General features: G+C 45.0%; 32 protein-coding genes and 3 long non-coding RNA genes across 53 annotated transcripts; 14 read left to right on the forward strand and 21 right to left on the reverse strand.

Annotated features, from left to right (window-relative positions):
* Nucleotides 1-3218: 3218 nt before the first annotated feature.
* On the reverse strand, nt 3219-4360 carry Art9 (Arginine methyltransferase 9). 2 transcript variants are annotated; one of them, XM_070287331.1, is made up of 3 exons: nt 4219-4360; nt 3967-4163; nt 3219-3861 (listed from the first exon to the last, which is right to left on the reverse strand). In XM_070287331.1, the coding sequence occupies exons 1-3, from the start codon at nt 4333-4335 to the stop codon at nt 3255-3257; spliced, it is 921 nt and encodes a 306-aa protein (XP_070143432.1). In that variant the 5' UTR covers nt 4336-4360; the 3' UTR covers nt 3219-3254. The 2 variants fall into 2 exon arrangements, with proteins under 2 accessions (XP_070143432.1, XP_017036780.1); XM_017181291.3 differs by having other exon boundaries at nt 3934-4163.
* A 1364-nt stretch (nt 4361-5724) lies between these two features.
* On the reverse strand, nt 5725-6987 carry Art6 (Arginine methyltransferase 6). Its single transcript, XM_017181321.3, has 2 exons — nt 6481-6987; nt 5725-6417 (listed from the first exon to the last, which is right to left on the reverse strand). Exons 1-2 carry the CDS (start codon nt 6891-6893, stop codon nt 5784-5786), a joined length of 1047 nt encoding a protein of 348 aa, XP_017036810.1. The 5' UTR covers nt 6894-6987; the 3' UTR covers nt 5725-5783.
* A 3987-nt stretch (nt 6988-10974) lies between these two features.
* Nucleotides 10975-11987, reverse strand: LOC108084932 (hepatoma-derived growth factor-related protein 3-like). Its single transcript, XM_017181329.2, has one exon. It carries the CDS (start codon nt 11877-11879, stop codon nt 11157-11159), a length of 723 nt encoding a protein of 240 aa, XP_017036818.1. The 5' UTR covers nt 11880-11987; the 3' UTR covers nt 10975-11156.
* An 860-nt stretch (nt 11988-12847) lies between these two features.
* Nucleotides 12848-13327, reverse strand: LOC108084896 (hepatoma-derived growth factor-like). Its single transcript, XM_017181292.1, has one exon. It carries the CDS (start codon nt 13325-13327, stop codon nt 12848-12850), a length of 480 nt encoding a protein of 159 aa, XP_017036781.1.
* A 7756-nt stretch (nt 13328-21083) lies between these two features.
* Ipp (inositol polyphosphate 1-phosphatase) lies at nt 21084-22645 on the forward strand. The gene is made up of 2 exons (XM_017181436.3): nt 21084-21672; nt 21734-22645. Exons 1-2 carry the CDS (start codon nt 21177-21179, stop codon nt 22360-22362), a joined length of 1125 nt encoding a protein of 374 aa, XP_017036925.1. The 5' UTR covers nt 21084-21176; the 3' UTR covers nt 22363-22645.
* Nucleotides 22369-25989, reverse strand: Kots (Kotsubu). Its single transcript, XM_017181435.3, has 5 exons — nt 25565-25989; nt 23986-25429; nt 23248-23933; nt 22990-23186; nt 22369-22933 (listed from the first exon to the last, which is right to left on the reverse strand). Exons 1-5 carry the CDS (start codon nt 25693-25695, stop codon nt 22791-22793), a joined length of 2601 nt encoding a protein of 866 aa, XP_017036924.1. The 5' UTR covers nt 25696-25989; the 3' UTR covers nt 22369-22790.
* Nucleotides 25990-26309: 320 nt separating this feature from the next.
* On the forward strand, nt 26310-26747 carry ND-MLRQ (NADH dehydrogenase (ubiquinone) MLRQ subunit). The gene has a single exon (XM_017181465.3). It carries the CDS (start codon nt 26387-26389, stop codon nt 26636-26638), a length of 252 nt encoding a protein of 83 aa, XP_017036954.1. The 5' UTR covers nt 26310-26386; the 3' UTR covers nt 26639-26747.
* Nucleotides 26748-26844: 97 nt separating this feature from the next.
* COX7AL (Cytochrome c oxidase subunit 7A-like) lies at nt 26845-27439 on the reverse strand. The gene is made up of 2 exons (XM_017181463.3): nt 27281-27439; nt 26845-27225 (listed from the first exon to the last, which is right to left on the reverse strand). The coding sequence occupies exons 1-2, from the start codon at nt 27305-27307 to the stop codon at nt 26944-26946; spliced, it is 309 nt and encodes a 102-aa protein (XP_017036952.1). The 5' UTR covers nt 27308-27439; the 3' UTR covers nt 26845-26943.
* Nucleotides 27440-27482: 43 nt separating this feature from the next.
* On the forward strand, nt 27483-29356 carry PNKP (Polynucleotide kinase 3'-phosphatase). The gene has a single exon (XM_017181461.2). It carries the CDS (start codon nt 27605-27607, stop codon nt 29171-29173), a length of 1569 nt encoding a protein of 522 aa, XP_017036950.1. The 5' UTR covers nt 27483-27604; the 3' UTR covers nt 29174-29356.
* Arl2 (ADP ribosylation factor-like 2) lies at nt 29158-29998 on the reverse strand. Its single transcript, XM_017181462.3, has 3 exons — nt 29800-29998; nt 29372-29726; nt 29158-29318 (listed from the first exon to the last, which is right to left on the reverse strand). Exons 1-3 carry the CDS (start codon nt 29862-29864, stop codon nt 29184-29186), a joined length of 555 nt encoding a protein of 184 aa, XP_017036951.1. The 5' UTR covers nt 29865-29998; the 3' UTR covers nt 29158-29183.
* Nucleotides 29999-31034: 1036 nt separating this feature from the next.
* COX7A (Cytochrome c oxidase subunit 7A) lies at nt 31035-32058 on the forward strand. The gene is made up of 3 exons (XM_017181304.2): nt 31035-31188; nt 31338-31716; nt 31890-32058. The coding sequence occupies exons 1-2, from the start codon at nt 31171-31173 to the stop codon at nt 31587-31589; spliced, it is 270 nt and encodes an 89-aa protein (XP_017036793.1). The 5' UTR covers nt 31035-31170; the 3' UTR covers nt 31590-31716; nt 31890-32058.
* Nucleotides 32059-39118: 7060 nt separating this feature from the next.
* Nucleotides 39119-54936, forward strand: Poxm (Pox meso). Its single transcript, XM_017181471.3, has 2 exons — nt 39119-39713; nt 53321-54936. Exons 1-2 carry the CDS (start codon nt 39704-39706, stop codon nt 54442-54444), a joined length of 1134 nt encoding a protein of 377 aa, XP_017036960.1. The 5' UTR covers nt 39119-39703; the 3' UTR covers nt 54445-54936.
* Nucleotides 46072-47787, reverse strand: LOC138928836 (uncharacterized). The gene is made up of 3 exons (XR_011445240.1): nt 47291-47787; nt 47057-47189; nt 46072-46997 (listed from the first exon to the last, which is right to left on the reverse strand). It is a non-coding gene; the product is annotated as an uncharacterized lncRNA (long non-coding RNA).
* Nucleotides 48886-49726, reverse strand: LOC108085028 (uncharacterized). The gene is made up of 3 exons (XM_017181473.3): nt 49590-49726; nt 49447-49528; nt 48886-49390 (listed from the first exon to the last, which is right to left on the reverse strand). The coding sequence occupies exons 1-3, from the start codon at nt 49689-49691 to the stop codon at nt 49086-49088; spliced, it is 489 nt and encodes a 162-aa protein (XP_017036962.1). The 5' UTR covers nt 49692-49726; the 3' UTR covers nt 48886-49085.
* Nucleotides 50966-52889, reverse strand: Or85a (Odorant receptor 85a). Of its 2 annotated transcripts, none has more exons than XM_017181470.2 (4): nt 52707-52889; nt 51596-52445; nt 51133-51490; nt 50966-51080 (listed from the first exon to the last, which is right to left on the reverse strand). In XM_017181470.2, the coding sequence occupies exons 2-4, from the start codon at nt 52354-52356 to the stop codon at nt 51006-51008; spliced, it is 1194 nt and encodes a 397-aa protein (XP_017036959.1). In that variant the 5' UTR covers nt 52357-52445; nt 52707-52889; the 3' UTR covers nt 50966-51005. The 2 variants fall into 2 exon arrangements, with proteins under 2 accessions (XP_017036959.1, XP_070143013.1); XM_070286912.1 differs by having other exon boundaries at nt 51596-52449.
* Nucleotides 54937-54964: 28 nt separating the features above from the next.
* Ctr1B (Copper transporter 1B) lies at nt 54965-56517 on the reverse strand. The gene is made up of 2 exons (XM_017181472.3): nt 56339-56517; nt 54965-55750 (listed from the first exon to the last, which is right to left on the reverse strand). The coding sequence occupies exons 1-2, from the start codon at nt 56408-56410 to the stop codon at nt 55286-55288; spliced, it is 537 nt and encodes a 178-aa protein (XP_017036961.1). The 5' UTR covers nt 56411-56517; the 3' UTR covers nt 54965-55285.
* Nucleotides 56518-57543: 1026 nt separating this feature from the next.
* Nucleotides 57544-59128, forward strand: Coq2 (ubiquinone biosynthesis protein COQ2, mitochondrial). Its single transcript, XM_017181479.3, has 3 exons — nt 57544-57645; nt 57701-58719; nt 58777-59128. Exons 2-3 carry the CDS (start codon nt 57727-57729, stop codon nt 58975-58977), a joined length of 1194 nt encoding a protein of 397 aa, XP_017036968.1. The 5' UTR covers nt 57544-57645; nt 57701-57726; the 3' UTR covers nt 58978-59128.
* Nucleotides 59129-59183: 55 nt separating this feature from the next.
* LOC108085031 (eukaryotic initiation factor 4A-III) lies at nt 59184-60780 on the reverse strand. Its single transcript, XM_017181478.3, has 3 exons — nt 60526-60780; nt 59907-60465; nt 59184-59842 (listed from the first exon to the last, which is right to left on the reverse strand). Exons 1-3 carry the CDS (start codon nt 60656-60658, stop codon nt 59335-59337), a joined length of 1200 nt encoding a protein of 399 aa, XP_017036967.1. The 5' UTR covers nt 60659-60780; the 3' UTR covers nt 59184-59334.
* Nucleotides 60781-60960: 180 nt separating this feature from the next.
* LOC108084897 (uncharacterized) lies at nt 60961-61671 on the reverse strand. The gene has a single exon (XM_017181293.1). It carries the CDS (start codon nt 61669-61671, stop codon nt 60961-60963), a length of 711 nt encoding a protein of 236 aa, XP_017036782.1.
* Nucleotides 61672-61737: 66 nt separating this feature from the next.
* On the forward strand, nt 61738-62685 carry LOC108084921 (tropomyosin). Its single transcript, XM_017181317.3, has 2 exons — nt 61738-61893; nt 61951-62685. Exons 1-2 carry the CDS (start codon nt 61828-61830, stop codon nt 62545-62547), a joined length of 663 nt encoding a protein of 220 aa, XP_017036806.1. The 5' UTR covers nt 61738-61827; the 3' UTR covers nt 62548-62685.
* Nucleotides 62686-62723: 38 nt separating this feature from the next.
* Nucleotides 62724-65200, forward strand: LOC108084936 (uncharacterized protein CG45076). 2 transcript variants are annotated; one of them, XM_017181334.3, is made up of 3 exons: nt 62724-63229; nt 63910-64085; nt 64156-65200. In XM_017181334.3, exons 2-3 carry the CDS (start codon nt 64043-64045, stop codon nt 65079-65081), a joined length of 969 nt encoding a protein of 322 aa, XP_017036823.1. In that variant the 5' UTR covers nt 62724-63229; nt 63910-64042; the 3' UTR covers nt 65082-65200. The 2 variants fall into 2 exon arrangements, with proteins under 2 accessions (XP_017036823.1, XP_070142503.1); XM_070286402.1 differs by lacking the exon at nt 62724-63229 and adding an exon at nt 63274-63442.
* Nucleotides 65201-65265: 65 nt separating this feature from the next.
* Nucleotides 65266-66455, forward strand: tex (THO complex 3 homolog tex). Its single transcript, XM_017181311.3, has 3 exons — nt 65266-65439; nt 65496-66030; nt 66089-66455. Exons 1-3 carry the CDS (start codon nt 65350-65352, stop codon nt 66424-66426), a joined length of 963 nt encoding a protein of 320 aa, XP_017036800.1. The 5' UTR covers nt 65266-65349; the 3' UTR covers nt 66427-66455.
* A 4788-nt stretch (nt 66456-71243) lies between these two features.
* Sgt1 (suppressor of G2 allele of skp1) lies at nt 71244-72011 on the forward strand. Its single transcript, XM_017181482.3, has one exon. The coding sequence runs from the start codon at nt 71325-71327 to the stop codon at nt 71871-71873; it is 549 nt and encodes a 182-aa protein (XP_017036971.1). The 5' UTR covers nt 71244-71324; the 3' UTR covers nt 71874-72011.
* Nucleotides 72012-72133: 122 nt separating this feature from the next.
* On the forward strand, nt 72134-73535 carry nac (GDP-fucose transporter nac). Its single transcript, XM_017181481.3, has 3 exons — nt 72134-72302; nt 72362-73085; nt 73140-73535. The coding sequence occupies exons 1-3, from the start codon at nt 72226-72228 to the stop codon at nt 73350-73352; spliced, it is 1014 nt and encodes a 337-aa protein (XP_017036970.1). The 5' UTR covers nt 72134-72225; the 3' UTR covers nt 73353-73535.
* On the reverse strand, nt 73395-74731 carry mRpL1 (mitochondrial ribosomal protein L1). The gene is made up of 3 exons (XM_017181480.3): nt 74443-74731; nt 74081-74390; nt 73395-74026 (listed from the first exon to the last, which is right to left on the reverse strand). The coding sequence occupies exons 1-3, from the start codon at nt 74631-74633 to the stop codon at nt 73460-73462; spliced, it is 1068 nt and encodes a 355-aa protein (XP_017036969.1). The 5' UTR covers nt 74634-74731; the 3' UTR covers nt 73395-73459.
* Nucleotides 74732-75452: 721 nt separating this feature from the next.
* LOC108085008 (uncharacterized) lies at nt 75453-82732 on the forward strand. 6 transcript variants are annotated; one of them, XM_070286678.1, is made up of 14 exons: nt 75453-75579; nt 76448-77155; nt 77286-77549; nt 77608-77771; nt 77831-78247; nt 78309-78359; nt 78429-78485; nt 78560-78952; nt 79024-79171; nt 79237-79469; nt 79521-79839; nt 79905-80166; nt 80229-80349; nt 80406-82732. In XM_070286678.1, the coding sequence occupies exons 2-14, from the start codon at nt 76527-76529 to the stop codon at nt 82346-82348; spliced, it is 5001 nt and encodes a 1666-aa protein (XP_070142779.1). In that variant the 5' UTR covers nt 75453-75579; nt 76448-76526; the 3' UTR covers nt 82349-82732. The 6 variants fall into 6 exon arrangements, with proteins under 6 accessions (XP_070142779.1, XP_017036936.2, XP_017036932.1 ...); XM_017181447.3 differs by having other exon boundaries at nt 78429-78452; XM_017181443.3 differs by having other exon boundaries at nt 78309-78485.
* A 9533-nt stretch (nt 82733-92265) lies between these two features.
* Nucleotides 92266-93599, reverse strand: LOC108084915 (uncharacterized). Its single transcript, XM_017181312.2, has one exon. The coding sequence runs from the start codon at nt 93563-93565 to the stop codon at nt 92402-92404; it is 1164 nt and encodes a 387-aa protein (XP_017036801.1). The 5' UTR covers nt 93566-93599; the 3' UTR covers nt 92266-92401.
* A 273-nt stretch (nt 93600-93872) lies between these two features.
* LOC108084935 (uncharacterized) lies at nt 93873-94698 on the reverse strand. The gene is made up of 2 exons (XM_017181333.3): nt 94583-94698; nt 93873-94523 (listed from the first exon to the last, which is right to left on the reverse strand). Exons 1-2 carry the CDS (start codon nt 94628-94630, stop codon nt 93873-93875), a joined length of 699 nt encoding a protein of 232 aa, XP_017036822.1. The 5' UTR covers nt 94631-94698.
* Nucleotides 94699-95450: 752 nt separating this feature from the next.
* Nucleotides 95451-96406, forward strand: LOC108084918 (uncharacterized). The gene is made up of 2 exons (XM_017181315.2): nt 95451-95609; nt 95668-96406. Exons 1-2 carry the CDS (start codon nt 95562-95564, stop codon nt 96337-96339), a joined length of 720 nt encoding a protein of 239 aa, XP_017036804.1. The 5' UTR covers nt 95451-95561; the 3' UTR covers nt 96340-96406.
* A 1863-nt stretch (nt 96407-98269) lies between these two features.
* LOC108084929 (uncharacterized) lies at nt 98270-99042 on the reverse strand. 11 transcript variants are annotated; one of them, XR_011445163.1, is made up of 4 exons: nt 99005-99042; nt 98824-98938; nt 98585-98763; nt 98270-98518 (listed from the first exon to the last, which is right to left on the reverse strand). It is a non-coding gene; the product is annotated as an uncharacterized lncRNA (long non-coding RNA). The 11 variants fall into 11 exon arrangements; XR_011445161.1 differs by having other exon boundaries at nt 98585-98777; XR_011445164.1 differs by having other exon boundaries at nt 98820-98938.
* A 36-nt stretch (nt 99043-99078) lies between these two features.
* Nucleotides 99079-99557, reverse strand: LOC138928793 (uncharacterized). Its single transcript, XR_011445165.1, has 2 exons — nt 99398-99557; nt 99079-99328 (listed from the first exon to the last, which is right to left on the reverse strand). It is a non-coding gene; the product is annotated as an uncharacterized lncRNA (long non-coding RNA).
* Nucleotides 99558-100172: 615 nt separating this feature from the next.
* On the reverse strand, nt 100173-100976 carry Nazo (nazo). The gene is made up of 2 exons (XM_017181305.3): nt 100564-100976; nt 100173-100498 (listed from the first exon to the last, which is right to left on the reverse strand). The coding sequence occupies exons 1-2, from the start codon at nt 100763-100765 to the stop codon at nt 100278-100280; spliced, it is 423 nt and encodes a 140-aa protein (XP_017036794.1). The 5' UTR covers nt 100766-100976; the 3' UTR covers nt 100173-100277.
* A 143-nt stretch (nt 100977-101119) lies between these two features.
* LOC108084911 (protein Nazo-like) lies at nt 101120-101917 on the reverse strand. Its single transcript, XM_017181306.3, has 2 exons — nt 101500-101917; nt 101120-101410 (listed from the first exon to the last, which is right to left on the reverse strand). Exons 1-2 carry the CDS (start codon nt 101699-101701, stop codon nt 101190-101192), a joined length of 423 nt encoding a protein of 140 aa, XP_017036795.1. The 5' UTR covers nt 101702-101917; the 3' UTR covers nt 101120-101189.
* Nucleotides 101918-112366: 10449 nt separating this feature from the next.
* ato (atonal) lies at nt 112367-113709 on the reverse strand. The gene has a single exon (XM_017181318.3). The coding sequence runs from the start codon at nt 113436-113438 to the stop codon at nt 112467-112469; it is 972 nt and encodes a 323-aa protein (XP_017036807.1). The 5' UTR covers nt 113439-113709; the 3' UTR covers nt 112367-112466.
* Nucleotides 113710-122043: 8334 nt separating this feature from the next.
* LOC108085052 (probable ATP-dependent RNA helicase DDX55 homolog) lies at nt 122044-124000 on the forward strand. Its single transcript, XM_017181512.3, has one exon. The coding sequence runs from the start codon at nt 122102-122104 to the stop codon at nt 123938-123940; it is 1839 nt and encodes a 612-aa protein (XP_017037001.1). The 5' UTR covers nt 122044-122101; the 3' UTR covers nt 123941-124000.
* The last annotated feature ends 1298 nt before the right edge of the window (nt 124001-125298 follow it).

Consider the following 125298-nt stretch of genomic DNA (forward strand, 5'->3'; position numbering starts at 1 on the left):
AACGTCAAATTGCAACACCTCGAGGGCACATAGCCGCAGATCCACACAGATGCCCAGGCACAGATACGGATACAGGCAGTTAAACCCAACCAGAATCAGGGATCGCGGAACAGTCCATAACACACAATGCAGAGTCCCAGGTCCAGAATCCAGAGTGCAGGAGCAGAGAACCCCGTTGCTGGTCGCAGAGGCAGCCCCAAAGTCCATAAGTCAGCGGGCTCCCTCGACGCTCCTCCTTGGCCCTCATAATAATTGCGTATCTGGCAGATGCAATTTATCCGTGAATTTGTTTTTAATTTTCAACACATTCGCTAATTTGATTTTTAACTTCGTTTCGAGCACTGCCTCGGTCTCAATCACAGACAGCCCCGGCCAAATTGCTGCACCTAATCGTGAGGAGTGTGGGGATGGCCGGCCAGGTACGAGGACGAGGACGAGGACGAGGGTCCCCGGATAGGATGGGTCCAACACCCGCTTTCATTTATAATTTTGTGCAACTCACTTTGGCCCAGAGCCTCGAACCGGGAGCACTCAGAGAAAATTGTGCTTAATTATTCATAATAAAATGGGTAATAAACAATTTCACGAAAAGTATGCTACAAAGAAAGTGCCACAAGTACTTTATTGCTTAGGTTAACACACCACTTTCAACTTTAAAAATGAATATTTTTTACAATTACTAACAATCCGATTTGAAAAAATTCTTTAAATTTATTTTAATAATTTTCCCACAAGGTTTAATCAATTTTTCCGGTGCAAGTCTGTTCCCAAGTATGAAGTGTTTTTCATCCACCTCTCCCCGGGCTTTTTGTATCTTTTTTAGCTGGACGGGGCGCTGCTTGTTAGTCGCGTAATTTATGTTCCCCCAGATACTCGTTGGCGTGGCTTGGTCCTCCTGAGCCCTGCGAGGTTCGTGGTGTCTCCGCTTGTCTCTGCTTATTTTCTTATCCGCTGTTATCCGCGTTCTGCGCTCTGACTTGTTTGCGCAGGCGCAACCCAAGGGCCACGGGCGAAAAAGGCGAGCGAAATAAGACTACAAATCGATTTTCAACGCAGGGCGAGCAGCGTTCGATGGCCTTATCCCCAATCCAGGTCCCCGTTCTCATCCTCCAGAGGAGCGGAGGCAAATGCACGGTGAGCGTGAAGGGATTAGGCGCTATTAGTGGGCCGGGAGAACATTGCCAAAGTAGTTGCATAACTGAAAGGCATTAGCAATGACAGCCGTAATTATTTTTTTACACACTTTTTTAAAATACATGTCCAAGTTGTCTCCAAAAATATTCCTGTTCCATTTAACGTCTCCCCGGTGCAAAGATAGAAGCTGGGAACCTTATAATCACTCTTCACCCCATGGGGTCACCAGTCAGTCCTCCTTTTTTCCACCACGTGTCTCCCTTCCCTGCCCAGTCACTCCCCCTTTGGCCAGGCCAATTCCAGTTGACTTGTTCGAGAGCCAGCGAGGGCTACCACTGCCAGCAACTATAATCCACACCTTGGCTTTATGGCCAATAATTTTGCAGGCAACAAGAACATGAACCGGAAACATAACAAATCATAAATTAAACCCTCGTTAAGCGAACTTATTGCCATTGCTGGTCGACAACGAGGTCTCGCCCATGCGCCATAACTGGCCAGCGGAGACTGCCCCCCGATTTCGATCCCGATCCCTATCCCGTTTCCCCACCTGGCATCCCTCTCCTCGAATCGAATCGGGGTCCAGGGCAGGGTCTTTGCAGTCCGGAGTAATTTGCTTCATCTTTAGGCCTTTCAGTGCATGGCTGTGAGTTTTATTTTATGTTACTACTTGTTTAAATTATATTGCGCTATTAAGCGAATTTAATGAAAACGCTGCGAGGCCCCGAGGAGCGCAAAAAGGGAGAAAGAGAGACGGGCTCGTGAGAAAGAGCCAGTTATATGGTATTTTTTCTGGGCCTCGTTAGGTGTAAAATAAGGCCCGGCAAATTGTACGTGTTGCTGGCTGCTACTTCTGCTGCTTTTGATGGCGATGATGATGGTGATGGTGGTCAGGAGGATCAGGATATAGGAGGGCTGATCAATTGTTTGGGGGGAAAAAACGCGATAAAGATAAAGATAAAGACACCGGCGACAATCACTGCGACATGCCGCACAAATTGCGCTTAATCCATTGGCATTTCATTATTAAGCAATTTCGCACAGCCACAAAAAAACCAGGCAAGAAACCGAAAATCCAATTTAAATTTTTATGCAATTTGTACAAAAATGCTGTTACTCTTGCGCAAAAGTAGCATAATTATTTCCGAGAAACATCGACGAAGGTAACCGAAAAAAAACCGAACAGAACGATACAAAAAAATCGCGCATGTCAACCAAAATCATTGCAGACGACACATTATCCTCGCAGCAAAACGATGCTAATCCATCACGGGACCCTCAAGCTCCAGCTCCAGCTTCAGCCTGATCCCAAGCTTACACTTGGAGAAAAACAAAATAGGCAGAGAAAACAATAATAAGTAAATCAAATAAAACTGCAGATATTTTGTATTTTCCAGAGTTTCAGGAGATGGAAATCATGATGCCTTTATATCGTAAAAAATATCACAGACAAAATCATATTTATATATCGATACCCAGTCTATCTTCTTCCAAATTTACCCACTTTCTTGGCCAGTGCAAGTGAAGCAGACGAAATGTCACTTAAGCATTTAAGTTTCTGGGGAGAAACGAGATTGGGACTCACGGATTCCGATTCCTGCGCTGTGCAAACCAAGTGAGAGCCGATATCGCGATCAGCGATCGGTTATGAGCTCAGAACAAAAGAGCTCTTACTGTAAACGAGGGCACGAAGGAGGCCAGGGCCCAGAATGCAGAGCCAAATCACGACGCACAGTCTGGCAAGACGATTGTTCTGCGGTCTGCGGTCTGCGGTCTGCCGTCTGGGAGCTGGGATCCTCGAACCCCAATCGATCCGCGATCGGTGAATTATGCGCGACATCATTTTAAATCGTTGTAGCAACGTCAAAGCTAAACACCGATCAGGTCAGCGGCCGCGGCAGGAAGAAGGGCCAAAAAAGAAGTCAGTCAGTATCCCGATCCCGATCCTGATCATCCAGATCCCTGGATCCCCGGCCATTGTCTGTTTGGGTAGCAGCAGCCGCCCTAATTGATGCAGCACGGTCATAAATTCAGATCCCCTGCGCCTGCGTCCCTGCCAAAACATTGCCATGAATACATCAGCCTGAACTTGAAGGTCCCTTTATTTGGACCAAGTCTACTTAGACGTTGGGGCCCTCCCCTGGATCCTCAGTCGGATCGAAAGGCTCCTCTTCTCTAAAAGAAAGCGAATACTGCACGCCGCGATGCTCTTTGGGATTGGGACATATGCCCAGAACACCACGGAGCAGCTGATGCTCGGCAACCTCGACGGAATCGTCCACAAACAGTATGGTTTGTCTCAGATAAGTACGAGGCTGACCAGGGCTCGTAGAGAACAGACGCCGCACTCTGCCCTTGACTCCGGAAAAGGCCACCTCCGCATGGAGGACCACTGCTCCGAGGGAGCCATCCTTCAAGGCCTTAAGTTTGATCGGAAGCCGGAAGGCATCATCATCCAAGCTGGCCGTGCAGAGATCGACGGTTTTGATTAGGAACTTATCGGTGATGAGCTGTTCCTTTGTCACGTGGTCCTCCAAGAGGCATACTTTCTCCCAAACCTTAGAGTGCTTACCGGCGAGATTCACTTGAACGATCGGGCGACGATGTTCCGAGATTCCACTGACATAGAGGTTTGCCATATTGGGTATGATGATGCCACCTTTGACCAGCCATTTCTCCCTGGCAAAGATCACCTCCCGGAAGAGGGAGTCCACGAAGACAGAGTGGCTGTAAGGGGACGAAATTTGTTTTAATGAAAGTCACATGTGCTTCTCGAATTAATAATACAAATAGGCGCACCCCAGCCACTCAGACACTATGATGTCCACGTACTTGAGACCGCACGGCAGACGTATCTCCTGAATAGCACCTTTGACGGCCTCAAAGATGTCCTCCTTGTCGCCCTGGGCAAGGGTTTTCCTGACCAGTCCGGCACTCTGCATGTTTCCAACGGCGATAACCTTAACGGCCCCCACCTCCACACTCATCAGGCTGAGCAGTCCACTGCGACAGCCCACATCCAGGACAATCTGTAACGAAGGGTTATTAAAAGCTATTCTTTTGGGGAACAGATCTGGGTCTCACCTTATCCTTGAATAGCTTCTTGTAGTCCTTGATAAGGCGGTCGTAGGCATTGGAGGATATGACATCATTCAGCATGCTCTCCGCCATCTCCTGTTGGAGATCCTTCTCTAAATTCATTTTACTTCAAAATGGAGCTACAAATGTCAGACTTCTATTGAAAATAAACGTCACTAGTAGCTCTTTTATTGTAAATTTAACTAAAAATTAAATGACATTAAAAAACATACTGTTTACTGAGAAAGATCTTGTTCAGAAACAAGTCTTGGGCATCACATTTCTCGAGCCCATCCTAATCAGCCAGCATAAATTGTAAATAGAGATTATCACACAACATTTCTCACAGCTCCCCGTTCCCAGTTGCATCCTTATCGCCGACGGGTGACAACAATTAGTTATGAGCCAATTGTCGCAGCGGACCCGACCGACCGACCTCCTTATCAGCGGGAGCGGGGACCAGGACTCGCCTCTCCCGGGATGGGACCGGGTTAAGCTGTCTAACGAGTCTCTAATTTATAGGAGACTCCGTGCTCGGTGTCCCTCAGCTCCGCTGACAAATGCCAGCAATTTGATACCCGAACAACATGAGCAGGGCAGGGAATAGTGAGCTGGGGCTGGGGAAGGAGTCTGGGATTGGGGTACACAGAAAGAATAATGTGTTAAAGATCTGTTGGCGGCTTATGAAGTCTGTAAAATAAATTTAGAATAACCTGCCAGGATAACAAATAAATCCAAATACCTTTCGAATTAAAAATATATTGGCTGCTCTTGATTATCCGACTTTACATAGGTTCAGCTCAGTTTTTTCGTGTGCATGAAGACACAAATTGAAATGTTTGTTTGGCCTACGCCGCTGCAGCGTCCGAGGATCGCGTCCAGTTTGTTTGAGAGTTTGTTAATGCGCCCAGCGGGAAGCACTAGCCCCTGACCGATCCCACCTGATCCCTCCGACTGGGAATGAGGGATGCGAACAAGTGTTGACCGAAAATCAAAGACCGCTGGCTCATTTGAGGCGCTTTTGTGCGCGCTAGATAAGCAATATTTTATAATCACGTCCAATAATGGTGTGCATATTAATTTCACGAGCGGCATAAAGCAACTTTATGGCCTTTTAAGAACTGCCATTAACAAAGCCGGACTGTGCACAAACACAAAACGAGCTGACAAGAGATTTCGGGGACCTCTCGAGATCGGACCCAGAGCCGGAGACCTCGAAACGAGACAATGCAAATGGATGGAAATAGTAAATAGAGTTATAAACGCATAAAAGGCGTTCATTGTGGGCTCACGGCGTTGGCTTTCACAAATTTATACGACGGCCATCAATTAATTAGAGGCGGAGGGGCACACATTTTTTTCGGCATTCCCCCGTCTTCGAAATTAATTTGTTAGGAAAGTCGTTAATATTTCGACTGGCGACTGTTTGTCCACTTTCTAAGCCCACTACTGACCAATATCCCAGCCCTGGAGCACTTTGATTCCCTCGATTAACGACCCGTTTTATGGCGTTTTGGTGATCTTTTTATTACACTTTATGGAGGAATCTTTTAAATATAATGGCCTACAATTCACCTCGATCCCGAGGAGCTGAAGCTCTTGAAGCTCTCCACGCGAGTCCGGGCACTGCGGAAGCTGATGTTCAGGTCAAAGATCATACAGCGCCCGTCCCGCCCATCGGGCATCATGGCCAGCACTCCGCGCACCCGGTCATTGGCCTTGACGAAGAGCGGCTCGTCCAGATAAAGCAGCGTCTGCTCCCAGTGGGTCCAGGGCGAGAGCGGCGACGTGGACAGCTTGAGGGGGACCGGGGAGTCGCCCTGGGGAAAGCCCACATCGAAGTACAGGACCAGAAGATTGATGACCCCGGAACGCTGTACGGTCAGCAAAAAGTTGGAGCGGAAAGCCACGGGCTCATTCCGGGCGGAGTCCAGGTGGGTGGAGTGCAGGTAGCATTCGTCCGTCAGCACCTGCTGGATGGTCACGCAGTCCACAACGGGCTCCTGTGAGACCGGCTTCCGCACGCAGCTCATGTCGATGCCCTCGACACTATGCCAAAAGTTCAGATTGGCCTTTCTGTGCGAATCATGGGCCCCCACCAGCCACAGGGTCCCCACGCTGGGCAGGATTAGGCCCCCGCGGCAGAGCCACTTGTCCCTGGCGTAGAGCACCGAATTCAGCATGGCCTCCATGTAGAGACCGTGGCTTTGGGGATACACAATATGGTCTTGAAAATCTATAGAAATCTATAATACACATCGATCTCACCCCATCCATTCGGAAACAATGACGTCCACCTGCTGAATCCCGTCGGGCAGCTCCACCTGCTCCACCAAGCCCTGGACCACCGTCACCACATCCGCCTTCTCGTTATCCCTTACAATTTCCCTGGCCACCTCCGCCATATCCGTGTACTCCACACCTATGACCCTGCGGGCTCCCGCTTCCGCGGCAAACAGCGAAAGGATCCCAGTGCCGCAGCCCACATCCAGGACGATCTTGCCTTGAAAGTGCTGGCGATTACGAAGAATGGCGTTCCGGAAAGCCTGGGTTCGCACCGAATCCTGCAGTAGGGACATGTGAGTCTCCAAGCGGCCATAGGACTGAAAGTAGAGGCTTTCCTGGAGTTCCGTAGAGGCCTGCGCCGGCGGATTGAAAGGACCCAACTTATCCCAGGACATGTCAGCTATTTTCCTGAAAAGCTAAAAGCTACAATCCTTTCGGCAGTGCCAGGTAAAAGTTGTGATGGATAGAGCCTGGCCATCTATCACACAAATGAAATTCAAAATAAATCTTTAACCTCTGGAAATAACCGCCGCGATCTGCGTCATTCTATCGTCGCAATTATCATCTGAATGGCCGAAGCCAGATAAATCAAATTTTGCATTTAATGGGCCCATTAAAAATGCCAAAAAGATCGCCCCACTCGAAAATATAAAGAAATATATGAGTCCATGAAAGAAATGGGCCGCCAACACCTTAACACCAAAGCCATAACTTGCTTAATCCGCCCAGCCCCAAAATTATTTTTATGGCCAAGTTTATGGGTCCCTCTCTTAACCGTCCCCTCCCCGAGGCTCGAGCACTTTCACTGCGCCGAATTGTGCAACATGTGCCGGTAAAACGGTAAAAACAAAAGGCCAAGCCAAGCTGACCAACAAATTGTTAAAGTTATAAACGGGTAAAATGCCCGTCATAATTTTTGAAGTGTCATAAAAATATCTCCGAAAGCAGATGCCACTATTAAATTTGCTCATTAATCAATTTAGTCACAGAGCAACAATAAAAAGGAGCACACACACACACGACACATTCGAGCATAATAAAGTATAATTTTTAATGTTGCTAAATTTTATGCTAATTTTCGTTCCATAATTAGGCTCGCGCTCCCCAGGCGGGGGTCTTCGAATGAGTTGGTTACCCCTCACAGAGGGTATTGTGATTTCTTCAGGGAGTTTGCTTAAAATATATATGCAGATAAAATTAAAGTATTCGTTTTCTTTTGCCAGCAGTTGACCCAAAATATAGACCATGGCTGTCACCTTAAAATTCGAATGCCATCTCTTGATATAATATTTATTTTGCATTATCGATCTACATATATATTCATTACCCTGCAAGGGTATTTCCATTTTCGGTCTCCAAAGCAGCCATTTCTTTCTGGTATCATTTGAGTCTGGCCAACAATCGCAGCCATTTGTTTCGGCCCGGCTTTAAAAACCTATAAAACTTTTGGCACAAATCAATTAAAAAGCGACGTAACCTTCCATTAGTGAGGTGGTCGGATCGGATCGGATCGAATGGGTTGGGTATTCCCAATCAGAATGCCACCCACTGTGGCGAAAATAAAAACGCGTCGACGCTTTGCATATCCAATGACATACTTGGAGCCCATTATTCCGTGTATTACCAAATGTTCGACATCAGCTAATTATGCGCAGTGTGGGAGGCACCTCGATTTTTCGGTTTCACCTGCTGACCCACAACAAGCCCGAGCCGAGCCCGGCCGCGAGGGTGGAAAAACTCAAAAATTTATGACGACTGCCTCACCTCTGTCGAAATGTTTGATTGTCACTTGGGACTTGGTATGTCGAAGAGGCCCGGGTTGATTTCCCATCCTGACAGCAAGTCAAATGGCAAGGACGTTCACGGGGTGGCAGGCCCAAATAGACTCAAGGGGAGGGTCGATTGTAATCAACCACTTCATCAAAAACAAATAATAACATGTGCTCAGTGACTGCCCAAGCAAGGGCTTCAAAATGGTCCGGGACAGGGGTTGATTGGCCTATCATAATCGCTTTAATAGAGAGTGAACACTAGACAAACAATAGGTAAGGGTTTCTCATCGATAATATCAGAAAAAATGGAGGGAGAAGTTTATGCACTTGGAGAAATTTTTGGTATGAGGATAAAAATATTTCATAATTCATTCATTTACTAAAGAAGCACATGAATATTAACCCATTGATGGGCTTAAATAAATTTTTGAAAAATCTTACAAGATTAGTTTAATTATATATATTATAAAATAATATCCTAAGTGAAATTATGTGAAATTGAAAAGTATTTTACTGATCTGTAAACTCAGTAAAATCAACATCTTTAATTTGAATTGAATTTTTATTAAAATTAAATCTTATATAAATTCCACCCCTATTTTGCTGCTCAGTGTTGCTCTTTACTGAAACAATCAGTCATCGATTAGGCAACGATACCAATCCCGTCCCAATTTCAGAATCCAATCGACTTTCGGGGTGTTAACGATGCGACCCAAGAACGTCGAGCAAAAAATTAATTGGCGGTTGTGCAAAAGTTTGATTGATGCACTTAGCTTTGGCAGGGAAATACATAAATAAAATTTCTGACACTTGGGAATTTTAATTAGAATGCCTTTGTTTCGGACCTCGGACTGGCGGTTGGTATCTGATGAAGTCGTTTCGACAAAATGCAAAAATTTTCCAGAACAGCAAACAACCCCGCGCCACTTCCTTCGTTTTGCCACTGTTTTTATAGGTTTCTTGTGGGCCGTCTCAGCGAGCTGTTTGCCACCGGGACTCACGATTTCGTAGAGGCTGATAAATTAGCGAAATTTTAATTTGATTTCCTCCACAAATTTCCGCCGAACTGGGCATGAATGCCCGGCCAGGTAACTGGGTGTCTGATTGTCTGCCGGAGTCGGGTGGAGTGTGGAGTGGACACAGAAGCACAGCGGAGTGGCAGCAAATAAACTAAGTGAATTTATGGCCCCGAGGCAGGGCACACGTGTGCGACATGCCCACACATTGACACCTTGCCAACGATCCAACTAGCAGCCGTCCCGTCCTGTAACCAGTGCCTCCCCGATAAGCAGCCAAGCCATCCAATAACCCAACTAACCGCAGTCCAATAGGGCTGCAGGTCCCCCGGCGCATTTTGGATCAGATCGGTTCGGCTGGGTTTTGTTTATGCTGGGCAGGCACAATCCCGTCATGACCACGACGATGGCGTCCAGCGTACGTGCGGCCAAACAAATTACAGGGAAATTGCGTCACCTGCAGGAATTTCCACTCAGCATTGTCAAATGTCATCAAAAGTTGTTGGACATGTTGTAACATTAATTTGACATTTTACGGCCCATGACAGGGATCGGGAGCGGGAGGAGTGGCCGCCGATCCATATGCATATCGGGAGGAGGAGCAGGAGAAGGAGGACTCCTTGACAATCTGGCGCAGACCGCAGAAGAACGCAGGGCAAAGGATTAAGCCCAGCAGACAGCTGTCGAGCGGGCAAAAGGATGCTGCAAGGATCCTCCCAGATGCATGCAGCAGCATCTCGGATGCACTCAGATAATTTAAATGTTGTACTTTTACTTTAAAGGAAAATGTATAATTTGTTTTGGTCTTTCGTATTTTATGTATTTTATCGCCAGGAGAGAACAGTTCCTGGACAAATTTCGAAATTTTTCTCCATGCATCTCTTGCTTTGGCGACTGCAGCTCCTGGCGTTCGCTCTGGCAGCTGCTGCAATCTGTTGGAGGAGTGCAATATATATATTTTTGGCACTAAAACCAAGTTGATGCTGCGGTTGGGAATCCCATTGCCGGCTTAGCGAATCTGATTTGCGGTCATTCGACGTCCTCTCGTTAACCCAGATACCGAATGAGTCCCGTACAGATGCCAAGCTGCAGCGATTAATTTGCTGCGGTGGCGATAATTTGTTAATCGAGGCATCCTCATCTCGGCTTGGAAGCTGGTCCAGGGCCTTCTCCTCCTCCAGCAGCTGCAGCATCTCATCCAATTAAATCTGGACGAAAGTAGGGTGGGAATGTTTTGGTTTGTGGACTCTGCACCCCTCGGGTTGTTGGTTTAACGGCCGGCGCTCTTTTACGACGGCATTTAGCTAAACTATCGAGCGACCGCCCCTGGGGAGCCTCATCTCTGCCCTGGAGGGTTGCCCGATGCTGATGGTGCAGCATTTAAAACAGAAACGTGCAAGCTAGGACAAACTCTCCACCCGGATGATGTGTGGAGGTCAGCAGGATCACGCCTTAGCCATTATAGCCAATGGCACGCCCGCCCGCGCCTCCTTAATGGCCACCAATAATCCGCTGACCATTTCGGAAAAGTCCAATCATCCGAAGCTTCCTAAATGTTAAGGGAGTTGAGTTTGCATTCCTTTTTACTGACTTGGTTAAGACCATAAGATCAAACAAAAAGTACTTTTAATCAATGTAACTCAAAAAAAAAATTAATCTTAGCTAAATGTAACTCAAAAACAAAGATAAATCTTTGCTAATCATTCATTATCTTAGAAACATAACGTAAATACATCTTCATTAATATCATAGTTTCACAGAAATGTTCTTTTCAGAAAATGGCATTTTACTTATACTAACTACTTGGTCAACAAGTTGAAATTATAGATATTGTCAATAAACATTAGAAGTAATAGTAAGCCGACTCCGTTCACTGCTCGTCTCCAGTGATGCGACGGCAGCACAGGTTAATGGGCTGGTCGTTATCAGAATCTATATCTTCGTTACTTTCAACTATGAAAGCTAAATCCGGATCATCATATTCCTTTTTCATTATGTTATCCAACTGCTCTTCTACGTTGTCCTGCTCTTCCAAATCCTTCAAATGTTCATTGCCCACTACAGGATTGTCCTGCTCTAGCTCTATTTCTAGAACGTTGGTCACTTGAGGTTGATCTGGAGCATCATCCTGGTCATCCAGCAGCGACATTGATTTCTTTGGCTTGTTGGCAGGCGGGAGCACCTGCTCCTCCTCCAAATCAGTCTCCGACTCCGTGGCCGACGTTTCGTAGGCTACGGAACACTCGCCATCACCCTCCGTCCGCGCCAGCACCTGATAATAGACAAAGTCTTTTTCGGGCCCTTCAAACGCCTGTTGCGCGTACGTCATTGCCTTGCCAAAGTCGGTGGTCCGCGCGGTTCTCCTAGAGCGCCGGGCGCCCAGACGCCGTTTGTTTGTCTGGAAATCGAACATATGCGAAGGGGACACCTTGGCGGTGTCCCAAGTTCCGTAGAAGAGCACATTATACTTGGTTTCGGAGACGGTGTCACAGCGGCCGAGGACGCGGGCCGGCCAGGGGCGATAGCCCTGCATCTTGGCGAAAACGAAGTCTCCCAGTTGGAATGTTGGACGCGGCGCCCGATTACGACCCATCTTTTAAGCTTTAGTAGGGTATATTTTCCGTGAAACAGGAAAGTCAACAATTCTAAGAATGAACCTTGCAAGAAGAATGCTATTGCTGTAAGTGGTGGCGTTGCCGGACCGTCGTCTGCGAAGCTACTGTGTAGGGTTGGGAAATATCAAAAAACTATCGGGGGTAAAAACAACGGTCGATCGGGTTAAATACTGCGATTACTAATTATGTTACTACTAATGTACTAAGTGGGTTCCATAGGGACTTGACTGATTAAATATCCTTCAGAAAGATCGTACAAAAACACTTAGTGTTTGTAAACACACTTAATAGGGGTTCAAGTACCGGGAAGTAAATTTCCAAGTTACACTGAACAAAAACGGAATATACCACCGATAAAAGTAAGTATATTCTTGCAGTTTGAAGTTGGAATTTAAAATTCAAATTAAAAATAAGCCAAAAAGGCATTTATTTCCATTGGGAAAGCTTATCAAATGCTTTATTATATAACAGAAGCAAAAAATACATCAAAGAGGTGAAGAATCTGAAGTATCTGAATTTTGACTTATAATTTATAGACTAATGCAAGAACTTTTTTAATTTTGCAAACTCTACAGTTGACATATTTATCAAGTAATAATATAAAAAGCTTGTGTATTGTATTCATTGAAATCATTACAAAATTGCATTTTACGTATATATGCCTGGTTAACAAGATTAAATCATGGAGATCCTTTTTCTTTGAGGACTTCGACAATGCTAAGTTTATATACATAAGTAGTTTTAAAGCCTTCCTCGTTTAGGAAAAGCTAAAGTAATAGTTTTGATAGCTTTCTCCTTACATCGAAAGTGATCGAATCCTTACAAGCCAATTCGGTTTATTGAGTTCCAGTCCAGTGAGTTCTGACGGTCCTTTCCAGAGTGTTCATCTCCATCTTTGTTTCCCTCCAATTTTGAACCTCTACCCTCCTCCAGGTTCTTCCACTGCTCATTTAGGGTGCGTGATATCGGCTCTGCGTTGTCCTGCTCTTCCAAATCCTTCGCAATCCTCTTCTTCGGAGGCCGTCTCCGACTCAGACTCCGTGGCCGGCGGTAGCATTTCGTAGGGGACACAGGTCTTGCCCTCATCCTTCGCCTGCGCCAGCACCTGGTAATATGCAAAGTCGTTCTCGGGCCTTGCGATTGCCCTCAATATTTCCGCCATTGCACTGCGAAAGTCGGCGTTGCGCACCGTATGCTTTTCATGCCGGCCGCCCAGGTGCCGTTTATTTTTCATGAAATCGAAGACATGCGACGAGGGCACCATGGCGGTGTCGCAAGTTCCGTAGAAGAAAACTCTATACTTGAGCTTGGAGACGGTGCCATAGCGGCCCAGGACGCGGGCGGGCCAGTGGCGGTAGCCGTGTATCTTGGCGAAAACAAAGTCTCCCAGGATGAACATTTGACGCTGAACCCGAATACGACTCATTTTGCAAGCTTTAATAACTTTTTTAAGCTCTAGTTCGCAAAGAGTGTTATTTTTTGGAGTATGAGATATAGTGTTGGTAAACAATCAAGTTGCAGGGCTTTCCAGTACTTAAAAATTTTCTTTGGGGTTTAAAACCACAGCTAAACATCTTACTAAACACCTGTATTAGGAAGGCACTAAAATGACTGGTCTTATTATCGGCTTCTAAAATTGTTAAATTAAGTTAAAAAAAAGGAACCTAACTTTTAGAAGCCAAAAAAGCCGATATGGCAATCGTTTTAAAAGTTAACTCGACTCGATTTTAATGCTGACCAGAATATACATATATATCGGATATATATAATTCATTAATTAATTATTTAAAATAAAAAAAACCCTGCCAGGTATAAATACTTATACAGAAGTGCCTTAAAAATCTTTTTAAATTACTTAATCAACAAAATGAAATTAATTTTTGAGAAATTATTACGATCTAGGGAATGGTCAGAGATACAAGACACGAGCAAATGCCTGAACAACTGGAGATTTGGGTCATATGGGTGGGCGGGCAGTGCTTCTTTAATGAGCAAACAACATTTGCATTAATGGTCATTCAGAACTTCGCACAGCACGCTACCTGCACCTGTATAATGGATAGATGTGTGTGTGTTGCTGTGCGTGTGTGCAATTCCGCTTTAAGTTTTCGCTCACGTTCAGCGTATTATGCGCAAATTGGCTTTTTAAATTGTCGACTTGTTTAAGCTAAACGCAGCTACACTTTATGGCCATGTTTCGTGCTGCATTTTAAGCCATGCGAAATGCCAGCCCTACGACTCGCCGCAGCTCGCGGCTCGCCCCTTCGCTTAACTCAATTATAATAATTTTAATTTAAGCCCTGGCATGGCCTATAAAAATGGCAAAATTGCATTATTTACCAGGCGTAATTACAACAATATTTATATGCTAATGACGGCCCGACACTTGGAAGCATTAATGCAGTAACGTTGGGAAATTAACAAGAGCAGCTCCAATGTAGTTCTGGGAAATGGGCGTTACTGCCCTGTTGGGCCGCAGAGGGTATTCTGAGGCTGGTGTTGGGTGACGACCTCTCCGGACGACGACTGTCACCTGCCGCCGCAGTGCTTAGAATTCAATTAGAAAACGCAATTTACGATCTGGCCACGAGACACACACGGCACTAATACCCGGCAGCCAGCATTTTCCTGCACTTTTCCAACCGCGCGGAAGGCGGCACGGGGGCATAAGCTACGCATGTAATTTGTAAGTAATTTTTTCAACTATCCCCCGGCCCCGACCACGCACTGATACACTGACAAAAAATAACCCACAGCCTCAAAATAAATTGAAAATAAAAAAAGGTATCATAAAACTATCAGGGAATCATAAATTCTCTCGGTGCAACCCCGAAATGCATTACAATTACCACGGGAACAGGCGGAGGCAGGGGGGAGAAAGCCTGGTTAAGAGACACAAGCCAGCGCGTTAAGTTGGAAAAATGAAGTAACGAAAGCATAGAATGGGATTGGGAATAGGAATAAGAATGGGCCCGAGAATAGGAATAGGAAAAGGAATGGAAACGACAGGCCGAGAGCCAAGCCAAGGCATAAATTATGAATCATTTCGACGCTTCCTTATGACACCAAAACGCAGGAGGAGGAGACGAGCCACCGCCGTGTTTTCACTTTGAATTCTTCACCAGCTTTGGCCGTGTCGCGGCAGCAAAGTGTGATTAGCCAACTGCGACTAACAAGTATTTATGTTAGCATCTCCAGCGGCGATCGCGACTCACTCGGTTTGTGGCATTTTATTGGCTTCATTGACTGGCAATGGACATCATCGTCACGGCCAGAATGTTTGCGTTGTGTTTAGCCAAATGCTAATTGAAATATCTGCATTTCCCACATCCCACTGCCCTGGAATCGGCGGACGGACTCGCTGGTGGGTGTGTCGCCTCTTAAATGGCAGCCATGGGGACATGTAATCAAATCGAGCAATGCCATCGGATTCTGGTCTCATCATCAACTGGTTTTGTTTTTGTGGCGGAGGAAAGGCAAATGGGGCTAATGAATGGCTTCACTGGCCAACAGCTAATTGTGCTCTGCCCGGGAACGGGTTAAACGGGAACTTGGCAGCACGGGGAGACTATTCGAAATCAGTTTAAACGATAACCACATGAAACTTGGCCGTGGAAATAAAATCACACCTTTGTCAGCGAAGTGAACTGTAATTACACAAATCAGATCAATTAATTGGATTTACTAGATTATTAGTAGCAAGGTTCCTTAATAGGTTTAACTATATTTTAAATATTTATTGGGAAATACAATAATTTATATTTTTGGCTTGCTTTTTTTATTTTCTGTGGAATTTCTAATGTTTTTAATCATTTTACTTTACGTTTTATAGCAATCCCCCCTAAAATGGACTTGCTAGGCACCGCTAAACAAAAGACTTAGGACACGAACTCGGCCACCCGAAGCCCATTTCCTGCAACACTCGCAGCTAGCCCGCACATCGATTGTTTGCATAATTCGCCACAAGTCCGAGTCAATTAAGTGGCTCTCTAATTAAGTGATTAAAAAGCACGCACACACACGTAGCAATAGATCCAAGACCCACGAGGTGTAGGAGCAGCAGTTGGAAAACTGTGGAAATATGCGAAGTTCATAAAACAAAGCCGCACGCCTCAGCAGCAGCAGCAGCAGCTGGCCATTGAGTCCACACACACCCGCAATTCCGATAAAGGGGTTAGGAGGAGGAGGAGGGAAGGCGGGGGCGGTAGCAAGGCTTTGCAGTTTTTCCAGGAACAAACACGCTTTTGCATTTTAATGCCCCGCAAATGAGGCGGCCAAAAGCGGGCCAGGCCAGGCCAGCCATATGGATAAATGTGAATGCTGATGTTGATGTTGGCGATGTTGATGTTGATGTGAATGCGAGCTGGCACGCACACTCACACTCGCACACACCACCTTGTTTCTAGCTAATAAATGTTTTTTTAATGAATAAATCACTCAGTGATAAGCATCTCTTTAATAACGTTCATTTAAAGAAGCGAAAACAAAACACACAGACAAAGCAGCAGCGAAGAAAGCCAAACTCAGCGGAAAACAAAACCCAAACAAAAAATACCCAGAGCCGGGCATCGCCAATGAGTTGGCGTTGATTTCACACATTTAACTTTTTGAGCCCAATGGGAGAAACTTTGAATGATTGCGTCTAGCAACGCAATCCGTTTGCTCAGAGAAACGGAGAAATAGAAATAAGATTCCTCTTACAGTTCAGTTTTAATTCTGTTAATAAATAGCCAGGGAATCGAAATGCTCATATTTTAAAATTAAATTTTAATTCAACTGGAAAATTCAAATAGAAATCACCTTGCCAGCAGACTGATATTTCTACCTTTCCCTTTCAGGATCTATGGGTTTGATTTATCTGCAAGGCTAAGGAGCTCCCCATATTTCTTGCATTCCACGCGCATACTTGTTGAGGACCCTATTAGCACCACTAATATTCTGGCCGCTGTTGTGCACACCCATGGCCTTGTCTGCGGCCTGTCTGCAACTGCCACAGAATTTATTTCGTACGTCTTCTTCGCTTCCATGTCCCTGTCTCCGTTGATTGGCGAGCACAGCTGACACATGCGAATAGCTCCGCTCCACTCCGATATGAAAATTAATAATTCCCCGGCTTTGGGGATTTGATATGCCAGGCACAGCGCACTGGCTACCTGGGAACATGTGTTCTCATAGTTGTCCAGTGGGGCAATCATCAATGTCAATTAAAACCACCACCACAGGCCACTTGTGGGAGTGGGAGGAGTAGTGGGAGTGAGAGAAGGAATGGGACTAGAAGCAGGATGCGACCCAGCGCAGATGAAGCCGTCTCCGCCCAGTCGGTTATTCCAGCAACTCCCACTGCCTGCCCGCGGGACATAAATCTACGCCTCCAAATCTACATATTAACGCCACGGCCAGGACCACTCAATGCCAACGGACAGCGCCACAATTGGCCGGGGCAACCAGCGATCACTTACTTTATGATCACTTGAAAACCAATCAAGCACAATAAATAATCGCTCTGCGAGCAGGGACAAGAGCGATATTGAAAATCCAGAGGAAGACAGGGAAGACTGCGACTCGTACACATTAAATTATATTCACACTTTGGCCCCCAGAAAATGAAATGGTTTTAAATACGGAGGAAAGCCAAACAAGCTGCGAGATCGCGTTGGAGATCAGCAAACAGCTTAGCTCAGCACGAAGCAAAGCACTTGAAAAAATACTTTTATATTTTAAGAAAATTACTAAAACAAAGTTAAAGTTAGAAATTGAAACTGTTGAAAATGATTTTGTGTTTTGCAGCACGATTTAATTTAATTTAAAACCACCTAGACACCACGAATCCGTCAAGCTTGATCCTTTTTTTCCAACTCCTTAAAATTTCTATATATTTGTAATCACTAAAGTTGAAGTAAATATTTTGTTAAAGTGCAAAGAGGCAGGATGCGTTATGGCCAGGCAGTTGGACACTTGGACCTGGAATGAGAGCTGGGACTGAGGAGTCTTGGGCCTGGAGCGATCTCTCCCTGGGCCCAGGTCCATTTATGTTTCTGTTTCTCTCATTCTGTTCCTGTTCCTCCTTCTGCTCCACCGCGGAGGACCGTGGCTCTCGTATCATCATAACAATAATGTTAAAGTGGCAAAATGGCAAACTATGCGCAAAATGCATAAAATTTATAGCCCACTGATCGAACGAACGGCCGGGCAGCAATGGCAAAACGGATTTGTACCAGTATTTGTTATTTGTATTTCTTATTGTCATGGTATCTGTATCTGCATTATTGGCCCATGTTATCTTGTGATTTCACGCTTCCGCTCTTCCTCAGATCGGCGGTCAAAAGTTGGCTCACAGCAGCTGTGCCTGTTTGGGAGTTTGTTGTTAAGAAGGATCGATTGGCTTCTGTGGGTTGGATGGGTTGTTCCTTGGGTTTTTATCTGTAAGGATAGCCAGGATACACCAGAGTCTAAGGAGAGTTCTTCAAATTATTTTGGCCTGGCTTTCACCCATTATTTCCGTACTGGCCATTCGGCTGATTAATGCCAGTTCACCAGCTCTCGCATAGATCTACTTTTGGCCGCGGGTAATGGTATAATTGGTCATCTCAGAGCCACTCCCTTCGCATGCTTGGCGCAATGTAAACAATTAACTGGCCAATGCAAATATGAGTGAAATTTCCCCCATAAGCCAGCCAGTTACTCAAGAAAAACGAGGAAGTGGGAGAAAGAGCTGCCTGCCAATAAGCGTGAAAAGGCAAACACTTTGAAGTGCATAAATTAAGCCACAGCGACAGCGGGGAAAATCGGGGATTGTGCGGCTTACGGCGGACTGGGGAGTAGAGTCTTTCGGGGACCCAATCCAGTTTTGGCTGCAGGCGGCTGCAGGCAAATCGAAGATGGCTGAGACTGCGCAGAGTCTGCGGCGGATGAGTGGGCTCTGGCAATTGAGCCAATTGAAAGCCCACAACTAATATACGCCCCGTTGCACTTGACCACTGATGCAGTTTATCGGTTAACTGAATATCATTTGCTCATTTGTGTAGCTGGGAATTCAAAGGTTTATTCTTAAATATGTTCATAAAAACGCATAATTTTACCAGAATTGTGGACTTTTTGTGGCATCTCATCGTTCGCTACTGCCATACAGCTGGGGTAATCAAGCCAACGCACAACACAAATAGCTAACTAATTTTTGGGCAGCGTCCAAAACCCGTTTTTAACACCTCCAGGGGTGGAGCCAGAGGGAGGCGGAGCACGGAGCGCGCAGCCATCACCGAAATCAAGTCACCATAAAATGTAAATAGGTTGCCGTGTGCTTTAAGAGCGTCGAACGTTTCGCTTTGGCGATTAATTAAAGACTCATTAAGAATTTGTTCAACCGGACCGATTAATTAAAAGGCTGTTAAATGTTAAAAAAGGCAACAGCACACAGTCGAGGAGTTAAACAATTCAACTAAAGTCCATAAAAAGAGTCCAAAGAAAAGGAAATTAGTTTTGCTTTGTTTTTAGTCAAATTTAACAATATAATTCTTGAAAGCTCTACGGATTTATCCTGTGAAGAATCTATATATATAAGCTATTCTATAGATTATTAATAAATAAACTAAAAAATGTCTATTTTGTCCGAAAAAGAGAAACATGATATGCACCTTGGACTCTGAAAGGGAATGTCTTTAGCGGCGCTGTTGATAAATGCGCAGCAGTTCTGGGGGCACTTTTTTTATATTTTGTTGTAAAAAATCGTTCGGTCGAAGATCACGAAACAACGAAATTGAAACGTCACCAGTAACTGGCAGGCGGCGGCGGCTAAGATTGTTAGTTGTCGGCCGGTCGCTTGTTTCTCCACGAATATTAACACATTAAAATGGTAAACGTGGTTGAGTGAAAAATTAACCCAAAGCAGCCGAAATGTGGCTGCAGCGTAAATTATGCAAACTCATCAAGCCAACGTTATCCAAACATCAATGGGCCAGGGCCTGCGAGGCTTGGGAAAAATTAGCATAAGCCAAAAGACGATCCGTCCAACAAGGGGCAGAGGAGCTCCTCCAAGCCCAGGGGGGAAAATGGAGGACGAGGAGGGGATATGAGCACTTGGGGAAAAAGTGGACTGCATTATCTAAATTGTAACTTTATATAAATAAAGGTACAAATGTTGTCAATATTCTTTATATTTTGAAAATATGTAGGTCCTTTATAAATAAGAATTTAATTATCAATTTAAAATTATCGATCTTAGCTCCAAATTTTAATAATAATATTAATTAATAATAATAATACAAAATAATACAGAATCTTTTTTAAAAGTGCATGAAGTCAAAGGGAGTCGGGCAGCCAGGGAACAGGGAACAGGGAATGGCCCAGGCATGGCAGGAATGCCACATTGATGCAGTCACTTTGATAGCGCGACATTAGCAGCAATTTATATGCAAATGCAGCAGCCCAGGCCAAGAACAGGGAGAGGAGGCGCTGCGCAGCCGCAAAGAGAGCAGAGAAGCGACTGCCAAACTGATTGATGTTCTCATTTCAAAAGATGCCACAGCACAGGAGGATTCACAGGGAGCCCAGGGTGAGGGACCATGTAGGCAGCATCATTAATGCGAATCATTAGCAGTGCCCGTTGATAAGATCGGGTGCAAATTATGCAGCCGGAGTTGGAGCAAAGCCCTTCGACGACGGAGGAACCCCTCCTTTCTGGTCTTGAATTATGCCCAGCGGTCCCCGAGAAGGGGCGGTGAGTGCGTAATTTTTAATTGCCAATTAAAATTGCTCCAATGAAGATGTGAAAGCTAAAGGTCCGAACTCCCGAAAGCTAGAGCCGGACAGCCTTGAGCCGTAATTAGGGGAGGCTCTAAATTGGCCTTATTTAAGTTGGGACTATTTAATATTCAATAGGAATACCAAAGGGATTATTTATAATTAATGACCCTCGGGCAAAACACATGAGAGGTGGAGGAAAAGAAAAGCAAATTTCCTGATTCTCTGTTTTAATTTAACTCTTCTTAAATCCCGCGCATAGATTCAAATAAAACAGAAAAGTGTTGGAAAATATTCCGCAGAAATAATCGAAGCAGCTGTATTCCGTTAAAAACATCGAGCTCTGGCAACGCTAGTCCACAACCAGGTCTGGCAGAGCCAATATTATGCGCCGGTTAGTGTGGCCAGCCTCGGGGAATTTTAACCGTTATGGTCGTAAAACCCGGTGGCCACACCGCAAGAACAACAACAAAAAAGAAGGGGGAAACCATAAAAGTATGGAACGAAAATAGGCCAAAGAAGCAGCTACCAGGACCAGGATGAGCGCTGATGAGGGATCTGAGCCGAACCTGCTGCGTGTGCTGATAAACTGCGCGGAGAAGGCGGCCAACATTTCCAGGACATGTCGCTCCAATGAGGAGCTGCTGGCCCTCTTGGTCCAGGAGAAGAGCGGGGTGGAGGCCAATGCCCGCTTCGATCACGACTTTAAGACCCTTGCGGACGTCCTCATCCAGGAGACCATTAAGCACGAGGTAGGCGGCCTTTTTCCCGCCATGCAAGAGTCTATCCTGGGCGAGGAGTCTCCGAATTTCACCAACAAGCTGGGAGAGAGCGTGACGATTGCAGTGGGAGCCGACGAGCAGGAAACTGCCGCCTGCCTGGAGGCCGTGCTCAGTGGATATGAAGGAGCGGCCCGAGCACTAGCTAGCGATGTCCATCGAGTGGTTACCTTTGCGAGCGAGAAGCTTGGCGAAATTCCCGACCTGCCAGAGGAGCTAGACTACGCAAATCTTGGCATTTGGATCGATCCGATTGGTGGGTTCGTTTGGTAGTTAACAGAGGGCATCAGCTTATTAATTCTTGAACTCCCCCTTAGATGCCACCGCAGAGTACATCTCAGGCGACACCATGTTCACGGACTTCCCTGGCATCACATCCACCGGGCTAGATTGCGTTACAGTCTTAATCGGTGTCTACGAGCGCGACACCGGCGTGCCTGTAATAGGAGTGGTGGCCCAGCCGTTTGGCGAAAAGTTGGAGGAGAACGTCTACAGCTCGTCCATGTTCTGGGGCGTCTGCTTACCTGCGCTTCAAGCCCATAACTGCAACTTCGAGGCACGCGACGAGAACCGTCGGCTGGGCATATTCTCCAGTTCCGAGCAGTCCGACATCCTGCAGCGTTTTCTCGACCTCGGCTACGAGTTCGCCTTTTCGGCGGGTGCCGGTCACAAGGCCTTAAAGGTGATCACCCACGAGGTGGACGTCTACCTGCTCAGCAAAGGGTCCACCTTCAAATGGGACACGTGCGCTCCGCAGGCCATTCTGCGAGCTCTCGGTGGCCAAGTTCTCGATTACGCAGCCAGTGTGGCGGAGCAGAAGGCGTTGCCATTGACCTATCTAGTGGAGGATTCCGACTCGGATTGGAAGCGAAATGCTGGCGGCATTATTGCCGTGCGCAACGTAGATGTTGTGGAGGAGCTGCTTGCCAAATTGGCGGATCAATGAATGCAGTTGTTGATGTTGTCGCAATCTCTTTATTAGCTGTTGTAATTGTTATATGTGTATGACAGAGTGAGTCGAGTTTCTCCGGTGAAAACGAAAGTTCGATTTGCAATCCCTATTACCTCAAACCGAATGCTTTAACAAAAATGAATTATTTACTGAAACAAAATGGAAAAATAATCGCATTCATGGCGATGATCGACTCACTCTAATATAAGAACTAATCATAATTGTTGTCGATTGTTGGAAACATGAAAAATAAAAAATAACAAAGATCTCCATGGAATCGGCATGAATCGTCTTAGTGGACGCTTAAAAGAACAAAGGAAATGATTTTCACAAAATCGTTGGAGGTACTCACTAGCTGTGGAGTACGCTATAATCTATAAACTATGAAATTAAGCTAAGAGGCATTCGGAACTAGCTTGGGCTTATCGTTTCAGAATTTGCTTGAGCTTCGAAATCCTTATGAGACGCGTATCGGCCTCCGGACCTTCCATAACGGTGCAGGAAAGGGTGCGATTGAGGGTGAGGTACTCCTCCAAAACCTTAAAGTTCTGGGTTTTGTCAAAGCCTAAAATCAAGATGTCAGCTTAAACTGAAGCTGTGCTCAGGCTTAGGGGGGCTTACCTTCTATATAGCACTTGGTGGCGTAGATGGCGTGCAGCAGCTTGCTGGTCATGGGTTTCAGTTTCTTAATGTCCACGTACTCCGAATTTCCAAAGTCGTAGTAGAATATTAAGGCCTTGTCGTCCTTGATCTCTTGGCATACCCCGCGATACCACACCTGGTCCTCGGAAAAGAGAGCTAAGCATGCTTCGCCAACGCTAAAAATAATAAATAATAGCTCATTAATAGGTTATTTTTCAGTTTTTTAAGCACTTTTACCAAGGCACATAGTTGGCGACCACATTGTGGACGCATTCACCGTGACTGGCCACCAAGCCGAACGTTTTCTGCAAGCTTACGGCCTCCGACTCGAGCTCGAAGTGGAGGGCCGTTATGTAGCCAGCGTTTTGCAGTTCGTGTGCACTCAGCATCACGAGGCCGATATCGTCGCCCAAAGGGACTATCTTCCTGGCCATATCTTCAAAATAGAATCGTTTAAGGGATTGGGTCTCCACCGGGTCAGGTGATTTTGGTGGAGATGGAGGCAATGCTGGGCCTGCTGTATCATCCGGCTTGAACGGATGCGTGATCTCCGGTGTTGCCGGAGCTGCCTTAAGGTTTCCTGGCATGGGCTCAAACATTAGCGGCAGCATGCGACTCACTAGCGAGCGCTGTTCACCCGAGCTGGACAATAGGTCCACAGTGGCGGTGTCCTCATCGGCCATTTCCAGACTTAGCTCTTCCTCCTGAGCGGAGAGAACCTGAAGCATGTGGCTGGCCGAGTTGTTTGCCGGCACAGCTGCCTCAGGAATGTTCCAGATATTCCTTAACTTGACGCGCATAAGGCTCACCGGCAGATTCTCAAGGAACCGGCAAGACTTGCGGAGCTCTGATGACTTTACTTTGTGGCTGGCCCCTGTATCGACGTTGTGCACCTTGAAAATACCGCCCTCAACGCCAGATACCTGAAAAACCTGAGTTATAATTTTGAATCCATTAAATAGACGGACTGCTTACCTCTCCTCGAAAATGGCCCAGGCTTGTGGAAACCACTAGCACGATGGAACCAATGGGTACCTCTTCGGACTCCTCGAAGGGCTCGCACTTGGATGCCAGGCTCTTGAAGATCCTCAAATACTGTTTGATCTGCTTGGAGCTGATAAAGACTTCCTTGTAGCTCTCGACGTGGCTAATGAACACAACGGCGCCGTCTGCGATGGGCTCGCGCCAGTACTTGTGTCCCAGGTCGGAGACCTTGCCCAAGAATGTATTCAAGCGAGCCACGCAAATCTGCTTACCCTTGGACAGCAAGGAGGCATTGGCGCTGCGCAGCGTCGTCTTCTTGCTCTGCAGGCTTTTCGTGTCGAACTTGACGGCGAGATCCGTGTGCTTATGCAGGAGCGATTGGGGCACATCGTCGTCCAACTGAACTGCAAAAACTCGAAGGGGCAGGCCCAGTAGCTCGCTGGGAATGCGAATCAATTCGGTGGCAATGGAGACACAGCCGTGGTCCATCTCGTAGACCAGGAATATGGGAGAGGGCTTCTCGATGTAATCCAGCAGGAAGGCTCGCCGGAAGCTGCCGTTCGAGGAGCGAGCGGCCACATAAAAGGTGGACTTGCCCTCCGGAAAAGGACCGGAGAAGGGCTGACCGGGCTTGCCAGACAGGCAATCATTCAAGTCCTTGTTAATGTGATCCAAAACGTTAATCTGCAGCAGGGCCACTTGCTTCACCTTGTCCTGCTGATCTTTGCGGTCAAATATTCTTATCACCTTGACCTCCGGATTGAGTTGCAGCATCTCCAGGGGCAGATCAAGTGGGATGGTCATCTTGGGCTTCAGCTGCACCTGGTAAATGCCCTCGTGCGTGCGAGTTCCCAACAGACGGATCGATAGGTTCTTGTTGACTTGCACGCCGGTATTCGTAGGCAGTTTCACACGGAAGGCATAGGCCTTGAGCTCGGCCATCTTCGAAACGGGCCCATAGATATCCCGAAGCGGAATGGTGACCACGGTTCCGAAGTCAATCAGGCGGATTTTGGCCTCTTTAGTATCGACACTTATGACCTGTCCGCGGTGAACTAGGCTATCGGCCAAAATGGCCACCAGAGAGTCCGGCTGAATGTTCTTGGCCAGGGTCAGCTTACCACTCTGCAGCAGGCGCTGCATGCCTGCCTGCATTCGCTCCATGCCCTCCACATTGGCCACGTGCAGCACCCAAATGGGGCCCTCCTTTTCCATGGAGGTCACACGGCACTCGAAAAACTCTTCGCCGACAGGTAAGTTGTGCTGGCGCCAGTTTGTAGAGAGTTGTTCCTCCTTCTTTTGAGTGGGCACTGCTACAGTGGCGTCCGGGGTAGGAGTCTTGGCCTTAACAGGAGTCTCGTCCTCAGCCTCCACTGGAGTTTTGGCCTGTTTCTCCGCCAACGGGGTCCTAATGTCCCTGTAGGGCACCAAGGGTCTGAAAATAATTATTTCATTCATTCATGGTTTTCCATCGAATATGTAAAGCTTTGTATTCTTCAGAGTATTGTGTGTGCACTGTTGCCATGCGGAAATTTGACAATTCATTGCCTAGGTGTGTGTGTGTACTCACGGCATAATGATGCAGAAGTACTTGTGCCTCTGCCAATCCTTCGTCTGGCAAACGGCGGTGCAATACGTTTCCCCGCAGCGCTGGCACATCAATCCGCTTGATTGTCCGCATATCACGCAAACCTTAGCCATTGCGCCGAAATAGGGAAATTAAGACGCGAAATTTTCACAGGCGCCGCCGAAGAAATATGAATGAAGTCGAGAATCAAAATGGCGGACTAACGGAACTTTTCCAAGAAACTGCGTGTTATTCTTTTAACTGCGAAAATCACTGATCTACAGCGAAATATTAGGAGTATTCACTTGTATTTGTTCTTGGATGAATGGTGAAAATGACCCGAACGCGGGCCCAAGTACGCGAACTTATGTTTTAATGAGATGATCAAAATCACGCGCCCGGACAAGAACTTTCAAAGTTAGTGCTGGCAAAACTTCGGAGTACTATCGATACCATCACTGTTTCGTTCGAAAAATCGATAGTGGAAAACATTGATAACTCATTCTAGCGAAGTCTGGAACCATTTCATTTTTAAACAAATTAAAGATATAAGCGGTTTTATCTTATTTTAGCCAGAATTTGTTGCTGAATTTAAATAAGTTTTTGAGCTTGAAAAGTTCGCATAATACAATATTTTTGAATATTCGGGTTCTACACTTCAGAATAGTGTTACCGCACGGATACGCAGAAAATATACCGGATGAAGATGGCGCCCCACAGGCAGGCTTTTTTTAACCACGTTGTCAGCCACACTTTTTCTTATTTATGTAATATTCGCCCAATTTTGCGTTTTGCTGTTGAATTTGCGACTCTCCAAGGATAAAAATGCAAGGTCTTGGTCTTCAGAGCATTAAGAAGAATCCGGCCTTGATTCCGCTCTACGTGTGCGTTGCGGCCGGAGCCATTGGCGCCGTCTATTACATGGGTCGCCTGGCCACCAGGAATCCGGACGTAACCTGGAACCGCTCCTCGAACCCCGAGCCCTGGCAGGAGTACAAGGACAAGCAGTACAAGTTCTATTCGCCAGTGAGGGACTACTCGAAAACCAAGAGTGCAGCACCCAACTTCGAAGAGTAGACTTAAACTTGCAATTTTGTCGGCTAAGCAAATATTGTGTATCCAATTTTAATGGCTGTAACTATGTAGCTGTTAAATAGCCTATTAAAGCCAGCTACACCGCTAAAAATATTGTTTCCATTGGTATATTGTATAAATGTTATGAAAGAACAATGTCTAATTGCGCAGACTCAAATCAAGAGCCAGTTGCACCCAAAAATGTCAACTTATCCTTTCATGAGATCTTTAATTGAATTGCCGTACTCTCAGAAACAATAAACAATACTATGGCTTAAGCCCGAACAATGTGTTTGATTGCTGCGATTTTAGGCGAGGATGTAGCCGAACCAAAGGTGCAAGTCCCCTGCCAAGCCAATGAAACACAGCACCCACGTCAGTCTGTAAATGATGTTGTCCATGCTGCCGCCCTTCAGAAAGATGGGTTTGTCGTTGTTCTCCTGGAACTTCTTCCTCAACTTCTCCATTTTTGGGGTGATCTTGCCTGGTTGCCTCTTTGCAGCGGCGTGCATTAGGGCCGCCGAGGGGCGGGAGAGGTTGGGGACAGTGTAGAAGGCCCCCAACTCACCGCCGATACCGCGGAGCAGTGGCTAGTTGGGGGAGTTAATTAGTTTGTTTAAAGATTACTTTGAGCGAGGTACTTACGCGCAACGACAGCCAGTTTCTCTGCATTTATACGTGGGATTTTCTTAAAAGCAGCAAATGAAATTTTGTGGGCTTCTGAAATGCCAGCAAAACAGAGTTAACATGTAACATCCGGCCTGCTGAAACGGTATTTCTTCCTTAAAAAACCAATAATTGTATTTGTTAATATAAATTCCAATTGGATATTTTTGAGTCATACGGAAGCGCGGATTTTCCCGTTTTGGCAATCTCTTGTTCTGTTTTGTGTGAATGACAATTTTCTTCCTCTTTTAAACAAAGCCACTTTAAACAAAATAAATGCATTAAATTTGCGATATTTACGCAATGTCAGTGGCTAAATTGCTAAACCGCTCCGTGGGAAGAGCGGGCAAAGACTCCTTGCGGGTCTGCACTCTTAAACCCGTGGAACCCGAGCACCAGACCATTCACCTATCCACCGGCGAAAACTTCGTGGGACGCAGCCGGGAGACGGGAATCAGGGACAACAAGTGCTCCAAACGGCAATTACAGCTCCAGGTGGACCTGAAACTCTGCGGAGTGACCTTGAAAGTGCTGGGCGTGAATCCATGCGGCGTCAATGGAGTGATGGTAATGCAGCACTCGGAGTGCGAGCTAAAACACGGAGACCTGGTGGAGATTGTCTACGGGCGGCACCCCTTCGAGGTCGTCTTCAATCCACCGCCCACGGATGCCAAGGAGGAACTACATTCGCCATCTCCAACAGGATCGAGTGCCACTGAAACAGAAAGATGGGACTCTGCAGCCAACGGCAAGTTGGTAATCTTCACCAGCGCTGGCGTGACTGCATCTGAAAAGATCGCCGGCTACGACATGGATGGCACGATCATCAAAACCAAGTCGGGATACGTCTTTCCCAAGAACACCGAAGACTGGCAGATTATCTTTCCAGAAGTTGCAGAGAAACTGAAGAGTCTTCACAAGGATGGATTCAAGATTTGCTTTTTCACAAACCAAGGCGGCATTGCCAAGGGGAAGATCAAGCTAGATGACTTCAAGATTAAGATCAAGCAGATAGTGGCCAAACTAGGCGTCCCTGTCCAGGTGTTCATCGCCATTGGCGATGGCTACTACCGCAAGCCACTGCCCGGCATGTGGGAGCATCTAAAGGAGGAAATGAACGAGGGAGTGGAGATCCAAGAGGACCGCTGCTTCTTCGTGGGCGATGCTGCTGGCAGACCGGAGACGGGGAAGGGGGTCACCAAGCAGCGCAAAGACCATTCGCTGGCCGACAGACTCTTCGCCACCAACATTGGACTCTCCTTCTACACGCCGGAGGTGCACTTCTTGGGCCGCCGAGTGGAGCAGTGGAACAAGCCGGACTTCGACCCTTCTTGCATTCAGGACCAGGTAGCCCTCTTGGATCCCGACGATATTAGCTTTGAGGGTCATCCCTGCGAGATGGTTATCATGGTTGGCCTGCCCGGTTCTGGCAAGAGTCACATATGCAACGCCTTTTTCCAGTCTCGTGGCTACAGAATAGTCAATGCGGACACGCTCGGCAGCGTCCAAAAGTGCCTGAGTGCCTGCCAGGGATACCTGGAGGAAGGAAATTCATGTGTGGTCGACAACACCAACGTGGATGCGGCCTCTCGCAAGAAATTCTTGTCCATAGCCAGCAATCTAAAGATCCCCTGCCGCTGCCTGGTGATGAATCTCTCCGTTGCCCAGGTGAAGCACAATATCGCCTTCCGCGAGCTGTCGGGGGCAAACCACTCCAAGATCAACGACATGGTCTTCAACATGATGAAAAAAAAGTATCAGGAGCCGGCCCTAGACGAGGGATTCCAAAGCATTCACAGGGTGAACTTTAAGCCGGAGTTTGCCAGCGAAAAGGAGGAGAAGCTGTACAAAATGTATTTGGTGGAGAAGTGAGAAATTTTATTCAGTCCAAAGTGAAGATACGTTTGGCTATGTCATCGATCAGCCAGTCCATGGAGCTAAGCAGCTTCTCACCGGTCACCGCGCTAACCCCGGCCACCAGCCAGTGGTGCGTGGTGATCTCCTCCAGATGTAGTATCTGTAACGAATGTTGTGATTAAATCTGTTGACTAAGTATTGGCTGCTGCGTACCTCTTTGATTTCATTTGAAGTAAGGGCACCTGGCAGGTCCTGCTTGTTGCACAGCACCAGGAGGGTGGCACCCGCCAGACGCTCTTCCTGCAGCAGGATCTGTAGCTCCTGGCCGCAAGACTCCAGGCGCATGCGGTCCGCACTGTCCACCACCCACACCAGACCGTCGGTGCATTCGAAGTAGTTTCTCCAGTACGACCGCAAGGACTTCTGGCCACCCACATCCCACATATTCAGGGTGTACCCGTTGTGCTCCAGGGTCTTTATGTTAAAGCCCAGCGTGGGCGAGATTGTGTCTATGGGTTCGCCGTTGAAGCGCTTGAGGATCGTCGTCTTGCCGGCATTATCCAGGCCTCTAAAAGTAATTTATGGCATTTGTTTTGTTGTTGGATTTGTATGAATGTACAATGTGTGTATGCATTACTCACAACAACAATATGCGCATTTCCTTCTCCTTCTGACGCATCTTTTTCAATACTGTAAGGAAGCCCATAGCTGCGTTTGTATTTATTTATAGCTAGGGAGTTAATATTTAGTTCTTATTTCAGCAGCTGCCTTAATTTTTAGTCATAATGTAAATATTTTGTGTGAAGTCTGGCAGCGTAGAGATGTCAAACTACCGGTGGTACTATCGATAGTACCGATGGTTTGGATTCAGCTTCCACTATCGGTAGTTTGAAAACAATCGCGGTAGTATCGCCTCTATATAATTTTTTTTTTTTTTTTTGTTCCAGCGACGTCAACCGAGTCGGAAAGAATGTTTTCGAAGGCAGGAGAAATAATTTCCGATCGTAGATCACATTTTAGAAACCAAAAATAGTTGATAAACTGTTGTTTAAAAACAAAAATTGGTGGATATCTGACTGTTAAACGTTAACTCTGATCTCATACAATGTTTTTGAATAGTGGCAGGACCGCTTTAATATTATTTCATTTTTAAGATATAAAATATGAATCTTTTGTTATTTTTTTATTTTTGTTATTATTAAGCTTGAAACCAAACAATGAAATACGGGAAGAAAAATATATATATCACAAGAAATTAAAACTGTCCGACTATTTTTATATATTTTAAGACTTTTACTATATTATATCTTTACTCTTAAAAATCTCTTTCAAATTAATAAGGTATACCCTCAACTTTTTTGAATTTTTTATTAGTGGAATATCCCCTTTTTTAAGAAATTTTTTAATGTCGGTACTATCGCGATAGTATCGATAGTTTGCAAAAAAAAACTCGAAACTACCGATGGTGCGAATACCGGTAGTTTGACATCTCTATGGCAGCGCACAAAAAAACTATACAGTGAGCACCAAATAATCGGTACAATATTGATTATTACGACAATTCATATAAGGTAAATATATAAATAAATAAAGATTTAAAAATATATATACAAATTAATCTCAACGTTAAAACATTGTTTAAAATAGTTCATATAGTGGACTAAAGGAGCATCCACCGAGTTTTTACTGTACAATATCGGCCTACTTTGCTAGGGCTGCATTATCACGACCATCTGGCAGCACGCTTATTTAAATTATTAAAATTAATAAACTTAAAACTATTAAATGTTAAAAAATGGACAAATATCATACATTAATTTAAAACATATTTACGATATAATTGTTTTTTATAATATTTGTATTTCATGAACCTTAGCAGGGCTGCATTTTCACGGCCATCTGGCAGCACTCCTTCTCCAAGACATCAAACAGCTGTCATAATCGAGGCACCGATTTTTCGCCCAGGAAAACTTCTCGCCGTTTGCTAATTTTTAAAAATAAACCACAGCAAGATGATGAACTTGTCCAGAGTAAGTTTAGGGCTGAATTAAGGCGTGTTCCAGGCACTGGAGAAAGCGTGAAACACTGCTGGCATAACTGCCACAAGCGGACTTGCCGCATGCAATTACGTAAGGTCCGCTGGAGCCCACGAACTAACCGCACATTTCGTCTCCTGCAGGCCGTTGTCCGCAGCTTTGCCACCACCGCCGGCCGTCGCTCCGCCGCCGTGCCCAAGGAGCAGATCGAGAAGGGCTACTTCGAGATCCGCAAGGTGCAGGAGCACTTCCAGAAGAAGGACGGCAAGCCCGTGTTCCTCAAGGGCTCCGCCGTGGACCAGGTGCTGTACCGCATCACCATGGCGCTGGCCTTGGTGGGCATCGGCGGCATGGGCAAGCTCTTCTACGACCTGAGCGTGCCCAAGAAGGAATAAGGAGTGCAGTCCCCCAAAAATCCCTAAGCTAAGCCACTAAAACCAGCAAGACCCGTGATTCAGCCCCCCGGCCCCACATATGTTTTTGCAGTGTAGTCGTCGCCTTATATTTCTGTGTTTTGATTGTGTAAGTAAGCAGGAGAAAGGGAAAGAAAGTCGAGAGCCAGTTTATTATTGGTAGAACAAATAGCAAGAAAACTAAATATCCATTATTTTACATTTAAGTCTGAGCACTTTCGACCCTTTTTGTCCAAATTCCAACTAACAACATATCTTAACTAATCCCACTTCATCTTCCAGAGCTTTTGCCCCGGATACCTGGCCAACATAGAACACCCACCACACCCTCAACCTGGCTTGATGTTGTTTTGTGTTAGCCTAGCTAAGATTTGACTTAATGTGTAAACGGAACATTCGCAAGAGCATTTAAGGCGTGGAAATATAAGAACCTGGCTGTACAGTACAGAGACTGCTTATTTCTTTTATTGCATGGTCGCTGGCTATGAGATATTTGCCCAAAAGTATTTTTTCCTCTAATTGCATTGACATTAAGTAAACAACCGACGGCATGGAGCAGAGGATCTGGGATGCGGCAGAGAGAGACCCAGAGTGAGGAACCGTCTAAGGCAACGGGCCTGTTTTATAAATCAAAGGGCGGCAACTCGGCGCGTTGCCATTGGCATGGAAATGCATTTTAAATCGAGCGAATCATGTTGCGCTTTAACACAAGCACAGGCCCATGCACGCTGCCGCTGTTTATTAATATCCGAGAACTGGTAGCGGGGACGGGGACTGGGCTGCTGCCTCGAAATATGTGCATATGCAATTCAAGGCGTTTTTCATTAGTTATTTCTCCATAAACACTTAAATAAAACTAAAGCATTAAAAATTAAGAAAACATCCGTTGCTTTATGAATTTTCACTTGTAATTTCCACACACAGACGGGTGCACAAGGGCAGTGCGGTCCAATTTTGTGTATCCTTTTAAAAAATATATATTTTACGTTAAAGATATACGAACATAATGTGCTTCCTTTCTTGTATTCGTTAGGCTCTTAAACAAATCACTAAAAACTAGACTTTAGACATTATACTTGTATCCATTGATCTCGGCTTTTATGGTAAAGTGATCATAAAGTTTTGAAAATCTACTTTAACATAATAATGTACAAAGAAATTCTAAAAATAAGGTAGTTTATTAGCTCAGCAGAACTTTTTGTTTAAGATAAATTCCTAATTACTAAATTGCACTCCTGCATTACACTCCCAGTACGCACTGTATCCGCACACACCCACCATTGGAAAGGCTCTCCGCTTCTGTTTCTGTTGTGTGTTGTTGTGTGCTGTGTTGGTTTGCCATTATACCGTTACGGCCCATTTGAACACTGCGATGTGCGCGCGAAACGAAACGCATAAAATGGAGGCCAGGCGGGCGTAAAAACATTTCCGAACTCATTGCATATCTGCATCGGGGGCTACTGATCGAAGCTACACCCACGATCTATCTGTGTTCTATACACTGCGCGAAGGTGGAGACAGACATTGTAACCCGCTCCAAAAAAGAGACAGAAGCTAAAACTTGGGGGTTTTAATTAAAGTTCCTAAGGACCAAACTAATTGTGGCTTGGCCACGCACATGTCGCAAACTTATTATATTTCATAGACTGTGAAAAATTTAAATGAACACAAAATGCCACTGCGCTGGCGGAGATCGTGAAGCCCTAGCCATGGGCATAGCCAGCCCATTCCGTCCCCGGGAAGCGGGATCTTTCGGAGTAACTGCAACGGCAAGAGGCGTTCCACTCGACTGCCCGCATCCAAATTACAATAATAACTCAAGAAGCATAGAAGATGCCGGGCTAAACGCTACTCCTTCTCTGCTCTGCAGTCCTTTGCCTTTGCCAAAAACAATATGCTGACGAGCTGCGAGCTGGGAGCGAAAAAATGGGGATCGGGAGGCGGATGCGTGTAGAATCGGGAATCGAAAAATGTGTTTCATTAAATTTTATTTATAGTCGGCAATTTTATGCATTTAAAGCGCGTCTATCAGCGCTGCTGCATCAGTGCGGCATTGCCAGCGGCATCAAGGCGATGCGGAAACGACCGCGACGCCATTTTGGAAAGTTCCCTGCCAGCGGCAGCGACGGCGGCAGGCTTTGATTTAGAAAGGGGGTCAGAGAAGCTGGCAGGGTTGATCGAACTGATTACCAAGCCAATCAGGGGGATTCCCCTATATAGACCCAACTTTCACCTTTCCCCCAATTGTGTGTTGTTTTTCTTTTTGGTTGGTTTGGTTTTTTGGATGTCTTCCTATACAGGGTAGTCTAGTTTGAATAAGAAAGTATGATGGACTATTGTGAGTATAATTTATAGTCCAAATATCAATGGAGATATGTACATATATAATCAAAACATTTACTTATTTATTTAAGAATCAGCTCCATCCTAACTTACCTGATGAAGAACAAATGCAAATTACCAACGTATCCAGTTCTATAATCGGAACTGCATCCATAACTATAGCCATATAAATAAACTCGGGTATCTCACAGTCGGGCTCCTTGACAGCAGCGCCCTCGCTCGTTAGATGCTCCTCACGTGAAATATGGCCACGTCCTGGTCCGGATCGGATCAGATCAGATCGGCTTGGGATCCCGGTTCGCGGTCCGTGGTCCGCGATCCGCACAGCAGCCGCAGCCACAAATCAGAATGCCGTTGAAGCGTTCAAGTGCAACGAGCATGAAGCGAACTCGCTGCCGCTTGCGTCCCCAACTCTGTCTCCGTTGACGTCCCCAACTCCATCTCCCACCCCAACTTTATGCCCACCTCCGGATCGGGGCTGTCGGCAAATCTGGGCAACTTTCAGAAGAGGATTTCGTCAGATTGTCGCTGGGGTTGACGAGAGCTGACGGGTGAAGTCAAACCTTCACTCTTCCGAGGTGCTCATCGAAACCAGTTTGGCCTATTAACACTTCGATTACAACTCAACTTTTTGGACACTCCCGGAGGCACGGACGCGGAGCTCGGTGGCACTCTGGGTGGTCCCCGTCGCACTATTAGTTAGATTTTGATTTATTTGAGCTTCAATTAGTCGTTGAACAAATCTGTTTATTTATTTGCTTTTAATTATTGTTGGCAACCACAAAGCCGTGCCACCGCTGCTCTTTATGGCCACCTCGCTCCTTGCCTTGGCCGAAGAAGGTTTTTAATTAGCACCCGCCGGATAATTCACAAAAAAGCCATCACCAAATAGCCGAGGATTTCTACAGACGTTAATGGAATCGAAACTCCCGGAAAAAAATATCAAAGAGGGCAAACAGAGTTTTGTCTTTCGAGGCAACAAAAACTGAATGCTATATTTTTGGATTTCTTATTTGCGAATTCTGGTTAAAATTGGTTGAGGGAAGGGTTATTGAAGCTAAGCTTAACCTCCCCGAAATACCTGAAATCTTTCATTAATAATAAATATAATGTTGAATATTATTTGCATTTAGACAAAACAAAGGAATAAATAAAACATAGTTTTATTATATTTTCCGATTTTATTAGCGAATCCGGAATTCCCATTAAAATGGGGCAAAACTCATCGAAAATGCCTTATTTTGATATAGTTTCGCATCCATGGCTGCATCCAAAAAGAGGGATTCGGCTGGCGTAAACAAACAAAAACAGATTGCACGCCTTGCCGCAGAACTGGGAGGAATGTCGTAATATATAGAAACGGCATTGCGCGATTTATAGGCCGTAACTCAGCCCGGCCCCGTGAAAGATGCGCCGGGAAACCGAAACCCCGGCAAACCAGAAACACATGTCCATGTCCGGGACCATGGGAATTTTCGGGGGTTGAAAAGACTCCCAGAATTGGTCAGGCAACGACTTCATCTAGTTAGGAAAGGAACTGGGTCGGCAAGTGCGAACGTGTGGGATCAGGTGACATCTTTCCCGGTCGGTCGGTTGCGGTATGTTGCCTCTTAAGTGAGCCGGGTATTCGCTTACACCAATAATTCATCCTTAAGTGCAGTTGCGTCGATCCGTTTTATGTAGCGCCCAGCGTCCGCCTTTGGAGGGTTCGCCAGGACTCAAGTGGGTCGCATAATCACGTGTCGACGAGATCCTCCAAGATCGATGGCCGGTTTTATTTTTTGTTTCTTTTAGGGAGTGCGAGTACCGCCGCTGCCGTAGACAATTTGACGCTTCCGCCTGCTCCAGCGGTGGTGCACTGGGGGAAAAACTGTCAAATATTTGTAATTTATTTACCTTAATTTTCTAGATTAAACTGAGTATATAAATATAATGGTTTATTGCTGATTATTTTTTAGGTCTCATGTACATAATTTGATATACATAATTTTATACAGGACTAATAGCCCTTCACTATTTTGTAAGCCTTACGATTCTAGTACATCGAAAATGTATTGTGTATAGTTAACTAAATACTCATTGTATATATAATTAAAATATATATAAATATATAAAATATCATTGTATTATAAGAAAATTCTTTAAAGTATTTTTAAAGTTAAAATACGTTATTTAAGGGAAATACATTTTTCTGTCCGTTTTGTTTATCTCAGTGTAAGGTTCACACCCATCTGGTGTAATCTTATGCAAGTAAGTTAACCGTCTCTGCCCTGGATGTGTCAATTTTATAGCGCATTTGCCACTTTATGACATTTGATGCTCCAGCTCCTGGACCTCGGACTTCTCCCACTTCAGCACTCCTTGTTGTTGGGTCCTTTGTTTTCTCAAGTGCCCTGGTATATTCCGCTTCAACTCCTCTCACTCTTTGTTCACAGACAGAAAAATTCGAGGAAGGAGCTGTGGAAAAATAAAATAAAAGTCAGGGAATCAGGAGAGGAGAGCCGGCGGAAAGCGCACAGTGTTCATTTGTTATGCCTGTCATTTGTCGCCGCTCGCCGGCAACTTCAAAGCCTGTCACCCAATTTGTTAAACGCGGAGACAATTTTGTCATCGTCTTCCCCCGCCTTGGTTCCCCCCAGTCAGCCATCACTCCAAAAGCTTTGGCCGCCGGGGAAGAAATTTTTAGCTTTTGCATGTGTTTAATTATTTCGTAAGTATAACCAGATATACGAGGGATTTTAAAAACAGTATAGATTATATATATTTCTAGATACTTACCTTAATTATACTCCTAGTTTTAGTCAGAAGCTACTAACATCAGTCAGAAGGAGTAATTTCTGACACTATAAATCATATATATTCTTGATCAGCATCAACAGCCGAATTGTTTTATTTCGTCAATTTTGAAATTTGGAATACAGATTCTTTAAACTAGGAAAACTAGCATAGAAAAGTTTTCCGAACTGAGTTCGATGGTTTTTTGACTTAGTTATGGTTTTTATTTAAACTTTGATTTGTCCAAAAAATTATCATGTAAAAATATGGATAAATATTCGTTTACATAATTTAAATATTTCCGGTCTTCTTAACAGGTATTATACATTTTGTCGGTGAAGGAGTCATTTCCGGTCCCATAAATCATATATATTCTTGATCAGCAACAACAGGCAAGTCTTTCTAGACATGTTAAAACGAAAAAAAAATTTTCACAATTTTTTCAAAAATTTATAAGGGGTTACATCGTTAAAATAGTGAAAAATTGGCAAAATTAAAAATTTAAAACAAAGTTAAATTCAGTATGCAGATTTTTTAAACTTCTAAAAACTAACTTAGAGCAGCTTACCGAATTCAAATTAATGCATTTTTGGCTTAGTTATAATATTTTTAAATTGTAATATGCCACCAAAACTATCATATTGAATATTATGTCTATAAATATGAATATAAAGTCTTCACATAATGCATATTTCAGCTCTTTTTTGTGTCTGCTGAAGTGGAATAATAATAAATTTAATAGTTATAAACGGATTTTTAAAATTTTGAACACTATAAGCCGCTTTTTTAACCCCATAGAAACTAAGACAAAACAATTACCAAATTTACTTTATTTATTTTGATTGTAATAACAAATTCAATTCCTCATTTCAATGAATTCGAGGCAGAGCGACTAATGTCTTCAAGCTTATGGGGTAACTATTAACCTTAATTAACGAAATAAATACAAATATATATATATTAACAGTACAAAGCATAAAACGTATTTAATTTAGTCATATTAATGAATGAAAAAAAAAAAAACAAAGGGAAATTTGCAGAATGGCGATCGTCAGACCTGCAATCCGAACGAGTTCAGCCATAGAAAGAGCTAAAGAGCGGAGACGGAGTCGCTCTCGCACCGAGTGAGAGGATGAGAGGCCAATTGGATTCGCAACAAAAGGTATGAGCAGGTAAGCGTAAGCCAACTCAAGGAGGTGTGTCCAACGCCCTCTGTGTGTGTGTGAGTGTGCATGCACACCCGCCAGCGAGTGCAGGGGAAAATCAGCAGGCCAGAGCTGAGTTTTCTGCCCATTTTAATGAGGGAATGACAACGAAAATTGGCATCTATCATTAAATGACGATTTTTAGAATCGGTGACAATCAGATGAAGACAGGCATTTCTTATAATTAACTCTAACCAAGCAAGACGCAACGCCTCAGCGAGAGTTGGCATCCTCATCACGCATACGCCGTGTTGCCGCATTGGCTGCGCACTACAGGGTTACCACCACCAGCACCACCACCTACCACTGTGTCGTCTGCACCGCTTTATTAGCATTATGACTTTCCTAATGAACCAAAAATAGATGCACGCGATCCACCCAGAATTCCCACAGCCCCGCCCCCACCAGGCCGCCAAGTCGCCGAATCGCATGTGTGTGACACTAAAAAGTCATGACATCTCTCGCTCACCCTGCGTAACGCTACGGATACGCTTACTTGCTTCAGATTGGCCATTCAAGCATTCAGAAATTAACTCCGCCCGGTTGCGTGTGCTCACTCACTCGGCCCGCGAGAGAGATTCCGGTTCCCTTGCGACCAGAGAGCGACCCAGGGGGACTTTGGGTCCTGAAAAAGATGTAATTTTCCTGAGGAATCGCTCAGGAGGTTGGTCCCACCGTTTATGCAAGGTTACTTTATTTATTTTATTTTTATTAATATATTTTGATATTTTTTTAGAAAATCCATCTAACCAATTTGTTTAGGCCCTCCTGTGTAGTTAATTATCATTTCTGGTGAAAAGCCTCTCCACATTTTTATTTAGTCCGTTCGGATCCACAATTTTTGGAAGTCTTAAGATATAATATAATATTTATGATATATTTTAATATAAAATTTTCAAGCTGATAACATTTTTTAAATTAATTTTAGTTTAGTTTTAGTTTTCATCTATATATCCAGCCCCACCTTCAACACCCTGCAGCGCTCCTGTTCGTCCAAAGATATTCTTCATTTTTATTCTTTCGAGCATCGCCATTAAAGCCAACAAATACAAGCGATCGAACCGCCCTCCCTCGCATGTGTGTGTGCACAGCAAAAGAGCGAGAGAGAGGCAGTGCTAGAGAGAGAGAGATCTTGAGGATGCTGGGAAACTGCTCGGCGGAGTCGGCGTTAGTCGCAGTAGACACGGCGAGCAGCAACGATCTTTCTTCCAATCCGATCCGAAGTGATCCGTTTCGAACCAATCGGAACCGAACCAAGACCAAGAGCGCGCGCACGGAATACGAATAATCGATCTCACGGGTGGCCGGTCGTACGGATAACGAAAAAGCGCAGAAACCTACAGGGTACAAGATCGGAGCGTAGCAAAACCCATATTCCAAAGTGTCATAAAGTGTGTGCGGTTAGTTCCCGCTTCCCCAATAAGGTGTGATAAGTGCGTGATAATTTTCGAGCCAGGCCAGCCGAGCGGTCCAGTGAGCCACCGTTTTGGCCCGAAAATGTGCTAATCAGATCTCAGTTTTGGTTCACGGCATCGCAGCCACCGCACAACTGGCGCCAATTTGTATACAAATTTCATGCCTTAATTGAAACTCACATTATAGCCAAGTGCGAAAAGTTAACGACTAGGCAACCACCGCCAGCACTCAGCGATCCGACTCCCATTCCAGCGAATTCAACCAGAGAAAGTTTCTCGGCGGAGCCAGCAAGGAGATCGTACGGAAGGTGCGACAACTGCAATTCTGGAGTTCTTCAATCAACTGTCAACGGCCGAAATGGACCCAGGTAGGTGGAGACAGCCCTCGAAACTATCCCTGGCCATCCAGAATCCCCGATATATCACCTAGACTGAGGGGTCCACGAGTGCGAGGTGCCGACGGCATGCAAGGTCTGAAATTGTTTCAGTTTAAAGGCCTTTGTTGTCGTTAAGAGGAATGCATTTTTAAATTAAATAAACTCCCAGCAACCTAAATCAACTATAGAGAAAACTAAAGTTGAATAACTCAACTTTAAAACAGTCTTTAAAAAAGTCTGAAGCAAAGAATCTGCAGACATCAGCTCTGAAAAATCGTATATTTAATAAATATTACCGACCTGTTTTTTTCCTATAGCCATAATTTAAAAGATTTTTTTTCTGTGCACTCAAATCCCCAAGTTCAAGTGTTTTGCTAACAAAGAGCTCTCGCCCAATCCTCAAAGCCAAGCCAAGTCCTGATGGATCGATGCCCAGACTGTGTGGCAATCGATCGATGGCCCGACTTATTTTCTTTATATTTTGTTGTTGGAGTTTCTTTTGGCCAGGCCAAGAGGAAAGAAGCAGGTGTTTGCTCATGATTTTCGTTTCAAAAGGCTGCCGTCGCTTTGCGCTTGATCGACAGCCTCGCGGTAGCCGCGGCACTTGTTTGCCCTGATGCTTCTGGCTTTCGATGATGTCGCCGACATCCGTAACCCGAACCCGAACCCGAACCCGAATCCAAACTCCAAGCCAGCAGCAATCTCTTGGCGGGGTCCGGGACCCATGCCTCCTAATTTAACTAATGACCGTTGTAATGTTTGTGCCTTTGTCGTGCGGTCTTCACTCTTGGCTCCAAGTGTGCGTGTCTCTGTTTGTCCATGTGCTTTGGGCCAAAAACAAAAATGCCGTGGCAGCCACGTCTTCCTATGGCCGAAAAACTAATGTGCAAAGATTTGCTTGCCAGTGTCTGTTGACCAACATCAGCGCAATTGAATAATTTGGCATGCGTCGATTTACTTTTACAAATTTCCAACTGGTTGGATCATCTTTGAAATAATGGGACAACGGACGAGGAGATCGGTCCCAACCGTTGGGTGACATAATTTCTCGAAATATTATAGTGGTTTCTAGTCTGGCATTTAGGTATGGTTTTTAGATTTTTGTTAAGTGGCTTAGCCATAATAAAATCGTTTTTTTTTTCAGTTATTTGTTGGTAATTAAAGACTTTCTTTTTAAAATTTGTAAGCCTTACATTTTAATAGAATCATACCAATATTCTAGATAACTTTGATACAAGATTCTTTAGAATAAAGCACATCACTCAAACTGAGCCGGAAAGACGGAAGATATCGGCCAGGAGGTCCGCACTTTGGTCCATTAATGACTGCTTTCGATGTTTTGACATTCTGTTTGTTCGCCGGCATTGTTTGTCCGGGCCGCAGACGTCGTGAAAGATATAGGCTCAGACGGCGAGGTGCAGGCCCAGGCCAGACCCCAGAGCCCGCTGGACCGGAGAGGCACAAATGCGTGGCCATCTACTTCGGTAGCCGAACATGCAAAGCCCAGGAACGCCAGCCAGTGCAAGTGCAAGATGGTAAAATCACAGAGGAAGAGGAAGGAGGGCCAGTAAAACAAAAGTCGGCGTCACAAAATGCTGGCAAACACTTGAGACACGCGGAGAAGTTCGTCGCGTCAATGTGTACACGCCTTAATGGAAGAGTCTATATATGTATATGGTGCTACATGAACGTGTCCAGGAGCTGGAACTGGGAGATGGAGAGAGGCTGAAAAGCCCGACCAGCAGCTTCCTCCGCTGATACCCTCGATTGCGGCTCGGTCTTGGGATAACGCTCCACTGCACCGGCTTGATTGTGTGGCGTCGTTTCCCCCGAGTTCTTTAATTAAATCGCTACCCCGCCAGCTGGTGCGGAACTTTCATTAAGCGCATTTTGGCAAAATAATATTGTCGGTAATACGGGGTTTCTTAAGCGAGATTTCTCGGGAATTGAAACCAAGTTGAAGTACTTTTAAAGCTATAACTACTTTTATAACCAACATTAGGGAAAAATAATAATAACGACATAAGATCCCTCTTAGGGCGTATATCTCCATGAATCAGGAACTTTTGGTCCCCCTTTCCTCTTAATTATCTCCCTGCGGATATCTCCTCCGACCTCTGACATCTGACAAGTGTGCTTCATGTATACAAGTATACTTGAGGATAAAACTCAGCTCATTACCATAAATTTAATGCGTTTCTAATCGTTAGAGGGGGCACGTGTTTGAGCTAGTTCATTCCCTGGATAATGAATGGCAAGCACATCAATAAGCCGACGGCCGACATCTGGTCTTAACCCCTAGCCCAACCCCTAACCCCTTGATGGCCTGTGTCGAGTCCCACGGGAGCGATGGCGACCCGACCCGCAACCGGAACTGCGACATAGGACATCCAGCTCCATTTCCTAGTTTCAGATTCTAGATTCAGAGACGTAGCTTTGTCTATTTAGCTAGTCTCTATCTATTTGTAGCTATTATAATAGGCTAAGGAAGTATTCCTTCCAATATGGGGACATATTAGTCCTAAATTAGGACTCCTAATATAGTTGTATACAAAATTCTGTGACTTTGGTAATACTTTAAAATTTGATTATTTATTTATAAATTATAAACTTGCATTGTGGTACATAAACTCTTGCTATATCTAGATTAGTATTCTCCAAGATCAGCTTCTTTCTAGCTGTCAGCCCTGCCCAGGACTTGAGAGCTGGGAGCTGGGGAACGGAACACATGGTTGGATTTATATGCATGTCGGTGCTGTCAGCGGCGGGCGTTGCACATTTCTCGACTGCTGCTGGGAGTTGTTGTCGGTTCTAGTACATTGCCAATGATTGGTCGGATGCGTTGGATCTCTCCCTCTCCCGGGGACAGATCGGAACTCTGGCCATCGACAGGGACCACATTTTGGCTACGCGGTCTCGCATTGTCTGCGCATTCCTGGTACGCGTAATTGAAGTCACTGCGGCGGCATATCTTCTTTGAGGCACACATCCCTTTTCGGGTTTGGATTCCCCAGATGGGAGCTAAGGCCGTCATATTTCCTAGACTCCAACTACTGCCCCTGGCTCCCATCCTTGGCCACAGCTAGTGCGTCTTTGGTGCATCTTTGTGGTGGCTGCCGTGATTTATGAACTCATTAATTTCTGTTGACAGACAATGCTGTTGACGCCGCAGGAATCTATTTAGCTTTATGTACTTTTGATTCCCACTTGCTAGGCAGGCGCCCGGCGAGGGCGCCTATTCTGATGGGATTCATTTACCATTCGAGGCTTCTGGGGATCTTGATCGGGTATCGGCAAACTGGGTATTTTTAAAGAGCGACCAAGCTGAAATATAAGTAAAAAAGGATCTCCATTTCCTGGAACCTTTGCTGGAATTTATCAGCAAACCTTGAGCAAAACATTCCCCATCCTATTTAGAATTCGAAATCGATCGATCCAACGATCGATCTTGTGTAAACAAATATCACTCCCACTCCCAACGACAACGACGACTCTTTTCCGTTGATAACACTCCGGTTGAACTCTGCAGATTAACAAGGAAAATGGCATGGCCATCGGGTCACCGGGAATCTTCGAAGAGGAGGAAAGATCTCGCGGAACGGCGACTCTGTGAAATTTACTGATAAATAAATGCGATTGTGCGGCAAATTGTGCAACGCTCCGAATGCAAAATTGTCGACAAGCTCTCCTCTCGTAGTTACTTATAGTATTGTATAAAATAAAGAAAGGGAAGAAAACATCGAGATGAAAACTGTATTTAAAAGGGGACTATTTATAAGTCGGCGGCCAACTAAATAGTCACATTGTCAGCACAGTGCAGTATAGTGCAAGGGGGCGGACCACACCGCGTATACGCAATGCGCTGCCTGCTGAGCCTCAGCTCAAGTCAACTGAGTTGTTAAATTAATTTTTTCTGCATGCCACCGAATGCATATATAAATTTCATAAAATGCCAAGAACAAGGGAAAAAAAAATTTAAAATAAAACGACGGAGCGACGGCGCTCTGTCAATCAACCTGCTACGGCTGGCTCTGCGGTCTTCGGTCTTCCGTAGGAGAAGAAGCCGCCACTTGCCAAGACCCCAAGATTTATGGGAACAAGCCACGCAGCAGTTGAAAATGCACTCGCACATATTGTATAGTTATGAAAAAAGGAAATCCAATTTGCCATGCACTTTTATACCCTCTCGAAAGTAAGGACATAGTAGTTCTCTACTCTGGCTAAAGAAAAATGTAAATAAAATTATATTTTAACTATGTATCTTATATATTTGTAGAAAGTCTTTAAATGTAAAAGAACCTTCTTTAAATACTTCTGAAACCTTTTTCCCTTGAATTTTATATGGGTCTATTGGAATATCTCTTAACAAATGTTTACTTAGTCTTGCAATGTATTAGCAAATTATAATGGATGTACTTCCATATTATTATCACTATCTATTAATACTATTATTTGACATACATTTGTTAATTCCAGGAAATTACCTAAAATTTTATTTTTATTTTACTGCCTAGAACGTTATTTATTTGTATTTGAAGTATTCAATAAATCACACTTTATTTAATAGTTCTTTCAAAGAGTATTTAATTTTCGAATTCATTTGTCGACCTTAGCATGATGTCTTTTTTGGGCGAATCCCCCCATCCTCCCCTGATCCGGATGATCCAATCAAACACCAAAACCACAGTCACATGAAATATTGCCCTCAATATCAAAAACATCATTTCATGCCAAATTTATATTCAATTTGGGACCCGAACGAACTAAAAATACAAATCCAAATTGGCAGCCATTTTGATAATTTCTGGTTTATTTGTGTTTTTTCTTTTGTATTTTATTCGGTTGCAGTTAATGCTGTGAATATTCAGACAATTACTCAGAGTTTTCTGCGATTTAATACAATTTAGTGGACCATTTTCGTAGGACGCTTCGCTTAGTGTGAAAACGTGTTAATTGACGGCCTCCGCGCGGCTCGCTTATTAATTAAAATTAAATTCGAATTGGCCTTTTTCTTGTTTTCTACAAATAACCAGCGTCTCTAAAGGCGTGATAAGTATTATTGTCATCGTTCGGAGCTCGCTGAAATTTCACCTATGCGTTTCAAATCAAATGCCATATAAATCATACAATGTATTTTTATGATCGCGTTAAGCGGATGTCTTATCAATTCGAGATGTTTGAATTTGTTAAATTCAATTAGGCGGCAAATAAGTTCATTGCCTCTCGACATTTGACATCGAAGATGTTCCTCTCGGCATTATCCGTTTGTTTTTTTTTTAAATAATCACAGAGTCAATCGAAGTATTTTATTTATTGCAATTATTAGTTGCAACTTATCAACCAGACAGACAAGTAGGAAGAGGACTGTCGCCACTTATATAGCATAATGTATGAATGTTTTGCGAGCTGATAAGATTGAAATACATTTACTTGAGTGACAAAACGTCAATAAATATGCACATGAGGCTTACAGTAAAAACTTTTGGCAACGATTTATACTCATCAGATTTGAATGTCAGATTTGCATATCCAGTATATCATAGGGTTAAAGAAAATAATGACTATGTACAAAAAGGGCAGAAAGAGGTATCTTTGACATATCCTTGACATCAACAGTCGAGTTTATTAAGCTGCAGCTTTAATTTTTCAAGTCGAAAGGAGTTATTTGAATAAATAGGTAAATTTATTAAAAAATGCATTTTTCCTTAAATGTAAAATATTTGGTTTTAATCACCAGAATCTTCACTGTGCCTCACACATTCTCACACGTTGACATGTTGTTTTTCCTGGTGCTCTCCGCTCCGTCCATTTTGTTTAGCGAAAAATATTATTTTTAATTAGTTCTACTTAGTTAACCTTCGTTAATTGCTCCTGTAATTGGATTTACCCGCATCAGTGGGTTCGTGAATATACTTTAACGATATTTTAATAATTTATAACAGCTAAAAATCAAAAACAAACTCAAGCTGCATATGCGCGATTTTAATTGCCGTCGGCAAAGCTTTTGAAAAAGTGTTGAAAAATTTCCATGGAAGAGGAACCAGGAGGAAGAAACTCCGACAAGCATGCGCACATTAAAGCCGACATTTCTTTCTGGATTGCATTTGTAATTTGCGCGGAACAGTGGTCGCCATTGTATTCGGCAATTTCCCAGAATTTATGAATTATAATTTTGCCATATAGACAATTTTAATTGAGCTTTTTATGGGGCGTATGGTGCAGGGAAAATAATATTAGCAGAGATCTAAATGATAAGTTTCGTCGTTAATTTAATTTTATAAACATTAATACAACTGAGTATTTTAGTTTTTAATTTAATTTAATCAAATTATTATACTTAGTTCCAGGCACAGCTTGTATATTTATTTGGATTATTTTAGAACTTCTTTTTATAATTTTTTTTTCTCCTGGCTTCCCGATCTCGAGCCAAGCGTGTCCTGCCCGTAAAGGTGTATGGTTTCAATGCAAACACAGCCATTTGTAAGCCATTTGTACCGACAACACAGATATACAACCGTCTGCTACTGAATTCTAATCCGAATCAACTTCCAATTTCCGCCACCGGGAGTCCTAAAAGGACCCTGACTCTAGGAGGGACACAGAGAGACACGAAAATCTATGGGCAAATATTGACTGAAAAGGCAGGGCAGCAGCCAGAGTTTTAGAGTTTCAGACTTTATGATTTGTTAAGCTGTTTGCTCGACCTCTTCACGAATCCATAGCTGTTTGCATTTCATTAACAGAAGCTGCTGCTGCTCTCGGCTCGGATCGGTTCGGGATCCGGGCCCTGATCTGTCCAGCATCCCGGTGTGTTTGCCTTGATTAAGGCTGTCTAGTCTGACTAGCGGAAAGTCGATAAGTCAGAAGTGATCCTTTCCGGCAAAGTGGTCCAGTAGCAGTAGGGCCAGGCAAATCGCTTTTTGTGCGTAACTCGAAATTAAATAAACAGAATTTTGTCTCTTAGCGCGTCTGCACCTTCCTACTCTTCTGCCCCGGAGACTGCTGCCTGGCGGGCAAACAAACAACAAAACAAACTGAGAACGCGACGGCGACCTGGCTTGCACCTACCCGAACTGCTCCTCTGATCGTGACCGACACCAGAGGAGTACCTAAGCCCACCCCCAGACTCGTCTCAACGACGGTGGCATGTTTGCACCTTTAATAAGACCAACAATCAGTGCCGACGCATCTCATCGCACAAGTAGTCGGGCCAATGTTGCACTTGTGAACCCTCGAAAAAGGGGCTTGAGGCTAGATCAAATTGAACAGCACACACTGGAAGAAAATATGTTGAATAAAAATGTAAAACAAACTTTGGTAGTGGTATATCTTACAGTCCGATATATAGTCGGGTTTATAGGTGTTGTCGCATGGTGATGTGGATCTAGACTTTCGAACCCAGCTAAATGTCTGTGCTCTTGACTCATCTCACTTCCGTCGGTTTAAAGGGGGAATCGATGCGCCGCTCTAATAGGAAATACGTGACTAATTTGCATGTGTTCGCGGGCAGTATTTTATTCTGGCCGGATGTCGATTGGCTGCCATAAATCACAAGTGGAAGAACTTACTCAGAACAAAGACGACTGCAAGTCGGAGAGCACTCTCCAATCAGACAGCAAGTCGAACCAGATAGTGTATTCAATTAATTTCCCAATTTTTCGGTCAGGCGAAGGTTCGAACTTTATCGGGACAGCATAACTCACACATATCATAATTAAACCCGCAAGTGCTCAACTTTGGCCGCCATTAATCTTTGGTAATTGCCCAAAATTGATGTCATGCGTATTTGAAAAGCCATTAAAGCGGCCTGACTATCGCCGATAGATCCAAAATGAAGAAGAAAAACCCCACCAGAAAGACGAGGCCACAGCATCCAGGCATTGCGACAACTAGAAAATATTTGTTGAGACAAATTTATGGACGTTTAGCACAAAAGTCAAGCACTGGTAGATAATGTTCTAGAAGGGAAACCAACAAATTGCAGCCATCATTGGGAAAATACTTTGAATTTTTTACACTCTGAGCACAGGGTATTGAAGTAAGAAAAAAGAACAAAAAAGAAAGCTGTTCGGCAGGCCGAAGTTGATATACCCTAGCAGTTTGCAATTGGATCATTGATGATCCATTTTTGTCAAATGAAAGGGAATACAAAAGGGAGATTAGAAAAGATATATATGTATACATGGTATATAATTATTTGGCGTACACATATTATACTTCCAGACTGGAAATATTTTAATTCTTTATTTGTATTTTTATATGATAATTTTTTGGACAAATCAAAACTTTAAATATATCATAACTAACCCGAAATAGCATAAAATTTAATTCGAAAAACTTTGCTTTGCTAGTTTTTTCTAGGTTAACAATTCTGTAATCCAAATTTTTCATTTTAAGAAATTAAAATTTTCGTCGATTTTTGATCATTTTAACGATGTAACCCCTTATAAATTTTTGAAAAAATTAAAAAAAAAAAATTTCTGTCCGATATGGCTAGAAAGATTTGCCTGTTGATGCTGATCATGAATATATATGGTTTATAGGGTCGGAAATGACTCCTTCACGGCGTTTCAAGCTTCTGACTAAAATTACAATGCTCTGCAAGGGTATAAAAAAACACTTGTTGTCACGACTAAAGGATATTCTGCCATATCAAAATAAAATGTTTTACCCGAAATTATAGCTCCATTCATGGGAAATAAAATATGCATTATGCTAACAAGAAAGAAAGAATTTGTAAGAACTTCTGGGAAGGGCATCCTATATAGTAACCTCCTCACTCGAGATAGCGCATTTGTCGTCTCCATGATCTTTGACTTTACTTCTGGCTTTCCTTCCTGGCGCTGAATATTTTCGAAGAGCCTCCTGTCCCTCTCTCTGTTTGTAACTCAATTCGTAAATAATTAACGATCACGAGATTACAAATGTCAAACAGAATGTCAAGCGCCCTGCCGAGGGGAGCCTTGGCTCCTTTCTCTCCCTGTCCCCTACACGGCGATACGACTGTTCAAAGACTGAGCAGACAAAAAACCACCGACTTGGCCCCCGAATGGATGTGGATGTGGATGTCAAATCTTCCCCGACCATCGTACTCACTGCGTGTGGGTCTGCGGCGAGTGCCAGCCGATTTGTTGTGACTTATGTCAAGACGTTGCGTTTCAGATTTGAGGATACTATGTGCCTGGGAGCCGCTCAGATTTATGGACCAAGCGGAATGAACTCGGGTTTTATTCGAGGTGCAAACTATCGTATACCAAATCCCATCTAAAACCTATTGCCAGAGCGGTTTGTTATATGGAAGGAGTTATAAATACTAGGAGGATTCGGACGGTAATTTTTTTGGGCATTAGGTAATTGAGGTGTTTAGGCAGAAGGAGCGGGGGCTGGATCTGCTGCCGGAGGTGCGGCCGGAGGTGCTACCGGAGGTGCGGCCGGAGGTGCTGCCACAGGTTCTGCGGGAGCTGCTCCCGGAGCTCCTGGAACTGGACTTGAAGCGCTAACAGGACTTGCTGAAGATGGACTTTGACCGCCAGGAGTAACTGCTGGAGCTGGAATTGGAGCAGCTGCAGGTTTAGCAGAAGCAGTTGTGTCCGTAGAGCCTGTAGATCCTGGAGCTGCTCCACCCGCTGGAACAGGTTGAACCACTACCGTACAGTTGCTACAGACCACTGCAAGGAACAGATTCTGAAACATTAACGAACACAGGAGTTTGGCCTCAACTTACAAATTTTTTTCGTGTCTTCATCGCTATCGCTGTCGTAGAGCAAGTCATCAAAGTAGGAGAACCAATCGGAAATATCTCGCTTCTGGAAAGTGTAGTGTAGGTGTAGATTATTAAAAGTAAAATATAATCCATTCAGCACTTACACTAACAGCAGTTTCCTGCAGATTCCTAGCTTGTATGCCCAGAAAACTGAGCACAAGGCAGCAGCAGCTCAGGGCAACGAATATATCCCTTCTGGGCGACATTCCAACTCGGACTGACTAGACTGTCTGTGAAGCAGGCTTATATAGAACTCTAAGCTCAATATATATACCTAGTATACTGTAAAATTCAGGGTTATTGGGTAATTTTTAAGATAAGTTAAGGGGTAAACAGGAACCTTTTTGAGGCGTTTGGACATTTTGGCAGCTGTAGTATTTAGACTTAAAGGGTTATTGTTTGTGATCTGGGATCGGTATAAGATAATTTATTAGAAGAATTGTAACAATTCCCAGATACGCCGAAATTCAACTCTATTATTTATTAGTAGCCCAGCAGAGTTTCCCTTTGATTTCCCCACAGTATCCCCCTGTCGAACACCTCTCAACTATTACAATCACCTTTAATGCGGGGAGATACCCATGCTGATTCCCTCTATTTCGCACAGTTTTTTTTAGTATTTATGCAGCTGCACGTTCGCTCTGTCTGGGGGCTTTGGAACGACCCCGAGTGCTGCTCATATAGATCGAACTGCAATTGACAAGTGCGCAAATCCATAACCATAAACTAAGTACACGAAACTCGAGACTGGCTGGGCATCATTAGCCGGATCAGCTGAAGGCGGCGAGTCGGTGGCAACAAGTGGGATTTGTAATCCGATATCCCCCGCCGGCCGAACGAGCTTGTAAGTCGCGAAGTGCCCTTCTGAATGGGAAGCCATCGAAACGAGGTCGATATACTCCACTCCCACTCCATCTAGCTCCTTTGTCCGGTTCCTTCCTGATTTCTTGGGTAACCCGGGAGCTCCTCTATTTTATGGCGCTGCACTCTCTGGAGTACGTGTTGCCCTCGAAGTTGCCGTTGTGAAACACGACGATTCGAAATTAGAAGACGGCGCAGATGTGCAGCATTTCCCCCAACTGCCCATAATTGTAATGGACTGGACTGCCACTTCCAGACGTCTTAGTCCGGCGGCAGGTGCCTCCAGATAAAGCCCCTTTACATTCACCACCTAATAATACCCAGCCATAATGGTAGGTTCTGTAAGTTTTCCTTTGTTTGCTGGGCTTTGTTGGTCAAGAAAAATGGTAATTTTAAAGCCACAAAGCATTGATCTGTTCTTTTTTCTTCATTTACCATTTATCCGGCTAAGGAGGTTGGTGGTTTAGTAAAAATGTAATATTTAAAAGCAAATACAAATTAATAATGCTAAATTCTCTATATAATTAGATCATGCCATTAGGGTCCGTTAGTATTGGGACAGGGATTATATATATTTTTTTTGAGTTTACTGTGATTTCGATAAGGTAATTAATCATTATTATAAGTGACTTAAAAAAACTCCTGTATTACTCCTCGAACTACTCTCGTCGAAATTTCTCTGCCAAATCCATTTTGTTCACAATGGTTACTACTGAGAAAGCAAACTTGGCCATCTAAAAAAATCGGATACATAAATGTAGTAGTTAAATCGAACAATTGCCTTACCTTTATGTTGGTGTTCAAGCAAATGGGGAATATGCCGCCGGCCGTGAACAGGATCGACTGCTGGGCATTTTGTATAAAGTACAGCATCGTGGTTTTATATCGTCGTTCTGTCCCAAGCCACTGGGAGTGGAATAATGTGTTGGTCAGGGAGTCGCAGTCGCTGCTCAGCTGCTCGCAGACATAGCAAAAGGGAAAGGTCTGGGATAAGATGGCTATAGTGTAGGCTCCCGATACAAATCGCTCAATGGCGGTGTTATAGAACTGCATGGACAACGCCGCCAAGCCCAGGAGGAGTCCCACGGATAGCAGCTGAATGAACATTGTGGCCGAAATCATGGGTCGCAGGGCATTTCCGTACCTACAGGGGGATGGGTTTTTTTATATTATTTAAATTAATTTTTAGTAGTAATAATAATATAATAATTATTTATGGAGTGTTCTTGAGAGGCTAAAATATCCTTACTCAACAATCAGCTTGTGATCCTTCACACACTCCACCAACTCTTTCAAGTGCTGATCCTCTCCCTTATCCACATCCGATCTGAGCTCCTTGATTCTCTGAGTCAGTAGTCCCATGTGGGTCCTCAAGACGACCACGTAAATGATCGGATATACGTCCAGGATAAGGTTTGCCATTATTACGCCCCCCACGGTGACAGCCTCAATCGTAATGGCCACATAGAAGTGGTCGTTGGCGTTAACCAGAGGATTGTACACGCAAAACGGGGACTTCCGTATGACCAGTGCTCCGATTACCGCAAGGGATAGGTACCCGAAATAAATTCCGTGGTAGATGATAACCACGCGGTTGCACAGGGCCGCCGCCCGATGCACCTGGTTCTTTTCCTCTATCTTGATGCAGCGCCTGTCCATGGCATCCATCATTTTCTGGGCCTTGACGAATCTGGCCCGCATAAAGAACACGATAATGCCCTTCATAATGCAGGTATTGGTGTTGACCGGAACTTGAACGTACGTAAAGAGGTCCGTGGTGGTAAAGTCCTTGAACTCCTTTATCCCGGTCATTACCAGTCCATTGGGAACAAAAATGAAGACGAAAAAGAAAACTGCGAGGGTCCAAAGGTAATACAGCCACCAGTTTTTGGTGGTTCTTGGCGGCGGCCTCCATCCCATTTGGGCAATGCATCTGTTGAAGTAGATGAGAGAATCTCGAGAGCCAAGGAGAGCTTCCAGGCTCGGCTTTTGGATGTATTTAAAGATCATGTTTGATCCTTCAAGTTTGCTCTTAATTCGGCGACTGAGGGCACTTCCTGACCTCGCCACATTTATACACAATTTCTAATGGCCCAATTCTGTCTTAAATATTTATAAAACAAGGTAATAGTCAATTAGTCAAGGGTCTTAAATGCAGGGTGGATATATTTCTGGGGGCGTGGTTGTTAGGGAAAATGTCTTGTTTTGAACTTAGTTCTAGGTCATTCCTTTCTCGAACAGGTTGTTGTCACATTGTCGCTTTCTCAGGGCTTCTTTAATTGATGTATTTATGGTTTTTGGCGAACAGAAACCTGCATATACTTTCTTCGATATTTCGTAATCAAAGGTTTACAACTTACCCATATCCACCTATCTTTAGGTGTGCCTTCCTTCCAGCGCCTGGGGGGAAATCTTTGCGTCATCGCTCAAAGTGCATTTCCGCACGTTCCGGGCATTCAAATTGTGCTTTCCTCCCAGTCCCAGTAATCTCTCAGCGGAGGCACCCACATCCGCAGTTCTGAGAAGCAAATGGTAGCGATTTTCAGCCGAACGAACCACAATCCGCTGCCGCTGCCCCCTCTATACTCTGCCCATTTGCCACCGAAACTAATTAGACGCAAATGTGCTTTTGTTCGGTTCTCATTCCCATTGTGTCCATCCAGTGGGCACCGCTCTTTGTTTTTTGCTACCCTGCACTTGGTTTGGGGAGTGTCTAATATAGATGAATTGCAATTTTAATGTTCAATATATATATACTTTACAGAATCTATTTTTAGAGATAGTTGTAGATTAATTCTCCTTATATTGAAAATGTTCTAGAGTTAGAGCCTAATACTATCAGATATCCTATATTATCCTAATACTATATTCCCCATTCTCCTAAAATTATTCAAACTTCTGATACCCATTGTTCAAAACGTATTTCTTCCTGAGAACTCTGGCTAATGCGAAACCCCCCTCTTGTTTCTTGCAGAGTCGCAGTGTCCGCAGTACGGCGAGGTGAACCAGCTGGGCGGCGTGTTCGTCAACGGTCGCCCGCTGCCGAACGCCACGCGGATGCGAATCGTGGAGCTGGCCCGTCTGGGCATCCGGCCCTGCGACATCTCCCGCCAGCTGAGGGTGAGCCACGGGTGCGTGTCCAAGATCCTGGCCAGGTACCACGAAACGGGCTCGATACTGCCGGGGGCCATTGGTGGATCCAAGCCGCGTGTCACCACACCCAAGGTGGTCAACTACATCAGGGAGCTGAAGCAGCGAGATCCTGGCATTTTCGCCTGGGAAATCCGGGATCGGCTGCTCAGCGAGGGAATCTGCGACAAGACGAATGTGCCCAGTGTCAGCTCCATATCCAGGATTCTGAGGAACAAGCTGGGCAGCTTGGGCCACCAGCACACACCGGGCGCAGTGATGGGCAGCGGAAGCAGCAGTGGCGGCGGCAGTGTCTCCAGCAACGGGGGTCAGAACAACGGCAACAACAACAACGGCGGCGGGAGCGCGAACAACAACCTTAACCTGGGAAATGCCGGAGGAGGAGCCCATCATCCGCATCATCATCACCATCATCACCAGACGGCGGCAGCGGCGGCGGCGGCGAGTGCCCACCATGTCCACGCCCACGCACACGCCCACCTGTACAACTCCATCTACCAGCCGTACAGTGCGGCGGCGGCCTACAGCATGAAGGCCGTGTCCTGCGGCAGTCCTTCGCCTCCGCAGGGAACGGGCGGCCAAGCCTCTGGACCCCATCCCCACCAGTTGCGAAGCGTGGCCGCCGCGGCTGCAGCCGCCCACTGGCCTTCCTCACACTCGGTGAGCGATATCCTAGCACACCACCAGGCGGTGGCCTTGCGGGCCAGCTGCCAGGTGGGCGTCGGCGTGGGCGTGGGGGGAATGGGCGGCATGGGCAGCACAGTGTCCCCGCTGCCGATGACCCCGTCCCCGGTCACGGGAACGGCCGGCAGCCAGCCCCTGCTCGACTGTGAGGGCGGAGCTGGCCAGCAGTCGCCGTACAACTACTACATGTACTTCCAGAACGGCGGAATGCACCATCACCATCACCACGGCGGCATGATGGCCGCCGGAGCCACTGGTTTATGAGTGATCAGTGGGTAGTCAGTGGGTTGGTTGTGGGTTGTTCAGTCCTAATATATGTCTATGCTAAGCTCTAGTTAGAAAAGGGTTATATCCTTGGCACTCACTTAACATTTTTGAAATACAAATTGAGTATTTAGAACCACGAACTACCCTTATTTATGGAAGCTTTTCTTTGCAATTATTTCCCCAAGTAAATCTCACTTCTAAGAGATTAGGTTGGGTGTGACACAGAATGTAAATATACCTGAAAGGTAAATAATGCATTACTCCCCTTCTCTGAACCAGTCATAAGTGGTTAATAAAGATACTTAAAATGTAAATAAAAAAATTAATTTTATCCGAAGTTTTCTTTCGAAAGCTACAAGTGGATGCTAAGGACAAAACCCTTTGTGGACGAGGCCAGGACTCAAGCCTGGCCCTGACCCTAATTATATACGAATTTCATGTAATCCTGGAGATTTATATTTGTCTTTTTGTTCGGTTTGTTTATCAGTTATCAGTTCGGAGTTGTCCAGAGATCAGGTGGATTTGACACGTAAATCTTTATTGCAAAATTGAAAGTATTGTTAATCGATTAATATACGCGTTGGATAGGTTCTTGTTCTCATATCTGCTATTTGTACAATATGCTCATTAAGTAAACTAGTTGACTAATTTATGCTACCATTACATCAATTTACAATTAAACCAAGTGTAACTATCGAATAAAATTGTATTTTTAGACAATTTGCGCGAGTAATTACTTGGGGGGACGGGTCAGCTTGATGTGTAAGCCTAATGCAAAATAAGGGCTAAAGTTTTTCAACAAAAGAAATAAAAAAATTAAAACAAAAACAAAAAGGAATTAAGGACAACACTCGCTCTCATCGGGAGTCTTCTTGTTCCAGCCGAAGAAGAAGTAGCCCAGGCCCAGGCCCAGCACCACGGCCAAGCAGAGCCAGTAGTTGAAGGTCATGAAGATGAGCATCAGCAGGTAGGAGATGACAATCTGCAGCAGATTCAGGAGCGACTGGAAAATGTGCGACGAGGCAAAAAGGCGCTGCCAGTAGGTCTGCTCCCTGATCTCAGACAGCGGTGTCTCAGAGCAGCAGCCTCCGGCAGTAGGATTCTCGTTCTTGCGACGCTGCTCCTCCGCCAGCCGCTCGCTCAGCTTGCGGGCTTCCCTGCGGGCCATCTGCTGGCGCAGGAACTTCAGGGCTTCGTACAGGAAGGCCACCAGGAAGATGGCGATGGCGGACAGGACAAACTCCCAGACAGTCGAGGCCACCCAGCCGCGCCACAAAATCCGTTCACAGTGACCGGCATGGAACTGAAAAGAATTAATGTAGTAAGGGTTAATTAAAGGTTTATCAAATCGGAGTAAGGCGTGTTAATGGTACTTGCACAATTCAATAATTTAAAATTGGAATTATATAGCCTATATATAGCCTATATCTGAGCTGGACTTCCCCAGAGAGAAAGACGGATAATTATTTAAACGTTTGATCCAATTAAAATACCTAGTATTTTCATATTTAGGTTAATAATTAAATGCAAAATATTTAAGTATTATTACACATATGACTCCCCTGGAATCGGAGGCAACACCCTGTATATACATGAAAATATACAATTTATATTTGTGGAGAGCGCCGTTGGAGGGAGAGCAGCAAGTAAATCATTGCGAGTGTCGCCCGTTCACATAAATATACATAGTAGAGAGTGACTAGCAACCAGAGCAACCAATTTAATCTGATGAACTGCGAGATTCGTGCTCTCCCGGCTGAATCTCAGCCAGCGAAACTGGATGAGTGACTTTGGCAATTACAGCGTTTAGCGTATATTTCTGCGATTTTGTTGTTTGACATTAAAATAAGATTCGGGGATCGATTACGTAACCCTTAAGCTAAGGACTTACCACCATGATCATGGGACAGGACTTGGCGTCGGAGTCATCCGTGCTGGTGCCGTGATCGTGGTCGTGATCCATCTTGGGGAAAAACCGAATGCTGATGATGCCAGGGGGAGGCTCAGTGATAAGCGACAACGGGACTAGCTGAGGTGCTGAGAGCAGAGCGTCGACTGACTTGAACTCGCTGCTCGCGAGTGGTTTTTTAAAGAAAATCGACCCTAATCCCGCAGCGATAGGCAGCCGCGCTTATCTATGAGTATGAGAAATGGGGAAAGGCTGGCTGTTATCAACCAGTAGCGGCGATACCAACGATTACCTACCTAGATACTGAACGGCCTAACAGACAAGTGAATGCATTTTTACCTTACGATACAAAGAGCAATGCCAACTTTATCGTATTGCTGATTGTTATCTGAAGAAATCTCCATCTCTCCCTCATCTCAAACACCCTCTAGGAGATTTACTATCTGATTTATGGAGTATACTGGACCCGGAGTTCAACAATTGCCTTGAGTGCAGACTTTATTGCAATTGAGATTATCAATACCGTTGTTGCTGTAATACATGGGAGTGTGGAAACTTTTTCTTTCTTTCTTTTCGGCTTTGGCATATAAATATATCATTTTATGGTCCCGGGGCGGATACGTGTGTGTGTTCGTTCATACATGGGGCCGGCGTTTTGGCCGGAGCGATAGCAACCGCCGGACGGAGGTTCTCCGGGTGGTTTGCCGTCTGCGCCTTAGTCCACTTGGCTTTCCAACAGCGTTATTTCTAACTGAACGCCAAATGGATGGATGGCCGTGTGCAAATCGGCTGCCGCCGTGTGCAAAAACCTACGGACATTCTTACGGGCGTGTGCCAATTTCGAAAAACTGGTGCCGTGTGCAGGCCAAGCGGGTAACCTTTCTGCAGAGGGGTAAAAGGTTTGGTTATTAGTTGAGGGGAAAAGCTTTTTGCAGCTATGGAGACAGTAGATAATTAATAATTCAGTTGCATAATATTAGTTAAGGCTCACTGTTTCGGGCAGAAATTCTCTTAGCTTCCAATTAATATTGTTAAACTTATTGTTTACAAATGGTTGTTGTAAAACAAAATGTTTGTTATTGTAGGCATAAACAAGGCTTCAATCTTGACAGTTTAATTAAAATTCAAATTTGGCGGTTAAGTTAAGACGCCACCTTTCGGAATTTCGGTAAAGCAGTGTTACGTTACAGTGTTACCAATCGCGCTTTTATTGTAAAATCCCAAATCCTTTCGTAGGAAAAAGGGGATTTCTAAAACTTCTTGCACTTTCCCACTAAAAATCTTGCCAAGTGAGTTAATCAAAGAAATTAAACTATTTTTAGTGACTATTACTAAATATTGAAGGTACGACGTGCGGGACGCCGATTGCAATGTTTGCGCTACGACTCCTGCGACTGCACGGCTCGCGGCCGTTCCGATATTCTTGCGCGGCGGCGGCAACAACAAAACACATGCTGCCCCGGCGGCCAGCTGAGCCGGCGCGTGCTCCGATTGAAGACTGGAGTCCCGCGGGGCGACTGACCCAGCTGCAGGATCTGTGCACGAGGAGCCTGGCCACTACCTCCTCATCCGCAACGGCACCCGAGAAACCCAGGACGCCGCTGGAGGAGCTGGTGGCCGCTGCCAAGCCCTACGCGCAGCTCATGCGGATAGACAGACCCATCGGCACCTATCTGCTGTTCTGGCCCTGCGCCTGGAGCATAGCTCTCAGCGCGGACGCGGGCTGTTGGCCCGACCTGACCATGCTGGGCCTGTTCGGGACCGGCGCTCTGATTATGCGCGGCGCCGGCTGCACCATCAACGATCTCTGGGACAAGGACATCGACGCCAAGGTGGAGCGCACAAGGACGCGTCCGCTGGCCTCCGGGCAGATCAGTCAATTCGATGCCATTGTGTTTCTCTCGGCCCAGCTCAGCCTCGGACTCCTCGTGCTCGTCCAGCTCAACTGGCAGTCTATCCTGCTGGGCGCCAGTTCGCTCGGTCTGGTGATCACGTATCCGCTCATGAAGAGAGTCACCTACTGGCCCCAGCTGGTCCTGGGGATGGCCTTCAACTGGGGCGCCCTGCTGGGCTGGTGCGCCACCCAAGGCAGCGTCAGTCTAGCCGCCTGCCTGCCGCTCTACCTCTCCGGCGTGTGCTGGACCATAGTGTACGACACGATATACGCGCACCAGGATAAGCTGGATGACCTGCAGATAGGCGTCAAGTCGACGGCTTTGCGGTTCGGCGAGAACACCAAGGCGTGGCTGTCTGGATTCACGGCAGCCATGCTGACCGGGCTTTCCGCCGCAGGCTGGGCCTGCGATCAAACGCTACCCTACTACGCGTCTGTTGGCATTGTGGGCGCCCATCTAGTACAGCAGGTGGACATCCTATATATACTCTCAAAATATGCCTTCATGTTTTCCTTTTCTTTGCAGATTTACTCCTTGAATATTGACAATCCCAGCGACTGCGCCAAGAAGTTTATATCCAACCATCAAGTGGGACTCATTCTGTTCCTGGGCATTGTCTTGGGCACTCTTCTGAAGTCGGAGGAAACCAAGAAGCAGCAGAAATCTTCCGCATTGACGACAAGCTCCTATGTTTCGCTGCCGCAAAAGCCGGAGGTCATAAGCTGAGACAGCAGGATATGAAGTAGTATTAGTTCATTTTACCGCGCGCTCTTCGTTCTCTTAAACCAAAGTCTGTAGTTAGGTGATTGTAAATAGGGATCCGACATGTACCTAGTTCAGTTGCTATATGTTAGTATAAAGTTTACTTGGCTAGCAATTAACCTTTTATTTTAATTACGTAAATCCCCGACCACATTCGAACACAAAACTGGTTTCTGTATTAAATTCTTACTTGTTATTTATTATTATACAGATTTTGGTTGTTTAATGTTGAAGGCCAAATACTCTTCAAATGTATTCACTTCACTTGTTTGTTTGTTGTTACGGCTAGGAAAGGGTGCATTACGATAGAATTGTAGATTATTAGATCAAGTCGGCCACGTTCATGGGCATCTCGTCGATTTGGGTCGAATAGTACTGCTCGATATCGCGCAGGATGCGAATATCATCCGATTTGACAAAGTTAATGGCCACACCCTTGCGTCCGAAGCGACCCGATCGACCGATGCGATGGATGTACAGCTCGCGGTTGTTGGGCAAATCGTAGTTAATGACCAGGGACACCTGCTGGACGTCGATGCCGCGCGCCCACACATCGGTGGTGATGAGGACACGCGATTGGCCGGCACGGAACTCCTTCATGATCTCGTCTCGCTCCTTTTGCGGCATGTCGCCATGCATGGAGCTCACCGTGAAGTTGGCCTCGCGCATCTTCTCCGTCAGCCAGTCCACCTTGCGCTTCGTATTGCAAAATATGACGGCCTGGGTGATGGTCAGGGTGTCGTAGAGGTCGCACAGCGTGTCGAACTTCCACTCCTCGCGCTCCACAGCCACAAAGAACTGCTTGATGCCCTCCAGCGTCAACTCATCGCTGTCAAAGAGAAGGTTTATTAGGCTTGTGAGGGTCGCCAATAGGACAAGGCATCGGCTCTTACCGCTTGACCAAGATGCGAATGGGATCTGTCATGAATTTGGAGGTCATCTCGAGAATCTCGTGGGGCAAGGTGGCGGAGATGAGCACCACCTGGGTGGCCGGCGGCAAGTAGCGGTACACGTCGTATATCTGCTCCTTGAAGCCCTTGTTTAGCATCTCGTCAGCTTCGTCCAGAACCAGCATCTTGATGGCTCTGGTGCGGAGAACCCTTCGCTTGATCATGTCGAACACTCGACCCGGGGTTCCACTGACAATGTGCTGGCCGTAGTCCAGTTTGCGGATATCCTCGCCCAGGTTTGTGCCGCCAATGCACACATGGCACTGCACGTTCATCATGTCGCCGAGAGCGAGGATGACCTTCTGGATCTGCACGGCCAACTCGCGGGTGGGCGACAGGCAGAGCACCTGGGTCTCCCGCAGCGTCGTGTCCAGGCTTTGCAGTATGGAGATGGAGAAGGTGGCCGTTTTGCCCGTGCCGGACTGTGCCTGGGCAATCACATCGCGGCCCTTGACGATGGGCTTGATGCTTCGCTGCTGGATGGCCGAGGGTTTCTCGAAGCCTGAGGAGATCAACGTATCCATGAACACCGGTACACCAACAGAGCGTATACACAACTTACCGTACGCGTAGATGCCGCGTAGCAGCTCCTCCTTGAGGTTCATGGCGTTGAAGGTGGGAATCACCTCCACGTCCTCGCTGGTCTCGAACTCCACGTTCGAGAGGTCCTCCGCCTGGGCATTCTTGCGCGCCATGTTATCCGTTAGCTTTCGAGCGGCTTTTGCTATATTTAATTGATATTCAAGAACTTTTCCGCGACTTGTAATATTTTTTCAACTTTCACACGATGCCGTTAGGGGTGGGAGAGACAGCGTTGCTTGGGTTCACTGTATCGGTATCGATTGCTGGCCTGGAGTTGCCAGACTGCGCCAAGTGGTAGCATTGGCAACGAGTCGGCAAAGCAGCGATTTGAATCCACATTTAAATCAAAAATACGTTTTTATTGAAATTTTCATATAACACAACGAAATATAATTATTACTGCAGAACTTTTAACTCAACGGAAAAACTGTGATTGGGAGGGAGGGCCCTCCACCTGATTCCGGTGACATGTTTCTTCAATCCGCTTTTTAGCCTCTGCGGCGGAGCAATTGGCTTTCTCGGCATTGTCCCGATTCCGCTCGAGCACCGCCTGGGCCTCCTTCAGGCAGGTGTGCAGCTTCTCCACCCGACACTTGGCAGCGTCCAGAAGGCTGCGCTTCTCCATCACCAACTGCTGGGCGTTGGCTACCATCCGTCGCATGGGGTCCATCATCTCCCCATTGTAGAGTCCCTGCAGGTGTGCCAACCTTTGTTGGGTTTTCTCACGCGCCCGACACACTGTCTGCATGAAGGCAGAGCTGGCGACAACGGCTTGCTGCACCTCCTCCATGGCGCCCCTTGTCTCGGCCAGGTTCTCCACGAGCTGATCCAGCAGCTGCTCCTTTCCGGCTAGCTCCGCATCAGCCGCCATACAGGCCAGGTTAGCGCGATCCGAAAGAATCGACTTAACCTGCTGGCCTGCCACATCCTCTGCACACTGCCGGTCATCGCTTGCGGCCGTCGTTCCTGTGACCTCCTTGGAGGCACCCTGGCTGGACGGTGGGTTCGCTTTGCAGAAAACCCCGCCGGGCTTGTGCCGGGGATCGATGTCCCTCGGGGCCAACTCCATGGTGTTTGCCAGTAGAATGTTAAGCCACAGCATTGTGAGCAGGGTTTCGCAACGCATCCTGAAACTCGCTTTTAATGCTTCTTTAATATTTGATGTTTGATTTGATTTCGGATTTGGAAACCGATTTCCCGAAAGATCAACGTATGCTGAGCCTTTCACATAGTTCCATATGTCAACTAGGAGTTCTAGTAACTCAGTCTGTTGATAAGCACAATGGAGTTCATACCAGCATTATTTTTGCTCCTCCAGATTTTTTCAAGGTTTTTTAGTGGCGTTAAGGTAAAAGATTTCGGAACTCTAAAATAAAATATCGTATTTCTAATTAAATTTTAACAGCTCACCAATGAGTTCTGCTATCTAGTCCAGGATAATCCCGGCTATGGTATCGCTGCTATTAATTCTGTTACTCAACCAGAGAATCCCGAGGGATTAAGCTTCGCTCAGGAAATGTGGGAGGAAACCATGGATAAGACTGTGACCGCGGCCGAGGCTGTAAAGAATCTTACGAAGAAGCTGCTGGTAGAGGTTCAGCTGGAGACCGAGTTGCGGGAGAGTATGCTGGTGGTCAAAAGGGAGAAGAAGCGTCTGCAGACTACAAAGGCCAATGCTGCCACTCTCAAAGAGGAAGTGAAGCATTCTAGGGACCAGGTGAAGGCGCTCACCGAGGCCGTAAAAAACGCTCAGGCAGAACTCTCGACCAGAGCACAAGTGCTCGCTGAAACCAGAAAGAAGGTGCTCGATACGCGGCAGTCGGTGGATGAGAAAAAAAAACGTATTGAGCTCCTTAGCCGCCGGGTTGAGATGGCTCGAGCCGATTTTGAGAACACGAAGATTGCTGTCGAGGAGGCGGCCAGGAAGAGAGAGGAGGAGATGCAAGCTGAGCTAGAGAAGCTGTTCGAGTCGGAGATGAAGGCCGAGACAGAGGCTTCCTAAGAGGAGGTGTATATCCCCGAGCTACCGTTGATATTGACCTACAACAAACCGTCTTAGCTACCTATGCCAACGTTGTTAAATGCACTGTATTTTGTTTAGTTAATTCATCTTAAAATTAAATTAATTTGTTTGCCATGACTGCTTCCTTTTCCTCCCATGTTCACACGCGGATCTGCGAGGAAGCGAACACTCACCGGACAATCATCGCCGTCATATTCAATCTCGGCTGCCCCTGGAGCGGGCATTTAAAGCGTCGCATGGCAATTAGAGGCTCCTCCGTAATTGCGCCGGCTACAAATTATCCAATCGGCCAGGCCAGCATGGTAGCATTGACCCAGCCACCCGTTGTTGGTGCAGTGCATGGCCGATGAAAATCAAACAGAAACGGCTAAGAGCCAGCGAGGCAACGGGTTTGCACTTTCTTTCGGCGACCCGACCAGTTCAGTTTGTTTATAAATACATGGCGCCTCCGGTGGCCGGCTGGCAATCGACGTCGAGGCACCACCGGATTTACTGTACTCCATTCATTGCAGCTTTTCCGAGTGCGAAAGTAAAAGCGTTTTCCACCGAACCCGCCAATCGACATTGGTTTCGGCATTTAGCGCCAGCTCGAGGAGATCTTGTGGCTCAGAAACGCTTTGGCTCCGGTTCGGACAGGACGTGGATACTGTGTGGTCAAGAGGTGCGTTGGTTGGTGGTGGAGTTATCCGTCAACCTGAGTGATGATTCGTCGTGATTTGTGAGCTGTCCAGTTTTTGTGGCCTTAAAACTAAACAGGTTCTTCTGTGGAACATATCAGTCCGCGACACACTAACGACTCGCGCGTGCCGGTCGGTCATCCTAGAGCAAAGAAAGTGGACATCATAACCCATTAGATAATAGCCAAGGCAGCAAGGTAACCGGTTACCGAATCATACATATACACTGGGAAAAGGAGTCATTTTAAAATGGATTTTGTGCTACACAATGCAAACTAAAAGCAAGGATAAGTAAAAAAGAGAAATTATTAGTTAGGATTTCTACAAATAAATATTTAATTTAAAAGACATCTTTAAGAACAAGCTTTAGAAAGCTTAGTTTATTAAGAAACTCTTAATACCTTTTGCACTTCTATTAACAAGGAAAAAGATTATAATGAACATAAAGTCCTGTCACTAGTCCTAGGGAGATTAATACAAAGTTAAATATAAGTTACAAGCCTAGAAAGTGAGGATATCCCCCAGTTAATCAAATAATAATGTCCAATATGAAATTGATAAGACAAACTTTTCTCTTAAGACTATAAGTGGGGTTACCTAATTTATACAAAAAATGCCTGGTTTTTCCTTTTACTCTTTTATTTTCGATGCATTTATTTTCCAGTTTATAGCCCAAAGACTCCCCCGAAATTAATCGTTGTGTGCGAGACTGGCACCTTCCACCTGCAGAGATCAAAAAGACGCTTCCGGTTGCACCGCTTCCTTTCGCCAGCTGCCGACTTGCATAATCGTCAGCGATGAGATCAGTGATGCAGCTGCTGCTCCTGACGCTGCTTTTGGGTGAGTCTCATGGTTTCGTCCCACTCGATTTCCTCATGCAAATGTCACTGATTTTGGGGATTTTCCGTAGCCATGCCGACGCTGGGCCGCAAGGTAAAGCGGAAGGAGGGACACTACCACCTGAACGTGCCCCCACCGCCTCCGCCTCCATCACACCAGGGTCAGGGGCCAGTACCTCAGCAGACGGCAGTCATCGAGCACGAGGTACCGCCTTACACCTTTGAGGCCATCAACCACGACGAGTTCGAGGCGGCCAAGGCCAAGCTCCCACACTACGAGCACTCCGACTACATAGTTCACACCCTGCACAGCAGTGCCGGAGGCGCAGGAGGTGGAACTGGGGGCTATTTAGCCGACAATGGACTGCGTAGCATTGCCAAGGGATCGGCGGACCAGGCCCTGTCCGCAGTGGCCAGCCAGAACGCAGCCGGCAAGCAGGCTTCCTATGTGGCCAAAAGCACTCTGGCCCAGGCTGCGGCCCAGGCAGCCGGCACAGCCGTGGCTGTGCTCAAGGGAAAGGAGGTGTTGCTCCGCCGCCTGGAGGATCAGAGCGTGGAGGCCCACAAGGCGATGGAGAACGAGCTTACCCAGCTGCAGCAGGCCAAGAGATCGGCGAAGGCCGCCCAGTATGCGGCCCAGCAGGCCATCAATCATGTCAGTGTCCTGACTGCCGCCCTGAATAATGCTCAATCCGCATCGGAACTGGCTCAGAAGGCTGCTTCCGAGGCGGCTGCTGAGCTGGCCTCACAGATCGATATGGTGGCCCAGGCCAAGTCCAAGCTGGAGCACGCCGAGTCCCATGCGTACGCGGCTCGCCTGGACTATGAGGAAACCCGCGATGCGGCGGAGAAGGCTACTCTGTCGGCCCAGGAGGCGCAGCTGAATGCCAACGATGCGGCCATCCATGCAAACGTGGAACTCAGTGAGTCGGTTCACATCCACGACAAGAGCGACCGGCATGCGGGCGAGCCCCCGAGGAATCACCGACGTCCATAATGGAGCCCTGCATTCCTTCTTATCCCTATTTATTTTTAATCCTTTGGTTTAGAGTTTAAGCCGTTGTTAATGTTAATATCTAAGAATATATATAAATGCAAAGGACATGAATTCAAATTTTGCGGGCTTTAATATCGATAGCGACTGCTGTCCCAGCTATAGATAGCGATAGTGTCATCGATGACGTCTCACCCCTGGCTTGTGTGGGTTTAACGAGCCGGCAAAATACAATTGTTTTTTAACTCCTATTATTGAAATAACGGCAATTATGAGTCGCTCGGAGCCATCTTTCGACGACCTGCGGTCCTACTTCCGCAGTCACAGCAAGATCCGCGAGCAGCGGGCGCACATTTCCAAGGTAGGAGTGAATTCTGTGGGCTCTAGCGGACTTGCCACTGATTCTCCTGGTTGCAGGTCCATTCGGTGTTCTGGAATGCCGATGGCCGGTTCCTGGCCTCCGGGTCCTTTGACAAGACCGTGGCTGTGTACTCCTTGGAGCGGGATCGTTTCCAAAAGCACCACACCTTCCGCGGACACACTGCCTCCGTGGACCAGCTCTGCTGGCACCGAACCAACCCCGACCTGCTCGCCACGGCCAGCGGGGATAAGACAGTGCGCATCTGGGACGTCCGCCAGGGAAAATGCGCCTCGGTAATCAACACGAAGGGCGAGAACATCAACATTACCTGGTCGCCGGACGGCAAGACTATTGCCGTGGGCAACAAGGAAGATCTGATCACCTTTATAGACACGCGCACCAACAAAATCCGAGTGGAGGAGCCCTTCACCTTCGAGGTCAACGAGATCTCGTGGAACAACACGAACGACCTGTTTTTCCTCACCAACGGCTTCGGGTGCATGCACGTCCTCAGTTATCCCAGCTTGGAGCACCAAGTGACCCTCAAGGCGCATCCCGCCAACTGCATTTGCATTGAGTTCGGTCCCACGGGTAGGCTGTGCTCCCAGATCTTCAAGGATTTCAATTAAAACTGTTATCTATTTTCCAGGAAAATACTTTGCCACCGGTTCGGCGGATGCCCAGGTCTCCCTGTGGGATGCACACGAGCTGGCCTGCCTGCGCATGATTAGCCGCCTGGAGTGGCCCGTTCGCACCATATCCTTTAGCCACGACGAGAAACTCATTGCCTCGGCCAGCGAGGATCTCATCATAGACGTTGCCTACACGGAGACGGGGGAACGCGTTACGGACATCCACGTGGAGGCCTCGACCTTTACGATTGCCTGGCATCCGAAGCAATATCTGCTCGCCTACGCCTGCGATGAGAAGGACCCAGAGCGACGCCGTGACGCTGGCAACGTCAAGATATACGGATTTTCTGAATAAACTAATTAGATAAGGCGAAGAAACACTTATATTTTGCTACAGACTTTGTTTACATTTAAATTATGCGGGAGTGTTACTTTATCCACTCAAAAATGATCTAGTTTCGGTGTTGGGTCACGTACATACATTGATGCCAGGCTACCGAACGTGTTTCGAGCTGCAATTTAAGTTTTATCTCCTTCCTGGCTTCGTTTTTATGGCATCCTGCGGGCTATATAGCCTGCTCGCTGTCTGCTACTTGATATTAAAGTTGCCCGGCATCAATCAGGAGGTGAACGAGCGCCCCTGACTGGCAGCCACTTCACTTTTATCATGCAAATAACGAGGGCGGCGGATGGATGCTGACCTAATGTAGGTTTACGGTTATGGCTTCTTACATTTTAAGCTATTAATCAGTGGTCGCACCCAGTGATTGGCTGCGGTTTATCCAAGCCGATGTGTATAAATTGGCTCCATTAGCCAAGGCGACTTGAAAGCTAAACTTTTCGGCAAGTTGTAGCCTTCCTTTTCTCCACCCTTGAACTATGTGTCTCCAGAAGGCAGAGCGCACAAGTGACAAACAAACAAACAAGATTGAGCGGGGAGTTCCCCCACACATACTATACTATATGTATCCTTTTCGCGTGCCCCGGTCGAGTGCAGCTGGAGCTGATGCCATTTGTATGCCAGAAGCACATTTTCCGCCGACAGTGCACACTGCATTTGCCACTCATATTGCCGCCCACGACGCACCTCCTTGAAGCAGCATCAATATTTGCTTTACTAAAAGTTTTCGATAAATTTTCGGCTCGATCCTGCCACTTCCTGTGGGGGGCGGAGGACATATCCTATTTGCAATCAATAATGAATCGCAGTTAATTGCTGTTAATAAAACTGTGTAGCTTTTGGTAGGAATTTCAAGAGAAAAAAGGTTTTAAATTATTTATTTACCCTAAATTGTGACCTTCATAATCATGAAATTAGGAAAACATTATTTAGAGGTGCCAAAATATCTTATTACGGTGCAACATTTAGGAGGTATTTTCAAACACCATTTTAATAGGCCTTAAAAAAAATAATATTATTAAATTGGATAATAATAATTCTAATATACTTGTATATATTTTTGTCTGATCCAAACACCAGAATTAAAATGTATAACATTTGGAATGATTTCCACAATTAAGGACCTCCTGGCACCATCCTAAAAATACATAATTTAAAATGTTCTACAATGAAAAATATTATTTAAATACCTGTAAAAATGTATAATCTGATGACGCTTTTACGACTTATAATCTTGTAGAAAACAAATAAACAAATCCTCTTGTTGGGAAATATACGAAACATTTTACATGACTTTTTTACTCAACAGAGCTCTAACATATTCCGCTCATGACAGAGCTCTAACATGTCCTGCAAAGGATAACGACGGGGAAGCGGGCATTTCTCGCATGCGATAAATGCATCCGTCCCATGAAAATGGAATGGAACTGTAAATGGACCCTTCCCCTTCCTCTGTTAACATTTTTGTTTATTAAAACCGCTTTCCGAATTGAATTTCATGCGTTTTTGGCTGAGTTATGATCATTGAAAATGAAATGAAATCAAAATTATGTTTTTTTTCCCCAAAAATTATCAAAATAAATCGCACAAATTTTTCAAAAATATGTAAGGGGTACCTTCATTAAAATTGAGAAAAATTGGGAAAAAATGAAATTGAAAAGAGCAATAAACGTAGTATGCAGTTTTGTTAAGCTTAGAAAAACTAACTCAGAACAGCTTTTCGAATTGAGTTTCATGCACTTTTGACTTAGTTATGATTTTTTGAATATTCGTTTTTTTTTTCCCAAAAACTATCCTTTTTTAAATTTAATTGCAGGAAGCTGCCAGGAACTCAAAGCGGATGCCGATGGCGAGACAGAGAGCGTTGGCAAGGAGGATCAGGACGAGGAGGAGCAGAAGCGGACCAGGTGCTGGGGCAGCACGACGAGGGAGCCACAAAGACCGAGCCGAAACCACTGGAAACGACCTCCGACATTTCCATATACCTCACCTTTTCTTCTTTTATTTCTTTAAAGCTGATGTAAATAAAAAACCTTTAAAAATTTTTTATTTTTGACTTATGAGGAGTGGGATAATTTAAACAGGATTAATAGAAGGGCATTCTTGCGGTGGACAATGGAAAAAACATAAAATATTGCAAAATTGCTAGATCAGCATCACTGGCAGTTAGTGAGATGCCATTTTGCCTAAATAATGCAAAATAGCTAGATGAGCATCACTGACAGTTAGTGAGAAATAAATGCAAAAAATTAAAAATAGCTAGATGAGCTCACTGGCAGTTAGTAAGATGCCATTTTGTCCCAATAATGCAAAATAGCTAGATGAGCATCACTGGCAGTTAGTGAGATGCCATTTTGTCCCATTAATACAAAATAGCTGGATGCGCATCACTGGCAGTTAGAGAGTTGCCATTTTGTCCCAATAGAGCATTACTGATGCAGATGAGCATCACTGATGCAGATGAGCATCACTGTTGGAAGTGAGCATCACTGTTGGAAGTGAGCATCACTGTTGGAAGTGAGCATCACTGTTGGAAGTGAGCATCACTGTTGGAAGTGAGCATCACTGTTGGAAGTGAGCATCACTGTTGGAAGTGAGCATCACTGTTTGAAGTGAGCATCACTGATGGAAGTGAGCATCACTGATGGAAGTGAGCATCACTGATGGAAGTGAGCATCACTGATGGAAGTGAGCATCACTGATGGAAGTGAGCATCACTGATGGAAGTGAGCAAAACTTTTCATTCCGCTTTCCAAACTGGGGTACCAGGCGAACAGAAACCAGCAGTAAGCAACTGAAAACTTGTATAAACTGTTATAAAAACATTTGGGCAAAAATAATAATTGGTATAAACTGTTATATTTCATTTTATGCATTTATACCTATTTGTTGCCGACAACAACAGCTTATGGCAACAACAACCTTTTTACAACAACATCCCTACAGCAACCCATCCAAATTTCCGAACATTTCCAAGCAAATTGCCCGTTTCCCAAATCGGGGTACCAGGCGAACAGAAACCAGCAGCAAGCAACTAAAAACTGTTATAAACTGTTATAAAAACTTTGGGCCACGAAAAACGGGCCAGTGTGACCATATGTAAATTTTGTCCAAGTTTCAAACCATTTCGGAGCCGGCGAAAGTTAGCGCAGACTCAAACCTTTTGAATCCAAATTTAGGTGTTATTTTACAACTGCACCTGGGCACACTGAAACTGATCGTCGTTAAATTCAAATTCAAATTTGGCAGTTAAAATATTTAAAAAATTTTTAAATAAATATAAAAAATCTAAAAAATGTTAAAAATTCAGAAAAAAAATTTTAAAATTCAGAAACATTTTAAAGATTTAGAACAATTTTTTAAAAATTTAGAAGAATTGTAAAATATCCGAAAAAAATGTTTAAAATTCAGAAAACCAATTTAAAAATTTAGATTTTGCTTTCAAAATAATTAGATTTTTCCCCAAACGATCCCAAATAAATGCCGCCTTCACAAAAAAATTGCACATTGATTTCACCATCTTTTATTGATTCATATTTGTGTGTTCCATCAATTACATTTACATATTTAAATTGCATTTATAAATATTTTAATTATTTACGCCTGCTGCAGGGTTTTAATCTACTCTCAGATATAAGTTTTTTTTATTATTCTAGAATTGTGGTATAAATTTTATAAAAATCGGACAAGTATATCATATACATAGCTGCCATAGAAGCGATCGGTAAATGTATAAAATTTGTAAAGCTGGGAATGTAAAACTGTAACTGTCCAACTGTAAACATAATAAGTCTAGGTAAAATTTAATGAAACTCTGTTTTGTGAGTGTTTTCAGCATTTAAACATCGATACCAATCTGCAAGGGTATACAAACTTCGGCGTGCCGAAGTTAGCTTCCTTTCTTGTTTACTATTTTAAACTTTTTCAAGATTTATTTGACTGATTTACCTGCCCTTTATTGTTTATTAGATAAATGCATTTTTAATTTGTTTAATAATTAACAGCAACCGCTAAATTAAATTAGGGCTTACAAAATAATAACCTTAAGATGGGCAACTTGAACACTTTATATGTTTCAACATAAATCATAAATAGTTTAAATATAAGTAAACTCAACAAGCTAAGTTTAGGAAGGACAAAAAGGGTTCAACTTATCGGAAAATGTTCAATTGATGGGAACAAAATACAATGATAGAAAAACATGACTCACTGACTTTTCATTTTTGCTGTCACTGGGAGCAAACTTTGAGGAAATAGATGCGGATTTTACCCGAAGGACCGAAGATAAGGAAGGGTGGGAAGGAAGGACAAGGACCCCCGGAATTTATGTTGGCTGTCATCGGGACTTATTCGCTTTCGATTCGACTGCTGTTTTCGCCACACCAGCGTATTGATTGCCAAAGTTGAAGTGCACGTAAATTGGCCCAAAACTTTCTACAACTCGGCTGCGGTGCAGCTGGGGTGGATGGAGGCGGTCGGTGAGGGCGTCTATTATAAAAGCCGGAAATTGCTGATGCTGTTAGTTAGTTCCCATAATGTTTACACAACTTAAGACTTTCCTCTTTGAAATTGACTTGAAACTCTTACTATTTGACGGTTTTCGGTTTTTGCTCAAGTTTTTATATTTATCCAGTAAATTAATTTGAACTTTAATTTGAAAAAGGCGCCGTTTCCGTTTCTCGTCTGGCAACGCTTAGATTTAAACATCGATTGCATAACTATACAAATCGATTGTAGAATCGATTACCAGCCCTAGTCTGCGTCATTTTGACATCTCTATTTCATGGGAATTTAATTTAGTAGGCCGTAAACAAAGACCAAATCTGACGAATCACTGACTAAAGCGGAGCGAGATGTCCGTGAAGCACGACTGGTACCAATCGGAGGCCAAGGTGGTCATCACCGTGCTCCTGAGGAACGCCGCCGAGAAGCACTACGCGGTGGAGATCTCCGGGCAGCGCGTGCACATGACGGCGGACGACTACGAGCTGGACCTCCTGCTGCTGCACCCCATAGTGCCGGAGCGCTCCTCGCACAAGGCCTACTCCACGAAGGTGGAGATCACCCTGGCCAAGGAGACGGGCGTGCGCTGGGAGGCCCTGGAGAAGCCGGCTGCCGCCGCCGCAGCAGCCGCTCCGCCCAAGGCCCAGGCCAAGAACTGGGACAAGCTGGTCAGCGAGGAGGAGAAGGTGGAGGAGAAGGAGGCCAAGGGCGAGGCGGCGCTGAACAACCTGTTCAAGAAGATCTACAGCTCCTCGTCGCCCGAGGTGCAGAAGGCGATGAACAAGTCCTTCTCCGAGTCCGGCGGCACGGTGCTCAGCACGAACTGGGGCGAGGTGTCCAAGGAGAAGGTGACCGTGAAGCCGCCCGAGGGAACCGAGTTCCGCGAGTGGGACAAGTAGTGGCAGCGAAGCTGGAGAGAGAGAGGAAGAGAGATTATATATACACATGTTTTTACACAGGATCGGTTGGAGGCCCGCTATTAACACTATTAAACTAACAAAACAACTGTTTTTAATAAATATGATTTAAGCATTGCACTCTTGGGGTTCGGGTGTTATTTGGGGTTATTATTAACTATTTTAGTACTAATATTAATGGACTCCCTAAATAGGTTATTCCTATTACCCAAACTCTTCGAACTACCCCCGCACTCGCACTCTACGAACAGCTGATGCGCCAGACCGGTTCGCAGACGTGGAAAGAACGCACAAAACTCCCTTTTCCGGCGCACAAACCCTCCAAGAGTCCAAGATGTACAAGAACCTGGAGGAGCACAACCGGCTGGTGAACAAGTACCTGAAGATCTTCTTCGTGGTGGCCCTCTACTGGTGAGTGCAACGCGTGCTGTTTTCGGGCACCCGGTCATCCTCCCGCCGCTCCGTCACAGGTGCACCTCGATTCTGACGGTCTTCGTGAACAAACACCTGCTGAGCAGCGACACCGTCAACCTGGGGGCTCCGCTGTTCATGTCCTGGTTCCAGTGCGTCGTCTCCACGGTCATCTGCTTCCTGATGAGCCGGCTGAGCAGGAGGTATCCGTCGGTCTTCACCTTTCCCGAGGGCAACCCGCTGGACATAGACACCTTCCGGAAGATCCTGCCCCTGTCCGTGCTCTACACGCTGATGATCGGGGCCAACAACCTCTCGCTGGCGTACGTGACGGTGGCGTTCTACTATATCGGCCGCTCCCTGACCACGGTGTTCAGCGTGGTGCTGACCTACGTGATCCTGCGCCAGCGCACCAGCTTCCAGTGCCTGCTGTGCTGCGGCGCCATCGTCATTGGCTTCTGGCTGGGCGTGGACCAGGAGAGCCTCACGGAGGTCTTCTCCTGGCGGGGCACCGTCTTCGGGGTGCTCAGCTCGCTGGCCCTGGCCATGTTCTCCATCCAGACCAAGAAGTCGCTGGGCCACGTCAACCAGGAGGTGTGGCTGCTCAGCTACTACAACAACCTGTACTCTACGCTGCTCTTCCTCCCGCTGATCATCATCAACGGGGAGCTGGAGACCATTATCACGTATCCGCACCTGTGGGCCCCGTGGTTCTGGGCCGCCATGACGCTCAGTGGAGTGTGTGGCTTCGCCATTGGATTCGTCACCGCTCTGGAAATCAAGGTGAGCTAAGAGCGTATGGTCCGCCAGTAGCCGCTTATCTCATCCGATCCGCAGGTCACCTCGCCGCTCACGCACAACATCTCGGGCACTGCCAAGGCCTGCGCCCAGACCGTTATTGCCACCCAGTATTACCATGACGTGCGGTCGGCGCTCTGGTGGACCTCCAACGCGGTGGTCCTCGTGGCCAGCGCCGCCTACACGCGGGTCAAGCAGCTGGAGATGCTGCGCCAGCACCAGCAGCGAAACGCCGCCACCCAGAAGGCCTAGAGGAGCAATGTAACCGCCAAAGTAACGTAGACTGCTTAGGACTCTAGGAGATGTAGGTTTAAAGTATGCACAAGCGATCCATGAACAAGAATACACATGTATGACAACTAGTTGGTGGCCACGGCCTCGTGGGGCTCCTCCGCCGGCTCTGGCTGCTTCCTGGCTCCCTCCCTTTTCACCTTCGCCGAGCTCTTGTCCCACATCTCCGGCACATAGACAAAGGGGTCGATCTTCAGCTGCTCGCTGCTGGGCGGGCTCTTGAGCAGAACGCGGGTGATGAAGCGCCCCTCGCGCTTGGGCCTCATCGTGTTGACGTCCTGCAGCAGGTGCTGGATGTTCTCCTCCAGCTTCCCGGCGTCCATGTCCAGGGTTCCCACGCAGGCAGTTATCAGGCCGAAGTTCTGCTGGTACTCGTCCTTCGAGGCGCTGTAGCTGATGCCGCTGGAGAACTTGACGATCATCTCGGCGAGGTTGGTGCCCAGCGTCTCGCTCTTGGGGTTCGGGAACTTGCGCTTCATCAGGCCGCGCAGGGCCACGAGTTCGGCCAGGATGTTGGGGTGAGCAATGACGTACTGGTAGTCGGAGAGCAGCAGCTCGCCGCCGGTTATGTCCTTGATCAGTTCCACGCCGCCCACGAGGGACGCGCCCGCTTCCCGCGCCTCCAGGACCTCGCTCTGCAAGGAAAAACCATATAGATCTGGAGCCTGGAGTCTTCTGGGCACACTCACGTTTCCTTTGGTGAAGACTATGATCTTGCGCTCCTCCCCGTGCTCAAACCTGTGCGGAATCATGGCCATGCGCTGAAAGTTGTCCACGAACCGGGTGGTCTTCTCGGCCTGCATGTCCAGCTCGATGTCCACGTTCAGAGGGGCCCTGGGCACGTTGTACATGCTGGGGTGGTGGGTCTCCCGGTGGCACTGGATGGCCTCCGCCACGGAGTACACCGGCCAGCGGTAGTAGCGACCCACATAGCAGTCGTCCTTCGGCACCTGCTTCCAGGAGTCGTCCACGTGCCTGTCCGCCCGCTTCACGTTGACCCTGGCAGCGGAGGAGGGTTAGTCTCTGCCCAGGCACGGGGGCCACTACTCACTTCTTGTTGCGCTGGTTGTGCGGGATGAAGCCCACCTTCTTGACCTCCACCTTCACCTTCTTCTTGCGGGCCTTCTCCCGGGTGCCCTTGCGGGCCGCCTCGCTCACAGCGGACAGGTGCAGCAGCCGGAGGGTCTCCGCCGCCGGCGGCCGCAGGGCCAGGGCGCGCATGGAGGCCAGAACGGACTGCATTTCTCTCAAACTTCCTTGTTTATTGGCGTTTTCCGGCAAAGATTACGTATTCGCCTTGTGGTGTGTCGGCGTTTCCCGGAAAATGGCGGACAGCTGTTCATTTTCGGGGTGAATGGCAAGACGCGTGTCAGTTTTCGGGGCGAATGGCAAGACACACTTTGCCATTCGCCCCGAAAATAGACACCAATTTGTCATTCGCCCCGAAAATAATCAAATTGTTTTTTTGTCATTCAGATTTTGCCGGGAAATTTGAATTTGAATTCAAAGGCAGAAAACCCGTTATTTTATTTATTGTTATTAAAAAGCAAAAGCTTGAACCATAACTCGAGCCTTTCAAAATAAATATGCAAATGAGCTAAAAATAAAAACATAAAACTTATCTGGGATTTCTAAATAGCTATCAGATAAATCATTATATTTTGACCGATTAAAGACATTACAAGTTATGTCCTATATCATTTTTAACTTAATAGTTTAGCTGAATGTAAAAAATAGTATTAAATCATTCTCACTGATTAAGGGCCTTAAATAAATAATTTCCTTACAACAAAGTATCGCAAGCATTGGTCTTAATTTTTAATTAAAAGCATGTATTATTATCTAGAGATCTTAATCCGTTAAAATCTCTCTAGCCCACCACGATAACCCCTGAATCCACCTATCGTTCAGATCTAAGAGAAATTCTGAGAAAGGAGAGCCAGAGTACCACGCTCGCGTCCTCTCTAAAAATAAATCTCACATTTTCCGACTTTTCCGATGCGTACGGAGGAAGCACTGGCGGCACGGCACGGCACAGTGCTCAGAATAGCCTCGACCGGCGCTACGGACGGACACGGAATTGCCTTTGGGGATTGGCCCCAGCGAGTGCGCCGTGGAAAATCGCGAACGAATTCCGCAGTGGGGGAGAGTGACAAAAGAGCCCCAGTGTGTGCATGGGAAAGTGCAAGTAATAATTTGTTATTGTTTTTCATTTCAACAAAAACAGCCCCGAAATAGACCGATAAAGCTAAGGAAAGCCAAGCCAAGAGGCGCCGCCGCCGAGAGGGAAAAGGAAAAGTATCAAGAAAAATGTGTATTCAATGTGTGGCAACAGTTTTCGATATAACAACGCTCGCAAAGTGGCGAAACGCCTAGTGAAAGTATACACATGATGATCTCTGCCCGCACCCGGCCTCCACCCAGCCTCCGCCCATCCACCCGCCCACTGGAGCACTCTGAGTGCGTGCACTTTCGCATAAACTGAGAATATTAATGGTGTGTAACCTAAAAAGAGGAATAAATGGTAATAAAGGAAGTGTGCGCACTTTCCGGCCATCCGTACCAGGGGGGTGGGGACTGGGATTGGGTGTGTTGCGATCGCCATGGGGAGGCGCAAACAAAAGAGTGTCAGCGTTTTAAAAATAGTTCGGAGGCAATGCCTCTATTTAACGTGATTTTTGTGTGTTATTCGCTGCTCCGCGCGGACTGAGCCGTAAGCGTAGCCGTAACCGAAACTGAACCCATGGACGGAGTGCATTCCGGAGCAGTCTCCGTTCTCCGTTTCGGTTAAGTGACCACACGCGTGCGTATTTTTAGAAAACAAAAAGAAAAATATCCAAAAACTTTCGCACATGTGGGGAAACGTGCTGAAATGGGATTTTCGAACGAAATATTGTTTACATTTTGTGGATTTAATCGTTACACTTTAAGACTCGCCGCGGCGGCAGCGGACGTTCTACATTTGTCTTCCTCTTTTATAAACAATCTACCGTCCCCGTGCCCCGACTCTGATCTCTGATAATTCTCCGATTTTGCCGTCTTGTGTGCGTTTTTAGTGGCGTATCTGGCAGCGTAAACAAACAAAGCCCCAATTGAGCGATTTCCCCTTCTCCGTCAAGAGCCCCTGATACCGCGATGGACTGGGACAAGCCACCACCGACTCCAGCCCAGCAGCCGCCGCCGAAGCCCCGCAGGACCCGTGTCCGGCAGAATGTCCTGCACTACGAGAGCCTGCCCACAGCCCCGCCGGCCATGTGCGGCCGCACCGAGGAGAACATCTTTCAGTTCCCGGCTGTGGCCTCTAGAGCACGCAATCTCTCCGCCTCGCCCAAGTTCGAGCGAAGGGAGGTCAAGGACCTGCCCGTGTGTGAGCGGGGCAAGCACGCCTGCTCCAAGTGCCTGCCTTACCGCGCGGACAGGGGCACCATTGAGCCGCTGAAGACGCGTTTAAATTCTGCCATCGAGGCCATGGACGAACTGACCAGAACATATGCTCTACTAGAGGGATTCCTGGAGCAGCGACTGGCCACCATAGCGGACAACGAGGCGGGCGAACGGGCGGCGGAGCAGGAAGCCAAGATGGGGGTGGAGGAGGAGCTGCCCTCCACTAGTCAAGCTGCCAGGCAGCGTCCACCTGCGAAGCCGGCCAGGCTGAATACGACCCACAACGACAACGAGTTCGAGCTGGAGCACTCGCTCACCTGGCTGGAGTCGCTGATGGGCACAGAGGTGGTGCCACCCTTCAAGCAGGGAAAGTTTAAAAGGTAGGGATAATCCTTGAAATATAAAAACCCCTTTGGGTTCAGGGAGGCTTTTCCTTTTCATTCTCTTCTATGACTTTTTTGTATGAATTTATAAAAGAATATTTATCCTTTAATTACCTTTCTGTCCTAGAATCAGAGAGCGCAGCAAGTCCATGATGGACGACGATCTAAATCTTTACATGAAGGCAGAGCGCTCGGGCTCCAAGCTAAGCACCTCCTCGTCGCGTCCCTACTTGCTGAGACGCCAGAGCACGTACAGTGACAACAAGGCCAAGGTCTCCAAATGGACCAAGGTCAAGGCCGCCTTCAAGTGGGAGCGGGCCAATGTTCCGCCCTCCGGTCCAGGGGCGCCGGAAAACAGTGTCCTGATGCCGCTCAACCATGAGGTGGAGAGGTCTGTACATGCACTCGAAGATCCCTTCCAACTCCCGTTAATTCCTGTTTTTTTTCAGGTACCTCAAAGTTCCCATTAGCGTGGCAGCCGGCAGCAGCTCGGCGGACAGCATTATTAGCTCCTCCTCCGGGCATATTATGAGCGATACTGGCGGGACACCGGGCACCATCAGCTCGGCCAGTTCTTTGGACGATCTCGAGGCGGGCTGCAGGCAGAATTTTCGTAAATAAAAAATAAAAAATATATTTATATAAATAATATATATGAGTTTCTCCTTGCAGGTCGCGATTCCTCCAAGAGCGATACCCGATGCGATTCGCGCACCTCAAACTTCGAGGTGGAACTGCGCAAGTCCGCCACTGATGAACGCCTGGACAGCATCAGATCTTCTGCACCCCCTTTGGCGGCCAAGTCCTCGTCCAGCAAGTCGCTGCGCCGCTCCAGGGCCTTCTCCGACTTCGAGGTGCTGCCAGAGGATCATGTGGCGGAGATTAAGGCTACCAGCAGCCGGCGCCAGAAACTGCCGCCCAGTCCGCTCAATCTCAGCCAGGTCAACCAGATATATAGTTCGGATCTGCCGCAGCTGCACTCGCCGCTCAAGAGTCCCAAGGATTCGCGCATGCGTCGTGTCCACTCGCCGGGAACATCCTCCGTGCCCAGCAGCCCATCCAGGCACTCGGATTTCTTTGGAGAATTTGGTGGGGTACCTCCTGATACATCCCGTAAGAATCTTTGTTAACTTTGACGCTTTTCTTGCAGAGAGCGAGGACCTGTCCAGTGGCGATTTCTCGGAGCCAACCACGCCAAATCGTAAGAATTTCCCTCAGAACGCAGATGACGAGGTATTTCAACATTATCAACTTCTCGTACTCAAACTAGATTCGGAGTTTAAGAACAAGCAGCGTGAGTTCGAGCGTTCCAGCGCCAGCAACCGCAGTAGGGATCTCCTGAATAGCCCACACTCTAATCTCCCAGAGAGTTGTAACCGCTGTGCTTTCCAATCGTTTCAGGCGTCAAATTGGGAAGCGGAGCCAACTCAGGAGGAGGAGCAATGGGGCCCAGTGCCGGCGGCAGTGGAAAGCGCAGCAGCGAGGAGCACTCGCCCACTCAGCTGCTTCAGCACAGCGAGCTCATGTCCACCGACCAGCTGGAGCAGAATCTCACGCCGCAGTTCAAGAAGAAGCTGCACAAGTGGCGGGCCAAGCAGCAGAACTGCTCGGGCGGAGCTTATTCATCGGACCCACCGGCGGCCAGTCCCACGGCCAAGAGCCAGAGCAGCGGTGAGGTGAAGCCCAAGATTGACTGGAACCTGTGGAGCATGGGCCAGGTGAAGCTCGAGGGCCAGGGACTGTGTGCCTTGCCCGATCAGAAGGACCTGCCCGAGAAGTTCCAGAAGAAGTTGGGTGAGCAGGGTGTCCTTGTTCTGATTTAATAAATGATTCAAGATATAAAAATATTTTGTATGTGATTTCAGAGCAATGGAACCGCTTAAAGTGTGCTCCTGTCGGGGGCACCACCTCCGATAATGACTCCCTGAAGCGAGGCTCCAAGCACGGTCAGTCCACGAGAAGAGGATCCGACGATGATCGCTGGTACAAGCACAGGCCGCACGACAAGGAAAAGTCTGTTCACAGCCGCAGTCCGCCACTAGCCTCGGAGATAATTATCCGAATCCTTCCTCCCGCAGATTGTCCCGCCTCAAGGCCATCGTGGCGCCCGATCACACCTCCAAAAAGATCGAGGTGAAGACCTCCGATGGCGAGGTAATGAAGTTCGAGGGCATCTCCAGGAAGTTCACCCGCAAGCTGTACGAATGGGAGAAGGCCCGGGGCATAGGCCCGGAGGCATCCACCTTTGCCCTGCTGCATCCGGGCTACTGTCCCATCGATGTGCGAAGGATCAACAAGGAGTGTCATAAAGGTTGTTCCTAAGACTCACATAGACTCTGGGCTAATCCCTTCTGTTTTACAGCTGCCGCGGAGCACTCGCCCACCCTCAGCCGCTCGCTCTCCCTGGACAGCGTGTCGCCGAACTGCCAGCCCCTGCCTGCTATCTCCCAGCAGGCCTCGTCCCTGTCCCTCAACGACGTCAACGATCTCAAGGAGATCGAGGACAGTGCCGACGCCCTTACCGATCACGAGTTCAAGAAGTACGATGAGCCGGAGGCAGTCATGGTCGAGGTGGAGGAGCACATTCACGACACCGCCTCGCCCCTGGTTACCGCTCACACCCTGGTGGAGCAGCAGACGCCCATCTACAAGTACGAGGAGGTGCAGTGCAACGACTATGTGTAGGTGTTGCCGAAACCTCTGCTCCTCCATCAGCTATATCAGTGAATTCCATTTTCCCTTGCAGCAACTCTCGCCGCGTGCAGAGCTTCGAGTCGCACACAAATCTGGCCCCATTGTTAGGAGCTCTGAAACGTGCCGACGATCTATTTGGCCAACTGAGGAATGCCTCGCCCGACCTGCCGGAACAGCCATCCATGCGGGACTGCGAGGCCGCATTGCTGAGCATTCGCAGCATATATCCGTACTACTCAAATAACCTGATGAAGGCGGGCGTGCTCAACGCCATATCGGATGTCCAGAGCGAGCTGGGAAGGCTCTCGGAACTGGTGAGCAGCCTAGGTTTGCAAAATCTCATGAGGAAAATACATAAATAAATTCCTCTTTGCAGAGCCAGAAATCTCCCCTGGACGAAGCTTGTTGCCAGGAAACCATGCAGGAGAGAACCCTAGAGTACCTGGAGGAGCTTCAAGGGCTGCACGAGTCTCTGCAGTGCCTCAAGCTGAGCATACGTAAGGATAACTTGTACAACTTTAAGCCTTTCCTTACTCCTTTCCAAACTCCTCAGAGGGCGGAACGAATCGCTATCCCCGAGACATTGTGCCCGACATCAACATCACCAGCGAGGATGGCCAGCAGTTGGACTCCAGCTCGGCTTATGCCACCTGCGACAACTCCAGCCGTGATCGCCTAGCCCAGGAGGATAATAGCGCCAGTGCGGCCTCCCCCATGGAGCACGAGACGGAGACTAGCACCACCACTGGCACCCTCTGTCGCTCCAGTGCACCGACTATTAATCCCGGTTCCCTGGCCAACGGAGGAGCAGGCACGAGTGCATGTGCCAAGAAGAAGCTGCTGCGTCTGCGCAAGATGGGTTCCCGGCAGAACAGCAAGACGGAGAGTGACAGCAGCGATGCGGACACCCACTCGGTTCTGGAGACGCCGCGTCGGCTGCGTCGGAAGAACTTCCGGTTGAAGCAGCGCTCCTTGGACGATGATTTCCGGCTTGGATCTACAGCGCCGGCCAATGAGCCAGAGGAAATCGTCTACGGTTCGCTAAAGGTCAGACCGGGACAACTTATCGAGCAGAGTCAATGCGTGGCACCGGCTCCAATTTCCGCCTCCACTACTTCCTCGACACCATCTACGGTTGCCACTCCGCCTCCCACAAAGGTTGGTGCCTTTGTTCCTCCTCCGTTGCCGGAGTCCAACAACCGAACCTACAACACCAATGCCAATGTCTTTGTGAAGACCAAACGTAAGCTGTTCACCACCATCCCAGAGCCCAGTGCCTTCGAGGGCATAGCCGTGATCGAGAAGGAGCTGGACAGTCCTCTGGAGGAGCAGCAATCAGAAAAGTTGGAGAAATACGAGAAATTTCCGAAACTGGAGAGATCCAAGTGCCAGCCAAGACCTCTTAGCCTGTACAAATCCATCAGCTTGGAGCGCATCTCTTCCTCGCAGCAGCCGTCCAAGGACGAGCTGAGGAAGAGCCAGAGCAGCGAGAACTTGCGTCGGGGATCTCTCTTGGTGCGTCCACCTCTGGCCAGCGACAGCATGCAGAGACTGGCCGAGTCCAAGAAATTGGAGAAGCAGCAGGACCCGATGGCCAATCCCCCGGTGCCGGTGCCCAGGAAGGCGCATCTTTACAAGAAGAACTCGCTGCACAAGTCACACAGTGCCACCGTTGCTAACAAGATTGAGCACAAGATAGCCAAGACTGGCTCCGGATCGACGTTCTCGAGGGCGCCCCCTCCGCCACCGGTGTCCTTGCCATTGGTCTTGCCCAATAAGGAGGACAACACCTTGCCCCGCATCCAGAGGAAGCACCCGAACACGCCCACCAAGGCCAAGCAGTTTGAATTCCCCCCGACGCAGATCCTGGCGCCGGAGCGCCCAGCCACGCCACTGTCGGAGCGAGCTATCCGCCTCCAGTTGGCGAAGGCGCAGTTCCTGCAAAGTGCACCGGTCACGCCCCGACAGGAACCCGAGACACCGCCGCCCAAGGGCAGCGACTCTATGGTGCTCCAGAAGAGTATCAGTGCGGGCAGCGTGCGGGCTACCGTCCAAGAGCCACCTAAGCAGCCGCCAGCCTATCAGGACGTGTCCACGGATCAGGAGAGCGTGGGCACCTCTAGTGCTTACGATAGCTTGCCCAGAGCCGTCAGCCGGAGTGCCAAGATCTCTAGTAAATTGGGCTTCGCCACGCTCACTTCGAAGCTGAGAAGGGGTCACAAGAAGCCCAAGGAGACGCCCGCCACTTCCGGACCGGGAAGTGCCCTTTCCGCACTCTGCCGGCAAACCCTCATGGCCGATGCCATACCGCAGGCCTTCGGCATCACCGCCGGCGCCTCGGCAGAGAAGCCGCCACCGAGTCCCACGGGTCGGAATGTCCTTAAGTCGCACAGCACTCCGCAGGCGGCGGGTCCACCGTCCTCCATTAACTTCGATGGCCTGAACAAGTCCCTGAGCGAGCAGTACGTGCGCCAGCTGAAGGAGAGCGACGTCTAGTCAGCGCATCCCAAGTCCCAAGTCCAGAATCTAGTCATAGAGTGATATCTGTAAATTGTCCGAGTGCATTTTAAGATCAGGAAAGAGTCCTGTTAGCAGGACTGCAAAAAATATATACAAAATATAATATTAAGGCTAAGAATTCAAAAACAAGTGGCAGCCGGGCTCCGTCGAAGGAACGATACTCAAGTGGTAGCTTTTGCTATGTAAATGCAACAGATCCAAAGATATATCTTTATTTCCTAACACATTTTTTTCAGGTGGAACTACTAAAACGTCATTTTAAAATGTATAAATTGGAATTTTTTTAAAGCCGAGCTAGGAACTAATAAATAAAATTAAAACTGGATTTTTAATGTAAAAACGAAAATAAATTATGAAACTAAATAAACAGAATCTTTTTTGGAACAAGGTTTTAAATCTATAATTATATCAGAACTAAAAAATATATTTTCTTTTGATTAAATCGTTTTTAAATGCATTAGCAGGGGTGTTTTTTTTTTGCTGTTACACAAACGAAGCTCTAATCATAAATTAAATAAATATTAGTTTTTGGAAAATGTAGCAGATGCTAAATATTTTCAATTATATAGTGAATACATTTTTATACCCTTGCAGGGTATTATAATTTCAGTCAGAAGTTTGCAACGCAGTGAAGGAGACGTTTCCGACCCTATAAAGTATATATATTCTTGATCAGCATCAACAGCCGAGTCGATCTAGCCATGTCCGTCTGTCCGTCTGTCTGTCTGTCCGTCTGTCCGTCTGTCTGTCTGTCCGTCTGTCCGTCTGTCTGTCTGTCTGTTTCTACGCAAACTAGTCCCTCAGTTTTAAAGCTATCTGAATGAAACTTTGCATATAGTCTTCTATATGCTCTCACTGCTATATATGTCGGAACGGGCCGGATCGGACGACTATATCATATAGCTGCCATACAAATGTTTGATAAATTTTTAGAAAAAAAATTATAACTTTGCTGTTTTTCAACATATTTGCACTATTTTTTAAATATGACCATTTTATATTATTCCTGAATTTTGGTAAAAATTTTATGAATATCGGACGACTATATCATATAGCTGCCATAGGAACGATCCGGAAATTAATAGAAAAAAAATTACAACATCTTTGTTTTTCAACGAATTTTTATCTTTTTTGAGATAGTGTCATCTTGTATTATTTTATAATTTCATATTTAATTTTATGAAAATCGGACAACTATATCAACAACTATATATAGAAAAAAATTATAACTTCTTTGTTTTTCAACGAATATTTATCTTTTTTGAGATATGGCCATTTTGTATTATTTTAAAATGTAATATTTAGTTTTATGAAAATCGGACGACTATATATTATAGCTGCCATAGGAACGATCGAAGAATTACAAGAAAAAAGTCGAACTTCGACAATTATCAACATATTTCACATTCTTCGAGTATGGCATTTTTAGGATTCTAAAATTTTAATATTGATATTATGAAAATCCGACAACTATATTTTATAAAGGGCGTATTAATATTTTGAATATAAATTAATACTTTTTTAGTATTTCATATATGGGCTTCACATTTTTTATATTACTAATATGTTTTGAATTTACATATATAGCTGATGTAAGATATATCTGACCAATTCTGCAATTGGCAATTGACTTCTCTTAGCCTCTGCTGAATTGCAGACTCTCCAATAAAATTAAAAGGTTATCGCAAAGGTTAATATTTCAGACCCGATATACATATATCTGTCACCTGTTATTAAGTTAAGAAACGGTAACATTCGAGGGATACATGCTGAAGTTGGTGTCAGGTATAAATGCAGCGCTCGCATAACCCTTAAATCATAACCTGATACCTGTTAGCAACATAACACGTGATCAATGTTGCACAATTGCATAAGCAAACAGGTATCAGGTATAAATGCAGCCCTCGCATAACCCTTAAATCATAATTTGATACCTGTTAGCAACATAACACGTGTTCAATGTTGCACAATTGCATAACCAATCGTATTACCTGATATATACCTGAAGTAGAGTCAAAAGGGTTAACCCTAAAGGTTGTTAACAGGTAATATAAGGTGCCTATTTATTTGCGCACATTTATAATCCGCGGATTAGTATTATCACGACAGTGACAGTGACAACATATACCAGTGCATCGAGTATTTTTATATTGTGTGAATGTATACTTTTAATCAGTGTAAAGACAAATAGTGTGTGTGTGTGTGTGTATATATATATCTCTATATATATAAAAGTGTACAACTATTTTTGGTAAGTTATACATTTTGTTTTTAAATTGTTAAATTTGGCCACAATTTTAGCAAGTTTTGGTTTGGGCATGTTTTGAAAAATTTGCCTCAATATATTTCGATTTCCTGTGGATACCATCGTTAGAGGGATTAGCTTTTTCAGCGTATAGTTTGTTTGAGTTTTAAAACGCCGTTAAGTTTATAGCGGCGTTTTAAATCTCACAAGCTGAACCCCCTAAAAGAATCTACGGTGGAAATCGAAATATAATGAGAACAATATTAAGTAAGGACATGGAGGCCCGGAGCACAAAATCGATCTTAATACATTTCAGATTTTAGAAACATACATTTAACCATATTATCTAACCATTTTTTAACAGGAACGAAAAGAAAATGCCACGCACATCTTCTTTATCTCAGGAGCAGCGTCGCCAAGCCGCACTTAGGAGAAGTCGCGCTCAATACGCTCGAAATGCTACGCAAATTAGAGCCCGAAATGCCGAGCACAATGCCTTTGTCCGCTCAGTGAATCCGGAGGTTGCACAGGAGGCTCGCGCTCGAGATACCGCAGTACGCTCTCAGAGAAGGCGTAGTGAACGAGTCCGAGCGCGGGAACGATTAAATGATGCAGCATCTCATGCACTCGCCAGGCAGAACTCTGAGGAGCGACGACGACAGCAGTCGCAGGATACTGCGGCTCGGGCTACCTGGAGATCGCTCGAGGAAAACCGCGGTCCAGAACGTGCACGGGATGCTGCAGCGCATGCACTCGCCAGGCAGAACTCTGAGGAGCGACGACGACAGCAGTCGCAAAATACTGCGGATCACGCTACCTGGAGATCGCTCGAGGAAAACCGCGGGCCAGAACGTGCACGGGATGCTGCAGCGCATGCACTCGCCAGGCAGAACTCTGAGGAGCGACGACGACAGCAGTCGCAAAATACTGCGGATCACGCTACCTGGAGATCGCTCGAGGAAAACCGCGGGCCAGAACGTTCACGGGATGCTGCAGCGCATGCACTCGCCAGGCAGAACTCTGAGGAGCGACGACGACAGCAGTCGCAGGATACAGCGGCTCGGGCTACCTGGAGATCGCTCGAGGAAAACCGCGGGCCAGAACGTGCACGGGATGCTGCAGCGCATGCACTCGCCAGACAGGACTCGGAGGAGCGACGACGACAGCAGTCGCAAAATACTGCGGATCACGCTACCTGGAGATCGCTCGAGGAAAACCGCGGGCCAGAACGTTCACGGGATGCTGCAGCGCATGCACTCGCCAGGCAGAACTCTGAGGAGCGACGACGACAGCAGTCGCAAAATACTGCGGATCACGCTACCTGGAGATCGCTAGAGGAAAACCGCGGGCCAGAACGTGCACGGGATGCTGCAGCGCATGCACTCGCCAGACAGAACTCTGAGGAGCGACGACGACAGCAGTCGCAGGATACTGCGGCTCGGGCTACCTGGAGATCGCTCGAGGAAAACCGCGGGCCAGAACGTGCACGGGATGCTGCAGCGCATGCACTCGCCAGACAGGACTCGGAGGAGCGACGACGACAACAGGTTCAAAACACCCTCTCTCGCTCTAACCGGAGGGCACAAGAGGAAAATAGGAGGGCCGAGAGAGCACGAGACGCCGAGGTCCACAGAATCACGAGGAACAACCCAATAACTCGGGCACGGGAACAACAAAGGAACACAATGCATCATCGGAACACCAGACTTCAGAGGAGACTTCGGGAGCAGCAAATTCAGGAAATGGCTGAGGAGCGGCTCCTCACATACAGGTCTATTTCCCAAAATCGCCAGGCTGAATCTGCAAGGCAGTCTCAGCGGAATATTGCTTCTAGAGCCGAACTTTCCATGGATGAAAGACAGGATCAACGGGAACGCCAACGCCAAAGGAACCGAGCCACTGCGAGGGAACAATATCGACGGAATATCAAGGATGGACCAACTGAATGCTGTGTATGCTGTGGAGGAACATGGTTTCCATCGCAGGTAAGTGGTTTAAACAAAATTTCTATATCTGCTAAGTATCCTGCTTTAGATGTTGACAACGCATTTTATTTAAGTAGGAAATTTCCAAGTCCGTCCGGCAAATATCAGTTTTGCAGCACATGTCGTCAGAGTGTTTCAAAGGGTAAATTACCTTCCCTTTGCCTCTCTAAAGGCTTTGACTTCCCAGATATCCCCGAGTGCCTTAAAAATTTAACATGTCTTGAGGAGCGCCTTATTTCTCCACGAATTCCTTTTATGCGCATTATCTCCCTAGGATATGAAAGGCAATGTGGAATTAGAGGTGCAGTAGTAAATGTTCCGATTTCGGTACCTGATACTGTAAACGCGCTTCCTCGTTCCTTTGATTCGACTCATGTCATACAGGTTCACCTTAAGAGGAAGCTAGAATATTCTCATAATTTCATGACAGAAACAATTCGACCCGCTCGGGTCCTTGAAGCTGTTCGTTATTTAGTTAACACTGAGCTTTACAGAAAGCACAATATTGCTTTTAATGGGAGTTGGCTTACTCAAATGGGAGATCGAGAAGAAATCCCTTTTATCGCAGATGAAGCCGACCGAGAGGAGGTGGAACAGCTATTACGCCAACTACCCAATTCTCAATTAAATCGACCAGAAGAAGATTTAAATCCAGGCGGTCATGAAACCCTTTTAGAAAATAATGACACTGCTCTTCAACGTATAGCTTTGGCCCCCGGAGAAGGGCGCCTGCCAACTAATTTAACCCTCGATGAAGATGCAGAAGAACTTTCGTTCCCAACAATCTCTTGCGGTGCTGTTTTCAAAGCAAAAACCACCTACGCAAAAAAAGCAAGATCGCAAATTCGTTTTTACGATCGTCGTTGTGCAGTAGTACCTAAGGTACTTTATATGTACAAATTTTACGAAATGCAGCGAATTCAAAATTCAATCTCCATTGCCCTTCGTAAAAAATCAGGTTCCGTAACTGCTGCCAATGTGATGGATAGTTCGTTTGTTGACAACCTTGTACAGCATGACGACGGATATCACATTCTAAAAGGTCTTCGATCCGCTCCAGCTCACTGGGAAGCTGAGAAAAAAAAAGTCATAGCTATGATAAGGCAATTTGGGCTGCCTACTTTTTTTATAACTTTTTCCGCAGCGGAATCCAAATGGAATGAACTTTTGGTGACTCTTTCTCGTCTATTGGATAATAGAAATATTACAGAAGACGAAGCGGCATCTCTTTCTACAGCCGAAAAAGCTAGATTAATAAGATCTGACCCAGTAACATGCTCCCGATACTTTGACTTTAGGTTTCGACAATTAATTAAATTGTTCAAAAGCTCCGAAATTTTTGGCGAGTTTACTCTGGTCCATTATTATTGGAGGATAGAATTCCAGCACAGAGGATCGCCCCACTCTCATGGAATGTATTGGTTTTCTGGCGCTCCAAAGCTAGAAGGACCAGAAAATTCCGATCAAGTGGTGAGTTTCATTGATCGTTTTATTACAACCACAGGGGACGATCCTGAATTGCAAGAAGTAATTCAATATCAGCGGCATAAACATAGTTCTTCGTGTTTAAGAGAACTGCGTGGCCAGGAATTCTGCAGGTTTCAAATGCCATACCCTCCAATGCCTGAAACAATGGTTTTGTTTCCGTTAGAAGACAACGAACCCAATGTTGAACATTTTAAAGAAATGTTTAAAAAAATTAAAGAGCTTTTAAAGTCAACTTCCGATGAAGAAGCAGCCGTCTTTAATAATTTTGAAAACTTTCTTACCCATCTACAGATAAGTTTTGAAGAGTACAAGTTCGCCATCCGATCAAGCTTGAAAAAGCCTCAGGTATTTCTTCGCCGCAAATTTTCCGATAGGTTGGTAAATGCTTATAACAGGGATATCCTGGGCCTACATAGGGCAAACATGGATATACAGTTTATCTTAGATGCATTTGCCTGTTGTAGTTATATAATTAACTACATAAACAAATCGAACCGTGGGGTGTCGCAACTGCTTCGAGAAGCCATGACTGAAATAAGCCATGGAAATATTTCAGTAAAAAGAAAGTTGCAGCATCTCGGGAGCAAATTTATTAATGCTACGGAAATATCAGCCCAAGAAGCAGCCTACAACATTTTAGGCTTACACATGTCTGAGGCAAGTGAAGGAAATATTTTTGTAAACACTTGCCATCCAGATAAAAGAGTTCGGATAGTGCGATCTAATAGAGAATTAGAGCAGCTTCCTGGGAACTCAACTGACATTTTCGAGCAAAACTTGCTTGATCGGTACGTACAGAGGCATGGAGACTTAGAATCGATATGCCTTGCAGAATTTGCAGCTTGGTACAAATTTTCCAAGGTAAACGCACCATCAGAACCGTCCAACGAAGATTATGATGAAGCGATCGACTTGGAACTAAATGAACAAAATCCCATTTCTAACCAAAGCTACCAACTGCTAGATGGAACTGGGAGTGTCAAAAGACGCAAGCATGCCTTAATTCTTAGATGGGTTCGCTTTAGCATAAACTCTTCCCCTTCTGATTATTTCAGAGAGCACGTAATGCTTTTCTTCCCATGGAGAAATGAAGAGACTGAACTTCTTTCGAATGACAATGAAATGACATTCAGAAATAATCATGAAATCATTAAGCGCAACAAAGAGCAATATGATGTGTTTGATGATATGGAACTAGAGAGAGTTCTTCAAGATTTGCAAAATTTTGAAAGAGAAGATAATGGGCTTCTACCTCAGGAACCTGCCTCTCAATATCTAGATGAAGAATTTAGGGCCTTGGCGGTACCAAACGTCGGACAAAACGTTAATATACTCCAAGATGACAATGCTGTAAATAACACAGAAGATGGCGAACTTCAACTAATTAGACTTCCCCCGTTAGTTTCTGATGATAACCTTTGCTCGCTGTCCAGGTCGCTTAACGCAAAGCAACGTCAGTATTATGCCCACGTAATGCATAATATAGCAGCCAAAAAAACATTTTATGAATATGTTGGGGGAGGTGCTGGAGTTGGCAAAAGCAGACTGATTTCAACTATATATCAGTCTATAACTTGGCGAGCTAATAAGCTACCGGGAGCAACGGATTCTGCAAAGGTCTTACTTTGTGCTCCTACTGGAAAAGCAGCTTTTGGAATTGGAGGACTTACACTTCATTCCGTTTTCTCACTTCCAGTGAATCAAACATCAGGTCCTTTAAGACCTTTAAGCAATGACTCCATAAACACAATGCATTGCAAGCTAATAGACCTCCAATTAATTATCATCGATGAAATCTCGATGGTCGGATCTAAAACGCTAGGATATTTAGATCAAAGACTTCGACAAATTTTTAGAAGCCAAGACGTAGTTTTTGGCGGTAAGTCTATTATAGTGTTTGGAGATCTGAAGCAGCTGTGCCCAGTAGGAGATCGGTGGATATTCCTAGAGAATATCTCAAATCCGTATAACATTCTGGCTGGCACAAACCTGTGGAGTAATTTTAGGTATTTCGAGCTAACAGAAATAATGAGGCAACGGGACGATCATGCATTTGCTTTGGCTTTGAATAACATGTCAGAAGCTAACATGACAGATGCAGATGTGGTGCTTTTTAGGCAAAGAGTTGTCACGCCAAACGACGTTCCGGATGACGCAATCCACTTATTTGCTTCCAATGACGAGGTTAATCAGTACAACGCCTTAAAGCTCGCTCAAATCGCCACAGAAGAGTTTGTTTCAACTGCCATAGATACTGTGAAATCAGCTAATATGTCAGTAAGAAATAAAGAAACAACTCTCAGAAATGCCCAAAATATGAAAACGTCCGAAACCCAGGGACTGCCATATATTCTGCATCTAAAAACAACAGCAAAGTATATGGTTACCGTCAATATAGATACAAATGATGGACTGGTAAATGGGGCAACAGGCCAATTAATGCAGATTGACAACTGCATGGTAAACAACGTTAGGTTAGTAACAAAACTTTGGATTAAGTTTTCAGATCCTACAGTTGGTGCCATGGCCAGGTCAAAAGTTCGGAGAAATGATCATCCAGATTGGACTCCAATTGAAAAAACAGCTCGAGTATTCCAATGCGGAAGCTCAGGACATTCTTCGGTTGATCGAAAACAATTCCCTGTTGTTCCTGCTGAGGCTATAACTATACATAAAAGCCAAGGAGCAACCTACAGCAAAGTCGCAGTGCACCTTAAAAGGGGCATTAAGCGAGCTTCGCTTTACGTAGGTTGCAGCAGAGCAACAAGCGCATCGGGTCTTTTCCTTTTAGGAGACTTTGTTCCTCCAACTAGATTTGGAGCTACAAATGTCCAAGCAGAGCTAGAAAGCTTAAGAGGTGAAAAGGCCTTGACTACGCAGTATGAATTATTGATCAATGGGGATAATGCCATCTCCATGTATTATCACAACATTGAGTCTCTTCGCGCTCATCGCGAAGACATTGCCAATGACAACATTATTTGTTCTGCAAACTTTTTATGTTTTGTTGAAACCTGGACTCTTCCCCAGGAAGAGTACAACTTAAGGGATTTCGACATTATCAGAAGAATTGATAACAATCGGTTAAATGGTATTGGGAAAAACGGAATACTCATATATGCTAAACAAAGTATTTCGTCAAATGTGCAATTTCTTTTTGAGACAAAGAAATCGCCAAGTCCCAGAGCAACCTATCAATCGATTGTTTTTAAATATCTTGACACGTCATTTATAATTGTGTATAGGAGTCCCGGATTTCCTATTGCAAGATTTCGAAATGAAATTAAATCTGAAGTTGAAAAAGTACGCAGAATGGATAATAATAAAGTGGTAATATTAGGAGATTTTAATATCTGCAGATCCTCAGCGAGCGATGTTTTGGAGGAATTTTTGAATGGACATAATCTTTTGTCATTGAATAATTCTGCAACGACAAAACACCAAACCCAAATTGATTGGATATTTTCTGACTCTCGAGTTCCAGAAGCTGTTGCCCTTACATATAAAACACCTTATAGCCATCATGATGGTATTTTTTTTAAATATAGCTTGTAAGAGTGTATACTTAAGTTATTTAACAAATTATGGCTATAAGTAGAATTTATTGTAAATATAGTATTGTAAATATATAAAAAAAATTGAAAATATTAACAAATTTTCCAATATATTTCATATTTAGCTATAATTTCCCCCTCGTGGATTGAGACCTTGTCGTGGTGTGGGGGCTTAGTACGTGAATTTCGAAAAAAATAAAATTTACTGAAACTAACCGCAATCCTTACTTAAACTTAAACTCTTAAACTATTTTTTATTTTTTTACTTACTGCAAGGGTATTTCAACTTCGGCTAGCCGAAGTTAGCTTCCTTTCTTGTTTTTAAATAATTTAATACAAAATTCAATTATTTTAAATGTTTTTTCCAGCTTTGATTTACATATGTATCTTCGTTCGAGCTTTGGGCTAAGTTATAAATTAAAGTGATTTTATAATTATTAAAAAAGGGAATTTAAAAATGTGTAGCCAATAAAATATTGAAACTTATATGCCATAATATCAGTTAAAAGTTTGTTTATTTTGCAAGATATAAAAAACATGGCCCAAAGAGTTTACCTTCCTTTTAAAGCCATTAAGCCTCGACAATTGCAAATTCCACCCACATTTAGATACATATGCATATTTTCTCTTTAAAACTGTATTTTAATCACATTGATTAAGGATTGTATAAGCTATATATGTACATTTAATCCGTAGCCAAGTCAAGTAGTATCGCGATATAGATTATTCCGATAAGCTGTGGAAATTCCATGCCGGCTTATCTGTGTTCCACATAGTCGTCGTCCAACTCCTCGTTGTCCACATAATCGTCATCGTCCTCGTCCACATCGTTTTCGTGTGGTATTTCCGGAGGTTCTCCGCCGGTGTTCCAGTAGCGATCATCCTCCGGATATGTAAACTCGTAAGTCACCGTCTCCGGATCCACATAGGTTATGCAGGTGGTGAGGTTCTGGAGCGATTCCACCATCTGTGGGACGCTGTTGACGAACATCACGCCGCACTCCACGGAATGCTGAGCCTCTGCCGGCAGCTGAGAGTTGATCTTCCCGTACACATCGATGCCCACGGCTATGATGTCGTGGACCCTCCGGATAGCACTCAGAGCATTCACCGTTCCCGAGAGAATCTTGCCCACGGTGGTCTGCTTGGCGGCGATCTTCTTGTAGATCTTCACCAGGCCGCCCACGTTGCGTTTCACCTCCTTGACGGCGGCCATCGTCTCATCCTGTATCCTCAGGATCAGGGCCATGGTGTGAGAGTAGCAGTCAACGCCGTCGTTGATGGCCTGCAGGGCCACCCGGAACTCGGGAACCATGGAGTAGCTGCAATAGGCCGCCTGACTGCCACGACCCCAGTAGTTCCACATGAATCCCAGTCCGGCAATGGCAGCCGTCACGATCTTGGGCTTGTTGAGCTTCAGCAGATTGGTCTCCAGCGTAATGGCTCGCGCCACCAGATCATCGATGCCGAACTGAGCCTCGTCAATCACATCCTGCACTATATCCCTGAGGTCCTCAAACTCCGCCCTCTGATCCGGCGTAAAGTCCGGACTAGGTGCACCCATTATCTCCTCCACGGTGGGCAGTTTGGTGTCGTAAACGACTCTCGGTTTCTCGTCCAAGTAAATGGAAAACTCCCGGCGGAAGTCATCGAAGACCTGAAGGTAGCTGCCATCCAATTCCGGCTCCTTGATCTCATTTTGGGCGCTACCATCGCCCTGCTGGAGTTTCAGGCTGTACAGGTAATCGTACTGGGACTGCAACTCCCGGTAGAGCGGACGCAGTGCCTTCATCTCATCGCTGGACAACTGCAAGTCCACCAGTTGCTTCTGCAGGAGACTCTCCAGTTCCCGATGGGCCTGGCCACAGCCGCAGCAGAGCAGCAGCACGCCAGCCAGCAGGAGCAGCGGTATTCTAACCATCTTGCTCGGTCCGCCAATAGAGTCCAACTGGCCAAAAGGGGGATCATGACCATTATCTGGGGAACTATGGCTCGTAAAACACTATCACACTTGGATTTCCTTAAGTGGGCACGGGCTGATTAGGCTGCGATAATCGCAGCTTATCGCGAATATTACGCTATATATAAAAGCCGCACTCCAAGGGGCAATGTTTCGGTAAACAAATTAAAATTTGCGGGGAGCTTTTTATGAATGGAGAGAGGGAAAGAGAGAATATTGCTTAATAGAATGTTAATTTCATTTTGCATTAAACTTTATTTGGTTTTCCCTAAACCACTGCACACTCCTCGATCTGAGCAAAGACCTCATCAAACTCCATTTTCAAATGATGGTAAAAGAGGCAACTCGGTGTGTCCAGATCCTCCGTCTCCATCTCCAGCAGGATATCGTCACAGAGCTCCAGGCATCTGGCCAAACGCTGCCTGATGGCCCCAATCCCAGACACCGTGCAGAGCAGGACTCCGGCGTGGTTGAGACCAGCCTGCTTCAGCTGCCAAGTCTTGCAGGTCTTGGCTATTGCCTCGATCTCTTGCGAAGCCCTCCCCAAGAAGCTGGCCTCGAGTACGATCTCCTGCTCAAAGTGAACCATGATGTTGTCCAGGGAGTTCCGGCAGATGCTGTACTTGTCCACCAGCTCCCGGTTGAAGTGGGCCACCTGGAGCTCGTGCTTCTTGGAGCACGCCCGCCACTCTGCGCTGTACTGACTGCCAAAGAATCGCTCCAGGCGGGCACTCGCCTGGCGCTGCTGCTCGTCGAGAGTGTTTAGGGCCAGTTGCAGTCGCTCGGTATGGTCGTAGATGGCCTCCTGGGTGCGGTTCCAGATGGCGGCGGCCTTGAAACTCTCGCTGGATATAAGCTGCTTTGTGGACTCGTAGAGGGGACCATTCCTGCCCCAAATCCTTCGAAACTGCCCAGGCACCTGTAACATTCGGAGGAGGGTTTTAATTCCATAAATATTTTATTGGAAATATTTTTTACACAAAATAGTGCCATCAGCAGAAGCAGTGAAAATGGTTCTATTCTCATATTGATACTGAATCAAACTGATTTCGGAAGAGATATATGTTTTGATATTCATATACTGCGTATTTCAGTGATATTGGTAGTTCCGTTTGGGGGAAGTTAGCTGTGAAAGAGACTTTGTCTTCTGATAGTTTTCCTGTCTAAGTTTACTGAACAAATAAATTTTGTTGTATAACCAAAAACTGTTAAATTAAATTAAGGATGTTCGAATGTTAGCTAGTAGATAGATAACAATATATAAAATTTAGAATTTTAGCAGAAACCAAAAACGCGCGATGTATTACATATTATACCTTGTAAATTTAAGAGTATTCTAAAGTCTATTTAAAGTTGTGCTCATGAATTAAGAATAGACAAATGTTCAATATATCTTCAGACACTTCGTTATCTTATCGAGATACACGATGTCTTCGCTATAAATATCAAGTCATTCCAGAGTCCAACCCCAAATAAGGATCTCCATTGTGAGTGAAGCTATTGAAATCTTTGGTTTCCTTTTGTTTACCTTTATAGTAAGAAAAGATTTAAAATATTAAGCAAAATCTTACCTAAAAGTTTAATATTGGTATGAAATAATAAATTATAAATTATCTTCAATTAAAATAGGTTTATGCTTAAAAGTAGAGTAAATATTTTACTTTCCGAGTTCCCCTTAGATTGAAAAGTCTCAGTCCCTAAAATGGGTTCCTAGAATATATGGAAACCTAAACAGAGCTTATATACTGTTGTGAAATATTTTTCAAGAGCGACACCGCGTCGACAGCTTGAAAACAACAAACATGTTTTTAATATATTAATGGGCAATCGGTGTTCCCTTGTGGGGGATTCTTGCAGGGCGAAAGCCCTTATCGCAGGTTATGCCAAAGTCTGGGCTATATATAGCCCCCGTCGATGGGAGGGCCAGCTGCAAACGAGAAACCAAACTGGAGGGACAATGAGTCAAATATTGGGAGTACTTGGAGTGATCTTGCTTACACTGGCAGTAAGTGGCCCTAAAGAGCTTTTCCATCTTATAGGTAATACAAATATATTGCATCTAGATCTGCCAGGCGGAAACCGTGGACCGCTATGAGACAAAAACGCAAAACGACACCTACGGACCGGTGACTATGGTCGTGGACAACCTGGCCGATATAGCCGTCAATGTCAGCGACAACTCCACCGCTCAGTTGCAGGACAAGATGGATCGCACCGAGCGGGACATAGCCGGGAATATGGAGGTACTTACCGCCAATGCCCTGGCGCAGTTGAGCGACGTCATCTTCCAGACCAACGAGCTGCTGGTGGCCAATCCCGACTGCAATCCCGCCTGGAGCCTGGAAGAGCTCAACGAGAATGTGAACGCTCAGCTCAGCACTTGCACCGTCAGCTTGGCAGATCTCCTGCAGGATTTCCGGGTGCAGAGTCAGCAGGCCATGAGCCGCGTCCAGGGCTTTGTCCATCAAATTGCCGAGTTGCCAGCCAAGTGCCAGCTGGTAGGCGCTTCGCCGCTAAATCCGCTGGCATCGGCCGGTGCCCATATCTGCTTCATTAATGCCATGGCGGAGGTGAACGTGGGCATGGCCCAGTCTATGCACGATGCCTCCGTGCTCCTGGTCCAGACCCACCAGGCAGCCGCCGAGCAGGAAGAGCAGGCGCAGCAGTGCAGCGTAGCTGTGGTCCAGCAGTTTGGTGACTATCTGCGGGAGGAGCAGGACCAGTGCCAGTCCTAAGGGACAGAGCAAGAGTGAGAGAGAGTCCCTACGAAATACAGGCAAATTTATGCACCCAGGACGAGAATTCGCCACATCCTGCTCACTTATTGCTTATGCATGACATTTATTTGACAAGTTTTTGATTGATTTTACAGCTGCCGCTGCCGATCTGGTGCAGCCAGAGGTCTCTGCATGTCTGCAGCTACAGTCGAGCCATTTTAAAGCGAACTCTCCAATAAATAAGGATACTTTGAGAGTAGATAACATTTTTATACCCCCTGCAGGGTATTATAATTTCAGTCAGAAGTTTGCAACGCAGTGAAGGAGACGTTTCCGACCCTATAAAGTATATATATTCTTTATCAGGATCAACAGGGGAATCTTTCTAGACATGTCCGGAAGAAATCGATTTTTTGGCCATTTTTGCAAAATTTTATAAGGGGTTACATCATTAAAATTGTAGATTTTGATAAAAAATTGAATTTTCAAAATTTTTAAATGAAGTATGCAGATTTATTAACTGTAGAACATCTAGCACAGAACAGTTTTCCGATTTAAAATTAATGCTCTTTTGGCCGAGTTATGATATTTTTAATTTTAAAAAATCAAGATGTTTTTTAATATAAAAAATACGATTTTATAATACAAAATAATATTTTTCTAAGTCAAGGAATCATTTTCGACCCCATAAACCATATATATTCTTGATCAGCATCAACAGGGGAATCTTTCTAGACATGTCCGGAAGAAATCGATTTTTTGACCATTTTTGCGAAATTTGATAAGGGGTTAAATCATTAAAATTTGCGAAAATGGCCAAAAATTTTGATTTCTTAAAATTTTAAATTTGGTATGCAGTTTTTTTAAATTAATTAAAACTAACAAAACCTGCTTTCCGAATCGAAATTAATGCATTTTTGGTTTAGTTATGATATATTTTAATTGTTACCTGCAAGGGTATACAAACTTTGGCTGGCCAAAGTTAGCTTTCTTTCTTGTTTTCTTCAAAAATCTGTACGTCCAGTTAAAATATAAAACTAATAATTGATCTATTTATTAACAATTTAAAGAAACCCGATTTTATTTTGTACACATATTGAAGGATTGAAGCCTTAATAGTTATTTAAAAAAAAACTGATATTCTTGCTCAAAAAATTATAAAAGCGCTTAAATATATCTCAAACCACTCAATATTTATCCACCTTAGTTTCTTGCAATTTTCTCCAGTTAATTCTTCAAGGTTTTATTTAATTAAAATATTTATTTAGCACATCATCCCGTTTTCATAATCTCGAAATCGTAATATTAAATATTTAAGTTTGAGTCTCGAAATCTAACTTAATATACATATAGAATCAATCGACTGATCATTTATGTCTTGCAAGGTTTAATTTATTTACAATATTTATTTTTGTAGAATATCGCGTCCCAATTCCATAATTTCAATATCTAAATATTTAATATGTATTACTATATCGACTGATAGTGTTTTGGCAATCCATTTAATCCATTTTAATATCTAGTTATTTAGTATCAATAACGTACTCATGGCGATCCGCTTAGGCAGACTCCTCTGTGGTGGCATTTTTCGGGACAACTTTGTGGCTAATCGCAAGTTCACTTTTCAAAGTCGCATGCATACTAATTGGCCATTGTTCGTCCCAACTGACCAATTGCCCAATGGACTTGCCCACGACGACACGTGGCAGCCACACGATATACACACAAACGTACCTACTCTATAGGATCGGAACCAAATAATGGACGACAGCTGGCCCTAGAGAGAGAGCACTACCGCTCCCTGTCGTCCTCCGCTTCCGCAACGATCCAAATTATTTAGACCTGCCAGCAGTACACTGAGCCAAATGTTCCAGCTAGTTTCGGGCACTAATACAGCCCTACTCAGGGTTCAATGAAAAGACAGAATTGTTTGCAGTGCTACGAAAAATAAATGTCTACGAATCTTTATTTCGGCTCTGGCGCAATTTCACTAAGAGTCTGAATTTTATCTTATTTTTACTGCTTGTAACAGTTGATAATGATGATTCTGCAGCACCTACTCCACCATCTGTTGATTTGTTGGGCTGCCCGATCACAGACAACTGACGGAGCCCGGGTGACGGTGAGCGCGCGACGCTTGCCTATTGGAACTCGGGGCTCCCCTTGAGTCGAGATTAGACAAAGCGGAAATATTTTCCTAATGTGTAAGAGATTGCATTATGTATGATAAGCTTATCAGATACCATCAGTATGCCATTATTACCTTTATCCGTTGTGATTTTTTATTGCCATTATCATCACAATTTAAACTATGGAACAAGAGTCTTTCGGTGGCTTTTCAATGGTTAAATCTGTATTATCTTCAATACCTTAATGCACTTACTTTTACTTGGTTGTCCTTAAAAATCAGCCGTCAGTTCTTTGCGAATTGATTCAGCTTTTCTTGAATTATTTCTCTAATAAAGTGATAATGACGCATTCAATATATCCATACATACATACTTTCCCATGGAGGTCAGACGGAGTAGTTTCAAAGAGCGTAGATCGTAGCGAAAGATCCGTAGAACTTTAGTTTTGTATCTTCGTCATCGGGGAGTGACCATATTTTAAGAAGATTCTTGGGAAATATAAGCTACATTTAGAATTCTTTAATTTTTACAACCAGTCAGCGCATTATATATACCAATCTCGCCAATATATGATAGTCTTATCAGTTTTGCGACGCAGTCTAACGATGAGAATTACTCGATAAACAAGTGCTTTGATATTATTTATTGGCTTTTCTACATATGACGAGCTTGCAAAGGGGGTTTGAGTATAAATAATATTTATAGTATGGTATACATATATATGTAGAATACAATAGTATTATATTTATATTTTGTTTTAGCCATTGATTCATCATTTAAACGAAAGAAAGGGTCCGGATTGTCAAGGAATTCATTCACTTTCTTGCGCACGCTTTCAGGATACTTATTCATAATGATCTCAAACGAGTTGTTATGTTCTGGAATAGAAATCAATATATGCAACAATCAAAGTTATTTTACTCGATCTGTACCCAAGTTCTACTTGCCTTCGGTCGGATTATAAAAACTGTACAGGATTGTCCATGAACTTGTTCACTGCCTTGCGCTCGCTTTCGGACAACTTATTTGCGGAGATCTCAAGCGCCTTGAACATTCCTGGAATAGAAATTAATATATGAAACTATCAACGTTATTTTACTCAATCTGTATCCAACTTGTATTTGTTTCGGTCAGATAAAAACGAATATCCAGGAATTCCTTCACTGCCTTGCGGTCGCTTTCGGGTAACTGATTCACGAAGTTCTCAAGCAGCAACTTGAAATGTTCTGGAATAGAAATAAATATATTTAACTATCAAAGTTCTTTTACTCGATCTGTACCCAAGTTCTACATGCCTTTGGTCAGATTATAGGCCTTTCAGGACTTGTGACGTATTGTGCACTCGAATTTCTCTTTTCTTCTCCCAAAATTATTTGATTGGACCTTTTTGATGTCAATGGTATATTGGGACATTTTATTTAATTTCTTTAGAAATATGTACGTCTAGGCAGTTTAAGATCTTTCTAGCAACTGAATCGCAATCACTTGTTCTTATCAGTTTTATTGGACAAAATTTTCGGACGTCCCCCACTTAGTGATGAGAGTTTTCCAATAATAACACAATTCCTGTGTTGAGCAAGTCTTTGATAGATCACAAGCTTTTTGCTAGGCGGTATTTATGAAATAATGTGATAAGGAATTGTAATCTTTAAAATAAAGCTTTAGAATGTGCCCTCTTTTTTGGTTGTTAAATAGGAAAACGAATTGGTTGCAAAATATTAGTTATGCTTAGCTAAGAATTCAGAATATAAATTATATTTACAATATAGAATTACATCAATATTATATGTTAGCCATTAATTCATCATTCTTTCTGACACAATTTAACTAATCGACAATGGTCAATCCCATACGTTCGGTGGCAAAGGACCTAACCGCATTTAGGGCGACATTTCTAATATCCTCGTTTCTCAGAATGAGTCCTACGACCTCAACGGCATCGATGGGCCTGATATTGGAGATCGCATTAACCACGTGATCCCTTAGTGCTTCGCGGTCGCTTTCGGACAAGTCATTCGCTATGATCTCACCCAGCGACTTGAACTTTCCTGGAATAGAAATCAATGTAACTATCAATGTAATTTTACTCGATTTATACCCAAGTTCTACTTGCCTTCGGTCAAACCATAGGCTGCAATGGCTCCGATGCCTCCACCCAACGCCAGCCCACGGGGACCCAGCAGTAGGCCACCGAGCAAGGCGGAAAGGGCGCAGACTGCGGCTCCCTTGGCGGACTCCTGGAATGTCACCTGGACGTTTTCGTTGTCGACCAAAATGGTCAGGGCCCTTATGAGCTCTTGGGTGCTTACGGACATTTTAATTTAATTTCTTTATTAATAAGTCTAGGCAGCTTAAGACCTTTCTAGCAACTGAATCGCAATCACTTGTTCTTATCAGTTTAATAGAAAAAAAATGTGGAGACATCCCCCACTCAGTGAGGAGAGTTTTCCAATAGTCGCACCATTCCTGTGAAGATTATTATTATCGATTTTTCTGTCAGTGTTCAGCAAGGCTCATATGGATCACAAGCTTTTTGCTGTGCGGTATTTATGAAATAATGTGACAAAGAATTGTGATTTTTTAAATAAGACGTTTCTTGGTAAATAGTAAAACAAATTGATTGCAAAATATTAGTTATGCTTAGCTAAGAATTCAGAATATAAATTAAATTTATAATATAGTATTACATCAATATTTTATTTTAGCCATTAATTCATCATTCTTTCTGACACAAATTAACTAATCGACAATGGTAAGTCCCATACGTTCGGTAACAAAGGACCTAACCTTGTTTAGGGCGAAATTTCTAATATCCTCGATACTCAGAATTAGTCCTACGACCTGAACGGCATCGATGCGCCTGATATTGAAGATCGCATTAACCACGTGATCCCTTAGTGCTTCGCGCTCGCTTTTGGACAAGTCACTCGCTATGATCTCACTCAGCGGCTTGAACTTTCCTGGAATAGAAATCAAGATACATACATACATACATGTGTATGTAACTATCAAAGTTATTTTACTCGATTTGTACCCAAGTTCTACTTGCCTTCGGTCAAACCATAGGCTGCAATGGCTCCAATGCCTCCACCCAACGCCACCCCACGGGGACCCAGCAGTAGGCCACCGAGCAAGGCGGAAAGGACGCAGACTGCGGCTCCCTTGGCGGACTCCTGGAATGTCACCTGGACGTTCTCGTTGTCGACCAAAATGGACAGGGCCTTTATGAGTTCTTGGGTGCTTACGGACATATTAATTTAATTTCTTTAGAAATAAGTCTAGGTAGCTTAAGATCTTTTTAGCAACTGAATCGCAATCACTTGTTCTTATCAGTTTAATAGAAAAAAATTTGCAGACATCCCTTACTCAGTGATGAGAGTTTTCCAATAGTTACACGATTCCTGTGTTAAGCAAGTCTTTGATTGATCACAAGCCTTTTGCTGGGCGGATTGTTAAGAAATAATGTGATAAAGAATTGTGATCTTTTAAATAAGACATTTCTTCGTAAATAGTATAACAAATTGATTGCAAAATATTAGTTATACTCAGTTAGCTAAGAATTTAAGTCGTAAAGGTATCCCAAAACCGTGAATAATTCCTGTATCATACCTTAAAGTGACAAATTAAAATAATAAATAAACAATTTTCCTTTACTACCAAGGAAGTTTGTCTTTATTTATAATTTGTTCCTAATTTGGCAAGGCAAAACCAAAATGTTCTTTCAAAAAAGGCCGCTGAGAACTCAATATTTTGGTGGCCAGCGAGCACATATACATATTAATATGAATTTAATGGCTTTTACCTTGGCACAGGCTATACCCTCTACCCCACATCAAAATCGGCGGCCGGCGCCTTTGGAGTTCGCCTTACGTGTCTGGATGGCGTTTACAGAAATTGCTGCCGGATTTTTCTATAATTTTGATTGATGCGGCTTTAATAGTGCTACCGCTGAACTTTCGGATAACTGTAACTAGTGCCGAAATCTCCAGCCAATCTGGAGAATATCTCGCCCCCGGCATATGTGTATATGTGGCTATGGACAACTATGCCTGTGTAGGGGAGTATCCGGGATCTGCGACCTGCGACCAACTGGCGCGTCTTCCTCCTGACAATAAGGAATAATCGGTATCGGCATTGTTGTTATTAGTATTTGCTGTCTGCAGGACGAGCCGCGTGGCGTGCGAGTGAAAGCCAGCGAAAAGGATCTGAAGTGCGGATCGGTGGGCAGAACGGGATAGCAATGCAACATATGCCATCTTTTGGCCGATCCTCCTCCTCCAGCAGGACCTCTCTTTTTCTCTCTATCCATCTCCCTTCGTCTTGGGATCAGAACCGAAAAGAACGGCGGCGCACGCCGTCATCTGGTGCCACTTTTGACTTTGGAAATTGGGTTGCCCACGCTCCTTCGCTTCCTCACTCAGAAAAACTAATCCTTGCATCTTAGAAAAGTAGATTTCGTAGGTTATTTTCTTTGTTTTTTTTAATTTTTAAAATGTATACATTTATACAAGAAGGGAACAACTATCAAAGGTTAGAATTGACGGTTGTTGAGTTGTATTTTAAATTATATTATATATTATATATTTACTGAAATACAAAACTAATATATACCTATACCCATACCTGTATTCCTACTTCTTTAAATTGTATGAATTTTATTTAAACAACTATTTTTTTAACTGCAGGATCCGTTTGCCCGCTCATTTAAAATTATACTTTTTGTAGCCGTTGCCGTTCGGTTTCATTTACGGTTGGGGTTTTTTCCCTTCCCCGATCGGCCGACAATTTCAAGGAAGCGGGAGCACTCCAACAGTTACTGTTGACTTCCGATCGGAGCACGAGTGCTGAAGGGAGACGGAGAGGTAACAGCAGGACAAGCGGCTTAAAGGACACGGCTCCAAAGGGTTGCTCTTGCTCCTGGGGAATGGTACGGGGTAATGTGCACTCTGGCACTGGGCATCGGTAGGTGTGAGGCCGACAAGGATGCACAGACACAGACTCACATTCGGGGCTCTGCTCTCGGCTTACAAATCCAAATAGAGCCCCGAAATCGCGCGCGCATGCCGGCCTGAAATGAACACGTGTGCTGCCTTAAGGATCTGGCCAAGAGGCGTCAGCTGGCCAACTCGGAGAGAGGCCGGCACAATAATTGCAGCGCCTATGAAGATGCTAGAAAAATCATAGAAATCTAAGGGTTAAGAAGGAAACCTATACAGCAGCAGTTTAATTTATATATTGATTATAAAATGAATTATATATACCTTCTATATTGTAAGCATTTAATTAGAAAATAATCTTAAATAAACCTGATCCTCTGAGCTTATTATCCTTGTTTTTATATTAAACAAAGCTTTGGATATATTTTCAGACAATTCCTATCCACTGCATCTTGGATAATTTATTAAATTGGCTATAAATGAATACAAATAGTTATATATTCTTAACATATATAAAATGCTGCATTCGAAAAATACTTTTTAAAATCATAGAAAATGCCTACATAAAATAAATAACAAATGGTTGCCAATAAATCTCAAAGTTAAAACAAATTATCCGCCAGCTAGGCGTGTAAAATCTGTAAATCGCTTACCCTGATGGCCATAAACAAAACCAAATCACAAGCAACAGAAACAAAAAAGTTCATTTACATTAAACACCAATATCGGGGAGATCCAGATCGGGGCTAAGTCAGGATCCAAAGGATAAATAATGAACTCCTGGCCGGCGGAGACAAATGTATAATTTTACAGATCGCGCGATTCAATTAGAGGCATCGCTGAGCACAAAAAATTAAGCAATAAAATTAGTTGTGGTTCACGCAAATTGAAAGCATCAAAAGGACCCTCAAGGACATGCCGCAGAAATAGAGCAATAGCCATGAATCAGGACCAGGGCAAGGCCCATTGGCATTCCCGAGCGGTTTTTCGTTTTCATTTTCATTTTCGTGTCATAATGTGTTGTAAGTAGTTGCCTTTGTTTCCCGTACGACTCGCTATTGTTCCATTGTCCTGCTCAAGGACCTGTCCCGGGGAACACCCGCGCGGTTCCCAGCATCGCAGGATTTTCTCCTTTTTTCGCCCTTTATCCACCTTGGCTGCTGTGTCAGTTGCGACCACAACTTGACCCTCTGACCACCAACATAAAATGTTGACAGGCGGAACACGCCTCTAAAATATTGTGCGAGAGTCCTGTGGGGTCCCCGGGAGTATCCTTCTCATGACCAGTTGAGATTCCCTCCTGACAGTTATGAGCTGATCACTGATCACGTTTGGCTATCTCGATGTCGGCGCTAGCTGCCAGGAATTTATTGTTATTGACATTTTAGTTGGGTGGAATCACACGGATTATATCTGCTAATTGCACAGGGACACAGGTCCTCTTGATCTGCTTAGATCTTCGGCGGCATTGTCGGCGTTCCTTGATCAGGGATATTTTATTGGCAATCACTCAAAGTTATGGGGATGTTCTCGGGAAGCGTAGTTTTAATAGGATGTAGCGTGGTTTTCTAAGCCAAGTTGGTTACAATATACATATAAATGCCAAAAAAAAGTTAATTTCGAGTTCAACTAAAGTCAATCAGAGTTTTTTTTTCATGCTGATCGAGTTCATATATCGAGTTCAAGAAGCCCCACTTTCACGATCGCTTAAACACAAATCGGCTGGAAAATCACGGCAAATCACCGCCAGCTCACCCCTCTGCCGCAGGTGATAAAATTTCGCACATTAATACTTAATTACTTGAATAATTGGGGCCAGGGGATTAAGTTCACACTCACCCTGAAAAAAAAATCGCAGTCAATGCAGGTGGCAGTCCCTAAACCAAAAGCCAAAAAGACACTGCCGAAAATATGGTTGAAAAAAAAATGCCAAAAGGAGTTGTCCCTCAGAGATGAAGTGATGCCAACACCACCGACGTCGTTGACATTAAGGAGCCGAAGTCGGGGCTCTTGCCAAGAGCATGGACGCATTTTTCACACGAAATCCCGATTAATAAATATACAAGTCCACAAGTATTACTGATAATTTGAAAAGTCGTCAACCTGAGCCCCAGAGGAGGCCGGGAAGGAGACCAAGACGGAGCCTCCTCTCTGCAGATTCCATGCCGAGTCTTCGGTGCCCAATTACAAGCAAATGAGCTGGAAAACTGTATCAAATGACCCAATGTCAATACAAAATTACAGGCTCGGACCCGGACCCGAAACCAGGAATCTCTTGTTCGCCGCAGACCAGACCAAATCTTCAGACGGTTCTTCTCTCCTCCTGCTCCTCCTTCTGCTCCCGGATTCTTCTCTTAGTCGCATCTTAACGTGACAAAGCGACGGCGATGGCTTGCGTGTGGCAATTTCAGTTAAAAAACTTTGCAAACCTAATTTTTTTGATGCTGGAATATTGAATACCTTACAGAAAAAAAGGAATTATATATATTTTGCTTACGAAATTATTTAAAAATCGAGAAAAAAAATGTATTTATTTTCTTAATTAAACTTTATTATTTTATTAATATAGTAATTTGGTTTTTAAATATTTCTAATCATTTTCCCTGTTCCAATAAGCTTATAATTCCTGCCATAAATATTTATAAATCTCCAAAAGGGTATTAAAATTTCGTTGTCTTGAAACAAATACCAGTGATACCTTTTTGTGGGCTTAATGCCTCGTTTTGGTAGCATCTTAACGTTTTTGCCGTGTGTTAATTTGATGCCTCGCCAAAAAATTGTCAAAAGATCCAGAATGACTTTGATTTTTGATGCACTTTCACTGGCCCTTGGACTTGGATCTTCCATCTCCGTTCCTCCATTGGCTGCAGCGTGAGATACTGAGAACTTTGGCTATACAGCTGTGTTCACGGAAATAGCAGTGCCCAACGACCTGCACGTTTAAGATCGGAAAATCCTGTTACAAACACTATTTTCATAAATTTTTTTTTCATAAAGGCTTAGTGTATTTAATTGTTAACAATACCACAATCATTTAATTTAGGTAACATAAATCTTTTAGAAGATATAGCTAATATGAACAAAAAAGGTCTATATTATGCCGTTCATTGAAATAGCAGTGAAAAACTAAAATTCATCATAAATTTAAAAATATCGTATAAGAAACCTACTTCTTCTTAAATTCTAATTTACTATGATCTAATATTTTGTTAAATAGCCTTTAGAAGCTATCATAGCCTCAAACCTGGGTGGCAAGGAGTCCACCAAGTCTTAGCAACGCTTGAGGGGAATATGGCCTCATTCCTCCTGCACAAATTGCCAAAGCTGCGGCTTAGAAGTCGGAAACTTCTTTAATACGTAGCCCTTGATGTCCCCCATAAGTTTTCGATCGGAATAATATCCGGGGACTGTGCAGGCCATGGCAGTGCATCCACTTTTTCATTAAGAACCCACTCCTTGGCCACCTTGCTGGTATGATTAGGGTCACTGTCCTGCTGAAATGTCCAAATTAATGGCATATTTTCATCAGGATACGGCTGCAAGACAGTTTTTAATATTTGGACATAAACATAATGGTCTTTGATCCGACAGATCATATATACGGGACCTACATCGTTGTATGAAATGTATACCCATACCATGATTTTTAGGCCAGCGTCTTCAGCGTATGGTTTGGGGGGTACTATATATCTGGAGGTCGACGGACATATTGTCTTGTCCTATTCCACCAAATAAAACCAGTTTGGAGTCATTTGTCCAAAGGATATTACGCAATTTGATATGTGGCAGTTCAAGTGGCTATTGGCGAACTCCAATCTGGCCTTGATATGCCTGTAACCAAGCAGTGACATTTTCCATGGACTTCGCGAATCTAAAATTTATTCAATAAGTCCCCGGCGAATGGTCCCATGACTGATTCCCATCCCAATTCCCGCTCATATATCCCTAGAGGATGCAAAAGGACGAGCTTTGCTGAAGCGAAGTACGCGTCGAGCCTGTACAATTGTGTTTTTGCGAATCGTACCTCGGTTTTTTTGGGTTCGGTTCATATTTTATGACTTATAAACTATTTTAAAAGAACAATTTGAAAGATTTAGAGACTCTTTACATGTTTTGCCCTTCTTTCTAGGCTAAATTATCTGATATCTTTCTCTCATGGAGCAGTGAGGTCCTGCGCCCACTAAAATAATTTTATTTTGCGTTGTAAAGGTGTATTATAGTATAAACTATAATAACGACCTTAATTAAAGTTATTTTTTACAAAATTAAAAGAAATTTCGGCACTTTTTGCGAAAGAAAATTAAATACTGCTATTTCAGTGATCGGCCAAAACGAGCTGCATATGTGAAAAAATATCAATAAAACATAAAAATAGAGCAAATCTAACGGAATTTTTTCTTGATTCTTATCTTTATGTTCCATTTTACAAAAACAATGTGCAATAGATCAGCTTGCAAAAAGGAATATGTACAAAAAAACGTTTTGAAGTTGTTCGTCTGTCGCACTGCTATTTCCGTGAACACAGCTGTATATATTTATATATATATGTATATATGTGGAGAATGCCCACCTACTTGGATGGGTTTATTGGAAACCGAAAGCCAGTCAACTGAGCCGATCTGTGTGGCTAATTGAGTTACCCAGAGAGTGAGGCTCAGATTTTTGGACCGTTTTGTGGCCGTGCGAATTATTAGTCAAAAAATGGTTAACGGTTAACTTTGTTACTGTGCTCCCGACGATAATGATGAGCCTGATCTCGATCTGGTTCTTGCTGGGTAATCGGATCCGGGTCTCGGCGAAGGATTGATTGATGGAAGACGATGCGTGGCGAATCGTTTGACTAATTGCCGCGTGTGGGCCAGGAACTTCCCTAAACAAACAAACGCGGGTGACCTTTAATAGAGTCCTTCTTTGGCGCCCGTCTCCCAGCCTTTCTCTTCCTTCCTCCGCCTAACAGTTAATCCCTATCCTTTCCTTTCTCCGCGGACCGCACACAAAGCCTTTTAATGGGCTGAGAAAAGGAAAAAAACAGAAGAAGGGGCGTGTTCGACGTGATTTGGTGTCGCTAATTACAGACTTTGGGCATTTTACGCTGTCCGTTTTATGACTTAATAATTGCATTCATTTGGCCTGGACCCTGGGCTTGGACTCGGCCAAAACCAAGCCGCTGCCCACACACACAGAGTACACGCGACTTGCACTTGGGAGAAAGGTGCCTGCCCAGACTGGGCATAAATCTTCTATTCCTGATTTACCTGGAGTTGCGCAACAATTAAAGGATCAGCGCAAAATGTTCACACAACAATATGCCAAAACAAACAAGCGGCGGAAACGGAAACTGCACTTGAAATAGGAAAAAAAAGATACAAAGTAAGAACTGCTTGCGGTTAGACCTCAAAAATTGATGGAAAAGTGCCCTAAAATGGCATGAGAAAATCCCATTGATTGGAAACAACAAAAAACCAAAAAAGGATGCCTTAAAAAAGGAAAATATATAAAAATAATTGGAAAATACAAACGCAATTAGACAATTTTCAGAGTTACAATAGGTTGCCAGAGAGCTACCTGTTGGCCTCTTAAAATTTAAAAAAATTAAAAGTAAACAAGTTATAAAATATCAAGAAAATCAAAAGGAAATCTAAATTTCTTAAAACCAAAAGAAATATAGTTTATAAGCATGGAAGGATATATTACTGATCCCTTAAACTTCAATTGGTACCGATTGTGCACCATTTATTAACCACCACAAATCAGCCTTAAAGACCGATTATTCAGGCGGCAACCAATGAACTTCGGAGCTTCAAAAGTCGGGATTTCGACAATAGCCGATCCTCTGATTCTGGCCCTTGGCGACACTAACAAGAAGTGACAAATTGATGGTGTTAAAGCTCATTAACTTACTTAACTCGCACTTGCAGATGGAGACGCTGCAGCTACAAATAAACCTCAAAAACCTCAAAATAAAGATCGCCAATTATCGACATGACAAATTTTCAGACATTTACTCGTGTGTATTCTTCCCCTTCTGAAAAAAAACTGAAATAAAAAATAAGGAACAGCAAAACCCACAAGGGCGACGCACCCCAAAAACCGGACATCGAATGCATAATAATACGTGTTAATAATGCTCAGGCAAGCTGTCTATAAATTGACAAAGACATGCAAGTGGCTGCTGCGACTGCTCCTGCTTCTGCTTCTGCTCCCGCTGGTCCTCCTGTTGCGATCTTTGTGTGCCCGCCGTGTCCGCTGGATGTAGCTCCTGCGGCTACACAGGGCTAAAATAACGATAACCTAACTGCAAATTTAAATAGTACAATTTGGTAAAGGCTACATAATAATTAATTAAGCGAGTTTTTTTATGATAAATTAAGTGTAACCAATTATGCGGTTTTATTAATATTCTCAACAATTTATTTCAATATTTAAATACACCTTCCACTCTCTCTGTGTACTCCGCTTTGCTGCCGCTGTGTCGGCGACCAAAAGTTAAAAGCCGAAAGCTGAAAATCTGAAAAGCAAAAGACGACTGGGGTCCACAGTTGCCCCATTCATGAGTTCTAACTAATTGTATTGGCAGGGGCAGTTGCATTTTGGAAGCCGAATCCCAATCCCAATCCGAATCTGTGCAGCTGCATGCAGGTGGCAGGCAGTAGCTCCTTAGGATGCCGGCAGGAAGAGCCTGGGACCCCGGTTCGGGATCTTTTGTTGTTGTTTTCGGGGGAGACGACGGCGGAGACCCAAACAATTTGTGTAATTGACAAATTGACGGCAGCGCTTTGTGCGGAAGCGTTCAAAGCCGTAAATTGTCGCTAACAAGAGCGACACTCTCTGCAAGGGACATCGGCAGGATATCGCGCGGGTATACAAATATATAATTGCCTGGATCGGAGTTCAGAAATCGAGGATCCGCCCGCATCTCGCACGACCACTAAATTAAGTCATTAACAATTTAACGAAGCCGCTGTCGATGCCGCGGTGCCGCGTAACTAATTATGTGAATTTCCTTTTGATTATAAGCTCCGAAATCCCAGTGAGCTTTAGCGGTGACGCCCGAAAATGGATTTTATAAAACAAACAGAGACGGCCCACGAAATCCGGTCGCTGCCACGCCCCTCATCCTGAGCCCCAGCCCCCATCCACCGCCTCCGATTCGCTCCAATTCCCATGCGGGAGTCAGTCGATCGTCAGCAGTCGCTGTCGCTATCAACAAATTGGTTTCGAATCTTCCGAATGATTGACTGACCGACGATGGACTGGGATCCAGCAACTGATCCGCTTTCTGCTGAATGAATTGGTGCACTGAGAAAAAGTATTTGAAATTATAAGTCAACAATTCAACTATCTGTGATGTTAATAAATATGACGAATAAACCCATACAAAATGTTGTATTTATTTTTCTTTCATTAAAATATATTTTGCCCCTTTTGTGATGAACAAACTCCAGTCGACCCTTTCTCCCTGTGTAAGCTTCAGCTTAAAGGTCTTAAGCCGCTAAGTTATCCACCAGCAACGATCGAGGATCGAACTTCGCCTTAAACGATTTGGTGAGTGGCGGCGCTTGATTTTCGGGACTTGGCCAGTCCGGGAGGACTTTAAAGTGAAAAGGACGGACATTGCATGCGATTCGGACTTGCGACTGGCGACCTGCGACTGTTGAAAGGAGATCGGCCCAACACTTAACTTAATTTGGCAGCTACACTCCGGCGCACCGTGCCGTGTAATTATTGGCACAATACTCGGCTCCGCTCCGCGTTCGGGGATCGCTCTCTGCTCGTATTTGTTTTCTGGCGGCCCTAATTTTGTCGAACTGTCTACAAATTGATCGCAAAGCGCCAAATCGATCACCTTCCCCCATATAATAATACTAAAGTTCGAATCGCTGGGCGCGAGACGCTAAACCCTCAAAAACTGTGTGAGAATTGATGCCCTCGTCCGATAGCAGTGTGTGTGGATGCTGAGGGGCAAAAGAAGTTAAAATCTTTGGATTTGAGAAGATTTGAGTGGCTTCAGTTAACTGGGCATATCTTGGGGAAATTTAATATAATTTTAGTGTTTTTTTGGGGATTTATTATTAGTATTTTAGAGTATAGAACTAGTTATAAGTTAGATAATAATACATATGGAATAATATACATATATAATGATTTCTATTTGTTCAAGTATAACAGGGATGTATAGAAGGAAACACTTTAATTATTACAAAAACCAGCAATTTCAAAGGTAAAAATTATATATATAATTTAATTTGCGACCGGATTTATATATGGATTTGCATATTGCAGTTCCTTTTAATGCTTATTCCTAGAATTTTATAATTTATATGATTTATAAGGCGGAAATGACACCTTTACTGCTTTACTAGCTTCCAGCTGAAATTATAATAACCTCAAAGGGTATAACAATTAAAATATATATGCAGAATTTTATACCATAACTTGTGTTAAAATTTAAACTTAAATGACCATAACTAAGCCAAAAATTCATTAAATTCAATTCGGAACGCATTTTTGTGTTAGTTTTCAGAAGGCTAATAAATCTGCAAGCAAAATGTAATTTATTTTAAAATTAAAATTTTCGTTGATTTTTGACAATTTTAACGATGTAACCCCTTATAAAATTTAAAAAAATTTGGTTAATTTTTTTGTTTCTTCCAGATATGGCTAAAAGACTCGCCTGTTGATGCTGATGAAGAATATATACGATTTATAGGGTCGGAAATGACTCCTTCGCAGCCTAACTTATTTTTGACGGAAATTATAATGTCCTGGAATAGTATAGAATGCTTAACTATTACCTAGAAAATCCAAAATTTTGGGGAAGACTTCCTTTCAAAGGAACCTAGAATTTAAAGAATTCTTCGAATCTAAAAAGTTAATTATCCAAATAGAATAAACCAAGCTATAATTTTTAATATTTTAAATTTTATTTTGTCCTCCTTAGTACTGTAATCATTGTCTTCCATTTAGGCTAATTAACTAAACAATAAACGGCATAATACTTAAGTGGTAATTCACTACTGGGCTCCAAGCTATATTTACAGGAAAGGTACAACATTGGGCGGGCTCCAAACAAGGCTCCTTATCGCAGCAGATCCCCCAGGGCAGAGATGTAGGTCTGGGCCATCTGCAGGGTCTCGTGCTTGGACAACTGGCGGTCGTTGCCCAGGCAGGGAAGGTACTGCCTGAGTCGGTCGAAGGCCTGATTGAGGTTCTGCATCCGACGACGCTCTCGGGCGTTGGCGGCCAGGCGGCGCTTCCGCTTGACCACCGGAGTGATCTGCTTGCCACGCCTCTTCTTGCCGGAACCCGCTGCGGCGGCATCACCCTCTCCATCGGCCAGGTCGAAGGAGCCATCGTTGCCATCGAAATCCTCGCCGCCGCTGCCGAAGAGCATCAGATCGTCATCGTCCTCGACGCTGTCATCGAACAGGGCGGAGTTGTCGAAGTCAAAGTTCTGGAACTCGTCGGTGTAGAGGTTCATTGTGGCTGTGGTTTCTGACGAGGCGGCGGCTGAGGTAGAGGCAGGCGAAGTGGCCGCCACTTGCTGGTTCTTCTTGGAGTAGGAGCGCTTGGGTTTAGGGACGGCAGCAACTGGAGCGGGCACAGTCTTGCAAGTGCCCACATTAGAGGAGCCCATTGCCTCCACAGCCGGCGGAGTGGTAACAGCCGGTGGTCCTTGAACTGCTGCTGCTGTAGGAACCACTCCCTGCTCCAGGATCAGTCCATACTGCTGCTGCTGGGGTTGCATGTTGCAGCCACCATTGTACATGGTATTGAGATCCACATACTCGGGACTCTCGGACCGGTGGCTGGCCGGCGAGGACGAGGAGATCCAGCCATCGGAGCTGGCCTGCTCGAAGCTAATGAATCCGTTGGCCGACAGGTAGTTGCTGCTGCTGGCCAGCGAGTTGCAGTTGAATTGGTAGTGGCTCACCACGCCGGGATTGTAGGCGGCCATGGGGTTGAAGTACGGCTCGGTGGCCGCCGTCTTGAAGCCCTGCAAGTCCTCGGAGGTCTTGTAGTAGTAGCGATAGATCTCACTGGATGACATGGCGAAGGATGCTGTGTGCTGGTCTGCTGGTCGAAGGTAAACGGACGCTGCGGTTGCTGGCTGGTTTCTGGCTGGTCTCTCGTCCTTTCAGCCCTATTTATACCCGGGAGAAGCCACCACGACCGGGCAGGTAGGGCATGGGACCAGGGAACAGGGTCGGGGCACAGGTAAACGGGTTCCCACGAGAGAGCACAGCACGTGCCGCCCGAGCTAGCCAGCCAATGGCAGTTGGTGGTGAGTTGTGAGCTCCAGAGCTGAGGGATTCTGAGTATATTTTACTTATTTTGCTCGGGACACTGCGCTTAAAATGGCGAATTGCTAGACAAAGTAGATTTTATTTATTATAAAAATAATATACATACATTTATTTAGCACAAGATTAAAAATTAAAATAAAGTAAGAAAAAAAAACCTTTTAAATTGTACCATATTTATTTGTTTATCTTTAAATATATTAGTTTTTTATGTATTTATAAAAGTTTATAAATTTATATAATTTTTTCATTTTATTCAACTTTAATCTCCTTGGTAAAATACAAGATTTGGTAAGATAAGAATTGGTCTTTTCCTGCTACTTATCATTCAACGTACATCTAAAGCCGCTAACAAGATGATTATGGGGTTTGCCAATCCGGAACTAAAATGGGCGGAAATGCAAACAGAACTTTGGATAAACATTCCCTAAACAGAATCCTGAAACAGGATTAAAGCCAACCGCAAAAAGTGAGGCGAAATTTGCAAAAATCCCTTCAGATTTCTAACCATCATCAGCGATTTGTCAGCACCAAAAGACCATAGAGAGCGACTCTCCTTGGTGAGTTTATCTAATCTGAATCGAGGCAGCAGGACTACCTGCCTGCCGGCCTGGCAGGACCAGCCTTAGAAAAGTACCGACAGGCAGGATATATCGCAATGGAAAATCTTGTTTATTACAACTTGGCAAATTCTCCAATTGATACGCTTGTTGGCGGCGAACGAAGGCCGAGAAACCTTGAAGAGTGTGAGTCGGCGCTAGCCAAGGAAACGCTCAACTGAGTCCTTGATCCCTCTAATAAGCGTGGCAGGCTCCGACTAAGAGTTGGGTTAACATTTTAGCGCCTCGCAATTAATACGGATGCCTCGGGTTGCGGGCTGATGAAAAAGGGAATTTAGTTGTAGATGAAACCCGGATGACATGGCATAACGGCGAAGGGAGAACACGGTGGTCCCAGGATCGGCGGGATCGGAGCCGTGGACCCGCCCACGCACCCTCAATCCACCCTAATGATTCGCTGGAAATCATAGTGTAATGAGTTTAATATCCCTTTGAAGATCCGCGCCCACCCAGCCACTGGGGAAACAACTAGTAGCACGCCCCAAAAGGACCTGCAATAAAAACGCTGTCAATTAGATAAAAATGTCACACAACAAACCGCACCAAGCGAGAGAGCGGCACCGCAAGAATTTATTGGACGCACTCAGGTAGTCCCCGAGAGCCCGAGAGCCTTCCGATTGTCCCTCGAATGTCCTGTGCAATTTACGAGTCGGCTGCGCACATGACATGTGCAAGTGACGCCCTCGGTTACACCTGCGGAAAAGATCGCATCCCTTGGATTGCGCATCGCCTTGGCTGATGTAAACTTTACCTTGTTATCGGTATTAGCTGATGTCCTGGCATCCGCCTGAGACTTGAGTCCTGCATATATCGATTTGAAAATTTACATTTTCATTGCAACGATCGCTGCTGATCGCTGCACGTGCCTTGTGCGTTGCAGAGGCAAAAAGGCCAAAAGGGTTAACAATACGCAGCTATTTTTTTCAGCTCCTCGGACGGGCGCCTTGCGTGCCTGTCAGTTATCGAGTAGCCTGATCGATGCGGAGGAGACCCAGTAGGTCTCCAGTGCCCAGTGCCCAACTCCATCATTGGCATCATTACGCTGGTAACCGGGTCGTTTCTTTCATGTCAATATGGATAAAGGCAACTTGTGCAATGGGACGACTGAGAGGCGCTGGGAATGCGGAGCAGCTTCCAGAAAGCGCATGTCAAAAGCCAGATCCCTGCTGGGGATTACCCTAAGAGGAAGATGGAATGCTCTTACTTAAATATAAATATATTTACCATATTTAGAGAACACAGGGACCTAAAAACGAAATGTATTTATACGGAAGAGACGCGCTCATATTTTTATTTCGTAAAACAATGCCTGACATTTTCATATTTAACTTTAAGTTCCTTTATGGAAGTTTAATGAAATACCATCAATTTTTTTTTGTAAGAAAGAAACTTAAAGAAATTTCTAACTACATTTTTAATAGAGGTTAAATTTAGTCCTAAATAAAAAAGATAAATAAATATTACAAATATTAAATCTTCAGCCCAAAGTCTTAAAGATTTGTCCTTTTGCCATCGTTTACCCTTTTCCCAGGAACGTGGAGGCGCTGGGGTTGGCAATACACAAGGAAAGTATGCGCACGTCAACGACTCCCATTAGCAAGTCGCTCTGGGCCGTGAAAGTGTTGTCCAGCTCCGGAACGAGCTCCAAGCGGATCCCAGCTTCTGAAGATCAGCCTCAATTTCGGCCCAGTTATTTTTTGCGACTCAAAATTGAAAAATTTGTATGTTACTTATTTTATTAGCATTTAACACTCTGTCCCATTTTCCAGACGAGAGCGAAAGGACGGAGAAAGGAACATGCAATCCGACTGTCTGGATTCGCATGCCATCTCCAACTCAACTTCGTGGCAAGTACCCCCGGCTCCTTCTGGATCATACCTGTGGGTGGCCTGGCCCCAATCCCGGAGTCTCTCTCGGACTCCGTGTGTGGCATTTCGGCAATTGTCAAATTGAAAATTCATTAAAGCCGAATTAAATATGCAAATGCAGAGCAGCCCAAGTCGAGGAGGAGGACATCCATGGGCCACTGGCCACTCATTGTTTCTCCTCAACTGTTTGACTTGGCTCTGCAAATATTGACCGCCACGGAGAGAGGTGGAAAAAAAATGGAAAATATCATATGTACATATGGCAGCTCCTCCTCGATTGCCGCAGAAAAAAAGCCAAGTGGAAATCAAAGCAAATACGAGGGCTTCGAGGATGGAAGCAAACAAGGTCCGGTGGGATGGACTCTGGACCGAAAAGCGTTCAAAATTGTTTAAACAAATATCGTGCATAAATTGCACATTGTCTGTGGAGTGGCCGGCAAATTGCTCTGGGCATGGGTTAATTCCCATGAAAATTAAAACTAGATTATACACAAGGACTCGGCTCACCTCGCCTCGAATCGGTCCCTGCAGCGCCCACTGTGTCATTGTTTGGGCACGCCCTCAGCCCTCGTCTGCCATATCCCATTGTGCCGGCACTTTGTCATAGATTGCATACTGATGGTTATCATCCCCGAGTAGGAGGAGGACGAGGTCAGTTGTTTATATGGGAGATCGGAGCAGGGAAGGGCAGTTTTTGTCGCACGGCATCTTTGACTTTGATGCCGCAATTCTCTTGTTTTGTTTTGCCAACATTTTCGATCGATATCTGGACTGATCTCCTTGGCAACTGACTGGCGCCAGCATTGATCCCCTTATCCCTTATCGAAACAAGTCTAATTCGCCACACATATTTTATAGGATTCTGCATTTGAGACGGTTGTGGCGTAGAGGTGCTAAATTTTAGAATTTACACTATTTAAATACAAACGTAATATCTTCTAGTCCGCAGTTTTGAATTATCAATAAAACAAAGACAAATTGATTACTAATAGGACAAAGTAAAGCCACGTTTTCTTGTCTCTGATAAAGGAAACAAAGCAGAGAAACATTAATTTCACGTTGCATTTCGCCAGGTTCCTCCTACATTTCCGAGTCGGAAGTGGCAGAGTCATAACCGATCGACAAATTGTGATTGCTATTGTTATGAGAAAGGACCCCAAAGGTCCCACGGAACCCTATCCTCCTGCCAGATCCCAGCCAAGTGATCAATTCAAATTTGAAACACTGCGAGAGCTGGTGGCGAGGAACAAAGAAAACCAGATGAAAACTACGCAATCACTTGAGAAAAATCAAAAAGGCTCTGAAGGACCTACACGGCCTCTCCTCTGGCCCTGGTCGTAACCATAACATAACAGGTGGCACGGAAGCCGCACAAAATAAAAATGATTAAAGCAATAAAAAAAAACGAAACGAAACGAAACGAAAACGAAACTCTCACACAAAAGACGGGCCAAGGGAAGAGCCTCAAAAGCAATTTTTAATAAGATTTTTCGTAAATTTTAAAACAACATTGAAGAGGCCTAGGAGAGATGCTGTCCCCTCCTGTTGCTCAAACAACTTCCGATTCCGATCCTAGATCAGAGGATCCTTTTGGGCGTCTCCCCGGCAGCGGGCCAAGTGTGAGAACATTTTGCGGAAGGATGTGGCTAGGATGAAAAATGACTAAGAAAAGCAAAGGCGAGGGCGAGGGCGAAGGGCTTGAAGTCGACCTGGTCTCGCAGACCACGTGGTTAAGATTCACTTTCGAGTGACTCACTCTCATGATTAGGAAAACGAATAATTTCATTCACAATAGAAAAAATATTTCAATTTAAGAAATACGTTGCTTTTATGCTAAAATATCCTTTTAATAGTTTTTAAATTTTTGAGTTTTAACATTTGTAAAATATATTTCTGACCTCTTTAATTATTAAGGCTCTAGTTCCCAGTAAATAAAAATCAATCTAGAGCCTACAACTGTTAATTTTATTCAAGTAACCGATTTTTCCCGGTGTGAAATAGAGGTCTGAAGCTCTGAATGGATGAGAAATTACCAAGGAATTCTCGTAGCGTAATTGAGCATCTAATTTGCGGCGGCAGGCGGCAAAGACGGCAATTGCAGGAACTCCTCGGAACCCCTCGGAACCGTCGGCATTCCGGTCACGATCCGCTCTAGATGCACTTCATGAATGGAACAGGCCCAGGAAAGTGTTTCCCTGAAACCCAGCCGAAGAGCACCTCCGTCTCGAGGCCCATTGAGAGACCCGCCGAACAACGGCCACTCGAGCGCGAAACAATTAACAAGTTTTCGTAGCGATAATACAACAATTGCCATATTGTTGCACTCAAGATTTTGTTGTTAGCCGCGGAAAATAAAAAATAAAACAGGAGAGAGTGCCAGCGAATTCCTTTGAATTCACGGATTCAACCCCGGGACCAGAGGGACATGGCCACTGCTGACCTTTGGAAGGGGAACATCGGAGGCCACTCGCCGATCGCTGAAAGAAAACGAAAATTTATAATAATGTGGAGAGGGGCGTTGCGGTGCGGGTGCGGGGAATAAAATGTAAACTAAAGATACTATTTATATGCATTATTTCGGCTGAAAAGGAAGTACCAAATTACATTTAATTAGGCGAAACAACGAAATTCGCGTACCGTACGCGAATCCGAGATAAAGATGGGCAAATGGAGTGGGATCAGGAGCAGGAGCAGGCGCAGGAGCAGGATGGATGGCCAGTCAGAAGTCAGACCGATTACCACCGAAATCCGAGTCGAGTTTAGTCCCTGGAGCCCTTCGACTGGCGGCTGCGACTGCGACTGGCGACTGCCTTTGGGTGAAATTCGCACGTTTAACCTTTAGGCAAACAAAATTAACAGAACAGCAAAGAACAGCAAGAGGTCACTGAGAGAAAAAGGGTTTACCAAAGAAAAAAATTGATATTTAAAAAAAGGCTAGAAAATTTCGAACAAGTCAAACCAAACCAATTTGTATTTTTTTAGCTCTACTTGAAAAAAGTTTAAAAGTAGATTAAGTTCTCGAAATCATTAAATTTGATTGTATTTTAATTTTATATATATAAACTTTAAATAAAGACAAAAATATTAATAAATATTTGTAAACATTTTAGCACTTACTTAACTTGGTATTTAAGCTTAAGTTAAAGAAAAAAAAAATCTTTTCTCGCTGTGCAAAGAGCCGCAACGATCAGCAATCGAAAACTGCGAACCTGTTGAACCCAAATGCAATTTTCATATCCCTTTGATTGCTGCCCAGGATGACACGCGTGCGCCGGCTAGAGAGAGATGAGATAAGCTGCCAATGATCCAGGCAGCCCCGAGAGTCTGGATGAAGATGAGCTGAAGCTTAAGCCGAAGCCGAAGCCGAAATTAGGGTAACAACCAAGGAGGAAGCAAAAAAAAAAGCGAAACTTTCAAACGGTTTCAAGGACTGGCTGGCCTCTTATTCTTTCTTCGTTCCCTTTTTTTTCTCCTTTTTAATTCTGCGGAGGTCAGTTTATGATAATTCCCTTTTCCCATAGGTGCCATTGGCACTTCTCACCTTTTTTCTCCTGTCTGCTGTAAGGACGAGAGTCAAGTGGCCGTCGTCCATTCCACACAAAAGAAATCGAAATTAAATGCAAACAAATCCCAAAACGGTCAGTGTGAGAAATGACTTTCTAGGAAGGATCTTCCTGCATCAGAGGCAACATGATCTCAGTGGCAGTAGTTGACTGTCATCAGAGGAGTCCCTATCCCCGATCGGGGGTAATTGATATGTTTTACCTTGTAGCATCGTGTAGTGTAAAAGTGAAATGTAAATCGTAACTGATATCGGCCGGTGGGCAATTTCTCAAACATCAGCCAATGAAATTGAAAAATTGCCCATCAGATAAGTGGCTACTACTGTCTGGAGCCTTCTAGCAGGTATTTCAGAGTCCTCTCTAATTTGAAAATCAAATTCTGGATTGGGTTTGGAGAAGCGCTGACAGATCCTGATATTGGGGGACGTCGCATCGTTGAGGTGACAATTGCATTTGAAGGAAAATTGATATTTTTAACCGCAAGTGTCACTTGTTGGACGACCACACAGACATTGGAGCCAAGGCTTAAGGAAGGCTCTAACCAGGTAGCGGAAAAGCAAGAAAAATTCCCAGCAAATTAACAGGATGATCAATGATCCTTCGGAGTTTGCCATTTGCAAGCAGGAAGAGGTGTTTCGCTCAATGTGAACTAGAGCAAAATGTGTGAAGAAACTAGAGCCCGAGCTGGCGTAATTACTATAATGCTTTCTTCGGACCAGAACAAAGGACTAGGAGCTCCTAAAATTAACTCCCAAGGACAGAGTCATAATTAGCATAATTACAGAGGATCGAACCGACGCCAGGACAAATTCCCAGACAAGAATTCGATTTCTAAGACTCAAATCCAATGATCACTCTATTTCGATTTCCAGGAATCCGTGGAATCGTTTGATAAATTGACCAGAAACTCGTGTCTGACTTAACGCCCTCGCTGGAGCTGCAGCAGAAGAAGGGGTTAATTGCCTCGGGGATGCAGGATTCTATCACGTGTCCAGGCACAGCCAGGCATTCTTTACAGTGGAGTGAGTCGAGCGAACAACTTTAAATGCCCCAATTCAAAAACAGAAAAAAAAATAAGGGGGATGCGTTGGCGTTGACCACAATCCTTGCTGGCTTCGCCTGTGTTTGCACTGCATTCGTTCGATTCGTATGGAGATATATGTACAGATATAGATGCCAGGCAGAGCGGCACAAATATAAACAATAATCAATCTCTCCAAGGGTTGGGCAAACAAGAACAAAAACACACAAAGAACTCGGAGGGCAAGGACATGTCCAGAAGGCGTTCTTGAATTGATTATTCCCCTGGGTACAAAAGAAATTAAATATGAAAGGGCCTGCTCTAATTTAATACATATTTATGAGGGAAATAGATCAATGCCAATGCAACGATCCTCGAATGAGTCCTTTACTTGGCTGATTAAGGGTTTATCTGTGTTCACAAACAATTAAGCCCCAAATTGTGAATCCAGATTTAGTTCCCCATTCGTGAATCCAATGGTTTTAAACTAATAAATTAAATCAGAGTATATAAAATCAAAACTACCTATTTATATGTATATTCATATCTTAACTATTTTAAAAAATGAGTTTTATAAACAATTGACTAGGTAAACAATATCTCTTCGAGCTTAACCACCTTGCCCTCCTTAACTGTTGTGTGTTTTCAGTTTTTTTTTGCCTCCATTTGGCCACAAGTTAATTTTTAAACGCTTCATTAACTTTTGGCCACACGCGTTCCAAACTTTTTCCTCAGCCCCTACCCCTCCACCTGCGGGACTCGGCTCGGGTTCGTCTGACGTGCGTCTGCCAAGGCGGTAGATGGGTCGTTTAGCCTGTTGGTCCGGTCCTAAACACCTCGTCCTCCGTGGCCCGCTCCCTTTCGTCCCTAGAAAAAAGAGCCAATGCTTTTTACTTCCGATTTTTTTTTTTTATGTTTGCTGTTATTCGCTGGCATCAATATATTTTGGAAATGCAGCGCATGGCGACAGCTGGCACACGCTTTTTTCGGATGATTTGGAATCCATACAAGCAGCGGCGTGTGTGGCAGGTTTTTTGCCTGTGCGTCGTCGTCGTGGGTGTGTGCATGCAATAGAAATGCCAGTGAAAGCGGCGACAGATGGCCGCCGAGATGCAAGTGTCAAGGCTGACTTAACACTTTTTCTTCGTTATTATTATTTAATTATGTAAAGCATTTCAAATTCGATAGGCAGAGTGGCGATGGCGCCTAAGGGTAATCGAATGTACGGTTCGGATGTGGTTCGAGTATCGGGTACGGTTCGAATATCAAAACCTATCGATTTCTTTCCTCTGGTCACACCATCGCGCACATGTTTGTTTTGTTGACAAAATCTTCGACATGTCGCGAAAAACATGGGATTCCCTGGACAAACCGCCGCTCTCCGAGGCTGTGCTGCAGGTGGTGCAGAGCTTCGGCTTCCGGCAGATGACGCCCGTCCAAACGGCTGCCATACCGCTGCTCCTGGCGCGGAAAGATGTCTCCGCAGAGGCTGTCACGGGCAGCGGGAAAACGCTGGCCTTCCTCGTGCCCCTGCTGGAAATTCTGCAACGACGCCACAAGGAGTCCGCCTGGGGCGCCAAGGAGATCGGAGCACTCATCATCTCGCCCACCAGGGAACTAGCTCGCCAGATATCTGAGGTGCTGGCTAAGTTCCTGGAGCACGAGGATCTGGAGCACCTGAATCAACAGTTGATTGTGGGCGGCAACAGCATCGAGGAGGATATCGCCACGCTCAAGAAGGAGACTCCCTGCATACTGGTGTGCACCCCCGGCCGACTCGAGGATCTCTTTCAGCGGAAAGGAGACGATCTGAATCTGGCGGCGCGAGTCAAGAGCCTGGAGTTTTTGGTCCTCGACGAAGCCGATCGCCTGCTGGACTTGGGCTTTAAGACCAGTGTAAATAATATTCTCGGCTACCTGCCCAGGCAGCGAAGAACTGGCCTGTTCTCCGCCACCCAGACCACGGAGGTTACAGACCTAATCAGAGCAGGATTACGAAATCCTGTACTGGTTTCAGTGAAAGAGAAGGCCTCCGTGAACACACCCGCTCGTCTGCAGAACTTCTACAGGATTGTCGAACCGGAGCGCAAGTTCGTGGCCCTGCTGGAGTTTCTCAGCTCGCCCGCCACTCGAACCGGCAAGGTGATGGTCTTCTTTCCCACATGCGCCTGCGTGGAGTACTGGACCGAGGCCCTGCCTCCGTTTCTGGCCAAACGCACTGTGCTGGGCATCCACGGGAAGATGAAGAACAAACGGGCCAATGTGGTGGAGAAGTTTCGCAACGAACCGCAGGCCGTGCTTCTTTGCACAGATGTCCTGGCACGCGGCTTGGATGTGCCCGAAATCGAGTGGGTGGTGCAATGGGATCCGCCCTCCACTGCCTCCAGCTTCGTGCATCGCGTGGGACGTACAGCTCGGCAAGGTAATGAGGGCAACGCTTTGGTGTTTCTCCTGCCCAGCGAAGATTCTTATGTTCACTTCCTGAGGATCAACCAGAAAGTGGACCTGAATGAACTGACCCAGGAGGAAGACGGGGAGGATACCCCAGCGATGGAACTGCCAGCTGTGCTGCAGAAACTGCATCGCCTCCAGGCGGCAGACAAGGGTGTCTACGACAAAGGAATGCGCGCCTTCGTTTCCCATGTGAGAGCCTACACCAAACATGAATGCAGCGCCATTCTCCGGCTGAAGGATCTTGATCTGGGAAAGATGGCCACTGCCTACGGACTCCTGCAACTGCCCCGCATGCCAGAGTTCAAGAACTACAAGGGCGATGGCTACATTGCGCCCACCTTCGAGGTGGATGTTAACAAGCTGACCTACAAAAATGTCCAGAAGGAGCAAGTGCGTCAGATAAAGCAGCAAAAATACGAGGAAACCGGCAGCTGGCCGGGCCTGAAGAAGCACCAAAAGCGCACAGAGTCATGGGATCAGACCAAGAAGGCCAAGCTGGACGCCAAGTCAAAGAAAGAGCTGCGCAAGGCGAAAAAGAAGCGCAAGAAGGAGACGGAAGCAGAAGCCGGGGGCTCGGGACCTGGCAAGCGAAAGAGGCAGCAGTTCAGCCAGGAGGATCTCGATGAGCTGGCCAGCGACATTCGGCTGTTCAAGCGGCTTAAAAAGAACAAGATCAGCGAGGAGGACTATGACAAGGCAATGGGCATAAAGGACGATGATTGACCTAAAGCAGCGGGGACTTCTTTATGTTCAATAAAAATGTTATTAGGAAACTGGTTTTTATTTAATTTGTTTATTATTGTGGATAATAAAAAGTGCATAAAATTAGCAGTGCTAATTTATTTATATTTTTATTTAAATTAATATAAAATGCGAAATATTATTTCCACCCCAAAAGTATGCTGTTCAGTTCCCAGACGTGGTTTGAATTCGATCATAAAATATTGTCATGGCCCAACGAAAACGAAAGATCATATATTCGTTTATGACAACTGGAAAATATTTTGGGGCTATATCTTTATATCAGCAACTTTGTCGCTTTTATAGGGTATCTTGGCAGCGTTCATAAACTGTTTTAATCATTTTGTTTAACAATTCTTGAGGCAGAGACCTCTCTTGAAACATTGAGTTTCGTCTATTCTAAATAGATTATTTTGTTGAAATAGAAAAACTGCAATTACAAGAGAGTACGTAGGAATAGTGCCTCGCTCTTTCCCATTTATTGTGAAAATCTCACCAACTGCAGTCAGTACCCTATTAGAGGCTGTGTTATTGCTCTTCAATTAAAGGCCAAGCTACTACACTCCTGCCCACAATTATACGACACCCCGAAAACTTTAGTTTCGACCCTCGTAGGAATGTCGGGAAGCATATTACAACAAATTCAAGTATGCTGAATTAAAGCTTAATGAATTCTGCTTAAAATATGATTTTTTTATCTCTGATTGGACCACCCGTTTTTAAATAGCGTTAAAAAAAGCAGAAAAGCCCGATTTTTGCCATGCCTGAAACTGTATCATAGCTATACGACACATGTCAATTTTAACGGCTAGAGGTAATTATTTGGATTCAAATAATTTTTTTTATGTTTCTGGTAACATTTTAATGATTTGGAAATAAAATGCCAAGTGGATGTTTGTTATCCGACGAAAAAAAGGGAAGAATAAGGGCTTACAACGATGCTGGCTTTAATGTAAGCGAAATATCGCAGAAAATGTATCAAATACGTTGTTTTATCCCAAGTTTTTTTTAAATTCGGATTAATATGGAGTGAAGCAAAGCTCTGGAAGGATCCCAAGTTGCCCGACCGCCATGAACGTCGCATAATTCTTAGATTTAGCTATTCGATTGCTTGGAGCGCCACACTTGCCGCTAGTTGCAGTCAGCCTGTGTCACGAATGACTTTCTGGCGGACACTGAAATCATCGTAGTACATAGTCAGAGTAGTCTTAAAGACGGCTCCATTCTTAAAAATGAGCTACAAAACAGAACAACTTAAATTTTTAGGAAAAAGTCTTGGAGACACTGGCCTCAGTATGACATTTTAACTTATTTTTGATTATACAGTTTTTTTTCAATAT

This window comes from Drosophila kikkawai, chromosome 3R, assembly GCF_030179895.1.
Source record: "Drosophila kikkawai strain 14028-0561.14 chromosome 3R, DkikHiC1v2, whole genome shotgun sequence".
NCBI lineage: Eukaryota > Metazoa > Arthropoda > Insecta > Diptera > Drosophilidae > Drosophila > Drosophila kikkawai.

Coding starts and splice junctions, on each gene's coding strand:
- ato (XM_017181318.3), bottom strand. CDS start 113,438: ATGTCATCCAGTGAGATCTATCGCTACTACTACAAGACCTCCGAGGAC.
- LOC108084915 (XM_017181312.2), bottom strand. CDS start 93,565: ATGGTTAGAATACCGCTGCTCCTGCTGGCTGGCGTGCTGCTGCTCTGC.
- LOC108084936 (XM_017181334.3), top strand. CDS start 64,043: ATGAGATCAGTGATGCAGCTGCTGCTCCTGACGCTGCTTTTGG. Junction 64,086..64,155: donor GCTCCTGACGCTGCTTTTGG/GTGAGTCTCATG, acceptor GATTTTCCGTAG/CCATGCCGACGCTGGGCCGC.
- mRpL1 (XM_017181480.3), bottom strand. CDS start 74,633: ATGCAGTCCGTTCTGGCCTCCATGCGCGCCCTGGCCCTGCGGCCGCCG. Junction 74,391..74,442: donor CACAACCAGCGCAACAAGAA/GTGAGTAGTGGC, acceptor CTCCGCTGCCAG/GGTCAACGTGAAGCGGGCGG. Junction 74,027..74,080: donor TAGTCTTCACCAAAGGAAAC/GTGAGTGTGCCC, acceptor TTTTCCTTGCAG/AGCGAGGTCCTGGAGGCGCG.
- Or85a (XM_017181470.2), bottom strand. CDS start 52,356: ATGATCTTTAAATACATCCAAAAGCCGAGCCTGGAAGCTCTCCTTGGC. Junction 51,491..51,595: donor GATCACAAGCTGATTGTTGA/GTAAGGATATTT, acceptor ATCCCCCTGTAG/GTACGGAAATGCCCTGCGAC. Junction 51,081..51,132: donor GCTTGAACACCAACATAAAG/GTAAGGCAATTG, acceptor CGATTTTTTTAG/ATGGCCAAGTTTGCTTTCTC.
- LOC108084911 (XM_017181306.3), bottom strand. CDS start 101,701: ATGTCCGTAAGCACCCAAGAACTCATAAAGGCCCTGTCCATTTTGGTC. Junction 101,411..101,499: donor AGCCTATGGTTTGACCGAAG/GCAAGTAGAACT, acceptor TTTCTATTCCAG/GAAAGTTCAAGCCGCTGAGT.
- ND-MLRQ (XM_017181465.3), top strand. CDS start 26,387: ATGCAAGGTCTTGGTCTTCAGAGCATTAAGAAGAATCCGGCCTTGATT.
- LOC108085008 (XM_017181443.3), top strand. CDS start 76,527: ATGGACTGGGACAAGCCACCACCGACTCCAGCCCAGCAGCCGCCGCCG. Junction 79,470..79,520: donor CAACAAGGAGTGTCATAAAG/GTTGTTCCTAAG, acceptor TCTGTTTTACAG/CTGCCGCGGAGCACTCGCCC. Junction 80,167..80,228: donor TGGGAAGGCTCTCGGAACTG/GTGAGCAGCCTA, acceptor TCCTCTTTGCAG/AGCCAGAAATCTCCCCTGGA.
- Art6 (XM_017181321.3), bottom strand. CDS start 6,893: ATGTCCTGGGATAAGTTGGGTCCTTTCAATCCGCCGGCGCAGGCCTCT. Junction 6,418..6,480: donor ATTGTTTCCGAATGGATGGG/GTGAGATCGATG, acceptor GTATCCCCAAAG/CCACGGTCTCTACATGGAGG.
- Coq2 (XM_017181479.3), top strand. CDS start 57,727: ATGTTTGCGCTACGACTCCTGCGACTGCACGGCTCGCGGCCGTTCCGA. Junction 58,720..58,776: donor GCGCCCATCTAGTACAGCAG/GTGGACATCCTA, acceptor TTTTCTTTGCAG/ATTTACTCCTTGAATATTGA.
- LOC108084897 (XM_017181293.1), bottom strand. CDS start 61,671: ATGCGTTGCGAAACCCTGCTCACAATGCTGTGGCTTAACATTCTACTG.
- Ctr1B (XM_017181472.3), bottom strand. CDS start 56,410: ATGGATCACGACCACGATCACGGCACCAGCACGGATGACTCCGACGCC. Junction 55,751..56,338: donor CCTGTCCCATGATCATGGTG/GTAAGTCCTTAG, acceptor AATTCTTTTCAG/TTCCATGCCGGTCACTGTGA.
- LOC108085052 (XM_017181512.3), top strand. CDS start 122,102: ATGTCGCGAAAAACATGGGATTCCCTGGACAAACCGCCGCTCTCCGAG.
- Sgt1 (XM_017181482.3), top strand. CDS start 71,325: ATGTCCGTGAAGCACGACTGGTACCAATCGGAGGCCAAGGTGGTCATC.
- Kots (XM_017181435.3), bottom strand. CDS start 25,695: ATGGCTAAGGTTTGCGTGATATGCGGACAATCAAGCGGATTGATGTGC. Junction 25,430..25,564: donor TACTTCTGCATCATTATGCC/GTGAGTACACAC, acceptor AATTATTTTCAG/ACCCTTGGTGCCCTACAGGG. Junction 23,187..23,247: donor GTCGCCAACTATGTGCCTTG/GTAAAAGTGCTT, acceptor TATTATTTTTAG/CGTTGGCGAAGCATGCTTAG.
- Nazo (XM_017181305.3), bottom strand. CDS start 100,765: ATGTCCGTAAGCACCCAAGAGCTCATAAGGGCCCTGACCATTTTGGTC. Junction 100,499..100,563: donor AGCCTATGGTTTGACCGAAG/GCAAGTAGAACT, acceptor TTTCTATTCCAG/GAAAGTTCAAGTCGCTGGGT.
- tex (XM_017181311.3), top strand. CDS start 65,350: ATGAGTCGCTCGGAGCCATCTTTCGACGACCTGCGGTCCTACTTCCGC. Junction 65,440..65,495: donor AGCGGGCGCACATTTCCAAG/GTAGGAGTGAAT, acceptor TCCTGGTTGCAG/GTCCATTCGGTGTTCTGGAA. Junction 66,031..66,088: donor CATTGAGTTCGGTCCCACGG/GTAGGCTGTGCT, acceptor TCTATTTTCCAG/GAAAATACTTTGCCACCGGT.
- COX7AL (XM_017181463.3), bottom strand. CDS start 27,307: ATGCAGAGAAACTGGCTGTCGTTGCGC. Junction 27,226..27,280: donor GAAACTGGCTGTCGTTGCGC/GTAAGTACCTCG, acceptor TCCCCCAACTAG/CCACTGCTCCGCGGTATCGG.
- LOC108084932 (XM_017181329.2), bottom strand. CDS start 11,879: ATGGGTCGTAATCGGGCGCCGCGTCCAACATTCCAACTGGGAGACTTC.
- LOC108084896 (XM_017181292.1), bottom strand. CDS start 13,327: ATGAGTCGTATTCGGGTTCAGCGTCAAATGTTCATCCTGGGAGACTTT.
- LOC108085028 (XM_017181473.3), bottom strand. CDS start 49,691: ATGTCGCCCAGAAGGGATATATTCGTTGCCCTGAGCTGCTGCTGCCTT. Junction 49,529..49,589: donor TGCAGGAAACTGCTGTTAGT/GTAAGTGCTGAA, acceptor TACACTTTCCAG/AAGCGAGATATTTCCGATTG. Junction 49,391..49,446: donor TGAAGACACGAAAAAAATTT/GTAAGTTGAGGC, acceptor TGTTCCTTGCAG/TGGTCTGTAGCAACTGTACG.
- LOC108084918 (XM_017181315.2), top strand. CDS start 95,562: ATGAGTCAAATATTGGGAGTACTTGGAGTGATCTTGCTTACACTGGCA. Junction 95,610..95,667: donor TGATCTTGCTTACACTGGCA/GTAAGTGGCCCT, acceptor TATTGCATCTAG/ATCTGCCAGGCGGAAACCGT.
- nac (XM_017181481.3), top strand. CDS start 72,226: ATGTACAAGAACCTGGAGGAGCACAACCGGCTGGTGAACAAGTACCTG. Junction 72,303..72,361: donor TTCGTGGTGGCCCTCTACTG/GTGAGTGCAACG, acceptor GCTCCGTCACAG/GTGCACCTCGATTCTGACGG. Junction 73,086..73,139: donor TCACCGCTCTGGAAATCAAG/GTGAGCTAAGAG, acceptor TCCGATCCGCAG/GTCACCTCGCCGCTCACGCA.
- LOC108085031 (XM_017181478.3), bottom strand. CDS start 60,658: ATGGCGCGCAAGAATGCCCAGGCGGAGGACCTCTCGAACGTGGAGTTC. Junction 60,466..60,525: donor ACGCGGCATCTACGCGTACG/GTAAGTTGTGTA, acceptor TGATCTCCTCAG/GCTTCGAGAAACCCTCGGCC. Junction 59,843..59,906: donor ATTCGCATCTTGGTCAAGCG/GTAAGAGCCGAT, acceptor TCTCTTTGACAG/CGATGAGTTGACGCTGGAGG.
- Arl2 (XM_017181462.3), bottom strand. CDS start 29,864: ATGGGCTTCCTTACAGTATTGAAAAAGATGCGTCAGAAGGAGAAGGAA. Junction 29,727..29,799: donor GAAATGCGCATATTGTTGTT/GTGAGTAATGCA, acceptor AATTACTTTTAG/AGGCCTGGATAATGCCGGCA. Junction 29,319..29,371: donor CTTCAAATGAAATCAAAGAG/GTACGCAGCAGC, acceptor CATTCGTTACAG/ATACTACATCTGGAGGAGAT.
- Ipp (XM_017181436.3), top strand. CDS start 21,177: ATGAGCGCTGATGAGGGATCTGAGCCGAACCTGCTGCGTGTGCTGATA. Junction 21,673..21,733: donor CATTTGGATCGATCCGATTG/GTGGGTTCGTTT, acceptor ACTCCCCCTTAG/ATGCCACCGCAGAGTACATC.
- LOC108084921 (XM_017181317.3), top strand. CDS start 61,828: ATGGAGTTCATACCAGCATTATTTTTGCTCCTCCAGATTTTTTCAAGG. Junction 61,894..61,950: donor GGTTTTTTAGTGGCGTTAAG/GTAAAAGATTTC, acceptor AAATTTTAACAG/CTCACCAATGAGTTCTGCTA.
- LOC108084935 (XM_017181333.3), bottom strand. CDS start 94,630: ATGAGAATAGAACCATTTTCACTGCTTCTGCTGATGGCACTATTTTGT. Junction 94,524..94,582: donor TGCTGATGGCACTATTTTGT/GTAAAAAATATT, acceptor CGAATGTTACAG/GTGCCTGGGCAGTTTCGAAG.
- PNKP (XM_017181461.2), top strand. CDS start 27,605: ATGTCAGTGGCTAAATTGCTAAACCGCTCCGTGGGAAGAGCGGGCAAA.
- Art9 (XM_017181291.3), bottom strand. CDS start 4,335: ATGAATTTAGAGAAGGATCTCCAACAGGAGATGGCGGAGAGCATGCTG. Junction 4,164..4,218: donor AGAAGCTATTCAAGGATAAG/GTGAGACCCAGA, acceptor CCTTCGTTACAG/ATTGTCCTGGATGTGGGCTG. Junction 3,862..3,933: donor ATAGTGTCTGAGTGGCTGGG/GTGCGCCTATTT, acceptor GTCCCCTTACAG/CCACTCTGTCTTCGTGGACT.